The sequence below is a fragment of the Eptesicus fuscus genome, chromosome 15, assembly GCF_027574615.1.
Source record: "Eptesicus fuscus isolate TK198812 chromosome 15, DD_ASM_mEF_20220401, whole genome shotgun sequence".
NCBI lineage: Eukaryota > Metazoa > Chordata > Mammalia > Chiroptera > Vespertilionidae > Eptesicus > Eptesicus fuscus.
In genome coordinates this window covers 65,604,899-65,749,077 of record NC_072487.1, presented here as the reverse complement: position 1 = coordinate 65,749,077, position 144,179 = coordinate 65,604,899, and the positions used below count along the sequence as shown (strand labels likewise).

At 44.5% G+C, this 144,179-nt stretch overlaps 1 protein-coding gene across 1 annotated transcript; it reads right to left on the bottom strand.

Annotated features, from left to right (window-relative positions):
• Positions 1 to 34,897: 34,897 nt before the first annotated feature.
• On the bottom strand, positions 34,898 to 143,442 carry BRINP1 (BMP/retinoic acid inducible neural specific 1). The gene is made up of 7 exons (XM_054727246.1): positions 143,225 to 143,442; positions 92,657 to 92,847; positions 87,727 to 87,896; positions 84,758 to 84,863; positions 62,122 to 62,358; positions 57,268 to 57,490; positions 34,898 to 36,409 (listed from the first exon to the last, which is right to left on the bottom strand). Exons 1-7 carry the CDS (start codon positions 143,440 to 143,442, stop codon positions 35,269 to 35,271), a joined length of 2,286 nt encoding a protein of 761 aa, XP_054583221.1. The 3' UTR covers positions 34,898 to 35,268.
• Positions 143,443 to 144,179: the final 737 nt, after the last annotated feature.

Here is a 144,179-nt window from a genome sequence, read left to right as displayed (position 1 = left end):
TCCTTTTATGAGCTCATCCCTTGGAGCTCTAACCCTCTAGGATCCTATCGTTCATGAGCGCAGGGATACTGGACACAGGGAGCAAGAGGAGGCTGGTTGGGGGCTATTCAATGAAAGCCTGAATCTGCCTTACGTACTCATCTTCACAAGGCTGCCTTCTGACACGTGATAAATCCTGCTCCCTCAAGTCACTTTCTCCAGCCACAGCTGCACACAACACAGTAATCACCATCAGCAGGGTCATCTCCAAATTGCAAAGGACAGCCCAGCAGAGGAAATTAGAACAGATAACACATACCGCCTGCATATGTCCATCATGCCCACAGGTGCTGCCTGCAGAATTCTAACTCCATCTCTTGTATTTCTCCTTCACCTTCCTTCCCACCCCTACCACTCCCATCGTACTGGCTTGGACCACATTTTTTCAAGTCTTCCCCCTGGTCTTCCTGCTATTTTCTTTTCCTCTCCAATCCATTTTACTTAATTGGATTAATTCCCCCCCCCATCGCCGCCCACGCCACTTAACATTTCATTTCTATGTTACCAAAATTGAAGAACCAAACCAATAAACAACTAGCTAGAGTAGAAAGAAACTACGCCATGGCTTTTCACTGCATTGTCACAAAGCCCCTGGCACAGCGTCCCCATCCCTCTGTGATCTGGTCCCAGCTTCAGCCTCGCTGCCCTCCTTCAGGCTGCCAGATCCCACCACACTGAGCTTCCGCATCCTTCACATCAGACTGTCTCCACTATCCTTGCCCATGCTACTCCTTCTGCTTAGGATGCTCTCTGATTACTGTCTCTGTGTCCAGGTGCCCTGCTTTGGCCATCCTACTTTCTTCCCCAGTATTACCCTGAAAGGCTAAAGTCATTGTACCCATTTTAGCCCAAAAAGGGGTCCAAAGTTATAAGATACAAGATCCAATCATGCAGTTTGTAGGTTGTAGGGCAGGGGACTGAAATCCTTATCTTCCGATCTTCTAATTTTTCATCTGAGGTAGTAATAGTCCTCATTTTTCACCACACAATTCAAGCATTAATATGTACTGTTGACCCAAACAACACAGGGGTTCAGAGTGCCAACCTCCCATGATTATAACATTTGACTCCCCCAAAACTTATATCTATACCCTACTGTAGATTGAAAGCCTTACAGATAACATAAACAGTTAACACATATTTTGCATGTTGTATGTACGTTTTATTCTCACAATAAATTAAGCTAGGGAAAACAACATGTTATTAAGAAAATTATAAGGAAGAAAACTACATTTACAGTATTTATTGAAAAAAAAAGTGCTGATGCCACACCAGCACAGTTCAAACCCATGTTATTCAAGGTCAGCTGTATAGTCAAAACTGCACCCAGTCCCATTCTCATGCCACGTTATTTTCACACTTCAGCTGGTAATATTAGCGCAGCCCACTTAAGAGCATTATCCACAAACCCTCTTTCCTCTTCCTTTGTCCTAAACTCAAAGGAACCATCTCTATAAGTTTAATTCTGAAGCTGCCTTGGCATTTGTATAGGTGATGCCATCTTCCGTTATCTTAATTGCATATTTGGGAAACCCACCCTGTGCCTGTTTCATATGGCATGCCATTTGGTGTTTATGACCATCATCTGAGAGTTCACAGCATACGGAAGCTCACCCACTCTGAATGCTAAGCTTATCCAATCCCTCTTCCACAACAGACAGGAGACATAACTAATAAAAATGATTACCATAATCGAGGGTCATATAAATGCCAAATACCATCGCTATTCTTCATTCTAAAGTTTCTTAATATCTCTTCTCCACCAACATCATAAAAGTGGAGGAGGGACAAAGCAAGATATTACTCATAAATAATCAGAAATATTTCTTCAAGCTTTGTTTAGAATCCTTCCATTAAGGGTTAAGCTTCAATTTTAGGGTCAACTTGAAGGGGAGGCAAAGTTTCAGGGATAATTGAAGTCGAAATTGTGTAACCTTTCCAAAGAACTCTCTTTGTATTTATGCATTTTTTTCCTCCAACCAGCAATAATAATAATATGGAAAGATACAAGAATAACGCTTAACTAAATCAGATGCAGATGGCTGTTTTATCAAGCAGAGGCAATTTTTATCATTTTAAAAGCTTTTGTTTTTGTAAAGGAAAGAAAATGGGCCATGTTCCCTTGCCTTTTTTTTTTTAAGAGAGGAAAAAGCATATGTTTTTTAATTTGAAATGGAGTATGAATGGTGTTATCTCCCGAGAATTGCTGTGCTGCGGTGAATTGTAGAAAATGCATTTGCTTGCAAGCTTTCTGGTAAATTCTTCTCTGACTTAGGGAGTCCGTGGCATATTGCATCAGCCTACCTTTCTAAGAGAACTGTACGCACATCCTGAGAGTCAATTTCCTGAGCCTGTTTTACTAGATCATCTTGTTTTCTTTGTTTATGTTATTGATTTAGGGGAAATCATTCGGTTGAGTATTGAGTGTTCATTTAAACGAGAATGTGGTAATATGCGGCAAGAAGCAGAGAGGGCTGGAATAGCCCTGGGACAATAAAAACCTTGTATTTGCACTACAACTTATGGTCTGCATTATCCTATTTGAACCATTGTACCCCTGAGGATTGTGGGGGCAGAGACTATTATCCCAATTTTATAGATTAGAAGTCAAAGCATGGAGGGTGTAAGTGGCTTTCTTATGGCCATCGAAGCAGGACTAGAACCTTCTCCAATCAATTTAATGTTCCCTCTTCTGCACAAAGCTGCCTCTGGATGAAAATACCAACCAGTCCATTCAGAGCACTTGGGGCACCAACTTTGTAGCTGGCACTACAGTGGAAGCAGTGACGGGTGTACCAGTGTTTTGGGTACTGTCTCGGGACACAAGGTGTTTACCAGTGAGTGGAAAAGAAAACAGAAATGTGCAAGCTACTTTGTAAGATAAGAGTATGAAACCTGCAAGGTCACGCTAGGCGGGTGATGTGGGAGGCCTCCCTCGGGAATGCACAGAAAATGGATTGATGAGACGAGCTAAGGTTTGTGGAGCAGTTACTATGTTCAAGCCACTTGACGTGGAACTTCTGTCGGGTGGTCGTTCAACAAACGTTTTCCAGTTTTGACCCAAAGACGGCATTTTGGAAACTTGCAGGAAGAAAATTCTAGTTCTGGCACGTGCAACTAGTGAGCATGCGCTGTCGCTGCTGGGGGCCTCGTTTAGTCGTCTGAAAAATGTCTGTGTAGAAGAATTAACCAATTTTAACCCTTTGCACTCACTTGCTTTTTTCTCGATTCCTTTATTCTAATGCTAACCGTGTCGAGTCACACTCGACATCCAAGTGCAAAAGGTTAAAAGTTTCTGTAAATAGTAGTGTGTAAAGTTAAATAAAATACTAACAATAACAGTTATATAATTTGGGTTTGTTTGTGTTTTTTTTGTAATCTGTAGAGTTATTGTTACTATTATTATTACTAGAGGCCCGATGCATGAAATTCATGCAAGAGGCTGGGCCCCTGCTGCCACAGCTTTGTCCAGAATGATGTCCGGTCTAATTAGCATATTATGCTTTTATTATTATAGATTATTATACTGTGGTAAGGGCTGGAGATACAGAATTGAATAAGAAAATGCTCCTAGTCTTAAGAAACTCCAAATATCAAGAAAGATTTGCATATCCAATTCTTGCTTCGTCCCTCCCTCCTGACCTCCCACCCTCTCTTCCTGCCTTCTTTTCCAATCCTTTATTCACTTGTTATTTCTTCTTTCCCTCCTTCCATCATTATTTATTGAGTGCCTCTCCATTCCAGAGAAAACACTAGGTTCTCGATTTTCAAAAATGTATAGGCACTGACCAAGCCCTGAGGGAGGTCTCAGTCCAGAGGAGGGAATCAGTCACACTAGTCACAAGGCAGGGCTAGAAATGCTGAGATGGAGGTGACCGAGAGGCCAGGGGAGCACACACAGTTCAGTGGAAGGGGGGTTGGGGAGGATACAGAAGGCTTCTCTGTAGAGAGGAGGACTGTACTGAGCCCTCAAATGCAATTGGCCAAACAAATGAGTACCTGCAGACTTCTCCCATTCCCCCACCCTTTGCCCACCTCCACCTCCCCCTGCCTCCCCCTCTTTTGGCCTTCACCACACTATTGGCTGTGTCTAAGGGATATGCATATATGTTCTCCAGCTAATCCCTTCCACTTGTTTATCTGCTCACCCCTCCCGGCTCTCTGTTCTTCCAGCATCCTCTCTTTTCACTCTACTTAAGCAAGTGATCCCTTTACAACGTAGATTGAATTATGCCCATTTCTGTATTAAAGTCTCTAGTGGAAACCCAAATGTCTTTAAAGAAAAATTCCACACTTTAGTGTATAAAATGGCCCTAAAGGTACTGGCCTCGCCAAGCTCACGGGCTTCATTTTCTTACTCTCTCTGCAGCAGCCTTTCCTTGGTAAACCCCAAAGCAGTTCCAAACTCAGGACCCTTTGCCGGCTGTCCAATTACCTGGACACACTCTTGCCTGGCACTTTGATTGATTTCTCCCATCACACAGTTCTCATCAGAGAAGCCTTCCACCTTATTAAAATCGCCATCTCCCTTAATTAATCAATATTCTCTCTTATCTTATACTGTTTGTTTTTTCAGTGCATGTAAATTTCTGGGAACTTTGCATTTCTGGGAAGCTCTGTGATTAGCTTTCTCATCCACTAGAAAGTGAGCCACATATAAATGGAAACTAACCTCCCTTATTCCTTAATTTGTTTTCAGCCCTTAGAACAGAAGTGTAGCAGAGGGAGCGGGGAAAAGAATAAACTGAGAAATTAGCAGGTTCACGCTGAGTAGACAAAGATATTTTGAAACAAGAATTTAAGGACTCGTGAAGTCAAAGCAGAACACTGCTAGGCATGGGAAGCTCGCAGAGCAGAAGTCAGAGAGAGAGGGGAGAAGTGGTGGTACCATGTTCAGCTCACCAGATGCTGGTGGAAACTTACTGGGTCAAAAATGTGATACTAGGAACTGGGGTATAGAAACATCTAATGCAAACTCCTTTGTATTCAGTAGAGTGCTAAAAATGGTGAGAATAATAATAGCTAACGTGCTGGCCAGTACTGATCATTTCCTGTGTTCAGGCCCTATTCTAAGGACTCAACGTGTATTATCCCCTGGCATTTCTTTTTCAGGACAACACGATAAGTACTATTAGAGTCTCCATTTTTAGAAAAGGAAATTGTGACACAAAGAAATAGAGTGACTCACCAAGATCCAGTAGGCGAAATACTTACAAACAGCTACCAATGTAAAAAACACACACACTAAAAAAGCAACCCGTGTTGCTGAAGCATTTGCCGCATCCCTCTGTAGGGCTGGAGGATAGCGATGATCTACCAGGACGCCAGAGAAGGCTGCAGGATAAGGCAGGTGGCCTTTGGTCTGTGTCTGGAGGGATGAAGAGAGCCTTGGTACTTGCAGGCTAAGGGGATGGTCTCTCCAGGATGACCACGGTTGTGAGAAACACTACAGAGATGTCAAAACACAGTTGATGCTTAACTGCTTGAGCTCTAGAATCTGAGTTCAGAGTTTAAATCCCATTCTGATATGTACTAACTCAATGATCCTGAGATCAAGGTGATGGGCTGAATTTCTTATCCTATCTAATAAAGAGGTAATATGCAAGTTGAGCATCACTCCAACACACAAGATGGCCATCCCCATGTGGTCAAAGATGGCCGCCTCCATGTGGACACAAGATGGCTGCCACAAGATGGCCAGCAGGGGAGGGCAGTTGGGAGGGACCAGGCCTGCATGGGAGGGCAGTTGGGGGTGACCAGGCCTACAGGGGAGGGCAGTTAGGGGTGACCAGGCCAGCAGGGGAGGGCAGTTAGAGGTGACCAGGCCTGCAGGGGAGCAGTTAGGTGTCGATCAGGCTGGCAGTGGAGTGGTTAGGGGGTGATCGGTTAGGAGCCAGCAGTCCTGGATTGTGAGAGGGATGTCCCAGATTGGAGAAGGTGCAGGCTGGGCTGTGGGACACACACACACCCCGTGCACGAATTTCGTGCACCGGGCCTCTAGTTCTATAATAAGAAATTGCACCTTTTGCAATTGGGGAGTGCTAAGAATTTCTGTGAACCTTGCATTTGAAGCATAGCAAATCACCAAAGAAATATAATCTGATGTAGGTGTGTAAAAAGTGATCTGAGACTAGTTCACTGAGAGCTAAGAATGTGAAAAGTTTGAACTTCGTTCCATAGACCAAAGGTGTTAAACTCACCTAAAGTGGGTGAGTGCAATAGGCAGGAATAAGTTGTGGTTTTGAGGTGAATAAACAGGGAACCTCAAAGTATTATTATGTTTATGATTATTATTATACACAGTTCATAGCTAAATAAAACAAAATCCTATTAAGAGTCAAAAGCAGTCCTCTGGCAATTAATATGAGACGTCAGTAGAAACAGCAGTGATCTTTTGAAACAAAACAATCATTCCAATTTATTTTTGGAGATATCATTCAAGCAACAGTGTGGAAAATGGGTGTTGGTAGCTGGTACTTAAGTCAGGAGGTCATTTTGAAGGTTATTGAAATCAAGTGAGCTGCGAGCACGGAACAAAAGGAATTACGGAGAATCCAAGAAGACAAGGGTGATTAGGACCAGCACTGGGGTCAAAGGGAAAAAATGAGGCAGAACCAAAACTGAAAATGAGAAAATACACACTGTGGCTATCATAAAAAATAACCCCAAATTCCCAAAGGTTCTAAAGTTGTCCAAAGCCACACTTGGGGTAACTAGGTTTGCTCCAGAAGACCCAGATGACATTCGGGGCCTAGAGTTGGTGATGTCGCTGACAAGAGTCTGAGAATGTGAAGACCTCTGTCCCAGGTGATGTTGGTGCCTGTGCTCCAATATGCATCATGTAGTTAAGGAGGCAGAAAAAAAACACCCAGGCTTTAAAATGTCAACATCGAATATCAGAGACTGGCATTTAGAAAAGGTGATGGGGTGACCACTGAAGACTTCCTCCCATAGTGCATCAGCTGCTTCTACATCAGAGGAGGAAAGTCTGTCTTCGAAGCATCACAAACCTGTGTCTTCCACGGAAACAGTTATTGAAATAATTCTTCCCAATTGACTTGATTGAGCACCATTGCGCAAATGATTGTACTCTGGGCAGGGTGAGGGATGTTAAGATCAAACTCCACCCCCTTTAGCCTGCATTGTCTCTAGTTTTACACTATCCAGTATAGTAACCACTAGGCACATGGGGCTGGTGAGTGCTTGAAATGTGACCAATCTAAATTGAGATGCACTCTAAATGTGTAATACACTCTGGGATTTAAGATTCTGAATTTAAAAATGTGAGATATCTTAATATATTTTAATTTATTAGATGTTGAAATAATCATATTTTGGACATGCTGAGTTAAATATATTATTAACATTAATTTCATCTGTTTCTTTTTACTTTTCTAATGTGGCTACTTTAAAAAAATGCAATTGGCTTTCATTTGTAGCTCATTATATTTCTTTTGGATGGTGCTGTTCTAGATGGTGCTATCCAATGAGACTTCCTGCTGCCCCTAGAATAGCTGGCATCTGAATGCCTCACATCTTACCCCATGATCATCTGTCCAAAACCCTGAAACCCACCTGAAAGAACATTGCTTCAACTCATCCTTTTCTGACATCTCTAACTGCATGTGATAGTCTCTCTTGAACTTCTAGAGGAATTTATTTTTATGATATATTTCTCTTAGCATTCTCTGTATTTTTTTTTTCATTTATTTTACCAGAATATAAATTCTTTGAAGGCAAGCATCATATATGTAACACATTTTATGACCCATGGAGCCTAGCATAGTGCTACATATGTATATTTTCTTCTGAATTTAAAATAATTTAAAGATTCTATAATTGGTTATAGAATCATGATGCTTCAGGAATCCCTTAAACTCTGATATACAAAAGGGAGACATTTATCCCCTTGTGTTTGCTTTTGTGATGGTATAGCTACTAATGTAGACTGTCAACAGCTTTGGATCAGGGGGAAATAGATGAAAAATGAGTTCCTAAGAATAGGGAAGCTTAAACTTGGAATAGAGGCCATAAAAGAGAAGTTAATAAAACATGCATCCATGTACAAGACAGTGGAGAGAAAGAGAGATAGAGACAGACAGATAAACGGAGGTTGGACAATGCTGATCTCCTCCTCTGCTAGGGAACAGCACAAGTCCAACTGGTCAGCGTTTAGATGTCGTACTCAACGTAGTCTAATTCCTGCAACCTACAACCCTCAGCTTTCAATGGTTTAATGAGATAAACGTTTAAAGTTCATTAAGGAGTCAGAAAAAAAACAAAGAAAAAAAAAACGTTTGCAACCCAATTCCATGTGGGGAAACCAGGAGTGGAGGACATGCTCTGCTCTGCACAGCCATTCAGGGACCCGTACTCCCATCATTTCCATCATGCTGTGTCTTCTCCCTCCTCCAGGGCAGCGGAGAACTCTCCATTCAACTATTGCAAAAGGCAGAAAGAGAGGCTGGGAGGTTGGTTTATCAACGGGCTAGTCCCCGAAGTGTCACAAGTAAGTTCCATCTACATCCCATTGAACCAAACTTGGTCATGTGGCCATGCCTGACTTCAAAGGGTGGTGAGGAAACACGGCCTGGATGTAGGTTGAAGCTGAGGAGCAGATCATGTTGGGTCATGTAGGTGAACACTGGGGTCTTTAGCACAGTAGAGCAGTTGTAGGACAGGCCTTTCCTGTTTGTTCTTTCACACAGTCCTTTAATACAGGATTTCTCAACCTTGAGGCTGTTGACATTTCGGGCTGGACAGTTCTTTGTTATACAGGGCTATCCTGTGCACTGTAGATTGTTTTCTAGCATTCCTGGCCTCTGCCTTCTAGATAGAACTCCCCCTACCCCATCATGTCAATCAAATGTCCCCAAATACTTCCATATGTTCTACATGAGGGAGGGGGGGGGAGAATAACTTCTGGTTTAATTTAATATTCCTTTATTGAGTATCTTCTGAATGTCATGAAATATATCATATTTGCTCAAGTGGTAAAATGATAGAATTTTTTATTTAAAGGCATCAGTAGTCTTTTTTCCCCCCCTTATCCTTTATACACAGCCATCCTTCAAGCATCACACCAGGGAGCAAACTGCAGACAACAGATCTTACCACTTATGTGCCTGCACAGAGTATTTATCTCTACTTTCATTTCCCTGGTTCTCTTGTCTCGGGATCAATAATTTACCTCTGGATTATCTTCTATTTTTAATCCCTCTTTAGTCATCTTGTTCTAGAACATTGAGTTCACCTTCCCACAACACTGGAGTCATCATGTGTAGTCCGGGATGCAGTTGTTTTCCTCTTTTCTAACAGGAAATAGAAATCCTATAGGAGCTAAAAGTACCATATCCTAGGAATGTCAAAATATTGCCACTCATGCTGATGTTACCACATCCTGCAGCTTTGTAGCCATCACTCACCAATCACAATGCTCTTTTCTCCTGAACCCAGAGTCCACTCAGAATCTAGGCAATGCTGTCAGTCACTGTTGATTGACCAGGATTGTAACAGGATATTAAAGTGGTTTGGTCTCCAATCTCTGGTCCAGCTCCTTTATTCTAGAGATAAAGAAACTGAGACCCAGGTGATGGAATGAATGGATTGCCCAGGTCACACATAGTTTTAGCTTTCTGGCCTCTTATTTTTTGCTTCTGCCTTGGTGGTATGAATGAACAAGACTTGCCCAAGTCCTGTGAGACTTTTTTTGGAAGTATAGCCTTGGAAAGCTTGCTGAAAGTTGGAGGATGGCTTATAAGGGTGGTTGAAGTGAACTTGTGTTGAACCGGAGTCTGTTTTCTTTGCTTTTTGAACAAACAACATATATTGAGCAGAAATTGCAGGGGTATAATCACCTCCTGCCACTAGGATTTTTAAAAGATCAAAGAGAAAATAAGATTCTGAATGCTAACTAAATGTCTGAATTTAAAATTCAAGAAATATGAGAAGCAACCCCCCACGAGAATAGGGTTAACAGCAGCGGAATGTGTGGAGGGTGAACGTGGCCTGTATACTTGAATGATAGGATTCAGTGTTAGCCACAGCCTTTTTAGAAAAAAAAAAAAATTCGTCAGAGTCTGGTGGGAAATAGAAGCTGTTTATGCTTTATCGTTTGAATACAATAAAATACATTGGGAAGAAACATTGATCCTGGTTTAGTTTCTCATCTAGGTTTTATTTCTCTAGCCTCAGCTTTCCTGGCTGGGACTCTACCATCCATGTTTATGTCAAATGGGCTGATGTTCAATAATTATAGGTCTCCCCAGGAAAATGGCTTTACAGAGGAATTTTATAAAGGTTTTAAAGATTTTATGACGAAGAATTCAGCCCTTCCACCGTTATTAGTTTTAAAAGGTGCTCTGTAGCCATTGCTCAGAGCACAGCTATCGATCCCTTTTCAAAGGGGAGACCAATTGGTCCACCCACGTGAGCGCCGTATCTTGGCATCTTTTAAAGGGAGGTGATAACATGGTGAAATAAAAGGGCCATTTTCCTTGTTAGAAGGCCTCTTATCCCAGCTAATGGTGACAGAATAAACTTTAGGCCTATAGGAAACAGTCACCACAAATGTCACCTGGGTTTTAACAGTTACATCAGAGGCATAAATGAACTTCATGTTGTGACAGGAAGTTTGCTCAAGAGGTAATCGCCGAACTTGTTAAATAGACAACCTTCTAAATATCTCTCGACTCGATCATTTCTTCTCCACCATCCCTGTCTTTGCCACCTTCTCCTTCTCCTTAGGTTGCCACTATTGAAACTGCCCCAATGGGTCTCTCTCCTAGTTGTGGGTGCCCCTACTAAAATGATTTAGTGCCTCTGTTGCTTCTGGGAGTGAATCCAAATGGCACCATCTGCAGGCTGAGCCCGTGGCATCTCATTCTTATATACTTTGTCTCTTAACTTGCTCCCACATGGACCTCATGAACCAGCCTAACACATTGACGATCATATCATATCTCAATTAGTGAAATAAAATAGTTTATGGTGTGTCATTCAAGCAGCTGTCCAGTCTAACCTAAGGCCTAGAAGTTTTAGAGCCAGACATACCAGTTTTAATTTTTATTTCCTCACTTAGTGAATGACCTTGAGAAAAATCATTGAATCTCTGAAATCCTGTGTCCTAAAATAAGCATAATAATAAGAACAAACAGATGTGAGGGGCCATAGTAGCTGGCATATCATTGTTATGCCATAGAAAGGTACTTTATTTCCCTATCTTACCTAATAATAGAGAAACATGTAAATTGACCGTACCTCCGCTATGCCCACAGCCAATCAGAGTGAGTATGCAAATTAGCCCAACAAACATGGCATTAATTTGCATACATACCTGGGTGCCGGGAATCTCCTCGGCACCCAGGTCACTCCCAGCCGGCCATTGGAGGGGTTGGGGGGCCCCTTCCCAAGCCTAAAGCCTGGGGCAGAGGCTTTAGGCTTGGGAAGGGGCCGAGCCGGCAATGATCGGAGGGAAGGGGAAAAAATCAATGGAAACATATCCTCAGGTGAGGATAAAAAGAAAAATAAAGAAAGAAATGTCATATCCTATGAAAGACACATCTTGAAAATGCCTAAAGAAAGTCATTTTTTCATGGTGAAGGGATTGGAGTCCGTGTTGATGAAAATACCTTGGCGGCTGTGGTGACTGGCAGTGGCTGCAGAGTGGGGTGATGGGGCTGGCACCTTCCCCTGATCAGCCCAGTCATTAGTAGGACATCTCCTGAGGGCTCTCAGTATATGAGAGGGGGCAGGCTGGACTGAGGGACCCCTCCCCAGTGCACGAATTTCATGCACCAGGCCCCTAGTGTTATATAAGATATTGATATAGCATATGAATGGCGAGGCAGGCAGGTTGAAACGTCTCAGTTTTCTCATCTGTAAAATAGATATCATGAAATAGGCCTCAGTGGGTGTTAGGATGAAATGTGAAAATAGATATAACATGTCCAGTACCATGCCCCCCAAAATGTTAGATATTATTACTCTTATGACCTCTGTATAATAAAACAGCATTAAAATGTCATTTCAACTACAGTGTTGGTAGTGAGTGAGAGTTGAATTCATGCTTGTGGGTCATTCTTTTTTTGAATGAGTATTCTTTTAAGTTACCATTGTGGTCCAATTATGGCTCCAGGTGGCAGAGGCAGAGGTGAATGTTATACCTCTGTATAACAAGGGATGATTTTCAAAAAGGCAGAACCGGAAATAGGCATGTGGGAAACACTCAACCAATGTTCTGCAGACATAAAAATGTGCAAACCAATGGCAGCAAAGAAAGCTTCATGGGAGTATTGGCGAGTTGAGCATGAAGGAGGAGTGATGTCCCAAGCAGGTAGTGGTTAGCGTAAGGACATTCTGGAAACAGATAACAATTTGAGCACAGGCACAGGGAGGGGAAAGGTGTGGAGATCCTGGAGCCCAGGTGAAGGGAGGGAAATGGGATGCCACAGGCCTGGAAGCATCAGTTGGCAAGAGATGGAAGCTTAATCTGGAGGTGATGGAGATAGTGAAGTCTTTTGAACTACAGAGTGACCTGGTTAGGAACAGGCTTAGAAAAATGAGTCCAAAATAAAGTATAGGAGGAGGGACCAGATGAAGATTGGGAGATCAGTTGGAAGGCTGTTGTAATAGTCCAGGTAGGTTAACAAGGAAACTAAGGTGCTGCTAGTAGAGATAAAAAGGAAGTCCAGATGTGAGACAGACTGCAGCTGTTCTAAGAGAAAAAACATTTAGCCAGTTATTACTAAGTGGGGAAGACTGTACTCTTCGTTAATTATCACCGTGTTCTGGTGTATAAACCCAATAATGACCTTGATGTTGAAACTAGAAAAGTTTGTCTCATCAAAAACAAATTTGATTAGTGAATAAGGTCAAGTGAATTTCTATGGTCTCACTACAGGAGACATTGGAACGAAGATGAAAATGCAGGTTGGTCTGTGGAAAACAGAATGGAGGTTCCTCAAAAATTTAAAAATAGATCTACCATATGACTCAGCAATTTTGCTTCTGGGTATATCCCCAAAGGAAATGAAAACAGGATTTCAATGAGATTTATGCACACCCATGCTTATTGCAGCATTATTTACAATAGCAAAGACAACCCAAATGCCCTTCAACAGATGAATGGATGGACAAGGATATGGTACATATACAATGGAATGTTATTATTCACTCAGCCATGAGAAAGGAGGATATCCTGTCATTTTCAACAAGATGATGGACCTTGAGCACATTATGCTAAATGAATAAGACAGAGAAAGACAAGAACTGTATATCACTTATATACGGAATCTAAAAAGTCAAGCCTGTTAAAAACAAAAAAACAAAACAGAGAATAAAAGGATGGTTACCAGAGGATGGGGAGACAGGCATAAGATTGATAGTGCTTAAGAGTACAAACTAGTGACAGGTAGTAAATAGCCATAGAAATCTAACACACAGTATAATGAACATACACAATAATACTGTTCTATAATTATGTAATGTAATAAATATTGCTTCAGTGGAAATCATATTATCCTATATAATAAAAGCCTAATATACTAAGTGTCTGGTTGTCTGGTCAGCCGTTCAACCAATCAAAGCGTAATATGCTAATGATATGCTAAGGCCACTCAACCACTCCTTATGATGTGCACTGACCACCAGGGAGCAGACTCTCTGACTGGTAGGAGTTGCTGCTGGGGTCTGGCCAATTGGCTGGTCAACCTCCCACGTCCCTCCCTGGCTCCTTTCATGCACTGGTGGGGTCCATTGACCTGGCCTACACCCTCTTGCAATCCAGGACCCCTCAGGCAATGTCAGAGAGCCCGTTTCAGCCTGCTCCCGCAGGCCAGGCCAAGGGACCCCACTGGTGCACAAATCCGTGCACCGGGCCTCTAGTAATATATAAATGTATGCATGTAATACTGCACACCTTAGATTTAGATAAACATTACATTTATCAAATTAAAAGAAAAGAATGTAGGTCAATCTGGACCCAAAATTTATGTGCTGTCCACACGTGTGTTCCCCACACTGCCTACTGGAGAGATGTGTGCTAGAGCACTTCTCTCTGCTGTGTGAGGTGAGCAGGAACATCAAGTTCATGGAGGAGTGCAATGGAGCCAAAGCCACACAGATTTGATCACACCAAGCCTAGTGTCAAACGCAATGGCTTGGAGCCTGTGGGCAATGGGGGATGCTTGGAGAATTTTGTGAGGTTAAGAAACATGAACATGGGAAAGAATGGAGGCAGGGGAATAAGTTGGAGGTTGTTACAAAGATTCCGGTAGATAATATATTAGCTTTAACTAGGGCTTGGCAGTGTAATGGAATTGTACTTATAGAAGATATTGGCAATGTAGACTAAGGCATGAAAGTAGGTTTCCCAATAATACCAATCCCACTTTGTGTTTACAAGATAAATTACATGGGTCTGTATTTCTCTGTCTATCTGTCTCTCTTTCTCTGACTCTGTATTGTCTTCATATGTAATCCTGGAGTGGGCTGATGGCTGTCATTTCTTTCCATTCTTTTTTATTATAGTTAATATAAGTAATTTCTGTGTCAGGAACTATGCTAAGAGCTTATGGTCATTTGCTTACTTAATTTATAACAGATTTATGAGGTAGGTATTAATGTAATGATCACTAATACTATTACTGGTATCCCCCGCTTAATGTGAAATCAAGGTTTATGGAAAGTAAGCAAGCTGCCTAGAGCATAGTTTCTTCATTGACTGGATGAATACAGATCAAGTGTGTATTAGTGACAGGGCGAGAACCACAACCAATGCCTTCATGTCTCCATGGGTTAACCCTGTAACCACCATGCAATATTTTATAACTTGTCTATTAGTTCCTTTTATTTAAGATAAAATGTATTTTATATATCTGTAAATTTATTAACATAGGCTATGAAATATTCTTTACAAATAATATCGTCATGTAACTCACTGTTCATAGAAATAAAAGGCCATTTTGGTTTTTTTAAAACTTTTATTATGAAATAAATGCATACATATGGTAAAAAGTTAAACGATTTAAATGGTGAAATGATAAAAAAAAAAAAACCAAGTCTCAGTGAAAAGTCAGCCTCATATCCACACCCCAAAGAATACTACTGCCAACTGCATGTGTGTGTGTGTGTGTGTGTGTGTGTGTGTGTGTGTGTGTGTGTGAATCTTTCCAGAAATGTTGAAAGCACAAGCAAGCACAGTGTATGTATCTTTTAAGTAATTTGTCAAAAACAGGAGAGATCATACTATCTATTGTTTTGGACATTGATTGCGTTATTTTTCCCTAAATGTGGATTAAAGATCCTTCTATCATGGCACCTAAGAAAATTCTTAATCTTTTGAATGGCTATAAAATATCCATTGTATGAATATACCTTCTATTCCGTTATTGGTTTTATTTGTCATGTATGGATATTCTAAGAAAATTGGTACATGCATGTGACCAACAGTAACTACAGGAAAAATTCTTCGAGGTTAAATTGCTGGGTAAAATAATCTGTACGTGTTTAATTTTAATTGAGATAGCCAAATTGGCTGTAATACATGCATTCATTAGCAGTACATGAGAATGCCTGATTTCTTATATACTTGTTAACACTTTTTGATCTGTGGCAAAACGATAATAAAAATGGTATCTAGATGTTATTTTAATTTGCTTTCCTTAAATAATAAGACATTTTGGAAATATTTCTCTTATACATATTGCCTAGCTATGTGTATGTATCTGTGCATGAGTGAATTTTTCTATGAACTGTTCTTTTATGTCCTTTCCAGTTTCCCACGAGCAGTAGCTGTGTGTTTTTTAATATATTTTGTTGATTTTTTACAGAGAGGAAGGGAGAGGGATAGAGTTAGAAACATCGATGAGAGAGAAACATTGATCAGCTGCCTCCGGCACACTCCCCACTGGGGATGTGCCCACAACCAAGGTACATGCCCTTGACCAGAATCGAGCCTGGGACCCTTCAGTCCGCAGGCCGACGCTCTATCCACTGAGCCAAACTGGTTAGGGCCAGTAGCTGTTTTTTCTTAGTGATTGGCAAGAGTTCCTTATAGATTAAGGAAATTAGCTATATTCCCTGTGTGTTGCAAATCAAGTTTTCATGTTTGTGGATTTTTTTATTTTGGATATAGCTTTCTATATCTCACAGAAGGATTTATGTAGGTATACCTAATAATCTATATTTGAGTACTTTGTAGTTTTAGGTTAAATATAGTAAGGCCTTCCTGCCTCAGAATTTATTTTAAGGGTGGTTTTTCTTCATGTTCACAGTTGCACACTTTATCTCAAATCTTTGCTCCAGCTAGAAGTTATTTTGGTGTGAAAGAAATAAGATAATAATTTAGTTTTTATTCTCTCCTCACACCAAATGTTTAGTTTGTTGTCCAAAGAAATTCTGTTCAGTAGATCATCTTTTCCCATCAAAATTTTAAGGTACATTTGGGCCTGTATGGGGAAATTATGAAGTTCCATTAAGTAGTTAGATGATTCTTGCTACGGTAACACGTAGTTTATTGCTGTATCCTTGTTGGTGCATTAGAGGCCCCTCTCATTTCTCTTCTTGTTCAAAACGGTTCTGGCAGTTTCCTCATGCTTATTTTCCAGATGAAATATTATATTAATGTGTTTGTTATGATTACATTGAATATTTAGATGAATATAATTGATTTTCTAAACCATTTATACCTTCTTATACAAGAATAAGGTATGTCTATACACTTACTAAAGTCTTCTTTCATGGTTATCAGTAGAGTTTTAAAGGTGTTTTTCATTTAGGCCTTGTACATATCTTGTTAAGTTGATCTAGGCAATTAATTTTTATTATTACTTTTATAGATGAGGTGTGTTCTCACATTAAATTTATATTAACAATTATGTGTTCCTGAATTCTTATTAAAAATTTAACCAATTATCTTATAAATTATCTTACTTCTTATAATTTAAGTCTTTGCTCTGAGTTTTTAATATATAGTTATTTTATGTGTTGATAATAATTTTCACTCTTTCCATTTTTATATATCTTATTTTCTTCTCTTCTCTATGCTCAATGGCTAATACTTCCAGAGCATGTTAAATAATAACACAGTATTTTCCTTGCCTTGTTCTTTATTCTAATGAACATGCTTCGATTGTTACAAAATTAACAACCTTTTGCTTGACGTAGGGTTAAGGAAGTATTCATCTACTTTATATTTTATTAAGCATCTTAAAGGGAATGGGGGGATGAGGACAAATATGTGACACCTTAATCAATAAAGAAATTAAAAAAAAAATTAAGCATCTTAAAAGCGAGGTATAGATAAATGTAAAAATTATCTGTTTCAGTATTGGGATAACTCATACTGAGCCTCTTTTCCTTTGATATATTAAGATATTGAATAATATTAATTTAATACTTAATCTTGAATAGTTTTCTTCCTAGTTGGTTACCTGTTGTTATGTATGAGTTCAGGTAAAAAATTATATTTGCTAAAAATTTAGGATTTTTATGTCAATATTCAGAAATGAGATTTATCTGCATTTTCCTATTTTGTCCTAATTATCTGGTTTTGGTATTGATATTGTCTTTATTTCTAGTCACCTATCCCTTTTCTCAACACATAAACACACATACACTTCTTTTAAGTTGATAGTTAATGAATGGTCTATTTTTCCATAAAAAAAAAAAAAAAACAACCTTTCATTTTATTTATTAAGTCTACTGTGTTTCTGTTTTCAGAATCATTAATTTTGTTTTTTACTTATACATTTTCATATCTTGCCTTCATCTTAGTTTATTTCTAACCTTTTAAGTTGGATAATTAATTCATTTTTTATATAGTGGTGTGTATAAAGCTATGAATTGGTCTCCAAGCATAATTATAACTCTACTTGAGGCCCAGTGCACAAAATTCATGCACAGAGTGGGGGGGGGTCCCCTCAGCCCAGCCTGCACCCTCTCCAATCTGGGACTGCTGGCTCCTAACTGCTCACTTGCCAGATTGCCCTAACTGCCCCCCCCACCATCCTGGTCGCCCCTCACTGCCCCCCTCTGCCGACTTGGTTGCCCCAGACTACCCCCCCTGCCTTCCTGGTCACCCCTCACTGCCCCCCTTCTGGCCTGGTTACCCCTCACTGCCCCCCTTCTGGCCTGGTCACCCCATACAGCCTGCTGTTTGGTTGTTTGGTCGCCCCTCACTGCCCCCCTGCCAGCATGGTTGCCCCATGCAGCCTGCTGTTCAGTCATTTGGTCATCCCTCACTAACTCCCCTGCTGGCCTGGTCGCCCCACGCAGCCTGCTATTCAGTTGTTTGGTTGTCCCTCACTAACCCCCTGCTGGCCTTGTCACCCCATGCAGCCTGTTGTTCAGTCATTACTGTGAGGGCGTCCTGACCAATTTGCATATTACCCTTTTCTTAGTATCCTATCTAATAAAGAGGGAACATGCTAATTGACCGTCACACCCTCACAAAGATGGTGGCACCCACAGCTAATAAGGAGGGAATATGCTAATTGACTGCCACTCCCTCAAAGATGGCGGTGCCCACAGCCACAAGATGGCGGTGCCCAGTCCCCTCAACCCACCAGGGTGGCAGGCGCCTGCCTCCGGAGTCCCCCAGTCCCTTCAGCCCCCGAGCTGCCCAGGGCCAGCCCAAGGCACAGGCAAGCCTCGGATGGCGGCTGCACAGCCACCCAGGGCCACCCGAGGCTCAGGTAACCAGGGCTGGCTGAGGCTTGCGCTGCCAGTAGTGGCAGCAGCAGATTTGTGATGGATGCGTCGCCTTCTCCTGATCGCCGGGTTGCCTCCTGCCCCTGAGGGCTCCAACACTGCGAGAGGGGGCAGGCCAGGCTGAGGGACTCCCCATGCACTGGGCCTCTAGTAGGCATTTCCATTATTGTTATTTTCAGCAATTTTAGCTGTGCTTTTCTCTTTGTTCTGGGGTCATTCAAAGAAGAGGGTGGGGTTGGTGGGCTTTCCATTCTCGCCCCTGTCCTTGCAAACCCACTATGATTTTATTGTGACCAGCAAATATAATCTTCCTATTTCAACTTTTGATCAGTTACTGAGGTTCTAATAGTAACAAATTCAAGTTTGAGATATGTAAATGCTCCTTGGGCACTTATAAACAATGGCTACTTGCTGTACACTGGTATAAAAGTAATAATTCCTGCTTCATTGGTTATACTATTTAGGCAGTATCTCATCTATTTTTTTTTCTTCTACTTGCTAGAAGAAAAGTGTCTTTCTTAATCTGAAAGTTTAATTAAGAAGCCTCACCAATGTTGTGTTTATGTACTAATTTTGACATTTTCTACATTTTAAAAAATACATTTTTATTGATTTCAGAGAGGAAAGAGGAGAGAGACAGAAACATCAGTAATGAGAGAGAATCATTGATCAGCTGCCTCCTGCATGTCCCACACTGGGGATCAAGCCCACAACCTGGGCATGTGCCCTGACTGGGAACTGAACCATGATCTCCTGGTTCATAGGTTGACACTCAACCACTGAGTTACAATGGCTGGGCTCCACATTTTTAAAAATATAAATGCTGTGATCTTAGGAACATAAATATCCATGGCAATGAGATCTCTATCATTGTATCATTAGAAAGTACCTTTATTTGCCTCATTTAGTTCTTTTTCTCCTGATTTTGATTTGTGCTTGCAACTTAATCCCTGGTTTATTTTGAATAATATGCCTTTATTCGGTATTTTAAAATCTTTCAAAGGCACATGTTTTAACTGCTTAAACTGCATTATTTTAAACTGCATTTTTTACTAAATCAATATGATGGTCTTTTTAGATAATTTATTTATGGGCTTATCTCATTGTAATTAAATACTATATCTCAATTTTGGTTTTGTTCTATCATGTTATCTTATGTTAATATCTTATTTTTGTTCCCATTATATTTCCCATTGTTTGTTTTTGGATATGTGCTGCTTTTATTAATTTTGTATTTCTGATTTCCTCCTGATAAGTTAAACAGAAAAATAATAACCTATTTTTTTACAATTATAGTTAGTAATAATATTATGCTTTTCTCAATATAACAAGCATAAATAATATTTATAGAATCTTCCCACCACAGTGAAAATAAGAAAAATTAGCACACATGTACATACACTCAGACATACAAACTCTTCCTTCCACCTCCCATATTCACATTTCCTGTTTTTGTTAGTTTGATTGGCATATGTATCTTCATGGGTAATAGCAGTTAAATGCTCACAATTCTTTAACTTTACTTCTACATACCGAATAAAGTCAGTGCAGAAGCATTTGTTTCCGTCATTCCTCCTCTCTATGCATTTTAGTTGGCTTCATTTCTTAGTCAACAGGATTTTATGAGCATGTCTCTTTTCAAGAAAGGCTCATGGATGATATTTCCTGATTTCTGCCACATATACTAGTAAAAATGCCTTTCAGTTGCCTTTATGGAATAGAATTCTTGCGCTACCTTTCTTTCCCTTAGACCAGGGTGGACATGGCTGTCCACTGGGCTTCACTGTCTGCTTGCTCGGGGTGTTGCCCAGATGAGAGCAGCAGCCAGTCTGTTCCTCCCGCCCTCTCTGTAGGGGCCTGTGTGTGTGTTAGAATGCCTGGAGGAGGTGTTTCTTCAACTCAACATTTTTTCTGTTATGTTATAAAAATATTGGGGTTTTTTGTCTAATTTGTCCTCCTTTTTAGGAACATTAATCATTAGTTTTTCCTCTTCTATATTTCACAGCTCTGTTTTTCTTACGACCACTTTTACTCTTTTTGTTTTTTTCATGTTATTTTATATTATTTTTCTAAACCTGGTTTTTGGTGTTCAGTGAAGTCTTACCTCTAGTTTTTAAAAACTTCTCATGATGATTTAATTTTTATAATGGAATTCTAATTATTAGTTTATTATCCTCTAGTCTTTTGCAAGTCCTCTTCCCTGGCTTTATTCCTCGCCTTAGTGATCCATTTCTCCATTTCTGTAAGAATCTCTCTTGTGCTTCCCTTCAATTCCTATACGCTCATGGTTGTCTAGGTGATGACTTAGATCTGGTTCTCTGCGTTCAGCTAATTATGCTGTGTGAAAAAATTACAGAGGTGATCCAGCCGCAAACCTGTGTTCCAGAGAGGGGTGCAGGAGGTGAACTCAGAGACCGCTGTGAAGGGCATGGCTGCAGGTCCTAGGAGATGGGTCAGGTCAGAGTTTTCACCATCTGATTTTCCAGGCTTATAATGAGTGAGCATCTTATATAACATAGCTCTGTGCAGTAGCTCACCTAATCGTCATGAGTGAAATCATCTCTTCATATCATCACCTCACCAGCTACCCCCACATCCATGCCTAGAGCAAATATCGTCAGTGCCTCAGCTAAAGAACTGTCAGGCTTTTCCCACGGTGACCCCAGAATCGTTGAAGCTTAAAAAGATGCCCAACCACCGCACAGCTATTAGAAGGGCTGATACAAAAAGCAGGCAATCCCAAATGCTGGTAAGAATACAGAACAGCGGGAACTCTCTGTTGCTGCCGCTATGAATGCAAATGCCACTTTGAAAGATAGTTTGGCAGTGTCTTAGAAAATCAAATAGAGTCTCACCATGCCAGGGAACATTTGTGCACCTAGGCTGTTCCTCGGTGATTTGAAAACGTATGCCCATATAAAATCTGCATTGGGAATGTTTGCAGCAGCTGTATTATAATTGCCCCAAACTGGGAACTTTTCAGATACCCTTCAATAGGTGAATGGATAAACAAATTGCGATAACATCATAAAGTGGAGCAATTCAAGGCAATAAGCTATCGAGCCATTGAGGGCATGGATGAACCATAAACGCATACTGTTAAGTGAAAAATCCAGTCTTAAAAGGCTGCATGCTGTATGAGCTCAACTTTATGCCATCCTGGGAAAGGTAGGACAATAGAGACAATAAAAATCTAAGTTGTTTCCAGGGGAGACGGAAGAGGGAGGGTTAACTAGGGAATTTGTAGAACGGCGAGTCTCTTCTGTCTTAGAGGGCAGTGGTGGCTACATGACATTATGCGTTAGTCAAACCCGTGGAACTTTACAGGCAAAGAGCAGACCTTAATATATGCAAATTAAAAAATAATTTAGAAGCTTGGTCATTCCAGGAAGGAATGCACACTGTGACAAGAGAATTAAACTATATTACAAATGTATGAAACCTCCTCAGTGAAACCTCCTGGTGGTGGGAGAGAAAGCGCTGACTTAATTGAGAAAGGAGGAGAGCCTATAAGACAAAGACAAGGAAACTGCTCGCGCATACTGTGCTCTAGGACAGTGGTCGGCAAACTCATTAGTCAACAGAGCCAAATATCAACAGTACAATGGTTGAAATTTCTTTTGAGAGCCAAATTTTTTAAACTTCTTCTAACGCCACTTCTTCAAAATAGACTCGCCCAGGCCGTGGTATTTTGTGGAAGAGCCACACTCAAGGGGCCAAAGAGCCGCATGTGGCTCATGAGCCGCAGTTTGCCGACCACGGCTCTAGTAGATAGAGTTTTCCGCAATGGCGTGTGTGTACAGAGAATTCAGCATTGCATGTTCTACCTGGAAGGGGGTGATCATGAAGATGAAGATGCTATTCATTAGACATTATAGTAATAAAAAGAAAGATAGTAGGTATGTTAAAACACTTTATCTCACTGGTGCTCCTCCTCAGCTGTATATGTTGACCATTTTACAGAAAATTGAGGTTTAAAGAGATTAAGCACAACACTCAAAGATCACACATTTAATTAATAACACGATCGGCACTCAAAATTCAAAGTCTCTGACCGCTAGTCCAATGCTCTTTCTAAATGACGTTGGTTTGTTTTTTTTTCTCTGAGCCTAAAATTATGTGCCAGTCAAAAGTGGAGTTATCTGGTTAATCCAAACCCAAGTTTATCTCAAGAGTCAAACACTAAAATGTAAGAACGACCAACAGAATGCCATCTGGCTTTTAGGCTTGTGACCGACACGCATCATGGTGTTCATGGCAGGGCCTTTGGGTTGGCTGACTGGGTTGGAATATTACCTCCGTTATGTATCAGCTGTGGGAACCTGGCCAACTTATTTGATATCCCTGAGCATCCAAATGTTATTATTTGTTGGGGGTGGAGGGTAAGTAAACTCTGTCTGGAAAAATGCATGGAAGATTACCCAGCACAAGTAAGATTTGCCATACAGCTGCAATAATTATAATGGTAACCTGTAGACACTGGCGCAGTTCTGTTAGAGATGGTTAGGGCTCCTTATGGCTTACAAGGAAGACAGCAAGTAACCACGTGGTCTACTGCTTTGTGTGTGAGCGTCTCTGTGACTGACGCCTATGAGCTCCTGGAGATCACACACAAAGGCAGCACCCACTTGCCTTCCTCACCTCACACAATCCTGACCACAGAATAAGAGATGATTGCTGATACAAAATAAGAAGTAATCTTGGATCACTTCATATTCTAGACAGATTTCAGGATCCACTTGCCCCTCTCAAGGATGGCGCAAATATAAATTGTGGCTTTATGGTAAGCCAGCTTCTCACTCTACCCACCAAGTCTTTTTATTCATAAATGCTGAATACGATACAATTTCATTCTGCTGAGGCTCAGGGAAGGTCACCCCAAAATATGCCCACAATGGCACATTGATCATTGTGAGTTAAATTTACTTGAAAAGCAACCTGTACTAGATGGGTGTGTTGCCCCTCCTTTGTTTCCTTGAATGCAGGAATTAAATCTCCCTTGTGAAAGGTGCCCTGCTGGCTCCGGGGTGGGGGGGGTGGGGGGCGGCGCTATAAGAGACACCCCGATTGCTAGATGAAGGAATTCAGAGGCAGAGAGCCTACATAAACAAAATGTATTACTTCTTTACTGATTTACTACCCTGAGCCATCCTTCTGTTCAGATTTCTTACTAATCCGCACTCAAACCTGAATTTCTTTGTGCTGTCAAATCTTCACAAATTCAGTGCTCCCTTGTCCAAAAAATATGAAAAGCTGCCTATTTTGATCATTTCTCTGATGACCATTTATGATCTCCTACATGCACATATGAAATCAATTTTTCTCTTGGTAATCTGGTCTTGTGTCAATGTTATGATTTGCCCAGCCATCAAAACTCAAAAGGTGTAGAGTAGATTCCCCCTCCCCAACAATTCCATATAAACTATTTGGGGGAGAAGCCTGTTAAATATTAGAAAATGTTAATGATTTTTTTACACTTTTATATTGATAAAAGTAATAGAAACTCTTACAAATATGAAATAGAGAATAAAAATCACCTTTAATTCTAACAACCATAAATAGTCGACTTCATTTTAAGATGTTTGCATTGTAATTTTAATGCAGACACACATATTTATGTGTGGGTACAATATGTCTGTAACATATTTAGCATTGTGGAGGGGAGTGGATTTTGAGTACTATTTGAAAGACATAGAGCCTTATTGTTTTTCAACTCTATAGATTAACAAACCAAAGAAAACATTGCCGAATAGGAAATTATTCTTGGAAGAACAAGTCTTTGCCTTTAATGAACAAACACAGAGGAAATTCTTTATGTGTTGATGGTCCTTCTGGAATCCCTGAAGGTGTTTGGGGATACTACCTTTAACATGGGTGAACCCTTCTCTTCCTCCTATACTCTTATTTCCATCATTAATTTAGTTGGAAAATCTTTTCACTTCTAGATAACACAAAGTTATGTTTTCATCCAGCCGGAATTAGTGGGGTCTGAATTAATGAGGTTTGCCTGTATTGGATTCAGCTTCTTTAAGCATGTGTTCCTCTTGATAAAATCACCTTGGATGCAAGAACAAAACACTAAGGATTAAAATATGCACCAGCAGAGTGCCAGCTCGCTGCGTGCCTTAAGAAATCAATGAGACACCATTAAGACTTTAAATCTCGCCCCACCACCGGGAGGTGAGTGGATTGTGTTTCAGCTTGGATAAGCAATTCCAGGGCACAGGCTTGCCATGGAAAGTGCCCTCCAGGCACCAGGTCTCCGGAGGTACCATTTGGGCTCTGTCAGCAAGAACCGTGCAGCAAAAGATGATAAGGCAGGCCCAGCCCAAATTTGAATGGCACTTGAATTTGATACAGATTGAGCATTGGGCTGGTGTTCAGTGGAGCTTTGGTCTAACCCATTAGGGTTGGTGAAGGATCTAGATACTGAGGACACAGGCCACATCACGAGTGGATATTGTGAATACTTGAGGAGGCAAACAGGTTGAGAAGGCAGAAAAAGAATAGATGTTTTTGTAATGCCTGGATTGGACCACTCCCTCATCTCTACCTTGACTTTCTCCTGCAAAGACTTCAGACCCAATCTCCGTATATTTATTTGCATGATTTGAAAGTATACCCAACTTGCTAAAACCAAAAGTAAATCCTCTGAGGCAAAAACTTAGTTGTTGTATCTGCAAAACTCGGGGTGGAAGCTTTGTCTTTAAGGAGAGAGGCCTGTCCAGTGCCATTATATATCTATAATTCTGGTGCACACCTAAACCATATCCTCCAACCCTTCCTTGATCAGTGTGATAGGTAACATTTATATTTTCAACTGCTTAATCACCAGAATCTCCACTGGTTTAGAATGCAGGTGACCGTGTGCCCTTAGAGGACAAAGGCCGTACTTTGTGGGTGGTATATATGAATGCATGGAAAGGACAGTCATGGTGGGTGGTTACTTCTTGTTCATTTACGATGAGCCTGTATTCAAGAAAATAAGACACAGTTAAATGTCAATCAGGATATTTTGCTTCATTAGTGATGATAATTAATAATAATAGCTTGTGTTTACTATGTACCTGGTGCCTTATATACATAATCTCTTTTAATCCTCCAATCTTAGGAAGTCATTGTAAGAATCCAAATCAGAAATGTAAGCAGAAAATGCACTTTGCGAGGAAGGATGGAGAGGAATAAATATTTATTTTACTCCTACTCTATGAAAGGTGATACTCTAGGCATTTTCTCTGCATAAGTTTTCTGTTTTTTTTTTAATCAACATAGCACCCATGAGGTGGGTGTTAGTATCTTCACATAAGGATGAGAAACCAGCCTCAGAGGTGAACTAACTTGCCAAAGGTCACCAGCTAAGGCTGGGTGTAGGCCAGGATTCATGCTCAGGGGGCGTTGACTCCAGAGTCTGTGCCCTTAATCCCTATTCTAAAGAGGTCGTGGATTGGATGGATTTCTTGCTTCATCACTAGGCTGACCAAAACTTGGTGTGAGATCGGTTGAAGTGGATCGGTTCCTGGGCACATGATGGGTTCAGACACAGCTGGGCAGGCTATGGGAAGATGAGCTCTTAGTGGGCTTTATCAGGTATCAGCAGGATGAAGAAAGAGAGAGTTGAGTGGTTGAGAGGTAGTCTAAGCAAATGGCATCAGGGGAAGTCATAATGATACATGGGTACCGACAGGAGGGTACCCTGTGGCTCAGAGTCTTAACATATGTAGTCAGAAGGGAAGGCAGGGAAATGAATGAAATGTGTGCTCAGGTTCAGAAGCAAAACTTTCATTCTTCAGGGAAAGAGGCCGAAAACCAAACTAGGGAGAGACTAGACCAGGGACCCAAGTACAGGGATCCCAGCACAGAGTGGGGTAGCAGAAGCACTGACTGGCTACTGGTACATTTGATCACATGTTATGCTTGAAATTCTGTGATGGCTGCCACTTGCTCTTAGAATGAAGTCCAGAATCTTCATATGAGTTGCAAGACCCTTCATCATATGACTACATTCTGCTCTTCTTCCTCCTCCACATCCCCATCCCCGATTCTCTCTCCATCTCTCTCTTTCTCTTTCTCTCCTCTAGCTGAACTGGACCATTGCATTCACTACTGCACATGGAACAATGTTTCCTTCTACTCTTGGTTCAGCACTGACTTATCATTCAAGACTTTTCTATAACATCAGATCTCCGGCTGCTTCCTATGGCCTTACTCCATTCCTGTCCAATCCAGGTTAGGGGCCCAGGCTTTGTACTCCCATAGCACCTTATACTCCCGCTTCCTTAATATGTATCACACTTAAAAGTGAATGCCCTTTTAAACTGCCAACTTTAAAAAAAATATTTGTGGAATGAGTGAATATAGAGAACAATATTCTCTCCAGATCTGACTTTGAGAGTGAACTTGTAGGTGGCACTCAAGTGACTGCAGCTGTGGGGAGAGGTGGCCCGCATGAATTGGAAACCAGGCATGTCCTGCTGGCCTTAATTGCCACATCAACATTCAATGAAGCACACTCACCAAGTCCTTAGCTTGGCAAATTGTTCTTAGCACATCAACTGTCTGCAGGGGTTGAAAGAAATGAAAAAATACTCTCTATATTTCCCCACTAATTTAGAGCGAGTTTCCCCCACTTTGTCTGCTGTCTGCCTTTGCAGAGAGACTCTCCTCCCAGGTGCTTCCCCTTTGCAGGTGTCCCTTGTGCTGTAGGCTGGGTTTTCAGTGAAAGTTTGGTCCTTTTCAGGACACCAGTAGCAGCCCTTACTGCACCAGGGAGCGCTCAGCTTGCTCTGCTGTTGCAGGCTGGGTTGCTAAGCAACATCCCTGCTTGCCTGGAAATGGGGTGAGGCTGTACCAGGCTTTGTCGGGGAGGGCGCAGGGCACAGTCCCTGGGAGCTGCTTCCCGTCGTTACTCCTCTTACAAACTCAGCCTTTCACTCTCCTTCTCCCTAATTCCATTTTTGTCATTTAGAAACAACATTTTCTTGGATCGTGTCCTGCCCCTATTTCGGGTTTTTAATGTATGTGTTGTTATTAGTCGTCTGGGAACTTTCGGAAGACAGAGGTTTGCCTAACTCTTCCACTCAGTTCCTATGATGTTGATTTCAGAGGAGCCCCATGTGCAACAGGGGAAGCCAGGCCCGGATCATGAGCCTCACCTGGCCCAGGGGAGAATGAAACCTCACCTTTACTGAGTGCTCACTATGTAGCAGGGAGTTCTGGGCAGGCCCTCGCCTGTACTAACTCATGTAAAGGGTGGAAATACTTCAAAAGAAACATCCTCATGGCAACCCGACGAAGTGGGAGTCATTATTCTCCCCACGTGACAGTGAAGCATGTGAGGTACACAGAGGTTAGGTAACTTTCCAAGGTCACGGAGGTTGTAAAGAGAACCAAGACTTGAGCTCTCCTGGCCCTGGACCTCATGCTGCTCACCACTCCATCTTACCACTTAATTTTGTGCTAAATAAGTAAATTGTGAAGCTGGCCTGCAGTTACCTGACCTTTTTGGTGCCCTAGTTTCCTCACCTGTCTGATATATAGTAACTTTTTCTTAGGGATTTATGAGGATTGATTTAGATACATGCTAAGTACCCAAACAAATAGAGGCAGAGTATACACTTCAGACCTTCTTTTCCTTCTGGAAACATGTGCTGAGCCCTATTTCCTAAGACCTGGGTGGCCTTACAAGGTCAGAAGGTGAGATGGGCATTTATATATAGTCCCCCTTCCATAGACATCCCGTGAGAAAATGCATGTAGAAGTGATGTATGCAAATACTTAAAATCCCTTCATCACAATGTAGTTCATTCCTTCTGCCTTTCTGTCTTCCTGTCACTGTAAGAGAAAGCAAATAGCTTTGCATGTCACGGATGAGAATTCTGGACTTGAGAGGTCTGGGACTTCGGGGATGAGGGAGATGCAAATAGTGTGAGAAAGTGCGGTGATAGCAGGAAGTTGAACAAGGAATGGTGGCCATGTCTTCACAGAGTCCCGCCTTCTGTTTGTTCTAAAGACCCCCTCCAGCGGCTGGGGTGAGTCTCCACAGGACCGGCCTGGGATGGGCTTTCAGGAGCCTTGGATCAGACTGGTTCCAGCTCCACCCGCTCTGTTGAAATGTGGGGATTGGCCAGGCTGGATGGAAGGCTTCCTCTTTGAAAGACAGCTGTGAGGACTGGACTAAGGCTTTCATCTCCTACTCCTCACTTGCCCTTCTTCCCCCCCCTCCCGCCCCCCCACTTAGTGCTTCTCCTTCCCTGGAGCCGGTGGGCTCCCCTAAGGTTTGAGAAGGTGATTTATACATGTATAAAGTGCATCTGGGCCCTGAGCCTCATCCGGCTCTTACAGATGAAAAGTCTGTCTTAGACTGCCCATTCTGCGATGAACGTAACGCTATCTGGATACCCTTGACTCCGGTTCATAGAGGAATTTCATGGTTATATACGAAGAGTGGTGCCAGGTGACTTTTAAAGTCTGGGTTATTTTTATGATAGCTTGTTTAGGTAGCTTGTTTGCTCTTATTGGCGAAACTGTGTGGCATAGTTAGGAGATCTGATTTGGGAGACTTAACAAATCAAAATTTCATCATTAGCTGTGTGGCCACAGACATGTAATTTCATCTTTCTAAGACTCGGTGTCTTCCTGTGTAAAACTGGAGTGATAATTAGACCCACCCCATTGGGTTGCCAGGAAATTAAATGAATAACACATTAAGTTCTTACCTCGTTGTTTGGTGTGTAACATGAGGTCAATTGATTTTTAGCTATTATTATAAAGATTATTAATTTGCATATTATCTAAAGCATATTTTTATTTATGTCATTTATTTAACAAACAGATAAGCTTTCAATATACTAGTCACTGTTCTAGGCTCATTAAATGCACTTAATTCTCATAACCATACTAGACAGGACATATTAAGAGCCTCATTTTTACAGAAGAAGGAAGTGGAGCCCAGAGAGGTTAACTATCTCAGCCATTGCACAGGTAGAATGTGAATGAGCTCCTGGGTCCAGGGCTGAGCTCTTAGCCAGAGCACTAGGCTGTCAGTATTTTTCATGTCAGGAATCATGTTGAATGTAATGCTTAAACACTAACCTGGGAACTGGGAAATTTGAGTCCTAATCCTGGTTCTGCAGGTGCCTGCTAATTCAGAAAAACCCAGCTCCGGGGCTAGGCTTTAAGCTTAGCATCATTTTGCACACTAACAAAATATTAGGTGATGTAATTATTACCTTATAATTATGTGTTATATAATTAATACCATATAATTAACAATGCCTTGGCAGTGTTGATAATCAGCCTCTAATGTATAAGAACATTCCTCATTCATGCAAGCCTGTGGCAAAGTCAGACCAACCTTTAGTCCCTGGTTAAGGCTTACAGAGATCACTTGACAGGAAAACACAATCACCCACAATATGACAATTTACACCTGCATCTTGGGTATCTCTTCTTTCTCCTGAAGCTTTTAGTTACATTTCTTTTTAATCAAAGCCACCTTCTTCTTGGGGTAAATGACTCCATTTAGAAGTTTTATTGAGATGTGAGTATTCCTGACTGTGAAGATGCTCCCTGCTTCATTCATTCTTAGGGAAATATTGGCCCTTGGGTGGAGCCAATATAGTTTTTGTGGTCACCTACCAAGCAAGGGAGTTTGGGAATAGAGGTCATATATCAACTCAGAGAGCAACTCAACTTGTGATTCATGAAGCTGATTTGTTTTTCCAAGCTACTTAGTGGAGGCTTTTCCTTTACTAATTTAACACTGAATGTTTGTGTCTCCCCCACCCCCCGCCCCAAGTTCATATGTTGATACCCTAACCTCCAAGGTGATAATGGTATTAGAAGAGGCAAAAATGATTAGGTCATGAGGGTGGAGTCCTAATGAATGGGATTTGTTCCCTTATAGAACAGACCCAAGAGAGTTCTCTTGCTCCATCTGCAATATGAGGACACAGTGGGGAGATGGCCTTCTATAAACCAGGAAATGGATTCTCACCAGACATCAAATCTGCCACGACATTGATCTTGGACTTTCAAGCCTCCAGAAAGGTGAGAAATAAATGTTTATTGTCTGTGGTATTTTTGTTATAGTATACTGAATTGACTAAGACAGGTACTCTGTCCTTCTGTTCATGTACTAGTGAACTAGGTTCTGTAAGTACTGGTGATGCAATATGTATCAATGCATTCCTGCCCATCCTTGAACCAAGCATGTCACTTTCCAGTTTAGAGACTTCTTTCTTTTTATTAGTACTTACAAAGAATATATCTACTTAATATGTTTGGGATTTTATGTATGTTAGGTTTTATTAAAGTGACCATAACTACCATAAGACATTCATCCTTATGTTAAAAACTGCATTCCCTAAGGGCAGGATTCGACTCTATGAACTACATTAACTTGATATGTAATTTAGACCAAAAAATGCTTGAGATAGTGAAACAGGAACTCAATTCAGGCTCAGTGTTCAAACTTGTAGAATGACTTTGGGTATAACTCCTCCTCTCTGAAAATTGAAGATTGACAGATCTTTAATGACCCCTGTACCCTACATGTCTGTGGTTCTATATGTCCACTCCCTTCTCCACTTTCCCTCGTAAATTGGCCATCTTTAAACCTAATAATGTATTCTACCTTAAAGTCTATTTTTACTGATATTAACAGTGCTACATCAACTTCCTTTTATCTGTCTAGTATGTCTTTATCCATCCTTTCATTTTCAACCTTTCTTTCCGTTTATTTTTAATTTATAATTTGTAGGCTGACTACCTCTGTCTTTTTAATGACCAGTTTTGTCCAATTACATTTATTGTGATTATCGGTGTGGTAAGTTTTGCTATGTCTATGTGTCCAGCTATTTTAATAATTTTCTGCTTTCATTTGTAAAATGTCCCCCTATTAATTTTAAGTCATACAGGCTATAGCTTGTAGAGGTTAATCACTTCTCACCCTTTGACTCTGGGATCTCTTCCTCCAATCATTTATCACCATCTAGTGGTTCCATGTTATTCCTTCTTTCCACAGAAAAGAGAACAGGAGAAAATGTTTGTCATGGAGATAATTTCATTAGCATAGATAACCTAACAAGATACTTCATATTTAAAATTATATTTTTGTACTTGGATAACCCAAAGCCTCTTTCCTTCTGTTGTGTCCATTTGTTTTACTTTCCAATTGTTCTCCCACTTGGTGACACACAGTCTCTGTGCCACTATGATATTAATCACCTAAGGAAGCCTTGCTGTTAGTGTGACCTCTTCTTGGCCTCCTCTTTGAAGGGAGCAGATAAGCCAGGGTCCAAAATTTTCCAATGATTTTACTTGATAGCTAATTAATGACCTTCTGTGGTTTCCATGGCAATGCCACGCTTTGCTGCCAGGCCTTATCCAAATGGGCATTCTGTTCACTCTTTTGCCTTAGCATCAGCATATTAATCAGACACCACAGGTCCTTGGTTGCTGCATCAAATTGGTAAGACACTAATTGAATTAAAATCTCACTTGAAGGCATCAGGCTTATTTTTCCTCCCAGCTTGGGGGGAACTTGGTTAGCTGAAAGGGCCAGAATCAAACAGGAGGCACCCTGAAATCCACAGAACTTTGTGTCCTTTTATAGCAAAGTATTTTCCTTTCGACTTTGAATAAATATTTTGATGTCTGAATCTCTCTCCTTGAAAATTTCTCTATTGCCCTGACCTTTTCAATGTATTCTCTTTGTAATATGGAGTATTTTCAAGGTGAAGGGAAGAGGCTTCTCTCTCTCTCTCTCTCTCTCTCTCTCTCTCTCTCTCTCTCTCTCTCTCCCTCTTACACACACACACACACACACACAGAGTTGGTGAAGTTGGAAGGCTCTAACTGAATTGTGATAAGGATTAGGTAGCAAAGTTCATATGAAAATTGCCTAGAAATCTGTAAAGTGCTGTGCAAATAGAGGAATTATTAATCTTGAGTCCTAGGAAGGTAGAAATGAAAGGGAGGAGGAAGAGAGGCAACTGAGGGATGATCAGCCTTAAATTCATTCTTCAGCTCATGAGGATTATGAATGATTATTTCAACTTCTGATATCGAGTTGAAATCCTCCCTCTCCTTGGTAGCTTACCATTTAAAATGACATCTTTCTATAACTGTTGTTGTAACTGACCCACAGTGCCCCATGCATATTTACACCCTTGTGCTGTGCATTCTCTGCTCCTTGGCCCTTTGTGCCTTGTGATTTGCCCATGTCACATTCATTTTCAACACTCAGAACACACTTACCTAGCCCTATGAACAGAGTCAATCACTTCTTCAGGGCTCCTCTGGGTGCCTGGCCCCACAATAGCACTCATCATGGTGTACTGTAATTATTGTTTATTTTTTTAATCAGTGCATATGTCTGTCTTTTTTTCATTAGTCTGTGAGTGACACAAAAGCATGGACCATTTCTTACAAATCTTCATTTTTCTGACATGCTCCATTCATGGACTAGGTGTTGTAAACATGTTTCATGATTTACTGACCTGCAAAATCTTGTACTTGGTCAACAACTGCTATGTGCCCTCTGGAATGAAGACTTTCCAACTTAAATGAACACTGAATCCTCTCAGAATATGAGGTCCAAAAAATTCTATTAATGGGAAGTGCATGTCAAGTGTTAAAACTGGTTTAGAAATATGTTAATGTGTACTAAAGAAACTAGAATATTAAAATTAGAATGTACCACTATGGAAAAAATACCCGCTAGACACACAAACTAGGTAATTCTCTACTTCTTATGCATGGCTTGCCTCATCTTCTTTCACCTTAAAATAAACTGTATTGGGAATGGTGTTCTCCTTGAGTCACATTATCAGAGACCCCGGTGACCTCTGAGATAGGTCTTTGTCTTTTATCTCGGATAGCATTACTGTGAGAGAGAAATACACATTCCTGAACCAGAACCAGTGTGTGTGTGTGTGGGCGGGGGAGGTCCACAAACCCTGGTCAGGTATGAGAGGACTGCCTAATATTTTTGTAACAGCCTGGAATGAGCACGTTTGCCCCCCACCCCCACCCCCCTTCAGCAATCACAGAGAGTGGAAGATAGCACTAATTAGCTTCCTGCCCCTGAAATGGCCCAGTCAGCCAACAGCAGGCATCTCCCTAAGATGGTAAAGGGGTATTTGCACTGGGCAGATGTTTAGACCACAGGTGTCCTGCTCTTTTCCAGCCTGAAAGTGTGCAATCCTGTTTCTCCGCCAATACAGAAGCGAAGATCCAGATGCTCAGAAGCACGTCCAGCAAGTTCCTTAGCAAAAGGATCCACACAGTGTTTCTGGCGACGGAGTGGCACCTGCCCAAATCCCCTAGAGGTGAGCTTTGCAATCACTTTCCTTCTTGTGTCTCTCCACCCAATTCGATCCCCACGCCCTGCGTGAGGCTTCTCAGCTTTCACAGATGCCAAAGAAATGGCAGTGTTATTTTATGGATGTGTGTGTATTCGGAGTTAATAAAAAAATAACTTTTTAGAGACTTCCTTGGGGAAGTCAGCTTGGCAGACCAATGCACTATTTAAGCCTACCCTATTTTATTTTTTACTTAGGTTATTGATTTTTATTCAAATTAAATTTTAATATGTGTGGTATTTCTAGGAAATCTGACATAATTTCTGTTTTTGGAGAAAGTAGGTGAAAGGGGTTTCATGACTAAAGGAAAAAGAAAAACAACCCGAGACTGAAATATACTGTGTCCCTTGGCATTTAGCCTGGAGAACACAGGAGCGTGGCAGCATGATTTAGGAGGGCCTGCCCAGGAACTCGGGCCTCATGCAGGCAGTAACTGTGTGTAGCCAGGGGCATGCCTTTCTCTCTGCGTCTATTCCCAGAGAAATGGAGGCCCTGGACTGCTGACTGCTAAGGCTGTTACTGTTTTAGCCCCGTGTGATTATGGGAACACCTCTCTCCCCAATCCCATCTGTTGTCCAGCTTCCATGAGCTTCAGTGTATTCACCATGAAAGAAGCGAGGTGGGTAAGCTAGCCCTGTTACTGCATCCGCCATCCTTGTGTGAAAATGAGTCAAAAGAACCACAAAGAAGCAAGCATAGAGAGGGAAGAAATCGTAACCGAAGAAATATCTTCTTTATCTATGTCCATTTCCTCCCACAAGGAAAAATGGCAGTGTCGGTTGTACATTACATATAGCTCTCTTTCTTTTTCGCGTGTCACCTTAGCACCTGCACAGCAGAGACCTTTACAATCCATGGCATAGGCTCTCCCCGCCTCCCCCTCCGCCCAGCACCTGAGGCCTAAGAAGCAACTCCAGCTCCCTCCGAGCTCCTCCAGGTGACAGAGTATAGAAATAACAGACATGCCCCGCGGTTTCAGACAGTCGCTAGAACGTGTGTTCAGTGTCCAACGAATGAAGATGTTTTCCTCCGTCTCTTCGAATAGTAATTACATTTTACAAATATTTTTTTTTTAATTTACTTCGCGTGGTTTTCGTCCTGTTAACTGTTTTGTACAACAAAAGGGAACGTCCCGCGGCCCGGGCGTGGCCGGTTAGCAGAGCTTGGCCGTCATCTGGTCGGACTGTTTGAGGATCTCCGTGTTGTAGAGGTCCAAGGCGTGGTTCACCCTGATGATCTCGCTGTTGGTCAGCTTCAGGCGGTGCTTCAGCATACAGGAGAACAGGTCCAGCTGGGGCTTCCCGGGGGCCACGGGCGGGGCCAGGCGGTTGATTCGGTCCCGAATATCCAACAAGAGGAGCATCACGGACGACGACGAGTAGAACTGGCCGCCCTGCGTGTAGGACTGGTTGACCTGCTGCACGGCGCTGCGGAGGAGGTCGGCGTTGAAGCGCAGGCTGTAGCCGAACACCTGCACGTCCGAGATCTTGATGTAGAACTGCCGCTTGTTGGGGTCGGACAGGTCCACGGGGCCCTGGCCGGTCTCGTTCCGCAGGACGGTGGCGAGCCGAGTCCGACTGCGCAGGTAGATGTGGACCGTCTCGAAAAACGTCTTCCACCGATTGCCCAGCAAGAGGGTCCAGTTGTAGCACTGGCTGTTCTGGAGGCGGACCTTCTCCCAGCGCGGGTAGCCGAACTCGCCGAACGGCATGTTCCAGCCCTCCGAGTGGCTGCCGCTGAAGGGGTTGACGTAGACGAAGAACATGGGGTCCAGGCTGCTGTTGCGCATCTGGCAGATGCGCATGGACATGCCGATCACCATGTGGATGAAGTCCATGCGGTTCTTGTTGCTCTTGAGCGTGAGGGACATGCGCTTGCGCCACCGCGGGTCAAAGAAGGTGTCGAGGCGGATCTCGTTGCTGACGAAGGTGGTGTGCACGTAGAGGCGCGAGTCCATCTTCTGCAGCAGGTACTTCAGCTCCAGGTCCTGGAAGTCCAGGTCGGTCTCGAAGCTGATGAACTGCTCGCTGCGCTCCGAGTCCACGTTCTGGGGCTCGCAGCGGCCGCGGTACAGCTTGTAGCCCTTGTTGCAGGAGCCGCAGAGGGAGATGTTGGCCAGGCTGCACATGGCGCAGCTGTTGTTGCCGCCGATGATGCAGGGGATGGGGCGCTGGCACAGCGTGGTGCTCCCGTGGCACACGCAGCTCCTCTGGCTCTCCAGGAAGGTTCCCCAAAACCCGTTCTCATTGCAGTAGAGAAGCGACTGCACCCGGGCCAGCCACTGCTGGATCGTCCTGGGGACAGAGGGAGAATGGAGAAGGTTAACCACCAGGGCAGGCGGAGAGTGATGAGTGTCCAACCGATCATGTACACGGAGACGCCCTAAGAATGAAAGGGCTGGGCAGACGAGTTAGAACAGGAAGAGCTCTGAATGGAAGTTAGGAGAAGGGCAGTGTCAGTCCTTGTAACCCACAGGCCAGCTATACTAGCAGGACGCTGGACTTCCCCCTGTATGTTCACTGTCCAATCCGTAAAGCTTAGGGGTTGGAGTACGCTCCTTGGGGCCCCTTCTAACTCTATGATTCCATTATACATTCGCCCCACATAAGTTTGATTCAGGAAATTAAAATGGATAAATTCAAACACCCCTGCTGGATGACAACAGATTGAAAAAAAGGGAAAAATCAGCAAGAGAAAGTAGCTTTAACCTGCATCAGATGTTTCCACCCTCCTCACAGGTTCTCTCAGGCGGTTATATAACATTCAGCCTCAACAAAAGCAAGTTCTATTTTATATCACTCTAGAGATGGCGAAGTGCTACCATACCGATGACCTGATCTGACCCTGACAGTGGCTTCTCAAACAGGTAAGAAAGATGTCATTACCCCCATTTTCCCAGAGCTCCTAACTCTCACCTCAGTGGAGTTTCCATCACAGCCTGTATGTCTAGGTCTCCCTCCCCACTGCCCCTCAACGCTGTGTAAACGATAGCCAACCTGTCGCCAAATTCCTGCCACGGAAACGTTCCAGGTAAGACAGCTACTCCACCAGACAGAAATCAACAGAATAGGTAAAAATACGTAAGGCCGTCAGCTTAGCGCCTCTCATTTTTCCTCATTCCTGTGCCAGTCACCTCCTGGCTGTCTTTCAAGCTATGAGCGATTCCTTACACGTGTCTGGTGCTTCTTACCCTGCACGGGGCACATTCACTCCCATTTTCTCTCTTGAGCCTCACAACACCCTGGCTCACGCACACAGGAGCTGAGGTGGTGCTGGGCCTCTCCCTCTCCTTCCTAATCATGCTGACCACACGGGGCTGCAGGGAGGATTACATGCATTTTTATGTGAAAGCTTAGCCCCAAACCTGATAGGTATTAAGGGCTCGATAAAAGTTAGCTCTTATGATTCCTGCAAAGGGACTGCCCACTCCATTTTATAGACATGGCAATCGAAGCTCAGAGGAGAAAGGATGGACTAAGTCACGCAGTGAGCGAGTAGAGAAGTATCCTGGCTCAGAGCTTTGGCTTTTTTTTTTTTTTTTCCCATTAAATGTCAAGCAAGAGTCAAGAAAGCCCTTCTTGAGGCTACAATGGGCTGTGGTGATGGTGTTGGTGACGAAGGTGGTGCCTGATCCCCACTTTAGAAGCCCTTTTGCATGGTACTGCCTGTGGGAGGGAGGGTCAGCCATCACCTGTTCGATCATGTCCACGGTTAAGCCACCATGGCCAAGCCCAGGAACCACGGGTTCGGCAGTAGAGCCCAAGGTTAAAAAGTGTGTGTGTGGGCCCAAGGAGAAGCGAGTTCTGAGCTCAGTTCTGTAACCAGGAACCAGTCACTTCATGTCTGTAAGCCTCAGCGTCCGTATCTCCAGTGAGTGAGAGGACTGAGTGAGATAATATATTTAAAGGCCGGAGCCCGGCATAGAACAATTACTGAAGAGGTAATAATAATAAATACTCTTATCCCAGGGAATAAGCTGTTCCTTTGAAGGTATTGAGGCATTCAGGGATTTCACTATCTCTCCAGAGTTTGAGGAAAACCAGTTTTTCACACGGGACATTTGAAAATGGATACTATTGAACCAGCTTCCCAGGATGCTGTGCTTTGAATGAGTTGCTTATCAGCTGAGAGGGATGGAGGCATAATTAGCGAGCTCCTTGAAATTGCTCTGCCTTTTCAATCCATAGAACCACCCAGCCCCTGGCAATAAACCCCCACCACATTCAGAACACGGGTTTTCTTGTCAGTTTCCCCTCCAGGCTCTAAGACTTGGGGGCGGGAGGGCTCCCCTCCTTCCCTGAGCATCTAGCCCAGAGACTGGCTCCATATTAGTGTTTGCGGAGTGAATGAACAAAATTAATATTTTTGTTCATGTTTTGCATTAAGAAAACCCACCTTCCCTTCTCCCCTCCGGACTGCAGTATTAGTTTTCAATACCATCCACCCACACAGCACAGCCCCAGTCTCGGCTGCGTGAGACCAATCCCATCCCAGCCTGGAGAACAGCAGCAGGCCCGGCCTTCAGGCCACGCAGCTGGAATGCTAATGAGCTCTGCGGCTCCCACCTCCCAGGCCAGAACATTGACTGAATATTGGCTATGAGTCATCTGACGGTTTTGTGAGCTGCGGGGACCGCCACACGTCTCCGATTGCACGGTTCCATCTGACGAGAGCCTAATTTCAAAATGCCCCTTTCAAATGGCCCACACTTGCCCCTGTCACTCCCTCTCCAAGTGACAGGACAGTACCCCATTTAGAGCTCCTCTGTTCCCATCTGCAAGGCACTCTATAACCCCGCAGAGCACCCCCTTTCTCGTGTCTCATCATTGGGGTCCTTTGTCAGAGCCGCAGCCCCCACTCCTTGAATCAATGCTTGATTGTGGCTGAACTCTCGGAATCCTCAGGGCGGGGGACGAAAAAGATGAAAGTTCCTGGTCACGCTGCAACAGGCAAAGGGGCTAGTGGCGCATTAGGATTCCAGCCCAGTCCGGCGGGAGGGACTGGGGACAGAGGCCCTCTGAGGCGCATGAGCGAGCGGCATGGCACCTGCATCTCCTGACCTCAGAATAATCAGGAGGTTGTGGGCTGTATCAATGAGGCATTAATGCTACAGCAAGAGCACTTAGAAAGAGGCAGCGTGCAGGGAGGGGGCAGAGTAGGGAGAGGTGGAGCGAGGGGAAGGGAAAAGGATGCGGTGTTGGAGCTCATGGGGGAAACGAAGGAGCTGGAGCTGGATGAGCAGACAGGCACCTGGAGAAGGGAAAGGTGATGGAAGGAAATTAGAGTGGGGAGGAGAGAAACAAATGCAGCCACAACTTCCACTGTCATACATATCTCACGGAATATGGGCACTGGATGGGCCATGTGAGGGCGAGTGGTCCTTTTGGCAAGAGGCAGAGGGAGGGGGCCAGGTGGGAGGCAGTGTTACTACTGAGTCCTGATTCCCAAGGTCAGTGACCTTTCCTTTGCTTTTTAATAACCTTGAGAAGAGCAAAACCAGAGATACAAGCTCATTCCAGTTTGTGTGTTTGTTCTTAACAAGCAACTTCCAACAATGAGGACTCCACCTGAATCAGATCAACCTCCTCTCCCTTCTCCGTCTGCAGCCAGGGCTCTAGGTAGTAATTACTGATGGGCAGAAACCCTGCCATGCTCGACAGAAGGCAGCACCCTACGTGGGCCAAGGCAGTCAGGCTCACAACTGCTGAGCACTCACTGTATACCGGGCATTGCGCTGGAGCAGCACAGCCAACCAGCTGCATGAAGACAACGAGTTCTGCAGAAGGGAGATAACTTGTCTCCAGTCACGAAGTGACTCCATATTCAGACACTGGGGTCCCTAACTCCAGCATGGGCGCACTTTCTTACAACCTACCACAGTGTAAAATTATGACAAAGAGGCAAGCAAGAAGTAAGCAGGCCACAGAAAGAGGAATACATTGAAATAATGGAAAGTTTGAGCATGTGAAGGGACTATTATCACATCCCTGGCTTCCTCTGGACCTGCCAGGATCCTTCTCCTCCATTCACAGATAATTGGAGCTCAGGACTAGTGCATAGGGAGAGGCTGGGGACCAGGGGTAGGAGGGGCTACGATCTATAAATACCACTTCCCAGGCTAGTTGGTGACAGCCTGCCTCAACCCTGGCAACAGAGGACGGCTTAATAGGCCGGCTGGAGGGAGGGGCTCACCAGGGCCTGACACGGCCCCACGGCAAGGCAGTCAGTTGAAGGCAGTAAGGACCAAGTTTTAAAATGCTTTTCTCTGTCCCTGGGGATCCAAAGCATCTTCCGTTCGAAGCCAAAGCTGAACTCCAATACATCTAAATCAGCATCTTTCTGTCGGATGGGATTTCAATTCATTCTGACGAGGCCCTGAGGGGAGGGCAAAAGGAGGAAGGGAGGGAGGGCAGGAAGAGGTGCTTTTATTTCTAAAGCCCACTGGCACGGACCCGCTGAGGCTCACAGGAAGCAGCCTGGACCACAGAAGCGGAAGCCCGAGATGCTGCCCTGGAAATGTCCGGCCATCTCCCTCCTGCTCAGACTGAGCCCTGAGACCTTGGTGGACCCACATTTCTTGAGTGCTTTCCACATCACGGCAGCTACCCCTTTCTCCTCCCATCAGGCCCAGGAGGTAGGACTCCCCGGTGATTTCCACTTGACTAATGTGGCTTTGAAGGCCAGAGAGGAGCTGTGACTGGCCACGGTCACCCAGCACGGATGTGGCACACCAGAGCTCAGGATTTCCGGATCCAAACGCAGTGCTCCCTCACTTTGCCTGCTGTTCCCTTCCCTCCCTCTAAACCCCAGACCGGAGGAGCAGCTAGGCTCCGGGCCATGGAGACACTGCTGCTCGCCTGCAGGCCCTGTCGTTGCCTCAGCCAGGATTTTCTGGCGACATGACAGGTCTCCCAGTGACACAGCGTGGAGTTGCTCGTCACTGGAGGCCGGAGGCTGTGCCACCCAGGGCTTCCCATCAGAGCTTTCAAAGGCACACCTCCCTCTCAGAGCCACCTGGGTGGGAGCCTCGCTGGGACTCCTAATTCAAGCAAACTCCCTGCTGATTTTAATTGGAGGTTTTGCCTAAGACAGGAATGCCGTGTGGGCCAGTGACATTTTAGGGAAGATCATACAAATCGGGCGCCAAGGATTGGGGGGTGGGTAGGGAAGAGACAGACTAGGCTAAAATAGAAGCCTATAGTCCATAATTCCCATTTGCCTACCAGAAGTGTTTATTTAAACGTGGAGAGGAAATGAAAAAAAAAAAATTGGAGTTCTGATTTACTCTGTTAATTATGCCCTGTGCTTCATCCTTGGCGTGTCTCTGACATCGTAATGGGTGTCTGAGTGATTCTGTGAGACTCACAAAATGTGTGTGTGTGTGTGTGTGTATGTATATATATACATACACACACACACACTCGGTAGACCTTCAACTACACTGGGAAGACAAACAGTTGTTTTTAGGTTTCTGGTGATGTACTGTTTTTTGGTTGTGTGCATGCATGTGCATACACAAGCATGTGTGTGTGTATGGGGAAGAAATGGTGTTAATAAGAGATGCATACATCAATGATGCCAGAATGCTTGGGGTTCAACCGAAAGCAGCCCGGGTTTATGGATATGCTTTGTGAATTATAACTGGCCATCGGACCCACTCTGTGCTCATCATTTTTCCCAGATAAATATTTAGCCTATTAATCATTCCCCTCTTGGGTTTCTATCATTGCCTTAATAACCTGCTTTCCCTTCTTCTCAGTTCTTCACAGGATGTCAGAGCCTCCGTGAATGGCTCAAGCAGCAAGAAGGAGAGACCAACAGAAGAATTCTGCAGTTCCCTGCCAGGACAGCTCTCTGGTCTGGTTTTGCCGAGGCAGCGGGGTCGTGTCTTCAGGGGCCAGAGGGAGGAATGGGGAGAAGAGCAAGTAAAAATCCAATAGGGGACTCTTTCCAATTAGGTTGTCAGGAGCTTAATTGGGGAGGATTATGAAACAATTTTTGCAATTACACAGCTCTGTGTCTGCAAGAAGGTGACAGGCAGCATCAGCTCTGGATTTAAATGCAGCATTTTGCTTTGGGGCATGCGTGTGCTGGAAAAAGGGAAGGAAGGGCTGGCAGCAAGGCTAAAAGTAGCAGGTTGCTCCAGGCGGAGGGGCAAGACCGGCGCCTTCTCCCTGGGCGGTGCTCAGGCAGGCGAACCAGGGACTCAGACCTGAAAGCCAGACAGTGAGAAGGGGCTAACCCCGAACCACAAGAATGGTCTTCTAGGTCGATGATCTGGGCAGGAAGAAGGGTGAGCGTAGGTGTGGGGGTCAGTTAAGGACATGCTGGACTCAGCCCGTCCATGGTTTGGCCTTGGATAAGTCACTTCACCTCTTTGATCCTCAGTTTTCTCATCTGTCTCTTGGGGAAGGCAATGCCTACCTTACACTTCTGTCCTAAGAACTAGAACTGAATGGGCAGAGCTGCTGGGAGGCTTGTGGTGAAAGGAGGTTCTGAATGGCCATTAACCATTATTGTTACTGCGGGCAAAAAATGCTTTGTTTTATCAGTGTTCCAGGTAAAAATATTCCTCTCCCTAACTAGAAAGGCCAGCTGATTAATATCCTAGTCTCACTGGTTCCTCACCCTCCACAGTGTATAGTGAATGCTATCTCGGTGATGCTTGAAGAAAGAGCTAGCGACGTGGGCTTTGGAGTCAGGAAAAGTGGGTCTTGAATCATAGCTCCGCTCTTCATTACTTAACCTCGAGCTAATTGCCTGTCCTTCCTAAGCTTCATTTTTCTCAACCACAGAAAAGAATAACAATACGGTACTTACAGGGTTGTTTTGAGGCTCAGATAAGATAATGTATTCAAGCTTCCTACACAGTGTCCCCCATGAAAACAAACTATTGTGTTTCTCTTGAGCTCACACAGAAAACGTTCCTTTGAAACAGGTAATTGTAGCTTTAAAAATCCAGGGAAGTAGTTCAATAAATGTTAGTGGGTCCATTGAATACTGATATTAAAACAGCAACAACACCTCTTCTTGACACCTCATCCCTTATGTACCCCCAAATCATTAGCGGATGAATTCCAGATCTAAATGTGAAAAGTAAATAATAAAAATAGTACCAACATCAACAAGATAGGGTTTAGAAGAAAACATAGGGGAACATCATTACGATACTGGAGGAGTCAATATTGTAATGGCACACTTAGTATGGCACACTATCCAGGAAAAAGATTAATAGGGATATATTAAGATTAAAACATCAAAGATACTATTCAAAGAGTGAAAAAAACAACCCTTAGAGAATGTATTTTCAATACCTCTACCCAAGCAAAGACTGTTTCTAATAGATAACTCCTGCACTGATTGGCTGCTGGGGGCTAATCAAAGGCATTTTATGCTGCCTGGGGTTTGCCACCCCTTTCTGGGTCTCTTTAAACCACAGTACATGCAAATATCACAATCTATATTTATCTTGAGAAGGTTCTCACTGAATTATTTAATAAATGTAGTTTGTCCCAGAAAAAACACATGCCTACAAGTCAGTAAGAAAAAGTCAGATAACCAAAAGGGAAAATAGGTGAATGATATGAATAGGTACTTACTCAAAGAGGATACTCGAAAGACCAATAAGCACACAAAACTCCACTTCCTTAGTCACCAGGACCATGCCGATAAAAATAGAAAAGCTGGGAAACACTGAGTATTGGCAAGGATGCTACTGGTGGGAGGGAAAATTGGTTCAGCAAATTTCGAGGGAAACTGGAAGTATCTACTAAGGAATCTACAAAGTTGAACCTACAAATACTTTTCCGTCCCAGCAATTCCGCTCCTAGCATGTACCCAACAAAATGCATATAGGGAGTCACCCAAAGACACCTGGAAGACGACAGCACTACTCATCATAACCACAAACTGGAGGCTGTGAGAGTGACCATCAGCAGTACAACAGACTTCCACAAAGAAAACAATATTCTTGGGAATAAATGAGCCCAAACTACACAAAACTACATGGAGGGATTTCACAGAAGAAGGAAAAGGTGAAAGCAACCAGACACAAGAGTCCATTCTGTATAGAAAGAGGCAAACCTGAGCAGGGTTTCTGCAGGGCCACACGTGTGAATTCCTTTTGTGCACATTTATGTTGCTGTACACTTAGGATGTTTTCATGTTCTATCTGCAATACTCCCATAAAACATTTACCCCCAAAATCATCCTTTAAGACAAGCGGAATACTACTACTAAGATGTGATACCTTACATTTTTATTTCACTGTTAAACTCTATATTTTTATGTCACTTTTAAACTTCCTAAAGTTCTTCGGCGTGGTTCCAATAATTTTGATCTTCACAACTTTTCTGTGTCATGGGATGGTGGAGAGGGTAACCTGGATCTCAATATGAAAAACAAGACTCAGAGAGCAGCATGACTTACTGAAGGTCACCGGTGACTTATGGTATCACTAAGACTAACTCACCCGAGTGAGGGTTTGCTGGGGCCCTGTTGAGGTCCGAGGTGGGCGGGCTGGGAGGTGGTTCTGTAGGAGGATATGAAGGAGCTATCCACAGAAGCTGTAAGGTCCCAGCTCTATTTCATTTTTTTCTTTTGTTAATCCTCACCCGAGGATATTTTTTCCATTGATTTTTAGGGAGAGAGTGGAAGGAAGGGGGAGAGACATCACATCTATCTGAGAGAAACACATCCATGGTTGTACATTCTTGGACCGGGACCAGGGATCAACCCTGCAGCTGAAGTATATGCCCTTGACCAGGAATGGAACCCGTGACCTTTCAGTCTGCAGGCCAACGCTCTAACCACTGAGATAACTGGCTAGAGCTTGGACCCAGTTCTATTTCTGACTAGGTGGTCTGAGCCTCCAGATTCTATTCTGAACAGGCAGCCACTTCCAGGCCCAAGGGAAGAACACACACACACACACAAAACCACAACCTAAAACAACAAAAAGGGTCTGGAGATGCTGATTTTCTTGCCCTGTGTCAGCAGATGAGCCAACTGCCCTCCTTGCTACATGTGCAGAATGAGAGCCAGGGATGGGAACAGAGACAGGCCTGTGTTGTGTCGCACAAACCCTACACGTCACTCACAGTGAACCCTGCCCTGGCCCAGGTCATACATCCTTGGGTGGCTGCCAGGTTCAGCCTGTCTTTTTACCTGGCTGCTGTCTTTTTACCCCCATAAATAGAAAAGCAATGCCAAAGCCATTCTTAGGTAAAAGCATCATTGCCCCAGGGTTAGGAGGACACTTGAAAGCGCCTCTGACTGACAGGCAGCTGCCCCCAGCTAGCCTGCGGCTTCTTGTGGGCCTGTACCTCTTCCTCAGTAGGACAATTTAATACTCACTTAAAATAGGTCTTCGTCACCAAACGGCCACCCTCTCTCCTCTCCTCCTCACCCCCCAAAAATCAGTACATCAGGGACTATCAAAGTAGCAATATACTCCTGGGGAAACTGTCTGTGGATCTAGGATGGCAATTTCTAGAACACTGGAGCTGAATGATGCTTAGACAAAGCCTGGTCCATGGGGAAAGCCCAGAGAGGTTCTGTGACTTGGTTGGGGTCACACAAGTAGTACCTGGAAGCCCAGAACCAGAATCTTCCCCTGGGGAAGGCCACCCGTGGACACTCCTCATTTCTCCCAGCCTCTCCGAAAGGGGCGGCAGCATTGTACCTGGTGACGGTGCACTGGAGAAAAGGAACTATTCACACTTTCCAAGGATTGCTGGACACTGGCTCTAAACTAATTCCAGGAGACACACAATGTCCCTGTGGCACCTGTCAGAACAGGCGCTCAGCGAGGCCAGGTGATCCATGAGTGTTAGCGCAAGTCCTCTCACAGTGGGTCCAGGGGTTATTTCCTGTAGTTAGCTCCCGGCTTCCAGAATGCACACTTGGAATTATTCCATAATTGGAATCCTTAGAAACTGGCAGAACCTTCTTCCTTCCCACTTTTGGTATCCACACTCTACACGTAGCCACCAAATAATTAACACTGTGGAACATTCTCTCCCGTTAACCAGCTTCCAAGAGAATAAAACAACAAAGCATGCCAGTAGGTTGAGGCATGTGGCAAGGGGCATAAACTTAAGATAAATCCACTAAACCACAATCTTGGTTGGCACGGGTCTACAGGCCCATTTTATATTACAAAATGCTTCCTCGTAGGTCTCTGAAGAGCGCAGGCCCCTCTGTCCTAAAGGGTATGGTAATGGAAAACCCACTATGTGTGGCAGGTGGGCACGGATCCTTCCACACTCCTCCCTTAGGCCTAGGTCTATATTCCCGCCCCTTGAGTCTGGGAAGATTCTACCACTGCTTAGACCTGTGGTCGGCAAACTGCGGCTTGCGAGCCACATGCGGCTCTTTGGCCCCTTAAGTGTGGCTCTTCCACAAAATACCACGGCCTGGGCGAGTCTATTTTGAAGAAGTGGCGTTAGAAGAAGTTTAAGTTTAAAAAATTTGGCTCTCAAAAGAAATTTCAATCGTTGTACTGTTGATATTTGGCTCTGTTGACTAATGAGTTTGCCGACCACTGGCTTAGACCAACACAAGAAGGCAGACACGATTCACGCAGTTTGTGATGCAGATCTCGAGAGACTAGCAGCTCCCACCTTGGAAAACTCCCCTCTTGGAGTGCCGAGATCACTGATAAGCAATCTGACCACCTTGCTGGAGTGATCACTTGGGAAGGCCCCGGAGAGGGGTCTGCCCAGCCGAGCCCAGCCTTCTGCCGTGGCTGCGAAGGCAGCGGACAGGTGAGTGCTGCTTTCTCGGAACCTCCAGCCCAGCCCCTCTGCCAGCTGAATACAATGAGCGCCTTCCATCAACTCCACGTGGAGAAGAACTGCCCGGCCGATCCTGGCACAAACTGCTGGCCCATCAATCATGAGCATAATATAATGACCGTTGTTTGAAACCTCTAAGTTTGGGTCGATGTGTTATACAGAAGTAGACATTCAAACTACTACATACAATGAGCCCCAGAGAAAACTCAGGATCTCTCTTCCCCATTGTGTTCCTACCAAGCTAAGTGACTGTACGAGGCAGAATTCTAACATGGGCCCTCCATCCCCAAGATTCCAGGCTCTGTGATACGAAATCCCTTCCAGGCCTGTGGCCTCTAACATGGCACAGCTGACCTAAATACTGGGGTGATTAGCTAAGGGGATCTAATGTCATTAGAGGTGTCCAGTTAAAATCAGAGTTTTCTCTGGCTGTTGCAGAAGGAGAACTCTGAGAGATCAAGTCGGAGAAGGACTTGCTGCATCTTTGTTCCTTTGAAGATGGAGGGGTACCTGGCCAGGGACCCGAGAATGGCCCCTCAGAGCTAAAGGTGAACCTTCTCCCACAACCTCAGTCCCACAACCACAAAGAAGCGACTTCAGACAACATCCTGAATGAGTGTGGATGTGGGTTCTTCCCCAGAACCTCAACGTCTTCATTTCTGCCCGTGAGACGGAGGCAGAAGGTCCAGCTACACCTGCCCAGACTCCTGACCCGTGGAAACAGTGAGAAAATGAGTGGGTGTGTTTCTTTAAGCCTCTAAAGGTCTGGTGGTTTGTTACACAGCAATACAAAACTCATATAGTTACTCTGGCCAAACACTTTCCCACTGTTTCATTTTACTCTTTAGTGAAATGACAGAAATAGGTTAGATGATATTTTAGGTTCCCTGACAGCCATGGCATTTTATGATTTTGTAATTTTAGGTTTAAGCCTCCTGAGCCTCAGCTTCCTAAGGCAAGGCATGGATGCAGGGCCCATTCAGTGCCAATTTTATCTTACCTACTACATTTCAACCTCCCTGTGAACAGAGATACCCTTTGTCTTGTTCACCACTCTACCCCACCCCTTGCATAATGCCTGCAACTTAGCTGATCACTAAGTATTTGTTGAATAGAGCAATGAATGGATGAATGAATGAAGATTTTTGTATAAATATGCTCGTGACTATTCTTTGACAAGAACAAAGGACTGTGCCTATGTAGGATAGCAGCAGTGGGTCGGTCATTAATTTCTGTGGGCCTTAGTCTTCTTACCTGTAAATGGGGAGACTAACCCTTGCTCTAGCTCCCTCATGGGGAATTATAAGGATCAGATAAGCTCACTGGTATGAGAGCCCTTTGCAAACTTTAAAATAACCTGTGCATGAGGTATTTGTCTTAGTAATAGTTTATTTCCCTAAGCCAAATGGTGTAAATCCATTCCCTAATTACAGCAGAAAACGAGGGCCTCCCTGCTGTTCCGTTGGCTGCTGCTGGTTAGCAGTCACACCACCTCTCAGCAGGAGCGGCACCTGCTGGGATACAAAGCCATCAGCATCTATCTGCTTAAGACCAGCTGAGGATGAGCATCTCTAGCGGCAGGAAGGGAAGTCATCACCGGAGGTACCACACCGGATCATCTGGGTCACTGCCTCTTAATCTGGGGGTAAGTCACTCTTTTCCAAGGCTGTGTACTGAGGAACCCAGTCTTTCCGGCAGGAATGTAGTTCTCTCTTCCTACCTTTGTTGCTATTCAAAGTCTATGCTTATAAAATGGAAAGCATAATAGAATCTGGGTTATAGGGACGTTGTAAGGATTAAATGAGTAAATATATGCAAGCACTGAAAACTGTTTGGTACATAATAAATGGCCAATCCATGTTAACTATTATTACATCTTTTTTTTTCTCACTATATGACCTTGAGCAAGTTGCTCCAGTAATAGTGGCAAATTAGTAGGGATAGGAGCTTCTGTCTCAGGACGAACTCATAACTGACCACTGTGTAAGTGACCTGACACACTCCCTTCCATTAGGTACATGTGGTGTGTGACCATCACAGGACAATCAATACTCATGGCTGGATGGTTGCACTCCTACAACCGGAGAGTCAGCTTTGTGTGTTCCCAAACCTGTTTATGCCAGTTCTACTTAGTATCATTTTATCATGGAATTAAAAGCAAATATATCGATGAAATATGAGTTTTTTCCCTGTGGAAACTAATTTGAATTCTATGAAAATATTCTACAAAGTCCAGTTGTTGGACAAAAAACTCCCATCCATTTAAATAAAGGGGGAGTATTCGAGAAAGACTGGAAGGATTTATAAAATTCTACAAACATGTAGATCATTTTCTTAAGAGTCTTTAAACTACTGATCCACTTTGAATAAACCGAAGTTGGAAATATTATAGTTATTGGTCAGATGTATGCAAAGATACATACATGCATAATGTCAAATAAAATATATGCACACCCTCCAAAAAGATTTTAACCCTATTTGAGAAGACTGGCTGAAGGATATGCATTTATATGTTTGATGTTAAAAATGTATTTATGTATGTGCAGCATATATACATTTTAGGATTCCCCACTTTAACGTACTTTTTCAATTAACCAACCAATTATTGGTCTCCAATTTGTCTGATAAGGAGCCTTGTGCTTTGAGTTCTTACTGTATGCTACAAGTGGCCTATATGTTTTGTTATTGATTTTCAAAAGTTAAGTATTATTTTTATCTGCCCCATACCAGTTAGAAAACTGAAGCCCAGACACCTTAATCCAGTGCCAAGGTTGCCATGCCAATGATGGCAGCCACACATCTTGGCCTGTCAGACTTCAGCATCTGAACTCTAAGTACCTGAAGTTCCACAGCCTCTCTGCTGTGTTACTACATTTTGTTGGGCTCCTGCTTGATCTTCTCTAACGGAAACATCCATTTCTTGGATGAAAGCGTCTTCATCAAACACCTAGGGTCTACTACTGCTGTGTTCTTGATTATGCTAACATTGTATCTGTTCATTTCTTTACAGGCTATGAAGAGTTTTCACATACATCATACAATTGACTGGGGCATGAAACTCCATGGGGCAGCTCCTCTTATTATTCCGATCATACAGATGAGGAAACAGAAGGCTCTGATGGGTTTAGAGACTTCGGGAGGTCATGCATCTAATAAGTGGCATAGCTTTGTCAGTCTAATAAACCAAACCTGACTTTAGTTCAATAAAATATAAGAAGTCACCTCTGTCTGGCCCCCTGCATGTGTCTATGGAGATAAAATCCCGAGGCAAGTAAGTATAGGGTTCAGAAAGAAGAATCAAAATCAGCGTGGATATTGAGGGTCATCGCAAGAGAGATAATGATTATCTCGGTAGGCAGAGACTTGCCACAGACACCAATTAAACACTGTATGGAACAGGAAACGTGTTAGAAGCTGACATGGGTTCAGAAGCTATGGCCCCAGGATTGGAGATGACGAGGATGCCCCCAAGAGATTTTCATCTCAGCAATGCATAATTACATTGTGGCTGGCGAGGGCCTGGACTGCGGGGTCAAGGCCATGTGAATATGGGAAGTAAAAATAAACCAAAGACCAAGAGTCAATGGAAAATGCCAATAATTATACCGCCTGCCCTCCCGTTGAGGTTCCGTGCATCTGCTTTGCCTCTACAAAAACCAGGTGAGGGATGGAGGGAGGAAACATCAAGTCACACTCTCACAGCAAGCACCTACTTGGTGCTAGGAGTCTTTCTTCATTCACGGAATTTAATAGATTCTGAGACGTATCTATTTTTGCTCTCTTTCTTTCTCTCTCTCCCCCCCCCCCCCCCCCTCCCCAAGAGGGTATATTTCCCAAAGTAACAGAGTTAGCAAGAATTACTTTCAGGATTTGTATCCAGGTCAATTGAAGACCATCTCCTCTTACAGTTTCCATTCTACCCTGCTGCCTGGACCATCACAGACCTTTAGTCATGGTCCATTCACAAATCCCCCAAGTGACCCGGAGCTAGTCCCTTAATGCCCTTTAGCCTTAGTTTCTTCCTTTGTGAATGAGGAAGATGGGAGAAGCATACTATACAGGTGGAAAATCTATAGATTCTTTACATGACCATGGGGCATTATTTTAAAAGATTATGTCAACATGTCTCTGGGACCCCATTCCAAGCAGAAAATGAATGACGCATCCATCCATTGGACAAAGATTTTGAGCAGCTCCTGCAAGCCAATGAAGGTGCTAGGAGTGGTGGGGATGTTCGGTGGAGAACATGGGTGCAGGTACATGCCCAGAGCAGATGGTCTCACAGGAGACACAGACATTATTAAGTAGATAGAAAAGGAATGGTAAACTGAGATGTGGGCTTCATTTGGGAGTCAGAGTGCTAGGAAAGCATATCAAACCGGTCCCAACACAGCCTTTCAGTACCAGGATCACAGCCTAATGCACTGAGCTCTGAAGGACACATGGAAGCTACTGCGGGAAGGAACAAGGAAGGCTGGTTCCAGGTGGAGGGAACAGCCTGTGCGGAGCCTGTGGAAGGGGCGGGAGGCGTGAACACCTGGGGAACTGAAAGGAGTATACGGTGATGTATTACAAATCCGTGCACTTGAAACTTATTCCATCTCATTAACCAATGTCACCCCAATACATTTAATTTTTAAAAAACAGAAAGGCGATTAGTGGGGGTGCAGCTGAGATAGCCAACAAAAGGCGTGAAAGTAGGCATAAGAGGTAGGCAGGGCCAGATCCCGGCAGCCCTGTAGGTCATCTTAAGTTTTTGCGCTTTCTCCTAAGCGCGGTGATCAGTCACCCAAAGGTTTAAGCTGGTGACAAGATAGAATTTGATTCGTAAATCATGATTCTGACTGCCTCCTGGAACATAGATTGGAAAGTGATTAGATCTGGAGACTTAGTTAAAAGGCCATTCATTGTGTTTTGGAGGAAGAAAGATCTTAGTTTGAACTCTCCGCTTCTCATTAAAATGGACTAATTAGCATCATCTGAAAGCGATACTGCTCACAGATCCAATTACTGACCTTGTACCAATATTTTGGAGTTGAGCTGTTGCTCTCTCATTCTCTGTGGCATTTCTCCTAGAGCTGGGAAGGACCTCGGAGAAAATGAGCCCTGTTGTTTCCAAATTGTTTTAAAGAAAATAATAAAGTGTCACCTTAATTTCCCAAATGAGTTTTAATTCACAATTCCATAAAGAAAATGGATAAAAGGTGGCACTAAAGGTGAGGGGCGATTGTTCCCTACTCAAGCTGCACCCCGCCCCTGCAGGGCACAGGGCCCGGTTATTGTGGCCAGGGTTCCCGGGAGCACCTGCCCCAGGCCCCTGAGGATTTAGTCCGGCCCACGCAGGGCAGAGCCGGGACCTGAACTCAGACCCCTGGTTCACACCAGTGTCCTCTCCAGCATGCCCTGAGCCTCGAAACTGAGGTTTGGAGGACAAAGGCCCTGTTGCTTGTCTGTAAATGCCTCTTGGCAGGCCTGGGAGACCAGGTGGTCAGTAGATATTTAAGGAATGCACAGAAGTCAGCTAATTCTGCATCGCCCATGCTGACTGGGGCTTTTTCCTTCCCTCTCCAACTTCCTTTTTTCCTCTCTCTCCCTCTTTCCTTTCTCCCCCCTTCCTCCCCGCTTTGCAATGAGAGGTGATTTCCACCATAAGACAGTGTTTATTCTGGGCAGGTCACCCATCACTTGGATCATCTTGCCTCGGACAGGTAGAACAGCACAGAGGTGTCTGGAAAGGAAGCTGCCTCTTACTTGCTGCACAACTTTCAGTAAGTCACCGAACATCTGTTCCTTCACTTCCCATTCATAGATGGGCTGTGCCAGAGCTACCTGATGAATGAGGTGAGAGCTTAGAGCAGGCCCTGGCCCATGGTAAGTGCTGTAGAAGTGTCAACTCTTCAATGTGGCCTTGGACCTAAAGTCGGCCTCAGTCTCTTCCTGATGAATCTGGTTTCCAGCTCACCCTGCTTGCATAACCCCTTTTCCCAGAGCACTCAGAGTTTACAGAGTACTTCCCAACACACCATCCCAGGTGACACAGACACAGACCCTCCAAGGCAGCAGAAAAAAATTATTATGCACATTTTACAGATGAGAAAACCAAGGTTCAGAAAGTCTCAGTGTCAATAAAAGTCAAAGTCTACTTCCCAATCTTTCCCGCTTTTTAACTAGACAATGTAAGGGTCTCCTGGTAGCAAACCATCCTCAGAAACCTCCCTTCTGGGTCCCTGCCTCCCCCTGACCTGTCCAACCACGGTGCCACTGTCTGACACTAGGGCCAGCTCCTGCAAAGGCTAAAAGAAATCCATCACGGTAACCCTGGGGACCCCCCAAAATCCTTGTACATGATGGGCACCCAATAAACATTTGGTTGGGTGTTGGACACCCGATTGGCAGGTATGGGCTAGAGTCTTGCTGCCCACATCCCAATAAGCACTGAGCCCTGGGGTAGATGATCCGACTTATCTTAGTGCTTGCAGAGCCCAACACAGGGTAAGCTCGCAGGAGACGCTGGCTGCGTTGTCCTGCACTAACCCCAGCCTCTTCTCTCTAACGACGGGGGATGTGCCTGATGTGTCTGCCTGGTCTTCAGATCTGGTTCAGGGCTTAGCAATGGAATCTCAGCACACCACACTGGAGACTATAAAACTCTAATCCTGCTCCCCCTCCCATGACCTTGATGAACTAACCCTGCCTTTGGCATCAAAATACAATCAAACCAGGGAACCCAACCAAGCACAGCTGCCTCTGCTTGCTTCTGCACACCGAGTACAGCCTGCACAGGGCTCTGGCCCACCACGCCCGCCAATGGAGTCAGCAAGACAATTCCAATCCTGCCACTCCCCTGCCCTGTGACCTTGGGCAAGTTAATTCCATCTCCAACTCATCAGTTCCCTCATCTATGAAACAAATCCAATAGCATCAACTTCACCGAGATAGTTCGAGGACTGGATGAAAAACTATGCCAACATCATCAACACTCAGAATTAATGAGCATTAAAGTGGGCTAAACAATTTATATGCAAAATATCAATGCCTGATTAAAAAAATGGCAATAAGAAAAGTAGTTAACGTGTATTGTTTTCCACCTGCCAGACAATCTTGTAAGCACTTCATGTGGGTTACAGCATTTAACCTCCAAAACACCCTTATGAGGATGACACTATTATTAGTCCCATTTTACAGATAAGAAAATTAAGGCGCAAAGATGGTAGTAAATTCACCAAGGCTCCAATATAAGCAGGTGGCAATGCTGGGATTTGAACCCAGGATGTCTTGGTCCCGAATCTTTACAATTTGCCAGACCTGTTGCCTGTTATACTAGCTACTCAATAGCAATTGTTATTGCTTTGTGTTTGTTATCATTACCAACATTAATCTTATTTGTCCTACATATAGGATAGTCATCTCTAGCTCCAGTTACACTCAATTTATCCTGCGGTACATAACTCCAAAGAAGACTCCCTCGGCCCCCGGTGACCCACACCTCCCAGTATTCACACCCTGGATCCTGGGCTTGGCTTTTGGCCAACAGAACATGGAAGAAGTGATGCTCTCTGACTTCCAACGCCAAGTTGTAAGGAGTCTTACAGCTCCCTTTTAGTCTCAGGATGCTGCCATGCTGTGAGAACTCCAGGCCGCATAGACAGAGCAGGTGTAGGTACTCATTGGCAGGCCCACCTGAGCTCCCAGGTAACAGCCAGATCATCTGCCCGCTCTGGGAGTGAGCCCCCTTGGATGTCAAGTTCAGTCAAGCCCCCAGATGACTCCAGCACCAACCAACTTGACAGACTCCCCCCCAACCCTGACTTGTGTCCAGTCCACCTACAGGACCATGCAAGATGATAACAAAGCATTGTTTTGAGCCACTAAGTCTTAGGGAGAACTGCTTAGCATCAACCGATAAGCAGAACACCTGCTTTGTCTTCCAGCCCAATACACAGGTCCCAGCACACCTTGAAACAGTTCTAATTATCTGCATTTGACTTCTCACTAAAGTTTAAAGGTAAACACCTCTTTCAAGGAACAATAATTACTATTTGTGGATCTTAGGCACATTATTTAACTCTCTGTGCCTCAGTTCCCTTATCTATAAAATAAGAATGCTAAGATAGTAAGACTACCTAGTTCAAGGTTGCAGTGAGGAGGAAATTAGTTAATTCAGATAAGATGCGTAAAACAGTGCCTGGCATTTAGAATACGAAGTAACAACTCTCTCGCTCTTTCTTTCCCTCTCTCTCCAACCCCCACCCTCTTGGCATCGCTTCCATTTTCTTTTAACTGAGTCAGGCACTGTACTAGGCTTTCTACATTTTAAAATCTTAATCCTCACACTTAACCTGAAGGCAAGCGTTATTATGCCCCACTGCAAATGAGGTGAGGCGAGGCACACCAAGCCTCCTGGCTGAGAAATGAGGGAGTCGGGAACTGACCCAGTCCCTGTGAGGCTACCGCTCATCCCAGCCTCCACAACGCCACCCCTCTGGGACCCCAGCAGAAATCCCTGGGGCACACGTGGTAGTGGCAGCATCCGCTTGGTGGCCTCATCTCCCACGGAGCCCGACACAGTGCAGCTCAGCAATCAGTTCACTTACAAATCCCACTCCCTCGGTGCAGGTGGCCCGAATGCCCAGGGTTAGCACCCCTGTCTGACACTGCTCCGGGCAGGGAGCTGTCCTACCTGCTGGCGTGAGAAGCACCCTTTGAAGCCTTCAGCTCGGATGGCAGGAAGCAGTCCACAGCAGCGAGCAGGGTCAGCCTCCAGGGACCAGCACAGGCTGCGTTTCTGTGCCTCTCACCTCTCAGGACTAGCACTCAACAGCCCTTAAGTGAAGGCAGCCAAGTGACCTGCAGGTGGGAGTCCCTCCTCTCTGGGCCAGTGGGGGCGGGATGCTATTGGATGTAATGGAGTGACCTGCCCAGGTGGAAGTCCCTCCTCTCTGGGTGAGTGGAGGGGGGATGCTATTGGATGTAATGGAGTGACCTGCCCAGGTGGAAGTCCCTCCTCTCTGGGTGAGTGGAGGGAGGATGCTATTGGATGTAATGGAGTGACCTGCCCAGGTGGAAATCCCTCCTCTCCCATGAGTGGAGGGGGGATGCTATTGGATGTAATGGAGTGACCTGCCCAGGTGGAAGTCCCTCCTCTCTGGGTGAGTGGGGGAGGGGGAGGAGAGATGCTATTGGATGTAATGGAGTGACCTGCCCGGAGTCAGATGAGTGAAGGAGGAATGCTATGATTGCCACGTGCTTTCTCATCTCAGGAGCAGAGAAGGCAACACTGCGAGGTGTTCTTGGAAGGTCCTGGAGCGGGGGACATCTCTGGCTGTCCACCCCTGACGGCTTGCACAGGAAGAGCAAAGCATTCTCAGGTGTGGGCGTCTCTCAGGTCAGCCCCAGGTGATTGCCAGTGCCCTTTCCATCACCAGGGCCTGCCCCTCCTGCCTCCCTCCCACTGCCTGTTAGCTACTGCCCTGGGGCTGCCCAGGCCCTCCCTAGACCTGCCACGCCCTGGGTGCCCTGTGCCCTGTGCCTGCACATTCTTCTCACTTTTAGCAAATGTCTACCCGGTGTCTGAGGGCCTCTGGACCCTCCACTTCATTCTCTAAGGTGACAAGCAGCGAAACTGAAGCCAGTCTATTCTCAGCCTGGGAACTGTTACCCTTTCCCACCAGTTTGGATCCGGCCTGGTCGGTCCTGAGGTGCACAGTTCTTCACCCAAAGATCTTACCAAAAGCCAGATGGTGTTTATGCCGAATGACATCCCCCACAATACACATGCTCAAGTCCTCACCCCAAGTACCTCAGAATACGACTCTATTTAGAGACGGGGTCTTTCAAGATGGAATGAAATTTAAAGGAGGCCACTGAGGTGAGCCCTGACCCAACAGGACTGGTGTCCTTAAAAGAAGAAGCGGTTAGGACACAGACACACACAGAGGGGCGGTCATGTGAACACACAGGGAGAGATGGCCATGTACAAGCAGAAGAGAGGGCTCAGGAGAAAGCAACCCTGCCCACACCCCCATCCCAGACTCCTAGCCCCCGCACCTGTGAGCAATCAATGTTGTTAGACCACGCCGTCTGTGGTACTTGGCTACAACAGCCCTAGCAAGCTAATATGGATCAGACAGACATAGAGGTTGAAAGTTCAGGGCATATTCAGGCCACAGTGAGAAACCCATTGTTTCAGGGCAGCCGGAACCGTAGGGGAGAAGCCAGGGATGATCTGGACCCCACAAGGCCTCGCTTGCCACCTCCAAAGGCATCACCTGCATTGCATTTGCCCCTGAAGCAAGCCAAGGCCGGCTCACACCGGGTCCGGGCCGGCGGAGGCGGCAGGCGGAGGCAGCACTCACCTCTCTCTAGGCAGCTGGTGGTTGGGATTGTGGCGGCAGCGGACGCTGAGGCCAAAGAGCTTGCGGGCGGTGCGCTGGATCTTCTGCCGCTGGGCCTCCATGGAGCTCTGCAGGAGCTTGTAGCGGTTCTGCAGGTCCCAGTCGTTGCCCCAGTGCTGATGGATGCTCCCGATGGTCAGGAAGTGGTTGCTGGGCAGACGCTTCATAAACGATTTAAACTCATCTGGCGGGAGACAAAGGCCAGGAGAGAAGGCTGAGCCTGCAAGCCCCAGCTGAGGTCGCTCACCAAGAAAGCCGGCCTGCAAGTAACACTGACTGGCCGGAGGCCTGGGGAACAGGGCGCTGGCCTGCTCGGCTCTCGGGAGGGGTGCAGAGGCCGCGTGTCAACAGGAAGGCTCTTTGGCTTTGCTGCTCCAGGAGGGACCCTGCATCCTGCTGACGACAAACTTGTGTCATCTGAGTGCCAACTGGATAGCAATACCCGCATATCACGTGCGTTTGTATTTACTCAGAATCCATTACACCCAATTTTTGTCCAATTCTACATAGAAAACCACGTGCCTCCAATAGGATGGGAGCTGTAAAAATAAGTATGACGGAAGCAATGTTAATAAATCCTAGCCAGCCCTAACCGTTTTGGCTCAGTGGATAGAGCGTCGGCCTGCAGACTGAAGGGTCCCAGGTTTGATTCCGGTCAAGGGCATGTACCTTGGTTGCGGGTACATCCCCAGTAGGGGGTGTGCAAGAGGCAGCTGATCAATGTTTCTCTCCCATCGATGTTTCTAACTCTCTATCCCTCTCTCTTCCACTCTGTAAAAAAATCAATAAAATATATTTTAAAAAATAAATAAATCCTAGCCAGATACTGTTCCCTGCTGCATGACCAAACCCCTGTACCTGCTCTCACTCTGAAATACAGAGAAGTAGCAAACGGTCGATAGGTGTTAAAAGCACATTTGCACCACCTTCTCTCCGATGTGATCTTCAGGTGTGACGGAGAACTGAAAGGATCCGCCTCCCCACCGTGGGACCTAGTCTAAAGGGAAGTTGTGTCCGCATGCCATCTTATGTCAAGTCCCATTGGGGGAACTCCAGCTTAAGAGATGGGAACCAACTCCAGAGCCTCCCGGGGGAAGGTCTGTGCCTGCGTGATGCCAGGTTTCCCAGTGTCAGCAAGCGCTACACCTTGACACAGACTCGGAAATTATCTGGGTCAGCTCTCTTGCTCTGCATACAGGGACACTGCAGTGCAAAGTGAGGGAAGGACTTTCTGGGGGTAGAACAGCCCGTGAGTGCCACAGGCGGGACTAAAACCAGAGCTGCTGTTCTCCCATCTAATTCCTACTGGCCCGCTGCGGCGATGCCCCCTTTCAACTATTGGAAAAAATAAAGAATTAAGAGGTTAAATTTTTTGCAGGTAAAAAGGTAAAGTGATTATATTATACATACATATATATATATATATATATATATATATATATCCTAAGCCTAATATTTTCACTTTATGTTACAAAACCTACAAGAAAATTTCAGGTATAATAGGCATTCATTTTCTTTTAAAAAATGCTTACATAGCTCTCTTTAAGCATCAGGCTCAGTCTTAAACACCTAACACACATAAGTGATTTTATAGCAAACCTGTGAGGTGGGTACTTTCAGTGCGCCCTTTCATAAGAAACTGGGGCACAGAGAAGTTCATTAACTTGTCAATGTCACACAGCCAGTAATAACAGATTTAGAGCTCTAGACTGTCTCCAAATCTGATGCTCTAAGAACATATAACACTCTCTATGCAAAAGGAGGATTGTGGGAGAAACAATGAAATAAAAGGTGCTAAAAACACGCGTACAGGAAACCCATCTCTGACTCCAGAACTCGGGCTCCTCGTTCCGGACAGCTAGACGTGCGTGCCTGCAAACTGCATCTCGCCCACCCACAGCTGTGTGACCTTATTCTCGCAACGCTTCAGTGTCTCCATCTGTCAAGCAGGTATAACGGCATCTAATTCAAATGTTGAGAGGGTGACATGGAACTGTATCTGCCTAAATAGTTCCCAAATCCAGAAAGTGCTCCGCGCATGGCTGCGGGACATGGAAAGGATAAAACAGGGCTGCACGGATTGATGTATTCGGTGCACAGGCTGCAGGCAGGGCACGGGCTCCCCTCTGCTGCTCTCCCCAGCCCAGTGCTCCTCCCATGGAAGACACACAGCTTATCCTATAGACACAGCTCATCCTATAGATGCAGCTCATCCTATAGCTACAGCTCATCCTATAGATACAACTCATCCTATAGATGCAGCTCATCCTATAGATGCAGCTCATCCTATAGATGCAGCTCATCCTACAGACGCAGCTCGTCCTATAGACACAGCTCATCCTATAGACACAGCTCATCCTATAGACGCAGCTCGTCCTATAGACACAGCTCATCCTATAGACACAGCTCATCCTATAGACGCAGCTCGTCCTATAGACACAGCTCATCCTATAGACGGCTCTGCTGACCTTGAGGGAGATAACAGTGCTTTCAATGAACCCGAATTTGGGTCAGATAAGAAAAAAGTAATTTAAAAGTTAAGATGATTTACTTTCTTGACTAAAAGTGGAAGGTTCCCTCCCAGCGAGGACAGGCAGATCCCATCTCTGTGTGTGAAGTCGGTCCTGTTTGACCACCAACACTCCAGGGCCATCAAGGCATCAATGGCTTTTACCTTTGGCTGGTTGAGAATCCTTGGAATTACCTGGTGCTGGCTCATTACGGCTACAAGCTCAAAATGAGGAGGAAAAGACACATACACAAGCCGCATGTGCGTGGATGGGTGGGTGGATCTGTCTCAATGGGGAAAACCCTTTCAAATGGCTAAGCACGTGGTACCTAGAGTGAATATGTGCTCCTATGGGGGGAAGCACCAATGACTCCCATGGCCCATCCAGCTCACTGCAGCATCTCAGCTCTCTTGTTCCCTCACCCACCCGCCTACTCAAAGTAGTTGCTTTTCCTTGGGTATAACGATTCTACACTAAAGACCCTTCCTGCTCGTGCACATGGCTGCCGTTCCCCTCTGCTGTTTAGCAACGGGGAGAATCTCTTTGCAAAAGCATTTAATCAATTGCTTCTTTTGTTTGAGGCCAAATAGTCATCACAATCCGTTTCCATCCTGAACCCCTCCCTTTAATGCATTCCCAGGACTTTAAATGGACTAATGGGCGCAGGTTCCTAAGGCACCCACAGCTCCCCGGAGCTGCGTGACCTCCTAAGAGCAGAGTCACTGATGCGTCATGAGCGCTCAGGGCCGGCTGGGGACTCAGAGTTCATGGTAACCAGTGGTTTCCAAACACAGCTCCACGGAGCTCAGCTTCTATCTGCGGTACACAGTGGCTCCGAGGTATGATTCTGTTTGATCAAAGGGTTTCTTGGCTACATATTTAAATAAATTCAAAAATTAAACACATAAACATGTCCTCTCATTTATTAGATGAGGGAACAGAGGACTGGAGGAGGGAGTGGAATTAATAAGGTACAAGAGCTGCTGTGAGCACTGGGTTTGGAACCGGGGATTCCATTACTGACTCTGCCATTTGCTATGTAACCCTGGGGAAGACACTGGGTCTTGGCACCCTCCCTGCTCTACAATATAGGAACACCATTACTTACTTTAATGCAGTTCTCGTAATAGATTTAAGGAATATAAAGTTGTTTTAAAAACAGTAATGCTCTCTCTATATGTCCATTTACTTAACAGATATCTGAGCACAAATTATAGGCCATTATTTGGCATCTCTTCGTGGAAGTCTCGAGGATTCCCAAGCTTTCATGTCCAAAACGGAATCCACAGTTTTCTTTCCAAAGCTTGCAGGGTGTTCTAGCTCGGCGAATGGCACCCACATCCATCAAAGTGCCTGACGAATATGCCCAAAAGGAGTTCTGGGGATCTCCTCTCGCCCTTCCTTTCTCAAGTCCTGCTAATTCCCCCTTGCAAACAGCTCAGCATCTCTGCACATTTCCCGCTGTTACTCCCTGTGCCATGGTCCTAGCCCACATCACAGGCACATCCCCTAGGTGCCTGGGGTGGCCTCCCATTGGTTGGGTGCCCACCCTCTGACTTCCGGCCCCAGTCAGACATGTGGATCCTGCTCTCCCCCAGTGGCCTCCCTGACTCCTGACCATGCCAACCTCCAGCTCTATAGCTTCTCATTCTCCACACAGATGTGATTAAAATGTCAATGCCTGGCACGGTGATATGATTAATGCCTGGCTTTCCCATTAACCAGAAGCTGCATGAGGACCGAGATCCAACTTAGCACCTCAGCCACGTTGTGGCCTTAGGTGACTGACTTTCTTCCTCGAAACCATGGGAAGCAGGTAATAGCTACGTTACCTGAGCAGTGACTTCCAGCTTTGACAGTTGGTGAGTTATTTGGATATCTACATCAATATCTACATATAGATGTACATAGACATAGACATATATGCACATGTATGTGTGTTTCTTGATTTAGATAGACTCACAGACTCAAGGAATTCGTACAAATACCTTGAACTCTCCATTCTGCAGAGGCAGGCATCCTATGTGCTATGTGGCATCTCTCTCTCTGTCTTCCGGGTACAACAGAGACATCCATCACAGGCCCACAAACCTGACTGCACTGTTCATTATCCCATCCAGTGGAGATTTATTGAGGGCCTACCCTGTGACAGCTACGAGACCCACCCTGGACTCTCCAAAGTGGGTGGGTGGGGGGGGGGCTCAGTGAGTGTTCCCTCCTGGCAGCCCTCACCCCAGTTAGACACCTGTCTTTTCTAGGCTTGGCTCAGGGCCATTCATGCAGCAGAACTAAGCCAGCTCTCTACCTGAATTCTCCAAGTCCTTGTAAGCCTCGGCCCAGGACTTGGCCATGTTGGCCAGCGTGTACTCCATGATCTGGATGTCGGTGATGGGGCAGTTGCACTGCGGGAACTCCTCGGCACACTGGCATCGGCACTGGCTGTTCTGGCACACATACTCGCCCTCACCATTGCACATGATGTAGCTCAGGGCAGACTGGACAAACTTCTCTTGCAGGTACGGAGGGAAGATGATCTGCAGGCCTGTTTGAGAGGAGCAAGACGGGGAAACGGAAAGGTTAGAAAAGGTGTTTCATTAACAGCTTCGAAAGGTGACGGGAGGAAGCTGAAGCTGCTAGCTTTCTCCCGGTGTGTCTTAACCAAAATATCTCGGAGCCTGCCTCGATCCAGACAGGGCATAATCGGCAAGGCCCCTGGCTGCATTGCTTCTACTTAAACTTCTCAGATCATGACCTTGGCCAGCTCTGAAATGCAGACTCTATTCTATTCTATTAGGACTGAGATCTGGTATAAACCTTTTCCATTTGGGGAGGAGAAAACCCTTATTGAAAGCAGAAGATTACTGTTGCGTGTTGTTATTTTTTTCTTATTTCCTTCATTTCTTGCCTTTTCCTTTCTTCGAAAATTTATGAGCCCTATTTATGAAGCACAGGTCCTGAGCTAGGCACTAGGTCTAGGGAGATAAAGAAGACACGATCCCAGTCTCTGGGGAGTTTACAGTATAATCAGCAGGGAAAGACATAGACACACATCATCCTAACACAGCTTTATAGACCTGAAACAGGGAGGGCTGGGGGAGGCATCGGGCAGCCGAGGACTGCAAATAACCCTGCCCGGAGAGCAGGGAAACCTTTGTAGAGGAGATGGTACTGGGCGGGTTGAAAAGTGAATCAGAGATCATGTACAGAGAACAGGAAGCACATTCTAAGGAGAGGAACAGTAAGAACAAAGACAGAATGTGAATGAAACGAGTTTGGCTGGGGGGGGGGGAGGGGGGTGCCTGCAGTAGGAGAACAGGTTTCAGAGAAGAGCAGATGCCAGAGTGCAGAGAGCTTAATTATATGCTAAGAAATTTGAACTTCATTCTGCGGATAAAGGGGATACTTTGGTGAATTAAGACTGGTATTTTAAGAGAGAGATAATTTCATAAGACCACTGTATCATAAAAAATAAAATACTAGTATTACCCCTGGCCAGTGTGGCTCAGTTGGTTGGGCATGCACCAGGAGGTTGCCAGTTGGATTCCAGATCAGGACACATGCTCAGTTGTGGGCTCAATCCCCGGTCGGGGGGCGGCGTGCAGGAGGCAGCCCATCCGAGATCGATGTTGTGCTCTCATATCAATGTTTTTCTCTCCCTCTCATTTCCTCTCTACAAATCAATAAACTATTCTTTAAAGAATATATCTATATATCTATATCTATATCTATATCTATATCTATATCTATATCTATATCTATCTATCTATCTATCTATATATATATATATATAGATATATATATATCAGAGGAGAATGATATCAGAGAGAATTAATTTTCTCTTTTTTGTTCTAAAAATGAAGAAGTCAGGGCCCACCGAGTGAACATGACTGACCCATAGTTGGTTATAGGAACAGCATTTTTTACTACAGCTCATGATTTTTTCTCTATACTTGCTAATCAGTCTTATTCCTCAGAGCCAATGGTGGAGAGGGGTTGATCTGGGCATGAGCACTACTCCTTTACCCTTGAAATGTCAGCATAGCAGGCTATTACTGCCCAGACAGAAGGAAAACTTGGGGCTAAATTCGTTCATTAACGTACTTTCACCTGGAGCCTTCCTCTCCACCTCATTTGGAGCTGCTAACGGTTTTAGCCACCAATGCACATGAGCCTAATGGTTTTACTACCCACCGTGTAAAAGAGACCTGTCATTCGGATTAAAGTTTTATCACTCATGCTTCAGGTACACCCTCTACCCTGCTCGTCAGGGATGTATTGAATAAGCTCAGCATTTCTCTCACTCTCTACTTCCCAGTCGTGTTTCTAGATTTTTATCTTCCCCTCTCTCACCTTCAAATTATTTTTAAAAAACGAAGCTCCATCATTTTGACTTGTCTTCAGATGACTTCTCAAAAAGACTATCTGAGAGGGGCATTGTGGGAAGGAAGCTAGTGCCTGGAGCATGCCATATGGTGGGAAACCATAATAAGGTCGGTAAAAGCTGGGCACCGCTGGAGTCAGCCTCCTCTTCTTCCTGCCTGAGTCATCTCAAGCAAGTTATTCCATCTCTCGAAGACTCTGCTCTCTCCTCTATAAAATGGTAATATTTTGAGTACCTACATCAGAAGGTTGTCAGGAGGACTAAGTGAAAGAATTCCTGCAAAATGTCTAGACCAGTTCCTGGCACATAGCACGCAAACAGTAAATGTTAATGGCTCCTATTTTTGATGATGATGGTGATGATGTTCCTCCTCTGATTAAAGTCTTTTAATGTTTCAGCAGAACCTACAGAATAAATGAATAGCTGCCGTATTTAATCAGAAATAGACAGTGCTGTGGAATCTAATGAAGAAAATAAACTGATGAACGAAATAGATCCAGAGACACAGAGACATGGAACAGACTGATGAATCTCAGAGGAACGGTGGGGGGGGGGGGGGGGTTGGTGGGGAGAGATTAACCTGAGAACTTATATGCAAACTAGAGGCCCGGTGCACAAATTCATGTGCAGGTGGGATCCCTCTGGGTGGCCGGCAGGGATCGGCCGAAACGACAGTCCAACGCTGCCTACAGCTCCTACCTGCTGCTCCTGCTCATCCCAGCCCCACTGTGCCTGCTGCGGGCTTGTGCCCAATCAGTCCCGATCGGGAGAGGTTCACACTGTAGCAGGAATGCTCACCAGCCATGAGCCCTGCATCTGGCGCCCTCCCAAGGGGAGTGGCCTGCAGGATCGGGCTGAAACCAGCTCTCCGACATTCCCTGAGGGGTCCCAGATTGCGAGAGGCACAGGCCAGGCTGAGGGACTCCACCAGTGCATGATCAGGCCAGGGAGGGACCGCGGGAGGGCTCCAGGGCATTTCCGGCCCTTCTTGCTCAGTCCCCATTGGCTGGACCCCAGCAGCAAGCTAACCTACCAGTCGGAGCGTCTGGCCCCTGGTGGTCAGTGCATGTCATAGCAACTGGTTGGCCAGTTGACTCTCTGCCCCCTGGTGGTCAGTGAACATCATAGCGAGCGGTTGAGCAGCCTTAGCATATCATTAGCATATTACACTTCGATTGGTTGTTCGGTTGTTCTGCTGTTCAGTCTATTTGCATATTACCCTTTTATTATATAGGATATGCATAGCCCATGGACACAGATATTAGTGTGTTTAAGGCCTGGAGGGTGTGTGTGGAGGGCGGGGAGGGGTCAATAGGGAAAAAAAGAGGCCATCTATAATACTTTCAACAATAAAGATAAATTTAAAAAATGAAATAGATAATGCTCAAAAGACAGTCTTTAGATATTTGGGGAGATTTCACAAGAAGTAGGGTTTAGAAGTCTATGCCTGTTGAGCCGGCAATGGTGGGAGGCTATTCAGGAAGGTGGATTCTACATGAGTATGTCTGGAAGGCATGCTAGCATATAGGGCGGTGCAGCTTGGGCACTGGGCTTCAGCAAGCCTAGGTGAGGTCCACACCAATGAGCAAGGGGTCCATGTGAATTTGAGTGATTGCTCTGGAGAACTTACTGTACAGGGATACAATATGAACACCAAAAGGTGGGCAAAACAAATCAAACCAAGCAGAAAAGTCCCTTCTAAGCCACGTCTACAATTCTTTCAGAGTATGCATTCTTGAGCCATTTTATCTGTCTTGCAATTTTCACTTTCAAAGCAAAATTTATTTTTAGCTGATCCCAATCCCCTATAGGCTTCTGAGTCTATGGATTGGGGTTAACTTTCTGTTGCTTAAAGGAACTCTATAGACTATACTCACAGTCCTATTTTTCTAGCTTGCTCATCATTTTCTTTTTCCCTTTTGTAGGGGATAAAATATTCTATTCTTGGTCCTAGCCCAAAAGGAATTTGGGGAGAGCATTTTTAGAAAACTGCGTCAAATCATTTCTCCGTTTGGCAAGGATACAAAAGGCAATATTACCTACCCCACTTAATGCACTGAACGCAGATAAAGTTTGGGAGTGGGGGTTTCGGGGAGCAGCTGAAACACAAAACTGGCTGCTCTTTAAAAATGGAAACTCAGGACACGTGAGCTGTCTCTGAGGCAGAACCTCCTGGGCAAATTTGAAAGAGAATAATGAAGACATAGCAATTAAAAAGCACTTTTCTGCAAAATGTCATTACTGTTTAAAGTTACATAACCATTTCTCCAGCAGCGGAGGTTCACACAGCAGTCACCGCCAGAGTCTCTCCCAATGACCTGTGTCCAACAAAGAGGCCCATTGCTGACCTCCTAGACGGGCGCCTGAGTCCTGTGGGCTTCAATGGGCGTCGTAAATAACTTGGAGGGGGATTTGGCCTCTAGAACGACTGTGTGAAAGATATACAGCTGCTGGCTGGGTTGGAATATTCTGTCCCCACAGTTCCCAAAGCCACACACACACACACACACACACACACACACACACACACACACACACGGAAAGGAAAACTGAGGAAATGGGAGAGGGAGAGAAAGGCCACCATTATTGCTAAGCATATAAATTTTGCTTCACAAAACCCAGGAAAGCAATAGTTGAAAGTTTCATTTGAACACCATTTCGCCCACACTGAACATATGGAATATCCTCCCCCCCCCCTCCAATCTCATTATACTTTGAAAAAAAAATCTTGTTAGACTTTAAAATGGAATGTTTCAGTGTTCCCCAGAGAGAGTGGGCAATGTAGATGTGGGAACAACCACGTCATCTTCTCTCTTCCTGCTTTTTGCCCCATTTTCCTCAGACCTTCCTCCCACCTCACGTCCAACACGTACATCTCGCAATATTTTGTGCATTTTCCATACAGTCTAGGATTTCTCCTTCTCTCTGGCACATGGTACAATCGCTCTATCTCCTTGCCTCCCTCCTTCCTCTGATCTTTTAGTAGCCTCTTCTTTATTCAGAACACACCAGGCATCCTGCCCTTTTGCAATCCCTCCATGTGCCAGTCATGTCATTCCTACAGTCTGTGCACTTGCCCATCCCTAAGCCTAGAATATTCTTTCCTGGATCTTGTTTTGCAGGCATTCTGACCTTCCCAGACCACCCAAGTTAAAATGCCTCTTCTGTTTTCTTCATAGCATTCATGACTTACTGAAATTATCTTACTCGTTTGTTCTCATGTTTATTTTCGCATCTCCCCCCCATTAGCAAGTGGGCTTTAGGGGGCAGGCCTTGCCCGTCCACTACAGACCTAAGTGTAAATCATGGCCAAGCCCAGTGTGAGCTCCATGAACTCATTTGTTAAATCAGTGGTTCTCAACCTTTCTAATGCCGCGACCCTTTAATACAGTTCCTCACGTATTACAGGCTCTACAGCAGCGGTTCTCAACCTGTGGGTCTCGACAGGTTGAGAACCTCTAGCAGGGTTGCTTAAGACCATCGGAAAACACAGATATTTACATTACGATTCATCACAGTAGCAAAATTACAGTTATGAAGTAGCAACGAAAATAATTTTATGGTTGTGGGTCACCACAAAATGAGGAACTGTATTAAAGGGTCACGGCATTAGAAAGGTTGAGAACCACTGTGTTAAATGGAAAAAACCACCAACAACAATCCTCTTTTTTATCCCAATGGTAAAACATGTTGCCTCATCTAATTTAGAAGATGCTAGAATTCAAAAGCTCCACAGCTAAAGTAACAGACTTGGGACTCAAATCCAGGAATTCCTACTGAGTTCTGAAACACGGGAGGGCCCTTCCACATCTCCAGTGGGAAAAGGTGAAAATGAAGACAAAATCCTGGCCTGGTGTTCCCATGGTAGCTCTGGTGCAGAGTGGCCTCTGGAATGTTGTAGCGTCTCTAAGGTTTCTTGCCTGTGTCGTAAAAATCTAAATAATTACTTCCAGGGCAGTTATGAGAGTAAATGAGGGGAGAAAGGCATAAACACCACTTAAACAAGAACCTGGCTATCATGGGCTGAATGTTTGCATTCCCCCAGTATTCCTATGTTGAAACCCTCACCCCCCATATGATAGTATTAGGGGGTGAGGAATTTGAGAGGTGATTAGGTCATGAGGGTGAGGTCTCCATGATAGGATTAGTGCCCCTATAAGAAGAGGAAAACACAAGAAAGCTCTCTCCTTCACTGCCTCATTTCATTTTTCCTTCCTTCCTTCCTCCCTCCCTTCCTTCTTCCCTTCCTTCCTTCCTTCCTTCCTTCCTTCCTTCCTTCCTTCCTCCCTTCCTTCCTTCCTCCCTCCCTCCTTCTCTCCCTCCTTCCCTCCCTTCTTCTCCTCCCTCCCTCCCTCCCTCCCTCCTTCTCTCCCTCCTTTCCTTCCTTCCTTCCTTCCTTCCTTCCTTCCTTCCTTCCTTCCTTCCTTCCTTCCTTCCATTTCTTCTTCTTTTATTCTTCTTCTTTTCCCTTCCCTTATTTCCATACATATTGCTTAAGCCCTACTATGTGCCAGGTACCCTGCCATGATTACCAGGGTGAATAAGACAGGCAAATCCTTGTGTTTGCAGATCTCACAGTATAGGAAGGAGACAGGTGTGTAACCAAGCTGCTTGGATGCAGTGAGACCAGTGCTGTACCAGAAGTGCTAGGTTGCTTGGGAAACAAGAGGAAGAACACGTAACTCAGGATGGAGTAGGGGTACTCAAAGAGGCTCTCCTAGAAGAAGAGACATTTAGCCAGAGACCTAATGGATTAACAGAAATTAGGGGGTGAAGGATCCACGTGTAGAGTCATCTAGAAAATGAAAACACCATGGACAAAGGTCTCAGGTGGTAGAACTTCCAATTAAGACCCAATTTAGTAATTACCTTCCTCTCTGATTAAGGTTCATCATTTTTTTTTTGTTTGCTTGCTTGTTTCCAAGTTCCCTAGAGAAGAGAAGAGTTCTGATGCCTCAGAGAAGATCACAACTCTAAAGGGAAGAATGACACAGAGCAGAGATCTGTCACTCATTAGGGGAACAGCACTTCTTACAGCAACAAAAGTCAAGAATCCTTGTTCCTTACAGACAGGCAATATATCTGAGATTCAGGAGGGGGAAAAAGAGAAGGGCTCACTGTGCTGTTGAGTTTTGACCATTGGGTTTGGGGGGCCACTAAAGTAAAAAGAACTTTCAGGGAAACCCTACCTTGGATTCCTGGAGACCTTCCATAATGTTGTCAATACTATTATTGTCTAAAGCAAGCCCCTGATTTAGGAGACTGTATTCAGTGAGGCTGGGGAGCATTTAATTAAGGTCTGGAAAAGAAGACCCAATCAACAAAAGCTAAAAGTGCCCCTAAGACCTGATCAGGGAAACCCTACCTTGGATTCCTGGAGACCTTCCATAATGTTGTCAATACTATTATTGTCTAAAGCAAGCCCCTGATTTAGGAGACTGTATTCAGTGAGGCTGGGGAGCATTTAATTAAGGTCTGGAAAAGAAGACCCAATCAACAAAAGCTAAAAGTGCCCCTAAGACCTGAGATTGTAGTCCTACCTTCCTCTCTGACCCAGATCCTACTCTTTTGTTGATAAGGAATTCTTAGACTCTTCCTCCCTCCTTCAACAGTAGTACACAGGGAATTGTTGGAGGAGATGCTTCCTATCCTCTAAGGACATAGTGGGGCTACTTGGAGATTCAAAACTAAAGTACAAAATCCAAAAATAATAGATAAAAAATGTAATTGATAATTAAAACATAAAACATAGCACCATGTCTGGTCCATAGCATCAGACCATATTTAATAAATATATTTCAAATATTGACTGTCAGTGATCTATTATGAAGATGAAAGAGAATACACCTGGAGACAGTAATTATGGAAGACTTTGTGATGTGTGTAGGATGTGGGTAGAGTCTATGAGCATGGCCTTGAATAGATAAAGGGCAGCCACTATGTTCCATGCAGAGGGGTTACCATAAGCAAAGATTAGTATGTGAATACCTTGGATCAATCTAAGCCTTGTTCAAGGCAAAGATCATATATCTTCCTGTGTTTTACCCCCCTCATCTTTGTTTTATTTTAATCTTTACCTTAATTGCTGAACATAGTACTGTTTTTGATGGATTCACTCTTTTCTGACCTATTTTATTAAATATAAATGCATGATCTCATACAGTGCTAAGAGGAAGAGATAAAATACAAGTTAGGTTCTATTTTGGTTGAATATAAATATTTTTCTATCCTGTTCTTGCATCAGAATATGGCACCCTGTAGATACTTGTGAGCCCTATACAAGTTCCAGCTGTTATCTTGTATCTGCTAAGTTCTGCTTGTCAAATTCTGTCTATCTCTGAAAAGCACGAGGTGGGAAGAATAACAAGGACTGCACCTTTTGCACAAAGTCATTCTGATCCCCTTCCTTGTGAAAGCCCAGGGATTTCAGACTGGCAGATAGAGGACTTTATGGCTCCAACAGCCATTCTGAACTCGAGCGTAATGAAAGCATGCAGGTCAATTACCCATCTGTTTGTGTTTCTATTGCTATGAATTACGGTATCCATTGCTGACAGCTCATTGGAGTGGAATGAAAATAAGACAATAATTCACCGGGTGAAACTGTGCAGAAAGGGCAAAAAGGCTATGATCTCATTCAGAAGTTCAGCCCTGTCTCCGTGATGGGTCATTTGCTCTCTGGGAAATAAAGACAGCTACCTGGGGGAAGAATGGGTGGGTTCTGGTGCCCCCTTCTGGAGAGAGTAACCTTTTGTGTTCCCACATATCATCACCTATTCTATGGAATCATGGAGTAGACTTGGAACCACTGGATGAAAGATGCAGGTAAGTGAAATTCAGCAGGATAGCACTAATATCTTTTTAACTATCAGAAGTTCTGAGGTTTGATGAAACAGGTCGCTTTAGTAGGTAGAGGGCTCCTTTCTCATCATTGAAAGTGTGCAAACAGAATCGAACAATGACACAGTAAGAATGCTCTAAAGAACCCAAGTTCCAACTGGCATGTGGTAGATTGGATTATCATTAATTCATACTCAGTGCCCCTCCTTGAAGTATCCTCCTTTTGAAAACATTACCCACCCCCACCTTCTGAACTCAGGTGTGTTCACATGACATGTTTGGGCCAATGAAATGGGATGGAAGTGATGTATGCAACTTCCAAAAGGAAGTTATCAGAACCAACATGTGATTCCAGGTCAGGGTATATGCCCAGGTTGCATATTTGATCCCCAGTGTGGGGAGTACGCAAGACAGCCAATCAATGATTTTCTCTCATCCTTGATGTTTCTATCTCACTCTCACTCTCCCTTCCTCTCTGAAATCAATAAAAAATATATATTTTTTAAAAAGAACCAACATGCAGGTTCATCAGGTTGTCTTTGCCCATCCCCACAAGAATAGCCATTGTCCATATGGAGGCCACCAGACAAGCAGAGTCACCAATGACTGTGACCACATAAGAAAGGAGCATTTCCTCTTACCAACCACTGAGATTCAGGGATTGTTTGTTAGCACAGCATAACCTGGCCTACACTGACAGATACAGAAGCTGGAAAACTATGACCCAGGAGTGAAATTAACCCACCATCTATTTTTATAAATTGACTGCATTGGAGCACAGCCACTCAGATTGAACTATTGCCTATAGCTGCGCCCACAGTGCAATGAAAGAGTTGAGTACTTGCAACAGAGACCAAGGGTGGCCTACAAATCCTAAGACCATCTGGCTCTTTCCTGAAAAACTCTGCCAGCCCCCTGGACGAACTGCTCATTCAGATTCTTTCAACCTTGATTTTCTAAGAGTCTCCTCTGTGCTGCCATTCACTCATGTATTAAGCGAAGATCAATGAGTGATCTTCACGTGTCAGACACTCTTCCAGGCCCAGGAGAAAAGACAAGGAAGTAGAAACAAAGTCCTGGCTCTCATGGACCTTACCTTTCAGTGAGGGAGATACACAAATAAACGAATAAAAAAAAAAACAATGGAGATTGATCCTGACAAAAGGTGTTGGGGGCAGGGAGACGTCTAAATGACAATTGTAACTAAAAAAAAAAAAGAATATGCTCTACACTATGGAAATCACCAAGGATAAACAGATGAATAGACTTTTAAAATTAAATTTCATAAAATGTCAACATGAAGCCACCCTTTAGCTTTAAGAAGAAGTTGATTCCATTTAAATTAATGCTTCTTCATAGAATTCATGATTTAAAAACAAACAAATTTGATATCTATAAGCCTCCGTGCTGCCTCATCAGCAGACGTCTCCCAGTTCTTCCCTAACCTATGGCCTTTCCTTGCTACACCTGCAGCTCCCCATGCCTTTGCCCCCCGAGTGCCAAGTTCTCGCCTGCTCCAAGTTTGGCCCAGCTGTCATTAACTGCATGACCTTGGGACATTAAGGCTGAGGCTTAACCTCTCTGATTCTCAGTTTCCTCATTAATGCTTCCCTTGTAGGGCTGGTATAAACATTAAATGAACAATTTCACATTTTGATTATGATGGTACCTTGACTTCATGATTGGATGTGTTTGTCAAATCATAGCACCCGTTTACCTCCAAAGGGTAAATGTTTCTGGATGTAAATTATACCTCATGAATTGGAAAACAAAATCAATTATATGACACGTTATAGTTTTAGGACATGACAATTGTTCAACTGATGTCATTTCTTGGCCTCACCTGCTTTCTGTTGCTTTCTCTGGAGGCCTCTGGCAATCTCTGGCATCCCCCTGTTGGCACCTAAAAGCAACTTGCACATATCTCAGATTTTAATAGAACATCGATCACATCGTATTATGTGTGTTTCTGTCCGTGTTCCTCCCCATCTGTGAGCTCCTTGAATGGAAAAGGCAATGCCTCGTTCATCTCCCATTTCCATCGCCTGGCACATAAATGGGCACCAGTCAATGTGTTTGAATGAAGGTTAGTCTAGACGGAATGTGCTTCAGAGAGGGTTGTGCTTCTCTGCTCTGTGCCTAGCATGCCCACCTCTCTGGAGCCATCCCTCATGAGCAGGACCTGCGCCATCTTTCCCAACAGCACAGCTTGCAACCTGTCGCTATTTTAACTTCAACTCAGTGGAGAAAGAGTCAGGTGCTCAGATGATACGAAAGGACCTGGCCACTAATTTCAGCAGGTATTTCGTTCTGGATCTATAGCTATAAATTATGATTCTTGAGGACTATGACTGCTGTGTGTGTGTGTGTGTGTGTGTGTGTGTGTTTTAATATTTCTTTGCATTATTTCCAGTGCTAGGTCACAGTTGATGTGCAAAAATAAATCTGCTCAATTTAGCAACTACTCGGAAAGTCCTTTCCCTCATCACTTTATTAAGTCAGGTGTTGTCCTAGATGCTGGAGATATGGAAAATGAATAAGACATGATTTCTGACCTCAAGAGGCAAGGAGATAGGACTGAACCCAAGTGGTCCAGCATTTGCCAAGCTGTATGCCACAGAATCATAAATCTGAAAATGTACCCAGAATCAAATACCCTCAGGACACTCTGTGTATTTAATCCACCTCTTGAGACTCATAATGCACATTAGCACAGTTAAAGCACTGAGAAGGCCTGCAGTAAGTATGTAAGTAAATGTGGTTTATGTCATTTAATCCAGTGCTTCAGCATTATTGAGTTTCGTTAAGTTACCGTGTGGTAATAAATAACCTCAAAGTTTCAGTGACTTCTAACCACAACGGTTTACTTATTGCTCGTTTCATGTTGGCAGGGCTTTGATTCTTCCCCAGAAGTCTTCTTCATTGTGGATCGGGGCTGAAGGACAGCCTGTCAGGTATGTGCCATTCATCTGACAGAAGGAAAATAGCAAAAGCCAAGGCAATGTCTCCTAAAGTGTCTCCTAAGATGAGGCATGTGTTTTGTCCTCTCACAGCCCATTGGCCAAAGCAAATCACATGGCCAAGTCCAATGTCAACTAGGTGAGAAGTGTACATCTCCCACAGGACAGCACTGTCAGTCACACAGCAATGCCCTGGCAATCCTCCAAGAGGAAGTGAACAACGCAATCCTGTCATCGACCACCAAGTACACTTAGTTTTGTAGCAAACCTTTTTAAAAAATTTAATCATCATATTATTCAGCAATTCCACTCTTAAGGTATATACCCCAAAGAATTGTAGAGCATTATTCAAGCAAAAATATGTATGCAAATGCCCACAGCAGCATTATGGATGATTGTTAAAAAGTGGAGGCAACCTAACTGTCCATCAACCTATGACTCTGAACACAAAATGTAGTACAACCATAACAATGAAATGTAAGTTAGCCATGGAAAAATGAAGTACTGAGACATTCTGCCACATGGAGAAACCTTGAAAATACTTAGCAAGCCAGATATACAAAAACCACATATTGTATTATTTCATTGACATGAAATATGCAGAATAAGAAAATCTACAGAGACAGAAAACAGATTAATACTTGCCAGGGGCTAAATGGAGAGGGAATGGGGAATGACTGCTGAATGGATCAGAATTTCACATTTGGGGTGGAATTAAATAGTGATGACAGTTGCACAACAGTGTGAATATACTTAATGCCACTGAAGTGTGCATTTTAAAATGGTTACATAAACTTTATGTTATGTATCTTTTACCACAATAAAAACTAAGATTCAAAACAAAACTGCTTTGACAGTCTGAATAAATTTAAATCAGTACATATGTGTTGAGTACCTACTAAGAGTGAAACACTGAAGTAAGGAGAAGCAGATGATAAATAAAAAGGGATATGAGTTTCTTCTCTCAGGAATCTTAATTACAATTTAGTAGCCAATATGTACAACTGTGCACATAAGACGAGGTAAATCTATCTGGAACAGAATACAGGCACATCCAAACTGTTCTGTTTGCAGTGCCAAAGGACAGTTTAATTCTCACTGAGATGATGTGGGGGAGTAGGAATAAGGATTGACTTAGTCATCGTAAAAAATAAACTGGTACCATATCTGTCAGAGTCAATGAATGAACTTTCCCAAGTGATTTATTTCCGTTTTCACATCCTGATGCCTGGCTTCTGCACAGTGAGCTCAACAAGGAACTGAATGGGACCTGGTTGTTAAAGGAGAGCATTTCACCACACTGACCATCCATCCCACAGGATCCCACGTGCACACTCGGCCGAGAGTTCACTGACAGGTATAGCCCCATATGACCGTGCACCAGGAGGTTAAGTGCTCTGCCTGGCCGGCGTGGCTCAGTGGTTGAGTGGCAACCTACAAACCAGGAGGTCATGGTTAGATTTCTGGTCAGGGATATGGTTTCTTCTCTCAGTGATCTTAATTACAATCACATGCCCAGTTTGCAGGCCTGATTATTAGTAGGAGGCATGCAGGAGGCAGCCAATCAATGGTTCTTTTGTCTCATTCCCTATCCCTTACTCTCTTACATCAATCAAATATATATATATAAATATATATATATATATAAATATATAATTTAAAGAGTAAGTGATCTGATACCCCTTCTCTCAACATCAGCCTTCCATCTGAATTTCCACCATTTTGTGCACGTGTAAGTCTTGAGTCACCAGATGATTCCAGATTTCCCCAAGTTAGAGGCAGCATTTTCGAAAATCCCATCAGCAGAATGTTGCAAGGCCTCAGTCACTGTCCTAAAGGCATGTGATCTTTTCTGGCCTGGGTAATTTAGACAGTGTGAGAACAGCTATGGAAAGGGTATACCTACCCACATACACAAGTTACAAAGTAATTTTAGAAAAATCACAGCCTTTCTAAAGTAACTAGCAGAACCTATAACCACAGAGAAAGGACTACATAACCACATGCTCTAATAAAAAGCATGGTTATGATTTATATGCTCCAGGTTGATAAACAATATGGTGTACAGTTTAAGAGCACTGGCATTGAGTGGACCTGGCTTCAAATTCTTGCTCTGCCACCTACAACATAGTTTTAAGTCCTGGGAGCCTCAATTTTCAAATCAGGAAAATGGATCTGTGTTGAGGTGTACATGAGACATCGACGTAAAAATATGAGCTCTGTACCCGGCACGTGAGAATTATCCAGTAAATTGTAGCTATCATTATTATTTTATTTCAGCACCCTTGGTTTTTAGGCAACGTGCTTTCTACATATTTTCCTATTAAGTGCAAATAAAAGCTCCACGGCAGAGGTGTTTTTACTCCCATTTGGCAGATTAGAAGTCCCGAAGCAGCTCAGAGACTGGATTAACTAGTCCAAGGTCTTATCACCAGCAGATGTGCTCTGCTGATGCTCCCCATTCCTTTTGTTTTCTGGTTGAGTCTTTCACTGGCATTTCAGCTCACTTCTCAGAGGAGCTCCACTTTTCCTCTGGCAACGAAGAGGACAGGGAACTCCGTGGCTCATAAAAAAAAAAACCAGTGCTTGGATGTCAGCGGCCGGGTGAAGGTTGGCAACCCCATTTGGCATGAGGTGTTGCTCTTTTATTCCACAGTCCTCATAGACAGAGCCATGCAGAGGCGGAAACAGGACTCCCATCGGTGCCTCCCAGGCCCTGCTAATGGGGCGAGAAGGACCTTAGTCATAAGCAGTGACTGATTCTAATGAGGCCGATTCTATTGGGGTCTCATCCCAAGGATGCACTGGCCATGGTCACTCAGCGGTCCACCCTGGAGTCACAGGGCCACACGAGGTGACAGGGGTGTGGGAGAGGAGGGAGCTTATGAACCGGAGACCTGCTCATGCCCTGCCCTCTTCCTCTACTACCACAGTCGGGCAGGGACAGATTACTAGTCTACCCACATCTAGAATGGGTTGTGCTGACTCCCAGCTCCCCCAGAGAAATAAAGCAGCCTGAGGAGCCCAGGTGACTAAGAACCAAGAGCCAGGGAACCTTAGGAAAGAGATTTTACCTCTTTGAGCCTCAGTTTCATCATCTGTATAATGGGGAGAATACGGTAATCCCTACCTCTTAGTTGATGGGAGGGACAAATTAGCTACTGGATATAAGCACATGCCTGAGAAGGAGCAGCAGCTCAAACCAGTGTTATTTCTGAAAATTCTACAGTCTCTGTCCCTTTCTTTCTACCTCTCACTGCAAGATGATTCTGAAAAGAATCATGTGCACTCCATTTATTTTGCCTAGCTACTGAGGAAGGAGATTGTTGGCGCTGCTTCTCTCCCTCACAGCAGGCCCTTAAGATATGGTCATTAGGTTGAACTGAATCTAGTATGGAGGGAGACATGTAAGAGTTCAGGAAAAGCAGAGCTCGCAATATCCTGGGCAATTCATTCATTTAATTATTCATGCATTCATTCATAAATAAATGTAACAAATATATTCTGAGCACTGTTTATATAGCAGGTCCTATATATTATGCTAGCGATAGAGATGGTCCCTACCATGGAGGAATTTAGACTTTGATGGGAGGGTCAGATTCATAATAGAATGATTTCATGAGTGTGTGTGTGTGTGTGTGTGTGTGAGAGAGAGAGAGAGAGAGAGAGAGAGAGAGAGAGAGAGAGAGAGAGAAAGAGTCCTATGGAAGAAGGTGGGTATGATGCCTAATAACCTGGGCAGAGACTACAAGAGAAGCTCTCTTGGGAGAAGTGGAAGTCCATGAATTTAAGAGACGATGTGCAAAGGTGCAAAGGAATAAAAATTTAAAAACATGCCTGCAGTGAAATGTAAGAAATCCCATGGGCCTCGGGTAAAAATATGGGTATGTGCTGGATGTTGGAATAAGAAAAAGACAAGAAAGAAGTAAGTTAGGCAAGGGTTTGGTTATGTTGCCTGGTGCCAAGTTGAAAAGTCTAAACCTTCTACCCAAACTCTACAGAGGAAGTGATGGTTTTAAGCAGGAGAGTGACTGTACTGGATTTCACTTTAAGAAGACCATGTTTGCATGTGTGAGGGGATGGAAAGCAGGAGTGATCAGAATCCAGGAGGCTGGCTTGGCAGTCACTGCAGGGGTCCGGTAGAAGGGGGAACAAGGTGGGAGGAGCTGAACCAAGGCAGGTGCCCAAGGAAGGATGCCTGACAGGGATGGACCTTTGTGTTGGGCATTGAAAGATGAACTAAACTCGATAAAAGAGAGGACAGAGGTCCCTTAATGCAATTCCATCATTGCATTTACTCAGGCAAAACTTGGGGACCATCTTCTGCGCCTCTCTTTCTCTCACAAGTGTCTCAGCCCATCACTGAATAATGTCAGCGCTACTTAAAAAATATATAATTCTATCACTTCTCACAACGCTCATTAGCACTATCATGGTCCAGCCCACCGTTTCCCTCATTGGGATAAACACAACACCCTCCCAACTGGGTTTCTTTTACGTGTTCTCTGCCTCAATAGTCTTTTCTCAACAGTCATAGTGATTTATTTAAAATGGAAGTCAGGTCCCGTTACTCCACTGTCTGCATTTGCAATGGCTTCTCACTTCATCCTGAGTAATACCTAAAATCTTTCCATTGTCTACACATTTCTACATGACCTATTCCCTCACTATCTCAGATTGTAAAGAAATACATTTCTTTGTTTACTTGTTTACTGCCTGCTCCCCCCACATACGAACTATAAGCCCCCAAATCATTGAGACTTAGCTTATTCACTGCTGTATAGCCAGCTCTTAAAACAGTACCTGATGCATAGGCAATGTTCAATAAATCCTGCTAAATATATGAGTGAATATAAGAATGAAAAAAATCCCCGATCATCCCTAGGTTTCAGCAAAATATTCTCTCTGCATCCCTTTCCACGTCAGTGAGCTACTGAGGAGAGCTCTGCTCTCTCTACACCCCACCAGATGGACACTAGACTCAATTACATGACAGTGTCAGGAAAACGCTCAGTGGGCTTCTTGGAGGGAGAAGTACACAAATAAGAAGTTCGTATGCTGTTAGCATTATTACTACTCGAAGCTGTTGCTTCTTTGACGACATAGCTTCTTATCATTTCTGTGATCCTCTTTTCCTCATTTCTAGTTTTCTTCTCTAATCCCTCCCCTTTGCCCTGTTTTGTGGACATGTTATGAAACACCACAAGGAAAATGTCACTCATTGTCATCTCTATCCACCACAATAAACCTCTGCGGAATCTCCCCTCCCAGCCCCACTTGGAGGGATTAGGAGAGAAACTGAGAGCAACACCCTTCTGAAAAGGAGACGCTCTGGAGTCAGGCTGCCGGGCTTACAATTCTGGCTCTGTCCCCTACCGGGTAACCTCTCTCAGCTCTGTTCCTCACCGACAAAATGGGGATATCACTTATGCCTTTCTTGTAGCAATGCTGTGAGGATTAAAAACGTAATACATACAGCCCTGGCCATTGTCACTCAGCGGTTGGAGCACTGGCCCGTGTACCAAAGGGTTGAGGGTTCAATTCCTGGTCAAGGACAGGTACCTGGGTTGCAGGTTCGATTCCCAGGCTCAGGTGGGGCACGTACAGGAGGCAACCAATAGGTGTGTCTCCCTTACGTTGATGTTTCTCTCTCTATCTCTCTCCCCCAGCTGTGTCCCTGCCTTCCACTCTCTCTAAAAATCAATGGAAAAATATTCTCGGGTGAGAATTAACACACACAAAAAAAGGAACAAATACCATTATATAATACAAAGAAGTCTAAATTACAATAAATATAAATATACTAAAACTAAATGAGCGCAGTCCCTCTCATAAGGAAGAGCGGAATACACAGCATCTGCTGTGGTTTCTGGCTCCTCGGCCTCAGGCCATGCTGCTCGTCATCTCGCTGGGCTGACCAGCTCCTGCTTGTTCCCGGCCCTGCTGCACGCATGTTTTCTCTTTCCAGAGGATGTCAAGATGGAGCACATCATCCAATAAGTGTTTACTAACTGCATATCACATTCACGGAAACGCATGCAAGTACATCATGCGTGTATAGCAACACGTATCTTCACAAAGTGAGCACACCATGTGCTGCCACCCAGGTCAAGAAACAGAACATCACCAATAATTCCAGAAACATCCATGGTCTCCCATCATTCACTTCCCCATTTATCCTCCCCAAAGGCCCTCTGGATTCTAAAACAATGTATTTGTTTTCACTGGCTTTGTCCTGTATGGGAATGGAATCATACTGCGCATACTCATTTGTGTCTGGCTTCTTTTATCAATGTGATTGCCATGAGGTTCATCCCTCTTATTGCACAAAAGGGTATTTATTCGGTTCTCATTTCTGTGGTGTAGCCCCTCATGTGAATGTGTGACAACCTATGTATCCGTTTTCTTGTTGATGTGGGCATCTGGGGGTACTTCCATTTGGAAATTCTGAATAAAGTGGCAATGCACATTCATGTCTTTTGGTGAACATTCATGTCATGTCTACTGGGCATATTCTTAGGAGTTGTAACTGCTGGGTCAGATGCTGAGGACATGCTGAGTTTTTAGTAAATACCACAAAAGAGTTTTCCAAAGTCGTTGTACTCACTTATCACCATCACCCCCCGCCCCGCCCCCTGGCAATGCGTGTAAGATCCCAGGCTCCGCACTGTCGCTCCTTGGTATTGTCATATTTCTTCATTTGAGCCAGACTGACTGCTGGGTTATGACATTTAATTGTGGTGTTAATTCACATTTTCTGAGGACTAGGAAAGTTAATTACCTTTTCGAATGTTTACTTGCCACTTTGATATTCTTGTTTGTGAAGTGCCTGTTCATATCTTCTACTCATTTTCTTGTCTTGCTGGATTGTCTGTCTTTTTCTTATTGGTTTTAGGAGTTATTTATATGTTTTGCACAAGAGTTCTCTCTCAGACACATATATCACAGACATTTCCTTCCACTCGGTAGCTTGCATTTTCATTCTATGAATAGCAGCTTCGGGTGAACAGAAATTCTTAATTTCAATGTAGTCCGATCTATCAACCTTTCTCTTCTACCTAGTGCTTTTAATACTCTGCCGAGTAAGTATCAGACTACTGAGGAGTCCTGAGATGATAGTCTTCTGTCTTATATTTAAGAAGCTTTTTCCTTTCACCTTCCAGCGCCAGAAGATTATTCTCCCTCAGATACCACTTTTCCCCTATGATTCCTCTATTTAGACAGACAGAATGAATTACTCCCCTTTCTGGGTCTCCATAATAGTATGCATTACTTTTATTATCTCTATTATATATCACCTTGAATCATATGTATTTTCCTGTCCGTGCTCTCTCTCTCATCCCCAAACTCCATTCCCTCAATTATCTAAATTCTTCATGGTCTTTTTACTGAATCCTGGTCATGATGCCTTCTAAGTAACTCTAAAATTGGTCTCTTTTCCTCCACCCCAACTGCTCCCTTCATATCTAAATGTGTGACCTCTCATCGTAAGTACTGCACTAGCCTCTAACCAGTCCCCAACCTGTAACCCGCCCTTCTCTAATTAACTACCACTCAAAGCCAGAGTGGACTTCCAAAACATCAACCTCTCATGCTCTTCCTTTGTAAAAACCCTTCCATGGTGCCCAGTGCTCTCAATAGTGTTCAACTCATTCATGTGCTGCTGAGGCCTTCCAGGATTTGAAGGATCCCTTTGTCTTTCTCACCGCTGGTGTCTCAGCTTTAATCTCTAGGACTTTTCTAGTTCCTCGAATGCCCTTCATAAAGACTCCTCCGTCTGCTCCATATCCACGACCCTGTCCTCCTCTCCTCCTTCAGGTCTCATCCTTCACATCTCTTTTAGCAAGAAAACTTCCCTGCCTCCCTAGTAAGTTAAGTCCCCATACAAACTGCTACCATAAAACACTCATATTTTCCCCCATTAAAATACATTATGCCTATTACTGTTTAAGTCCATCTTTTCTGATAGAGCGTATATTTCCTTGGGGTAGAAACTGTGTCTTGTTACTCCTGTATCCTTGTGCCTAGCTCAATGCCAATATGGTTCATATATATATATATATGCATGCAGGGTAGGGCAAAAGTAGTTGTATAGTTGTTGGTATGGAAAATAATACGATAATTAATAAATAGTGCAAGAATAAACTATTTCACATGCTCACAACTTTAAACTTACTTTCCCTCCACCCTGTATACAGTGAATTGAAATGAACTGATTTGTTCTCAGATGCCCATGGTCTAACATTAAATTTGGCACATAGCCAGCTTCAAGAAAAGTCTTCATAGAACCCTAGAGTCAGTATCGAGAAGGCCTTAAAGACCACTCGCTTCAATCATCCAACCCAATGGAATGATGATTAAATAATCTCTATAACGTTCCTACCAAATGTCATTTACTTATAACTCCGAGCCATCACACACTTGAGCAGGCTACTCTAGGTTCAGCATGAATGTGCATTAGAAGATCTATTTTAAACTGAGTTTGAACTGAGATCTATTTTATCTCAGTTAAAAGCTGGGGTCCTTGGAGTTTCCGGTCAGTAGATTGGGCTTAGCCCATTTTATCCATGTTAATGAATTTGACCATCTTTTCTGCAAGACAATCCTTTAGGTATCTGCAGACAAGATCTTTTGTTCAAAGTCAACCTTCTTCAGCTATTTATCATAAGACACCCTCCTCAGGCACACTGTGGTTTCTTAATATCCCCCTTGAAGTGTGACGTGCAGACTTGAATCCAATGCTTCAGGTGTGTTCCGATCAATCGAGAATAGGACAAAGCTGTCACCTCCTTTTTTGTGGATAATATACTTCTAATAACGTAACCAATGGCAGACCTGGGTTTTGGGGGACTGAGACTTATAGAGAAAAGTAATTCCAATTAGATATGAAAGTGAATATTTAGAATGAGAAAAGATGAGGATTTAGAAGGTGAGGGAACCCTGGACTTCAAGCTTCATTAGATTTATGGTAAATCAGCCTTGAAAGGTCCATATGATCTAATAACTTCCTAGTAACATCCTGTGAATACCTCCTAAATTTATCCCAATGCTAACTCACAAACCTCTCTGCCTCTCGTGTGCACAGCAGGGTGATCAATGCAGACTGAAGCCAAACTCCCTGAGTTCAAACCCTGCTGGCACTTCAAGGTCGCTGTGGCTCTCACAGGAGCTGACATTGCAGACACACCTAGGTGAGCTCTGACCTTCTTATCAGGCATTACCACACCCATCTGTCTACTCTTTACTGAAGGAGGTAGGATTATTCCTCTATATTTGAGGATATGTTTTGTTCTAACACTAAACCACTTTCTTGGCCTGAATTTCCCTGAGACTTTTCATTCATTGCATCTCAGTGACACTTCCAAGCCCTCCCTGAACCATTTTCCAACCATCTTCTCTAACAAAAGCATGCATCAAAGAGTTGCCAAGGAACCAGAATATAAAAGTCATATCAAGCCCTGCTTAGCTCAATCTGCCAATCTCAACCCAACTTTCCTCCCACTGACATTCCGAATCACCCTACTAGAAGGTCACATTTTGAGTCTGCTCAAAGTTAAAGCATGTCACTTCTTTTCCTGACTATAAAGTTAATACATAATCACCTTAGAAAAGTTAGAAAAGGAGCTGGAAGCCCAAAATAGATAATATATAACCTAATCATCCAGAGGTAACCTCTTTTAACATCTCAGAGTATTTCCTTACAATATTGGTTTTTTTTCTTATTCTTTTACATTGTCATGCCGTATATTCAATTGGAAACAGTCCATTTTTAAATTAACATTATGTCCAATCATTATCACATACACTTGGAAATTCCTTATAAACAATGTTTTAGCACCTGCCTCATATAATGTTGTATGGATGCTACAGTCACCATACAACATCACATGAGGAGACTGCTGTCACGCAGTCTCCTCATGTGAAAAATTAAGATCTTTATGTTGTTTCTCTGTTATTACAAATTATGCTTTTTAAAACAGAACCATCTGTATTTAAAGCCTTGTCAGTTTCCCCTACAATCTCCTCTCCTCTTTATGATGAATTAATAAGGGTAACATTACTATTTTAAAGGTTATATTATTATAAAGTCATGAGTATATATGGAACATCTAACAGGACCTGATATAGAATATATATTAAATGAATACAAATATTTAAATATAGCAACAAATTAATCCTTAGGATTTTTCCATTCTCACTACAATGCCAAAGAGCTCTGTCTCTATACCCCAGGCAGTGTTGAGTGTTCGGATTTGTCAGCTCCGCTACAAGCACATACACATGCACAGACACATGTGTGCAGGAATATACTGAAGGCCAGCAATGATGAACAAACAAGGGAAAAAATTACATAGAACCAAAAACTCCTCAAACTGTCCTATAGCTCTTAAAATTCAAATAACACCTGCCAAAATACATTGAAAATCAAACACCATAACGTATGAAATATAGCCGATATGATATGAAAGTTTAATATATATTAGATCTAGAGCATCTATAAATAACACCGTTTAGACGTTTTCATCAAAATAATCAGATAAAGCTCGCATTTCCATACTTGGTATCCGAAAACTAATTAATAACCACGAGTTTAATGTCCTGTCCATGTTAAATTTTTTAAAGGACTTTACATCATGAATGCCTCAGTTTTTATTGTTTTTCTGTCTTTCATCTTCTTCTTCACTCTCCCCGCATAGCCTGCCTTCCCCAGGCAGCCTCTCCCTCCACTCTCTAGTCCCACCATGGCCACCAGCACCTACCTTGAAGGTGAAGTTTGCTCTCGGTGCTTTGCAGAAGGACAGAACTCACAGAGTCCAGATTGTCGTAGCTGTTACAGCCCAGGGGCCCAGTGCGTGTCTCTGTGACCTGAAGTGGACATCAAGGGTGACAGATGTGAGACATATACCCTGTATGCAAGGTCAGGCTCCCGCAGAGCAAAGCCGCCAGAGAAAGTCCTGGGCCCCAAGCCCACGGCTGCTTCCTGAGCACCTTGCCTGTGCCAAGGGCCATGCCTGCTGTCACCAAGTGGAGGACAAGAAGGCAGGCCAGTCGAGCTGACAGGCTGGAGGCAGAATGCACAGGCTCTGTCCGTGGTTCTCCACAGAGTCGCTCTAAGTAATATAGGAACTAATAAGTGCAAGCTGTACATTTCAAAAGCATGGCCTTTAGAATCAGGAGCACCAGTGTCAGATCCTGGCTGGTCCACTTATGACCTGACTTCTCTAACCTGTAAATCCTTCCCAGGAAGGTGGCGAGATTAGATGTGATGGATGCAAGTGCCTAGTAATAGGGCATACATTCAAAAATGGGCATCTTACTGCCAAAAGTCTCTAGGAATTATAATACATGCATATGCATTATTATCAGGTGAGAACAATCAAATTATCCCCATTTAAAAATTAACTCAGCAAGGAGCGCCATCAACACCACAGCAAAACAAAACGCCGGGTGCTTTGGTGGTGCAGTTCCAAAACACTGTCCTAGAATAACTGAGGCGGTGGACCATGGGGGACCAGCTCTTCAGAAAGATAACCTTGGAATAGAAACAGTTTGGTAGGAAAAGAGGTTTCATCAGCCCTTTAGCCTTCACTTCCCATCATTGAACACAGGCACTTGTAGAACTACTTTGAGATTTGCACCCAACTGTGAAGCCAACGTTGGCTGCTGTGGGAAGTGATGACTGGGGAAACATCCTCAGGGACCTCCCAATGCCAGCGCTGCCCCTGCCAGCTGTGGGGAGCTGGATCTGGGACTTCCTTCCCTAAGCCTCGGCGTCCCCATCCACAAAATGTTACTAACACTCTCAGCCACCTCGGTAGGTAAAGGGATCATATTTTTGAAGTGTCTAGCACTTAGGAAACAATAAATAAATGCAGGACCATTCGCTTTGGGGTTTTGACAAATCATTCTTTTTATTTTTCTTTTTTTAGCATAATAATAATGTAGTTATTAGAACATGGTTGTTATCGAGTGAGAGTCAAAGCTACCAATTCGTTTTTCTAGAGATGCCCAGGGAAAGGAAACCATGGGGAAAACTTCCCCACCCGGGTCAGCCATGTGTCTTTCAGCCGGCGGGGTCTCCAGGGCGTGTCAAGAAATGTCAGGGCAAGTCAAGGCCTCAGGTGAGTGGGGAAGACAGGGCTCGTTGAGTGGGCTGAGATTTCTCTGAGAAAGTGCTCCGGCTGCACTTCCTGGACGCACAGAAGAGGATGAGCCTGTGACAGCGCTTCGATCTCTCAATTCGGCCCCTTCCAGTGGGGAGAGAACCATTTGATGATAATAAAAACCCGGCCTTTGCTTCACTCTGACTCTGACGGCTTCATCAAGATCCGCCTCTCTGTGCCAAGTTCCCCAACCACATAATCCCCCCAGTACAGGAGGTTCTCGGATAACTGGCTCTTTGTTTGTTGAACTGATTTATTTCTCTCCTTCCTACCTTCCCCTCTTCAGTAACTCTCTCCCGCCACATTTTTCTCTTGCCTTCAACAATTTCTGACTCTTCTGCCTGAGTCTCCCCTACACTGCCCCTGCCTTTCCCCACGTCCCCCCGCCCCCACACATACACTTTTTTCCTAGGGACATTGTAGGAAGTCTTAATATCAGACTAGGTCTGCATTTTATTCAGGGGAAAAATTAGACTGAAGATTGAGAAGTACAAGGCAGGTATAATCTGGTTTTAAAAATTTGAGAGGCAAAAAAATCTGCATTGAAACTCTCGGAATTGATTAATTATATTAAAAAGGTCCTTCTCCCTTATTCTCTTTATACAGGAAACCCCTGAATTTATTGCACTTAAAATGGAATCTGTTTTTTTTTTTTTTAAGTTCCTGTGCAGTAAGGCACTGAATTAAACGTCTACAGCTGCTCTATTTAGTGTGGCTATTAAAATTAATTAAAATGAAATAAACGTACACATTTAGTTCCTCAGTAGCTACATTTCAAGGGCTCCCTGACCCCTGATGACTGGAGGCTATTGTCTTGGCCAGCACAGACACAGGGAATTTCCATCATCTTGGAAAGTTCTATTGGCTAATGCTGGTGTAGATGAGCATCATGTAGATGAGCCTGACAGACTGCCTGTCTTTGAAAATAAAGTTTTATTGGCAAGCAGCCACACCCATTTGTTCACATATTGTCTATGGCTAATTTTTATGTAATAGCAGCAGAATTGAGTTGCAGCAACAGAGACCATATGACCCGCAAAGCTTTCCATATTTATTATCTGGCCCTTTACAGAAAATGGTCTAGAGACTAGAGTTCTAGACCCTGTTAAGGTACTCTCTATCCATGAACCCCTGAGCAATTGTCTTTAACCCTTGAATCACAACTTTTCCATCTGTAATATAGGGGTGAGGAATAAAAAAGACAGGTGTTCAAGAAATTACTGTAATTCAGTAGCTCTGAGACCTTCAGAAAATCATCTACCCATTGTTGCCTCAGTTTCCTCTCTAAGACAGAGCCTGAAAATCATCCATACAGGAGAACTTTGAGAGTGAATGACAAGATTGTTGCTAATTATGCTATGGCCATAGCTAGGGCTGCCCCAGTGAATCTACCGATGGTCACCCTAATGACAATGCCCATGCACTTGACCATATCAGTCAGGGGGTACTGTTAAGGTACATGGGGGTGAAGCCAGGGATTGTATCTGCCCATCAACTCACAGAATACCTGGGCTGCAGTGCTGTTGTCTTAGGAACCTGCCACCCAGCCCACCCTCAGGCTGTACCTTGATTGCGCCAGTTGATATCTGGATCTCATGGAGCCTCCTCATGGTGCCATCACGGTCCACAAAGTATGACGATGCAAGCTGGTGCAGAGCTTCAACACTTTGAGTGGCATTCCCTGACTTCCTGTCGAGGCGACTTTTGTCCATGTACATGGTCAAGGCCTCCTCCCCTGCACAGAAAGGAAAGAAGCTCAGGCAGCCCTTCTAGCCTTGGGGTGGGAGGCCCAGCTCCAGGGTGTGGAGGCTGAAAAGACCCTCAAACCTCCCACTGGTTTTGCCCAAATTTCCTTCTGCCAATGAAAATCAAGAGCACAAAGAAAGAGAAATAGACCATAGGTGGCTTTGAGCATCAAGCTCCATTAAGACAAAGATCACAGAAAAACTCTTAGTCATCAAGTCCAACCCCTACTAATCCACTTCGTATTTCTCACCAGCAGCATCTCACGACTCACCTCCTCTCTTTGAGGTTCAGTCTCTTCTGTAAATTGATGAATTTGCCATAGATGGCCCCTTCCCATTCCTTTCTCCTCATTCTGTTTCCTCCTCCTCATCTAGTCCCTCCTTTTCCTTTTCTCATCTCTCCCCTCACCTTTTCCCTCCTTCCCTTTCTCTCTTTCTCTTTCTGCTACCCCTCCCTAGATGGACAGATGGCTGGATGGCTGGAATAGTGGACAGCCAAAGAGATAGATATATAATAGTTGATAGACAAATAGATAGATAGATAAAGACATAGTTGAGAGAAAGGGATAGAAAAAATGTGCTTGTTATAGAGAAAAATCTAAACTGTGAGCTCTGTGAAGTCAGACACTGTCTATATTAGCCACTTCTTTATCCCTTGTACAAAGCCCAGTGCTCAGCATATAGTAGATAGTAGTAAATAATTCATTAATATTTTTTCTTTAACTACCTACACATACCAGGCACTGTGTTTCTCAGAGTGCAGTGGAGAAGAGGCTACATCCCAGTAAGAAGGTTCACCAACATCCAAATTCCTCTCTGGGTTTCCAAGGCCTCGACTTGAGTTAAGTTCAGAATAAGACACTCCTGTCTGCAGTTTCCCAGGAAGCCCTCACCGGTTATCAAAGAGGACATGATCTTGCATCCTTTGAACAGCACTGCAACCTGAATAGGTTTGGCTTAAAAATGACTTTAGATGCAATCAGACTTAGAGTTCAGGATGGTGGGTGGCAGCCTGGGGGGACAAAGACTCGGTGCTTCTCCTGGTCAGAAGAAGAGCAGATGCTCCGTTATCATCTGATGGGTAGATGGATGGATGGGTGGATAGATGATTGGCTGAGTAGATGTATAGATAGATGGGTGGAAAGGTAAGTGATTAAATTAAGGGAATATGCTGGAAGGTAGAGGCAAGTGGCAGAGGAAATAAGTATTTCAAGGGTCAGCTCAGGCTCTAAGGGGCCTGTGAGAGAGGAGGTGAAATCAGCCCGGTCCCTCTGGACTGAGGACTGGCAGCAGCAAACTTTAGATCAAGAGGGGTTAATGGGCTTCTCGCTACATTATTAAGACTTAATTTCTTGTTTATTAAGAGACTGTCCTGTTTAGAGTTGCTTTCCCATTAGGGCATTGCTGCAAATTGCCTCTTCACCTCACAGAGGCCTTTCCTAGGCGTCTGTTCTCGGGGGGCCCTGCCTCCCTCTCTGCAGCCCGACTTGCTGACTTGCGGAGGAGAACAAAGTGGACTCAGCCACATGGGGCGGGGGCGGGGGCTGAGGTGGGAACTGATCATCTGGCCTTTTCAGTTAATAGGGGCTACAACTTCCAGATGGAGGGTGGGGTCTCAACTATACTAGTAGCCTCTGGGCACCCCTCATCCTTCCCTTCAGAACCCCTGTGACTTTATTCTCAGCCTTCCTCTTAGCCAAGGGGAGATGTCCCACAATGCAGGGTGTGAATGAGTAGACACACAAACATACATACAAGTACAAAAACATGAACCTTGGCATATAAAAAAAATGCATGCAATGTACACACATGTGCATGTGCAAGCTCACATATACCCATATGTGGACATTGTATCCACAAGTCCAATGAGTGAGCTTGTGTGCACTGAGTGTGCAGGTAGGTCCACACATGGGCTGACTTATATCCAAGCGCAGGTAGGCATGTGCACACACCTGTTTATGCGTGCTGCAAACTTATCATGTGCAGCACACAGATACCCACGCTCCAAGGGGCTTCCTTTGGGCCAAAATATGATCTTTTGAGGAACTAAGGGAAACCGGTATTCCTGTGAGTAACCCTCCACCCCCAAAACTTCCCTTTACCACCTTCCCTAAGAAAATCACTCATTCCAAGCATTTTAGGAGTTTGATAGATCTCAGCAAAAAATTGAGGCTCCCATGGATATGTCTTAGTTGTCAGCCCTCCCACCGCCTCCACTTCTTCTTTCTCACTCCCTTTCTTCCACTTTCCTCTCCCTCAGAGCCATACAAATGCATTTCCTTGTCCCACATGTGACAGTTTATGGATCGCAGTTGTTGTTGAGTATGCCCTTAGGAACTCACCTGACACCTCAAACAGCTTATCAAAGCATTTCTCCTAAACGGATAGAGAGTTCTCCTTAGGAAAAATTACAGTGAATAAAATTTTCTACAACTCCTATATTTAGACAGGAAAACTCATATCTGGACAGAAAAGTGATTTGTTCAATGTCTCCCATTCATCTAGTGAGTGGTTCCTTAGCCTACTAAATGATAACAAGTATAGTATCAACAATAACTATACCAACAACAATAGCAACAATTTGTTAGGTGCAAAAAAAATTTGGTAAGTGCACTGAGCACTTCTGAGGCATCCTTTTCTTTAATCCTCACAATCTAAATTAAGGGAGTCCTATAGTTATCTCTATTATACAAGGGGAAGACAAGTTAGAGGGAGAGTAACTTGCCAAGGGGACACAGACCTGGTGAGGAGCAGGCGGCAGGATGGGAACCCAGGCAATCAAACCCCAGAGCCTGCCCTTTCGTTCATTACAACTTACCACCTCCCTTCCCTCCCTCTGCATGAGGAGGCCCTTAAGAGCTATTTTTCCATGAATGAATGAATGAATGAAATGATGGTGTGAGAAGGACCTCCCAGGATTCCTGGTGCCTTGTATTCAATCAACAATCAATCTTTCCCTTCCCCCTGCCTACTCCTCCCAGTGGAGGGAACATCTAGGGCCCGCTGTCCAACACCAAAACTCACTCCAAAGCTTTGCATATTTTAAAATGTTGTGCTGTAGAAACAGGAGAGGAGCAAGGCTCTGTGAATAATTCACCACCTCGCCTTGGAAAATTAAAAATATATTTCACCGCAAAAGAAAGGTCTGTCATTGGGGTTTCCAGAGACTCAGACAGAACACAGCCTCTAATGGAAGAACTGAATTGGTCGCAACAATTTTATTTTTCAGGTAAAATGGGAAGTAGGAGAAGTTTAAAAAAAGGGCTACAGGTTAATTCAACACTCAATGTAGAAGTGATTTCATTTTCACTTTACAAGAGAATAGAATTTATACTCCATGATTTAACATTCACAGTCCGACTTCACCTGATCCCTGACTAGCAATAAGCAACAAATCCATACCGCTAGGTTGTTTCGGGGAGTGGGTGGGTTGGTGGATGAATTACCAATGCATGACTGGTGTTGGGCTGAAAACTAGTGCAGGCTTTGTGGACTGAAAGCCCTAAATTAAAAGCTAAGGGTTAACTTTTCTGTTTTTGTTTAAATACATTGAATTTGGAAAAAAAACAACAACAAACAGAAAAAGAAACATAGCTTTGTCACATACTAGCCAGATTCTTCTAAGTCTCAGCCTCTTTACCTATAAAATGCAAATAATTGGACTTAACGTGCAGTTTTGGGGGACGAAAGACAATATACAGTGTGTGATATGGGCATATACTCAATATTAGTAGCTATTGCTATAAGAATGAGTGAATTTGCCAAACCAATCCACGTTCCTCACATCATCAACTTCCTAATCTGATCTTCCTCAAAATGCAACTGCCTGCTCAGCCTAGAAAGCTTCCCTCCTTCCCTCCACCTGGTCAGCTCCTGTCCACCTGACAGCCACTTTCCTCCCTGCCTGAGTATGAACCACGGAGGCCCCTGGTGCTCACCCCTCCGCTGAAGGAGAAGACATCTAGTATCCTGTGTAGCTGCCATACGCCCTATCCAAAGGCCACCTAGCAGCTCTGAGGAGCTGGCATGGTGACTTCCCACCAAAGGGTTTTCTCAGACTTCAGTGGAGACCCAGTCACTGTGGTGGAAGAAAACCGATGACCGAGGGATGGCAGTGTATAACATAAAATGATGCAGGCAAGACCCATGAGCATCTAAATGCATAGCCTCTACCATCTCCCTTTTTTGTATTTCTTGGCTGCCTTTTATCCTCCCCTCTTCTCCTTACACCCTAAAGACTGATTGGACTTGGGAGGGATGGGCAAGGCTGAGCAGAGTGGAACAGCCCATCGGCCTTCCTAGTAACCTCCTCCAAGCCCACAGAAGACACCAATGATACCCCCTTTGTAAAAGTCCAACCTCAAGCTATCAGTCCCTCAAGCAGACTTAAATTAACAAAGGCAATTCTCCAAACAACACCTGCATTGTAATTATTTCCCCAGATCAGACTACATTGCCAAAGGAACTAATACAATAACCAAATGAAGCATTCCCAACAACAAACTGAGCTAATTCTAAGGCGAAGCCAGGCTTCCACAGAAGTTAGTAAACTGTCAAGGGAGACGGCCCCAGACAACAGAATCAACTGCTCTGAGATGACCACAAGAACAGAGACAACCTGACTTATGTGGCGATATCCGCCTTGGAGAGATGGGCCGTGGCAAAATGTCAGTTCAGCTTGGATCCCAGGGCATCCCGCCCTCCCCTCCTTCCCAGATCCAAAATCATGGCCCCGTGGCTGCTGACCTACCTCCCAAGGTGGCAGAGATGAGGAGGTGGGTGCCGTACTTTTTGATGATGGTGTCGATGAACTGCTGAGTGGTGGGTCTCCTGCCCAGCAGGCGGATGCTCCTTTGAAACTCCGGCATGAGGGGCACTGGGTGACGGACCAGGTCTCTCCTCTCGATGGCTGTGTTCCTCACCTTCCAACGGGCAAACTCCCTGGGCAGGAGAGATGAGTGAGACTCTGCAAATTACCACCTCTACCCCAAGTCAAAGCCTACCCACCATCCAGACACTGCTCTTCTGGGAGAGAGTGACTACAATTAGACTTCATATGTGTCAAGTGATACTTAGAGCCCGAGTTCTCAATCCTCTTCAGCCAACAAATATTTATTGAACACACTTCTCATCCCTGGGAGACTTTGGTGAACCAGAGAGACCCGGTCGTGTTCTCATGTAGCTTACAGAGCAGCAGGGATACAAACGTACCACTGTTGTCTCCATGCTTATCCACCTCTCTCACTGGACTGTGAATGATACCATGGAAATGGGATAGTCCTAGGTACATGTTACATGGTAGGACTAATGAGAATGCTAGCTGGATGAATAAATCAACAAATGAATGGATGAAAGGGAAGAAGGGAGGGACAGAGGGGGAGGCAGGCTATGCAACAATGGGCAAGATCTACGGCACAAAGCAAACTGAGACCTGTTCTAAGACAATTACAAAATCAAATAAGCCCAGAGCTCAGTTTAATTAAAAAATTTAACATGAGTTCATTGAGCAACTACAATCTGGAAGAAATTAAGCTGGGTTCTGAGGACTGGGGTGTGGGGGTTTTCAACTTTCCCTTCACTAATGATAAGATAGAGCAAGACCAGAGAGCACTGAACGTGGGAGTCCAACTCAGCAGGCTCTCACTCCGCCTCTTGTAAACTGTGATGCGATCTTGGACAGAGCATGTCACTTCTCTGGGCCTACCTTTCCTCATCTATAAAATCCAACTAATAGTATCTCTCTCCTACGAAGCACAGGTTCCATGAAGCATAGGGTATGAAAATGCCTCTGGAAACTGCCAGGCACTAATTCAGTGTGAAAGATCGCTTCATAGCATTATTTCCTCACAAATTCCCAGACACCTAAATCATTAAAGGTTCCCGGATGATGGACAAGGAGCATGCACACTGAATCCCAGTAGGAACTTAAGGGACCTTGGTTCAGGTGCCCTTTGCTTTAGTAATGACCTCTGTTCTTACCAAAGACGAAGTTACCCAGGAATAATCAGCTCTCCAACCTGCCTGAGTTACAAGCTCTAGGTCCCTTGAGAAAAACAGACCAGCCAAGAGGAGTGTAAGGTCAGCATAGATAAATGATGGGAACCGGAGTTTAATGAAAAGGTCTCTCTCTCCTGCCACAGGATGGGAGAGACAAAAGAAGGACGGGGCAGGGAGCAAGAAGAGGCAGAAGAGTGTGGGAATCCTGCCGGACATGCCCAGGTAATTCAGTGGTGGCGTCTGATCCCTGACGCAGAGGAGACTGGGTCTGAAGAAAGCTTTCACATCGGAATATGTTTCCAAGCCTCGGAGCTACAGTCTAGGTCTGCTTCAGGAATCTCTGTTCATAATTCATAGCATAGTTCAAATTCTAAATAAAGTGAGCTCAGTATCGTAGACATGGGTGCTTATTAAATCAATCCACTGCACTCAGTGAACCCTTGCAGGGCACAGAGGATCATGTCTACAAAGGGAGATGGGCATGTCACGGTCCCGTGGCCTGAAGAAGCTCACAGTCTGGCAGGGAAGGGAAATTTCCAATTTATTGCAAATCAAGGACTACAGAATTCAGAAGGAACCCAGACATCTCAGGTCTCCCGGGGGTGCTCCATAGAGGAGGTCACACCTGAACTATTGTTTTGAAGTTCCCACGGGACTGAGACAAACGGAAATGCTGTTAACACAAGGAAACACACACACAGCTATGCACGTGGAGGAAAGGGCAGGGGCACAGTGAGTGAGAGGGGGATACATAATGCATATAGGAAGGGCTGAACAAGGCAGGAGATGTAGGAAGAAGGGGGTGAAGATGTTGACAAGATGGGGCAAGAGGGGTGACCAGATATGGGGAAGGGTAGGGGACGTGAGAGCTAGTGGCGAGGAATTCCACAGGTGTGGTAGGTGGCTTGGACATGAATCCTAATGACCCTAGGCCCCTGGTGTTCACACCCCATGTAATCTCTTCCCAATGAGTGTGGGCACAAGTGGACCCAGCAACTTGATTCCAAAGAATAGAATAGGAAGGGGAGTGAATGTTACTTTCACAATTAGGTTACACAATATGGCCACTTCTCTCTATATATTTCTCTCTATATAATTTTAATTTTAAAAAACAACAACACATATCCTTGGGTGAAAATAAAAACAGAAAGCAATGAGAATCATCAGATATTTCTGAAAAAAAATTCTTTCCTCATCAGATTATCCCTGAAATTTATTGAATTATATTAAATTATATACATTAGTTATGGAATTATATATATATACATATATGCATAGAAACTATTACATGGACATATACAGTATACTAGCTGAATATATAGTTTTATATGTTATATATTATCATTATAATACTATATCACATATGTATCACTTTTATTTATAACTTATGACCCTGGGTTACTATTTTTTATGTGGCTATGTCTACATTCCTCAAAACTAACACACGGAGAGATTATGCAACATGACACAAGTCACAGAACTCTACCAGGTAGTGGAAGAGCTGAAAGTAGGAAACCGGTATCCTGATTCATAAACCATTCTTTTAATGCAGACACTGAGCGGTAGATATGAAAACCATAGTAGAAGCAGGACTGGCCCAAAGGAATATGCCACCCACCACCGAAGTACAAGCCCATGACTCAATCCCGTTTTGCTTTTTTAACAGCCTCCATCGTCTTCCGGAAATGCACAGCTACACCCCCAGGGCCTGCCCTCTGTGTTGCTTCCTTGAAAAACTAGGGAGGAAGCTGAGGCTGGCTTCCTGCTCCTCCCTGGCAGGTGATGCCAGGCCTAAGGGGGTGGTGGTGTCCTGCTGAGCTGGGCCTGGCTCTTGGGAGAGGCCCAGTCACGGGGGCAGGCTGTTATGAAGCGCTGACTGACTCTGTGCCAGGCTCTGCATGTTCAACATCACCAACAGAGCCACGAGCCTAAGGAACCCATCTTCCTGGAAAAAGGAGATGACTAGGAGAGCCACTTACCCGCGGTGTGCTACTCGCAATGGTCATTTTAGTCACACAGCAATCAGATAGGAGGGTCCCTGACCCAGTCGGGAGGGGTGGGAGCAGAACTGTCAAAGAATTTTCTGTACAAGTTGAATCTTAAAGGGCATGTAGGGTTTGGACAAGGATAGTGAAAGAATGGTTTAGGAAGAATGAGATCTCCTCCTATGTAGGAGAATGAGAGAAGGTAAGACAGTTGGAGAGAGAGGGATGTATATGTGTGTGCAGCATTCGTGTGTGTGTGTGTGTGTGTGTGTGTGTGTGTGTGGTGCATGTGTATGCATGGATGTATAAAATGATTAGAGGTAGAGACAGACAAGTTGTCAGGGACCAGATGACAAAGCGCCTTATGTGCCGAACTTTGTTATTAGACTTCTGTCTGTAAACTGTTCTTATTGGCCAACAATCCAGACTAACACCTTTCAGAGAATAAGTTCATGTGACTCTGTGACATCATAGAGATGTTGGAGCAAAGACTGGTAGTCACAGGATTCAACAACTGTGTACTCTTTGCCAAAATGCACACCGGTGAAAGGGCTTTATGGGGCCCAGAGCCATTCAGAAGTAGAATTAAACAACACTAGAGTTGAAACAATGGATTTAAGTTTTCAAAATCTGAGCACCTAGTATTTTTCCAGATCGGAGCATAGAGCAGTTAACAAATTAAAGTCCTGCTATCAAGGATCATGCATGCAGGTGAGGGTGGACAGATAACAAAGAGATAAATGTGTAATGTGTCAGAGGGACATACATGTTAGGAAGACAAAAAGCAGAGGAAGAAGGTCATTGTATCCAGGGGTGGGTGAAGGTGTGTTTGTGTGTGTGTGTGTTGGGGGGTGGTTTGTGTGTCTGTGTGTGTTTTTTTAATATATTTTATTTATTTTTTACAGAGAGGAAGGGAAAGGGATGGAGAGTTAGAAACACTGATGAGAGAGAAATATCGATCAGCTGCCTCCTGCACACCTCCTACTGGGGATGTGCCTGCAACCAAGGTACATGCCCTTGACTGGAATCGAACCTGGGACCTTTCAGTCCGCAGGCCAACGCTCTATCCACTGAGCCAAACTGGTTAGGGCAGGTGTGGTTTTATATAGATGGTTGGAAAAGCCTTCCTGATTTGATGACATTTCAGGAAAGACTTGGTGGAAATGAAGAGACCATAGAGTTACTTGGCAGTGATCTAGGAAGAGAAAAGCAGGTGCAAAGGTCCTGAGGTAGAAATGTGTTCACTAGGTTTAGGGAGCACTGAGCAGGCATGTCTAGATGAGTAGATAAGTCAAAATAAGATGAAAGAAACAGTGATAGGGAAAAAAAACACACCTTAAAATATGGAATTAAAAGATCTCAAAAAGATAACTTAGATTTGATAAAGATTTTTTATTTTTAAATTCTAAGTAATATAAAAGTCAATAGAAAGTTTTGAACAATGATCCAATCAGACTTATGTTTGAAAAGAGGAGCAGGCAATCTTATTTTCTGTAAAGGGCCATTATAGTAAATATTTTGGTTTTGCTACCATAAACAATACATACATAAGTGAGCATGGCTGTGTTCCGATAAAACTTTATTTACCAAGCAGATGGCAGGCCGGATTTGGCCCAGAGGGAGTATGACCCCTGTTCTAAAAACATCACTGACGCTTTTCATAGAAGTCATCAAATTTAACTCACTCAACCCACAGATGGGAAAACTAAATTTCAAAGACATTAAGTTATTTACCCAAGATCACACAATAATGACTGGCAGGGCTGAAATCAGACCCTAGCTCAGCACTCCAAATATAGTGCCCTTTCCATTGCAACGTTCCACCTTTAAAACATACACACACACACACACACACACACACACACACACACTCACGTAAAAAAAAAAAAGTAAAAAATAAAAGAGAGTGCGAAAGCCCTGCTCATCACCTTGCCTAACTGCTCTGCTGGCCCAGGAACAATGTCATGTAAGTTCTCAGTGAATTGAGCACAATGGAACGCATATCTTTTCTTCTGAGCCCACAGCGCAAGTGGATTCCCCTTGGAGGAGAAGGAGCACTCACAAAGGCACAGGATCCCTGGAATATGCTTATGCCCAATGAAGCCTCCCAGCAGGACAGGCATACCAATTAGACTGAGACTAAAAGGGGATCCTGGATGGGGGTAAGGGGGAGCTGCAGGAAGGCCCATCCCAATGAGGGAGTGGAAGATGGAGGCTCCTGATGACAGAGGCAGAGGATGTATGGAGACTGGGGTCAGGTGGCAGGACTTCAGATAAGGCTGGAGAGAAGATGGTCAGTCCAATGCTTAGCATCACCTGGGTAGGAAAGCTCACTCACCCTCTTTACTAGCGCTCTGTTCTCCTGTGTATGCGTGCATGCACCACCCCCCCTAACACACACACACACACACACACACACACACACACACACACACAGATGCACACACACCCATTCAATGACACACTGAGCATGAGGTGGCACTGAAGGAGAAAAGGTGGTAAGACAGACAGGAGAACTGGGAACTGGCTCTGTGTCCTAGAGAAATAAGGTCATGTATTAGATGGTCTTCAGCTCTGTATCTCTCAGCTTGGGCTCGTGGGGGGAGAAATCTTGGGTTAAAACCCGACTCTGCCACCGATTAGCTGTGAGATTGAGCAGCAGTCACCAACCTTTCGGACCTCACGGACCACCAGTGGTCCGCGGACACCAACTGGCGACCGCTGAGATAGAGGACAAGTTTGCTTACAGTGTGTGAAAAGTGGATGTGATCCAGGGGATGCATGTCTACCCTAGAGGGATGGGTTTAGAACTGTATTAATTCATGAAGCACAGTCAGTACCTAGAACATAATAAGGCCTCAATAACACTCTAGCATTAAAGGCATTATCAATATTCTAGCCGTCGCTATGCTTATAGGAGAGGCTTCAATGGGAAGGTGGGTGACAGTGGATGGATGGTGGGATGGGAGAGAGGGGGAAACAATCGTGATCTTTTAAATGTCACCAGTAGCTAGACCTTCTGGGAGAGGTGGGGTTTGAACCCTGCGATGTACAGTACCAGTACTGAGTCTGAATTGAAGAAATGCACCAAGAGCTTATAAACTCCCTCCCACTCTGTTTCCTCTATAAGCCATGCAGACCAACAACATGCATCTCCCCGCAGTGTGCTGAGTTAAACAAAATAATGGTTGGAGAACTTCTTGGTAAATTGCAACAGGGTACACACAATTGTAAGCTGCTGTTGGTATTTTTTTATTATTTGCGTAGGGCACATGTATAATGATGCTTCTATTGCTTAGAGTTTTCTTTTGTGTTTCCTCCTGAAAAATGGGGGGGGGGGGGTGACAATTTCTACTTTTCGGGGCCTTGAGAGAGAATGGGAGTTTCCTCCACAGCTGAGGCGACTAATGATGAGGGAAGAAGTGAAGGGCAGCTCTCCTCTTCTTGACAGTATGTTTTGCAGCTTGTTTTTTTTAATTAAATCTGACCTCATAACGGAAATAATTGGAGGTGATTTTCAAAAACACATTCCATATAGACTCAAAAGTACAGAAAAATGAAAAAAAATAAAGAGAAAAATGAAATAAATTTTGGGTTAAGATGAACATGCAAAATTAAATCTATGAAGTCCTGTACGTTTGATCAAAATGGACTAGCAATGTTTCCGAGCTTCCCTGCAGCCAAAGGGAAAAGAGAATTCCATCCAAAAGAGCCACACAGTCAAGGTTTCCTTAAACCAGCGGTCGCCAACCTTTCAGACCTCATGGACCACCAGTGTCCACGGCCCACCGGTTGGCGACCGCTGGTCTAGAAGATAACTGAGCAGTTGTTCAAAGTTGCTATAAAAACACAGATGTCCTGGATATTATGTTAGGACACAACACCTTCCATAATTTCAAATAAAGAAATGGATGTAATGGATGCCGGTAGGGGGTGTCTTCAACAATACCCCATTGTTTGTGTGATGGGCTCACTATAGCCTTATGCATATGCCAAAGCACCATACAGTAGAGCAATTCCATGAGAGTCAAATGTATTACAGTCTAAATATGTAGCTCTCTAGCGGTCTGGTTTAATCCAAGGGTACATTTTAGAGCAGTTTATAGACACTGTGGTCCCCATAAATGTTTATTGAAAGCATGACTGATTACGGTTATAGGATGTTTGCATTTGTTTACTCCTGGGCGGCTTATCCCATTGGTTGTGTTAACAAATCATTTGGAAGTAGAATAAAAACAAGCCTCTGAATAAGGAGTGCTGGGGGTGAGGACCCTAGCACCACTTCTGTTATTGTGAGCAGCAAATTATCCCCAGAGATGAACAAGGGCAGGAGAGAGAGAGAGAGAGAGAGAGAGAGAGAGAGAGAGAGAGAGAGAGAGAGAGAGAGACAGACACTTGGGGAAAGGTGAATCCAAGGGCACATGTGAAGTGGAAATGATGCATCTTAACAAGCAGGGAGTCCGCAACACGCCACCTGCTTGGGACACATCTCCTGCCTGCTCCATGCCCCGGAACACAGTGGAGGCCAGGTGGATCTCTGGGGCATTCTGGCCCCAGAGGGATGAGGAGACATGCATAGGAATAGTTTTATGTTAATTACAAAACATTGGCTTAACGTTAGAGAATAACCCTTGCTTACAATATGCATATAAGCCTTCCCCTTTCCTAAAGTGTGCTCACTTCAGTAACAGCACTGTGAGCCACACTAACCCCAGCAGCCACTCTGAAGGCGCTGGGAGAATAAAGGTCAGGGATGTGGGGGAAGCTCATCCAAGGGAAGAGCCTGGAACAAGCTCCCTGCTTCTCATTGAGCAGAGACTTGAGGGGGAACAATAGAAACAACAAGCACACTGGGAACTCCCCAACTCTCCTACAAATGGACCATTTTCAGAAGAGCAAATGGGATTCTCCATGGAGCACCATTACTGAGGACAGGAGCCTCTGTGGGGGTCATGGGGATTCATCCCGGGAAAGCAGCTTGCTTTCTTTCCCTCGGAGGGGCTGGAGTTTCCTGAGAGGCCCCCAGTCAGCTGGGCTGCCTCCCTGCCCCACACAGAATCCAGCCAGAGGGAAGAGCTTCGGAGTGATCATCCAAGGAGATCGCAGCCATTTCACAAACGAGGAAGCTGAGGCCCAGAGAGAAAGGGACTTGCCCACGGCCACAGCACCATCAGGGGTAAGAGGGACTGGGATCTGGGTTCCTGGTCTCAGATCCAGTGTTCTCCATCCCCATCCACTGTGCTATCCCCTCATCTCGATTTTGTGGGGTCGGTAGTACTCAGTCCTTTACAGAGTTCTGTCATCACATACATCATCTTCCTGACAACCTGGAAGATGGGGGCAAGGGTACTGCTATCCCCATTGGAAGTGGAGGAAACGGAGACCCAGGCCCAAGAAGGTCACATGGCAAACCCACGACAAAGATGGGATAGAAACTCAGATTCAAGGATCCCTGCTTCCTCCTGCTCCCTCCTCCTCCTCTGGCCACTGGAGACACATGGACACATGTCACCATCCCTGGAGGGCAGTGTTAGCTCTTCCGATCCACCTTGCCAGAAGCCCCTCCTGTGCTCTGCAGGAGAAGGGTGATCTACACGATACTGAAGAAAAGCAAATGCTCGTTCACTGAGCATCTGAAAAGGAGACACACAGCAGGTCCTTTCCCAAAGACCTGGCACTGTGGGAGGAGCTAAGCCTAAAGCCAGCAAGGCCTGACTGAATCCCAGGAGAAAGCCACTCATGAGCTGAGTGACCCCTTGCATATTGCTCAACCTCTCTGAGCTTCCTATCTGTGCAGCAGGAATCCCAGGCCTTACCTGGCAGGGTTGCTGGAAGGAGTGAGCATAATGAATGCAATTAATCTGGCAGTAGTAGCTACTCAATAAATGTTCACTATTTCCCCTTGGCAAGGCATTCTAAAATGGGAGTTTGTAGCATAACACATAACTTTTAATGGATCTTTTAAATAATCTTAATATGCCCATGGGCTCCAGGGATTACACAAACTGCATATAAATAAAATATTTAAAATTCTGTTTACTCCATTTGTCTCTCTGCTTATTTCCAAAGCATCTATTGTGAAAGCATGACTCATAACTAAATATAGATTAATAAAAGTTTGGAGCAGCAATTATTTTCCAATTATCATAAATCCCATTAAAGATTGCAATTATATGAATTCTCTCGTTCAGATCACAAATTCTGAGAGCTCTGAGAGACCACAGAGAAGGTCTTCGTGCTGCCTTCCATCTTCAGATGGGAACACAGAGACCCTGAGCGGGGAAATGACTTTCCAGGGACACACAGCTGTGAGGGGCAGAGCTGGTTTAAATCCGAGCTCCTGCCCACACAGACCTCTGCTCGCTTCCCGCTGCCACAGTGCATCTCTTAGGAGAAAAAAATGAACACTTTCTTCCCCCGCAAGAAATACTCCGCTGAGTGTGCTGCCATCTCAGAGTCTCCCCACATCCGTAGTCCTACTTAGCTTCTTCTTTGGTTTCCCTGTGGAATTTATGACTTGATGATTAAACAAGCGCTCCTATTCTTCCTCTAAACTAGTGAAGAAATATCTTGTTCTTCAACTCATTCAATAGACATTCACTGACCTTCTGGTCTTATGTCAAAAAGTTGGGATCTGAAGCCATCCATTACCTAAATGCATCAACGTCCTCAGAGATGATTTAACTCCGGGGTCCACAAACTGTAGCCCGCGGACCAAGTTTGTCCCACTCTCTGTTGTGTAGACACGTTTTTATTGGGACACAGTCACTGCATTTGTTTATGTATTGTCCATGGATGCTTACAATGCAGAATAGGATCCTTGCAACAAAGACCACTGGACCCACAGAGTCTAAAATATTTCCTCTCTGGCCCTTTACAGGAACCGTTTGCTGACCCTAATTTATCCCATTGACCTAGTCAGTGAAACAATGTATTTTAAGGGAATAATCAAGGATATGCCAGGTCAAAGATTTATAGATTGAACTAATCAAAAAGTAGATCAGTAAATTCTGTGTGTTTTTTAACAAAAAGACTTACTTGTCTTAAAAATATTTGAAAACTACTGGACCAAAGCAAATTAGCAAACAAGGATATTTTCCCATGCAGCCTGCTTGGAGCACCTTTGAGCCTAAATAAAGTCACCCTTGAAAATATAAATTAGAAGGAACTGATAGAAAAATATGCCAAGATCACACCTGAGTATGAAAATAAACATGTTTCAAGTGGAATTTATGATTTGATGATTAAACAAGGTAATTGGTTTAATGTATGCAATGATGAAAAAATACCATCTGGGGCGCCTACGGCACTTTCAAAGGTCTTCGCCCAAACACCAGGAGAAGAAGAAAGATAGCACCAACTTTCCATTACAACCCGATGCATTGTGAGGCCATGAAAAAAACATGGCTCTGAGAGCTAGAATCAGGAGGACTGGGAGACACCAACAGCAAAGCAAAGCCCCACTCAATAAAGCAAGTCTTTCTGACTGAGAGAACTAATCAGAAGAGGGTAGGATGCCCTAGGACAAGCATGTCAAACTCAAAGGCTAACACAGGCCAAATAAATGAGGCATGGGGCCCGCGGGCCACGAGTTTGACATGCTTGCCCTGGGAAGTAGGGAGACCCCTGTCTGAAGATATGGAAGTGTAGTTTGAGTAACTGATCGATGGGGATTCAGAGCCCACAGGGTGGTTGGAAAGTGTTGCTGTTGCTGTATTTACTGACTAGGACAGTGGTCGGCAAACTGCAGCTCGTGAGCCACATGCGGCTCTTTGGCCCCTTGAGTTTTTAGCAAAGGCCAGCTTAGGAGTACCCTTATTAAGTTAATAACAATGTACCTACCTATATAGTTTAAGTTTAAAAAATGTGGCTCTCAAAAGAAATTTCAATCGTTGTACTGTTGATATTTGGCTCTGTTGACTAATGAGGTTGCCGACCACTGGACTAGGAGAACCAACGAGTTTCAGGAAAGAAACCGTGTGTGGAACATTAGTTACTGTCTTCTGCGCGCCCAGGTGAACTGGAAATGTTTCAGCGGGAATTAGTCACTGTAACCACTGACAGGTATGTTAGTTTCACATGGGCAGCACCAGGTGACAGATGACAGTTTTGGGAGAGATTCCCTACGTTTCTGTTTTTAGCTCTGGTTAGTGGGATGACAATCCAAAACACACTGAGAGAGGTCAGTGCCCTGGTCTACCCCATAGCTTCCCCCAGAATCTGAATTTTAACTCTATTCTTTCTCCTAAAGCACATAAAAATGGTCCCTTTCCACTGAGTGGTCCTTTGGGCCCTCCGTTTTGCTGTCCCCACAAACAACTAGCAAATGTCATTGTTCTTGGGCATAAGGGCATTTCATTGGCCACATCCTGTGAAAGCCACTGCAAGCTCACTGGTACTTTCCAGAGAGTACCAACCCCTCTCTCATGCAGAGGCTTAGACACCTAACTGCACAGACTCAGGCACAAATCATACCTATTTTCCAACATTGGACATGCTTGATTCTTCAGATCCATATGCCTAAGCATAAATGTATGCTGGCCCCCTAATATGGGCCAGCTGCCTTGCATTAATACTCACAAGCACCCTGGGAGATGGTTATAGTCATCTCCCTTGCACATATGAAGAAACTAGGGTTCAAGGACCCAGCCAGATATAACTCTATGACACTATGGGCACATCAGATTTGACTTATGATGACTTTCAACCCAAGATTCTGTCTGGCAAGCTAACTGCCTATTATGAACCTCAAGTCCATGGATATATATGAACTGCTCTTAAACCACATCTTGCATTTTTGGCAAAGTGCTGCCAATATTTTGGCCTCCTTAAAGGCTGACATTGGGTCTAGAGGAATAAGCTTTGAACTTCAAGCGAAGGCATCATAAATCCACTGTCTACTTCACCATGATACGCTGGACTACCTTAGACAAAAATCCTCCTTGCATTTCCCTTTTCCCATTTGTAAAATGGACAGCTGGACTGGCTTAGTGGACCTCAAATTTTTATTTAGATCTGAAACATTTGGTTCATCAATGCATTCTTTCAAATAAGTATTTTTGTTTGTTTATTTTGGAGCATCTGTCTGTCTCTATTTTAGGTGCTGGTGACAGAAGTGAACCATATAGACAAAGAATTTGCATTTTCCTGGGGAAAACACAAATAATAATAGTCCAATACATATTTTCGCAAAATAGGAAAAGTAGACATAAGCAGAACTTTGGGAATGGGGAGGGACACAGAACCCTGTCTCTCCCCTCACCATCTATGTTTCAGGCTACGGAGCCCTATCAGAGTCGGACTCTGTGTGTGCTTTGTGAAATGAGGTCTACAGGCCATCTGCATCAGACTTCGATGTAAATCCATGGTAAATTACAGAAACAAGAGCTCACTCACCCCAGCAAGTCAGAACTCTGTCTCTGCCTTTTGACCTAGTTTCTGAGGGATGCTTCTACAGAGTAAAACTGATAACCTCAGGATGATGGGCCCCTGAGGTCTCCCCTGGTTTGCATTGTCTTTTCCTGCATTTCCTTGTAGTCAACCTTCCCAACGCACTGAGCCTCAGCTGGAAGTCACTTCTGCAGGAAACTTTCCCTGACGCCCCCAGCAAGCTCACGTCCCTGAACCACCTGGCAATTATATTATGTGATGGTTTTATTGTCATCCCCTCCACGGGGCAGGGACTATATCTAGTTTGCTCAGCTCTAGTACATTCCTGGAACTTATAAAGTGCCCAATAAAGAATTCTTAAATAAATGCAGGCAGCACGAGTGGGTTTATGAATAGATGTCTCCTTTCCAGCACTAAGAAACGCAGTTTCTAGACACCCCCCACAATCAGATCGTTTCCCTGCCAATGCTCAGCCCCTAGAATCTGGCAAGTTACCTTAGAACTCTGTTTCCAAACTGCCCAGCCTTCAGTGACTTCCTGTTTCTATTTATGACTGTACCCTGTTCCATGTGTAGATAAAGGTGGCAATTTAAGCCTCAGGAGTGAGAAGTTTTGGAATTAATCCTTAACACCCTACTGCTTTCATTTTTCCCTTTTCTAATCAGTAGCACATCTAATAAATCCAAAGATCTGCAGGATAGATTCTTATGGGATTAACTAAAACAAGGTTCTTAGCCAAGACACATGGAGGTGCAACTGCCACCCACCTGGTTCCCCGCTTCCACCTTGACAACCCTACAATTTTCCTCATTATTACAGCCACAATTCTCTTCTCCGAGTAGGGCTTGGCTCATCACACCTCCTCCACCTTGTTGAGAAACCATCAATGAATCCCCGCTGTCTACACAATTCCTATTCAAGATTCCCCATGACCAGAGTTGAACCTCAGATTTCCAGCTCCTTCCTCTATTACCACAGCCTTACTCCACTCAAACTGAAATGCTCTCTGCACCCACCTTCACCTTTCCCTTGGATTTTAATGTACTTCCAGAGACTAGCCACTACCTAAAATATAGCCCAAAGCACGCAATTCTGAGTGCAATGCCTTCCATGGCCTGTCCTGCCCGCGACCCTCCAGCTTCACTGTGACACCTAATCTCCCCCTGGTTCCCGCAGGTACACAGCCTGTTTGTTATTGTTTTATTGAGCTCCATCGAGTGTGCAAACCCACTCTCACCTCCAGGCTTTCCTACCTGTTGAAAAAACTCACTGCTTCTGCTGGTTCACTCTTAGTCACCAATAGCACTTTGCACTTCCCCAATGAAAGTGTGCATTACCCTGTACTAAAATTGCCTGTTTACTTCCTTCTGTTCCTGCCACATGGTGCATTCTGCGTTGAGAATAAAAAAGATAACTTGTGCAGAGTGTTCTCAGCACCTTGCTGGAGGCCTGGCATAGAGTAGGTCTGAAATAGCTGAGGAAAGAATGATCATGTCACTGTCATGCTCAGTTGGCTCCATGACTTCCCATGTATTCGCTCAGTCCACCAACTTTTGAGCACCTACTATGTTCAAGGCGATCTTCTATAGGAAGTAGATACAGCAGTGACAAGGACAAGCTTATATTCCAGTAGGAGCGCATCAATAAAGCAATGAATATGCCATGAAATGCCAGACAATGCTAGGTCTCATGGAAAAATAAAACAAGGTAAGAGTATAGAAAATGAACAGGGATAGAGAGGGTTCATTTTAAAATGGGGCAGTGGAAGCTTCTCCAAGGAGGAGAAATACGACTGCAGACCTGAATGAGGTAAAGGAGATTTAGATCTGTTCCAGGCAATGGGAAAAGCAACTTCAAAATGTCCAATGCTGTGAGTAAACATAGAGTAATAGAAAAATGACCAGTAGGTCAGTTTGGAGAGGTGGAGAGGGGTGGCAGGGGTGACCTGAATTAGTTCCTGGTAAAGCATGATGAGGACTCTGGATTCTGTATTAAGTGTAGTAAAAGCCACTGGAGGGTCTGGGAAGGGTGACAGAAGTTGTTATTTCAGATCACTCTGGCTGCTTAGTGAGCAGAGCTGGAAGTGGGGATAGGACACGAGTAAAAGGCGGGATGGCACCAGGTGGCCACTGCAGTGGTCCAGACGGAGGCTGACGGTGACCAGGATGAGGGTGGCAGTGGTCAAGATGGTGATAATACTACAGGTGTATTTAATAAGTAAAACCTATAGGATTTGCTGGTCTGGGATATGGAAGCCAGAGAAGAGTCTTGAGTGCTTTAGGCCACGGGTGCAAAAACTGGGTCAATAGTGAGGCCGTTAAATTAAACTGGAAACATTGGTAGAGAAGCACATTAGAAAGGAGAAACCAAGAATTCAGATTTTGATATGACACAGTTAAGAATGCTATTAAATAGTTGGGTATACAAGTCTGGAGTTCAGGGGAGTGGTCCAGGCTGGGGATATAAAAGAGAATCGTCAGGATAGATCATATAAGGCCACGAGACCAAATAAGAACAGATGAGATCATCAAAGCACTGGTATATATAGAGAAGAGGCCCAAGGACTGGGCTTGATGTGCCAATATCTAGAAATTGAAAAGAGAAGGATCCAGCAAAGGCACGGAGAAGGTGATCCAAGTCAACATGAGGATCAATGAAAGAGAAGTTGAGTAAAGACAGTATTTTAATTAACATAAAACCAAAACTCTCCACCACGACTTACATGAACTGACCTCTGTATACCACTCCAACCTCATCTTCCACCATTCGTCTCCCATGAACTATACCCCAACCACAGTGGTCTTGTTCAATCCTCAAATAGGCTTGGATGCCTTGGCTTTCAGTGCGTTTGCAGCCTGCAGGGGGCGCACTTCCCTAGATCCCTGCTATGCTGCCCCCTCATCATTGGAAGTTCCAAGTCACCAGCTAGGAGAGGAAATCTCTGACCACCAAAACTAAACTAATCCCACCTCATTACCCAGATTTTTATTTACTTATGACAATTGTATCACAGTCTGCAATTATTTGATCCATTTGTTTACATTTCTCCAATATTCTCCAGGCCTCAGCCCTTCCCCCTACTACAACATAATCTCCAGGATAAAAACATTGTCTTTTTCACTGGAATGTTTGTTGTATGAGCCTATTAACTGTGTCCAGCACTTAGTAGGTGCCCAAAAGAAAACCCTTCTTTATTTACAGAAATTCCCCTAACACCTCCATCTCAAAGCAAAACACGAGAGACAATAACATGTGGCAGAAAGAGGACAGGCCTGGAAATCAAGACAGAATGCGGTTCAAGCCCCAATACTGCTTCTAGTCAGCTGGGTGGCTTGGTACCACGCACACATTTTTCTGAGCTTATTTCCTGCACCATGAGGATCATAAAGGTCCTTCCCCACAGGTTTCCTGTTAGACGAAACGTACGTAAAAGGCTGGCCACACAGAGGTGACCATAAAGGGTATTATCTTCTCATCATTATCCTTGCCTCCTCTGCATTCCCCAAGCAGGCACTTGAACCGCTCATGACCTTGGATTGCAATTCTTTTACATGTGGGGACTGACCCCATCAAACACTGTGAAATCATCAATACCAGTTCAACTCTGAGGGCACTGACTTGCAATTTCCAAATTCCTTGTAAACACTTATAGAATGAATCAGCCTCCCCTTCCTCAGGGGCATGAAGCGCTTTTAGCCTGAGTTTCTTCCACTTCATCTTTACTAGTGTCTTATCCCCTCAGTGCTTCCTTGGGACTGTGGGAGTTCGCCCACATAATCCCCTGCTGGTCACTCCTACCTCATGGTTTCTTCCTATTCTTTTTTCCTCCCCTACCCCCATTAAGCTAACATTATACAATGCTTTCTAGTTTGCAAATATTTCAAATACCTCTGTTTAATCCTCAAGCTGTTCTATGTGTAGGGATTTTCATTTATTCCATGTTTAAAATGTAGAAACAGAAGCACTGTAGGCAACATAGTGGTACATGTGGCTTTGAATTCTCGGCTCTCTCCACTTTGCCACGCCATTCATTAATTCATTGAATGTTTCATTCATTCATTCCCACACTCATTCAGCAAATACTGATTACGCACCAGATACTAGTCTAAGCGTCTGAGAGATATCAAGGAACAAAACAGTCACAAATGTGAAACTTTTTTTCTAAGGGGAAGCGACATACAAAAACATAATAAGTAGTATAGAAAGAAAGAAAAGTGATGCAGGGTAAGGGAGACTGGAAGTGCCGGCAAAAGGAGGTACAATTTCAAATAGGATGCTGAGGCTCAGTGTGTCACCGAGAAAAGTCCTAAAGGAGGTGGGGAGTGAGCTGTGTTATTGACACCCGATGGAAGAGCTTTCCAAGTGGATGGGACACCAGGAGTCCTGGTGACTGGAGGGCAGTGACTGGGGGGCGGGGTAGCAGAAGGAATGTCAGAGGGGATACAGGAGTCTGACGGTGGAAGACCTTCCTGACCACTGTGAGGATGTTGGTTTTCATTCTGAAATGAATGGGAGCTACTGCAGGGTGTTGAGCTGAATAAGCGACATGATCTAACCCAAGTTTTACAAAGATCACTCCATCCTGAGGATAGGATGACGAAGAGCAGAAGCAGTGAAACTAGGCAGGAGGCTCCAGCCACCGTCCAGGGCAGTACAGGAACCAGGGGAATAACAGGAGAGGAGCTAAGATGTGGTCAGATTCTCAATTTGTATTTTCAAGGAGGTAAAAATAGAATTTCCCAATGGATGCATGAGGGATGTGAGAGAACAAGGGAAATCAAGAAAGACTAAAATGGTTTTCGGCTTGAGCAACTGCAAATATGGATCTTCCACGAACTTGGATGGGAAAACTACTAGCAGGATAGATCTGGCTGGTAACAGGGAGGGGCCGTCAGCAGTGCGGGTTTGGACACGATATATTTGAGATGTCCCCTTGACATCTGGGTGAAATACCCAGTGTGCAGTTGGGTGTACAAACCTGGTTTTGTTTCCTGAGAGTTTTAAGCAGGAAATATTATTAATTCCCCCTATACACTCACCTTAAAAAATGATCTGAGTGAAGACTGACTCATTCAACCAACCAATACATGCCTACCGTTCACTAGGAACTGCGCTAGAGAAAGGTACTAATATGGCTGGCCCAGCGGGTGGCCACTATGACTTGGCCAGCAAACTCTTTGCTGAATACTAGAACATAAAGGTCCAAAAGACCAATCTTCCTTCTCAAGGAACTGAATCCAATAGAGAAAGCTAAATTCTAAGCTCCCTAACATCAGGGACCACCAGGACTGCTCTCATACTGCATCATCCCTAGACTTAGCCTCAGAATGGAAACGCACCCTAAATCAAGGAGAAAGCCTGGGGATTCATATTGGAAATTTATATGGTGGGACAAGCATGTTCTGCTGACGGCAGTGGCCACTGAGAGTTTATGTTCAGTAGATATGCACATAGCAGGAGAGGTGATGTCATGAGAGACAGTGGAAGAGCCCCAGCCAAATAGTCTGGAAGACTCATCATGCCACCCAGGAAGTATCCAGGCCGAAATGGAATATACTGAATCCAATCAAGAGTCTAGATCTCCCATCCAATTTACAGGAAATACAGGGGTCAGAGGGGCAGGTTAACACCACAGGGAAACAATCCGACTAATCCAGATTGTGAACACTGTCGATACTGCTCTGGATTTTTCACAAAGTCAATGTCATTTAAAAAAAAAAATCATAAGTAAAGGCTGGTGTGGGCAATTATAGACTGAAAGAGATTAGAGAGAGACACACACACATACACACATGCAATGTGTGAGCTTTGATTCCGAAAAGGAGAAACAGCACGGAAAGAGTCATGGAGAACACTGTGGATATTTAAGTAAATAGAGACTAGTTATTAGATTGAATGTTGGAACTATTGCTAGTTTCTAAGGGGTTTTGTTGGTATAATTATTTTTATTATGAAATGCATGCATTTCGTATTTATCGGAGGATGCATTATTTATTTTAATAAATGTGTTTATTATTTATGCACGCCTTAATCCTAGTAGTGTGCTGAAATGTTGTAGGGGGAATGGCATAATGTCTGCACTTGCATTAATTTAGGGGAGAGAGAAAGAGAGAGAGGAGGGAGAGAGAGAGAGAGAGAGACAGAGAGGAAGCAGATGTAGCAAAACATTCATGATTCTCAAATCTAGTAAAGAGCATACAGTTGTTGATTTCCCTTCTCTTTCATTTTAAAAAAAAAATTCAAAATTTTTGACTTTGGTGGAAATATTTTTAAAACATTTTTCAAAGTTAAATGTTAAAAGTTATTTTTAAAGGCAATTATATACATTGCACTTCAAAGTGACATCCTGTTGAGGGGACTGATCTGGGTGTCCAGGCTGTAATGCGTGTGAGAATGACCTGTGCGGAATTCATACGAGCAGATAAAACCATCACTTCCCTGTCTGCTGTGCGAGTGCCTCAGGGACGCCTCCTGCAACTCCTGACAAGCCAGCTCCCAGGAGAAGGCAGAAGGGAACCAGCTACCCAGGCACAGCGGGGCAGCCCAACCCGGACCCAGCCTCTGTGTGGGCTGAACTTGCTACTTCCACACATTTTCTTCCGGCACCATTTCCTGCTCCCGCAAGAAACATGAAAAACCAGCATTCTCAGTGGCCAAACAGGACTGGGCAGCCACATTGGCCCATCTGAACTTCTCGGGCCTCGTTTCGGATTCATACTCAGAATTTCCCAAGGTTCCCACGCATTTGTTCTCTAATGGTGTCAGAGAATCATGGTGTATATAGACCAGGACTTCAGGGAAATATTATTCAAACCCTCGATTTTATAGATGGAAAACTGAGGCCCAGGAAAAAAGAAACCACTGGCCCAAGTTCATAGAACTCTTTGATGACAGAACCAGAAAGAGGATTCTGGATTCGTTCTGCTTCCAGAGCTTTCCGGGTTTTATTTCCTTGTGTGGATCATAAATTTCTTGGGTGCCTGACTTACTCCCCGGGCAGTGGGTGCTGACAGCTGCTAGGACTGTGCTGGGAACCACAGGGCCCACCCGAGGCCGCTGGGCAGTGTGATTTCAGCACCTGCTCTTTGGAGGGACCTGAAATTTCCTGTGCACTTTTCTCCCGGGTCCCACATACTCTGACCTGACAACTATCTCCAGCTCAAATCACGTCGGTGTTACTTCTAAACATGAGTAAATGTAATAGAAATGCACGCTGCCTTGGGTTCCCGACTGGAGAAGAGAGGGCTAGAGCAGGAGCAGCATCCAGGAGAAGGGTCTGCTGGGGCTGGGGGCTGGTGAGGATTTGAGTGAGCAAAGAAAAGGGATAAAGAAATTTCAGGGGTGGGGAGACTTGTGAGCAAGGCTCCGAGGCCAGGCTGAAAGCAGCATGGGGAGGGCTGGGCAGGGTGAAACCGGCATGCAAGGATTGGCCCACTCGGTGCAGGTCACGCTGCAAGGCCAGGCACAGTGCTACTTCCGCCAGAAGCCTTCAGGACCTCCGACAGCCACGCTGCCTCTCCAGCCAGAATCGGTGCCTTACAATCAGTTCACCTCCTTCCTACACATTAGTCGATACCAATTATTGACCACCTACCCTGAGCCACGTGTTTTAAAGAGTGTCTCACTCAATTGTTTCAGCCAAAGGCCAGGAGGAAGATGCGAAAAATAGCAGGCTCAGAGAGGTGATGGTACTTGCCCAAGGTCACCCCGTTAGAGCAGATCTCTTTGCGACTATTCACTCCATGTGTCCCATGGCTTATATTCCCCCCAGATGAAGAGCTCCCCAGGACAAGCCACCTTTACCTCTGTCTTCCCAGAGCGTGGCATAGGGTTGACGCTGAGACGATAGCGGATGCCTGGGCAGACTAGAGCCTGCAGAGGCTGGTAGCTGAAAGTGGGGAGTGAATGTGATTGGCAGCTGACCCTTCTGAGTCCATCACTGTCTGTTTATCCTGAGTCATTCCCCAGATTGCCCAGCCGAGGAAACCTCTGCCCTCCTCTCTCCCCCACCCACCAGCTGTGTTCTCTGAATGGCAGGTGCTTCCCAGCCCAGACAAGTAGAGAGCACACCGCAGGGGATGAGGGTGGAGGGAGAAGCCAGCTTCCCTCTTCTGGCCTTGAGTGACCCAGCCCTGGAAAGCAGGGCACTGGGAGAGGACACATGAGGGAGAAGCAAACTCTAGCAAGAAAAACAAAATGACTGATACGAGTTAAATGCTCTACCACAGCAGCTAAGGGCTGAGTGTGGTGATGACAGAGAGCCTTTAGGAGCCCATGAGCTTCTGCCAGTGGATGAGCTGGATGGGCTTACACTCATTTCACCGGATGATTTGGGACAGACCGTGTGCAGAGCCAGAGGAGCACAACCCCGAGAAAGTCCCTTCTGTGCACCAGGTTCCTTCTCCAGAAAGCGGGAGGGGTAGTCCAGCCCTGCCTACCAGGGCCAAGTGAGAGGATGTGACAGAACCACGTGCATAGCCAAGCTACAAAACAGGAAACGGGCTCAGAGAGGTAAGTGATCTGTCAGAATCATATCGCATCGGAGTGGGTGGTGCCAAGTCACAGAGAGCAAATCAGCACTTGCCTTGGAAGATCTTCTAACTAAATTATAGACAGATGTAGAAATAGATGATATAGATATAGATGTAGATGTAGAAATAGATGATATAGATATAGATATATAGATATAGATATAGATATAGATATAGATGTAGATGTAGATGTAGATGTAGATGTAGATATAGATGTAGATGTAGATGTAGATGTAGATGTAGATGTAGGTGTACATATAGGTGTAGGTGTAGATGTAGATGTAGATGTAGATGTAGGTGTAAGTGTAGATATGGACATACAGACATACACATACACATACTACACACACATATATACTATATATGTAGTACACATACAAACATGTATACATGGACTATATATAAAATATATATATAGTATATATACAATTATACACACTGTGTATACAGTATATATGTAGTATTATATCTTTTATATGTATAATATGTATAAAAGAATATCATATAGTCTGTATAAAATATATATGTAATATGTATACTAACACATATATGTTACACAGTCACAGTATTTAATGCTCTTCATGACCGTGTGGGTTAAATCCTATCTCCACTTATATTCATGAAAACGGAGGCTTAGACATGAGAGTGACTTGCCCAAGGTCACTCATAATGTAGATGTATATCAAACCATCACATTGTATACCTTAAGCATACATAATTTATAGTTGGCAATTTTATCTCAGTAAACTGGGGGTGGGGAGGAGCTGGCAGCGCGCCACCCCCTCAGGACTAGACCGCATCCATAATGACTCAAGCTGCACCCCATGTCCTTGGCCCATTGTTCCTCTGCCCGGTGCTTGGGCCAGGGAGACAAATCTTGTCCCTGTTCCTCTCTCTCTCTGTGTGACCTTCTTCTGTATTTACAATTTGGGATTTGTACTGGATGGCATCCCATGTCCCTGCCAGGACCCCTGAGTCCCCACCCCAGTCGTCCTGGGTAGCTCCTCCCTCCCTGCCTCCCCACCCCTCCTTTAGCCCTGCTGCACCCAGGGCCCGGGCTGTATTTAGAGCCTAATCTTCCCGAGCAGTGAACCATTCCCCACACAGTCAGAGGCAGCGCTGCCTCCCTGACTGATTGTTGGCTGATTTTGTTTGGCACTTTTCCTCTGGCCTCATCTAGAGCTTATTAGGAAACCAGTTTCACGTTCTACAGACGATATTTGCGACCCTTCTCCAACAGGGAGCTTTAAACGAAGAGAAGGATGAGGGATTCATGAAGAGCTAGGGAGGCCCTGTATCAACGGAGTAAATAAGACATGCATTTCCCTTGCCTCTTCGTTATACATTTAAAGCATTTTTCTTTCGATGACTTTTTGTACTCATAATGCCCCAACTAAAGAAACAGGTTTCCGTTGTATTGATGAGAAAACTGAGGTTCAGACTCATACCCTGATCAATAACAGAGCCAAGCTTAGAACTGTGATCTTGGGTTCTCCCCAAGGTTCTTTGCAGAGGAGAGAAATAAAGCATTACAAATTCAGATTGTTTGGGGAAAGTAATTTCACATTTGAAAGCAAACAAACACCATCTTCCAGTAGAGGAAGTAACTGAAACACGTGTCCCATTTAAAGTCTTTGGCTGGGCAACTCCCAGTCCTTCAGAACTCAGCTCAGCCACAGGACTAGCCACGGGATTCTGCCTGGCCCCTGGCTCTGCAAGGTGCCCTCGGAGGTGCTGCCCTCATCCGCCATTCCTCTCACCCACGGCGCTGCATTTGTCTGCCTGCCAGTCTCCCTTAGGAGATGTGAGCTCCCAGAGAGAAGGGGCTTGTCTTACATACCAGTCTTCAGCACCTAAAATAGTACCCAGCAAGTCTAGGGTGCTCAATGCCTGTGTATCAAATGAAACCAGCGGGGGACCCAACACAGGTCGCCAATGTCTCACGCGCACCAACGCTGTAGAAAAAGGTGGGAATGAGTTAACCAAGTGTTGATCATTGAAGGCTGCCCTCATGAACAGATGAGAATCAATTATAATTAACACATCAATTCCATGTGCAAGAAAGAGATGCCTACAAACATGCCTACAATGTTGGCATGAAATACCACCTCTAGCACCTTGAAAACTGTGTTCATGCCAACGTATTATTTAGCAGTCTTCCCTCCAAAGAGAGAGTAAGAGAAAGCTCACCACCTGCCCAAATCAGCACACATTCTGAATCAGTGGGGTCGAAATGAATGAGGTTGATAAGAACGTTCATATGCTTTGACCTAATAATCCTCCTCCTGGGAATCTATCCTAAGGAAATAATTCAAAAGAAGGAAAATGCTATGTGCACAAAGAGGATCATAACAGCCGCGGTTATAATTTTGAGAAGATGGCAATAAAATAAAATGTCCCACATAAGGAAAGCAGGAGATGATCTCAGGAGAGACTTTCCTGAACCCAGGCAAGTGCTGAGAAAATTAATGTGAGAGCTGTGGATATATGGTGACATGAGAAAGAAAAGAACACAGTGGTTTCCAATAGTGGCAACGTGAGTGAAACAGGGAGTATTTTTAAACGCTGTTGAATTAAGCCCAGTTGAAATTTAGTAGTAATTATTTAGAAGGCCTAACTGAACCTGGAATCTCGCTACTCAATTTATTGCCTAATCATTTCCTCCTCGTTCATCCTTTATTTCATTCATTGAACATCTACTATGTATAAGGAGCCACTCAGAATACAAAGAAAATGATGTGATTCTTTTTTGCTGTTGTTGCTAATCCTCACCCACCTACGAATATTTTTCCCATTGATTTTTTTTAGAGAGAGTGGAAGGGAGGGGGAGAGACAAAGAAGGAGAGACAAAGAGAAACATTGATGTGAGAGAGACAGATCGACTGGTTGCCTCCCACACTCACCCTGAGGCCAGGGATCAAGCCTGCAACTCAGGTATGTGTCCTTGACCACAATCAAACCCAGGACCCTTCAGTCTGCAAGCCGAGGCTCTAACCTCTGAGCCCAACTGGCCAGGGCAATGACGTGGTTATTATTATCCTCAAGAAAAATCTCGGATGAAGAAGTGGCATCAATTGAGTGCAACATTAATAACTGATCTAACAATAGTGCGAGTGGGGTTTGGTTTAATCCTGAAAGCGGAATTCACAGAGGAAGGAACATTCAGCCAGGTCTTAAGACTGCTTAGGATTCTAACAGATGGAGGCCACGTGAGTAAAGCCACGGAGTGTGGTCTTAGGAAAGGGGCACACACACAGAGCCAGGGAAGGGAGGTGATGGAGATCTTTGTGGTTTGGGGATAAATGGCGGAGGGACCTTGAGAGCCAAGCCAAGAAGCCCAGCCAGCACCGCTAACACGGGTTCCGCGGGTGTAGAAATGAGACGGGCTACGGGTAGGTCGGGGATTACACACGGTTCTCATTGCTCACTGCCTTTCATGCCTGGCCTGGCAGAGATAGTTCTCCTCATATGGGATCTTTTATTCTGTTTGGAAGAGCTCTTCATTTGTCATTTGGGACAGAAAGTTGGAGCTGGTTGCAATCTGCAATCCATCAGCCTGCCTGTGCGGAAGAGCTACCAGGAAACCAGTGCTCCTCCGCTGTGGGTCTTTTAGCATTGATGTCAGCCTTCAGAAATCACTTATGCAGCGTGCCTGAGAAGGGGGGGGGGGGGAGGGAGGAGGAAGGGAGAGATGGGAAGACGGTGAGAGAGAGCAGGAGGGAGGGGGGAGAGAGAGAGTCCCAGGGCTAAATAGGATTTTCTCCGGGCCAGCGGGAATCAATCAGCATTGTCAAGGAATAGGAAGCCTGGGGGAGGGCAGATTTTTGGAAAAATATTTTAAACCACTCATCATTGTACTGGTTTATTATACACTGTCATTCTCTTATTTCTTTCACCTAAGCATATAAGAATCTAGCATCTATCCCTATAGACACATATTTTTTTGTGTGTCTTTTAGCAAAAATCAAGTCATGTGTGTATGTACTACATGCCTTATTTTTCATAATACGATCTATCATGATTCTTTCCAGATCAGTACACGTGGATTGTCTTCATTATTTTTACTGGCTCTGTGGTATTATGAGGACGGACCTGATTTATTTGAAAAGTCCTTACTGAGCGATATTAAAGTTGTTCCCATGTTTTGTCCTTCGTTGGCTGGCACAAACAATGCTGAGGAAAAGACACCGTGAGGACGAATCTCTGTGCGCATCGCATTTCTGGACGGTGATTCCTGAAGTGGACTTAGCGAGCCACCAGGGAGAGACATTGAATTCTCCAAAACACAGATCGGCACTTCTCTCTCAGTAGAGGCTGACAGTGTTGGCTTCTCCACATCCTAAAGGTCTGAAGAGTTCTGACAAGGCCTTTCACCCCATCTCACCCCACCCGTGTCCCTTGCCAGAGAATTACTACATGTAGAAGAGACGTCCTGTTGAGGAGTGTGCTAAACTCGTAGGGTGCTGAATGGGAAATGGCTGACATGCAAGGTGGGAAGGCACCAAGACCTGGGTCAGGCCCTGCCCTGCAGGGGAGCAGTGCTGAGAGCCTGGCCACGCCCCTTCTGGAAGGTCCAGCAGCATGGGGCTTTCTGCACTTGGGTTTTCCACCTGGGAGGCAAGCAAGTTGGACTTGATGACTGAGGGTTTCTTTGGGCTCAGACATCCAGTGATCCCAGGAAAAAGAGGAATAAAGGAGAGAACACACAGAGGGAGGGAGAGAGGGAGGAACTTGGAAAAGTAATGAAGAAGAAGAAGAAAAATGGGGAACAAAAGAAAAACAGAGAAACCAAAGAACGGAAGCAGTGAAGAATAAGTCCTGCTACAGAAAAGCCTTTTAAAAATGCAATATGGAGCAATGCCAGCAGCTATCACCTGTGGAGGGAAGAGAAAGGAATTCCGGAAGGGGCGTCAGGAACAAGGATGTTGTTCTTTTCTTTTCAAAACCCCCTCATTTAATGTGGCCCAGAAATAACGTTTTTCACGTTGAGCGAGACCCAGGGGAGAGTAACAGCTGGTCACGGGGGGGGGGGGGGGGGGATTAGGGGGGGAGAGTGAGGTGACAGTTTGCCTCTCAGGCCCCATGTTTCCCTGTGAGCCTCAGACACAGCAGGGCTCTGCCCCGGAAGAAGGCAGGTTCTCTTCTCTTCAAGGTCATCCTCCTCACTGGCCACCCCTCCTGAGATTCCTCCGAAACCTGTTGAGGGGCAGAAATTGATGCCAGGACCTGACCAAGGATGCGGAGCTACAGGGAAGTAGAAAGAGGAGTGGCCCAGGAGTTAACAGAGTTTGAGGCTTGAATCCGCCCCTCACTGGTCCCACAACTGTAAGCAAAGTCATTCTCCCTCTCTGGGCCTCCTCTGACGTTCTCTAACATGAGGGGGTAAAAAGGAAACAGGGGTCATGAAGGTCTCTGGGTGGAGGGCAGCAACAGCAGCACCTGGGAACTTGCTAGGAATGCACAACCCTTGGCCCTACCCAGACCGACTGGCTCAGGAGCTCTGTGAGCGGGGGGTCCAGCCGTGTGTTTAAGCAAGCCCCCCAGGAGGTTGTGATGCAGGATCAAGTTTGAGGATCGCTGAACCAAAAGACCACAAAAGTACCTGCTAATTTTACAGAACCCAAGCCTAGCCCTAAGGACGTAAAAGAAAAGGGGGATGTGTGAAATTAAACACTTTCCTAGTCATGGGTCTTCCGGGCTAAGGGTGACAGCTGATGCGATCATCCCTCCTGCTTCCTGCGGTTTCTAGCCACCTTGCTGCTTAAATGCGAGTCCTGGGACCAACAGCATCCTTGTCATCTGGACCGCTGATTCCAACTCCGCATTTTTAATAAGAGGTGGAGCTGCTGGGAACACACATTCACGTTTGAGAGGCCTGCCACCAGATCTCTTCTGTTACTCTCCTTCCTTCCCGTTCTCGATTCTTCGGCGCGCTCATTCTGCACCACTCTTGCTTTCCTTTTAGCCACCCTTGGAAATGCCTGTGCTTTCTAGAGGCTCGGCTGAGACCTGGGTTGACCCTCACCTTGAGCAAGTCGCACACTAACCAGTGACTTGACCATCAGATCGCTTATTCCGAAGGGACAGCTCATGAAGCTGCACTTTTCTCTTCTCCCTGTGGGAGGCAGTGTGGTACCGGCCTGAGTCCTGGACTTCCTTCCAGTCCTAGCTGGGCCCCATCTCCGCGTTTGACAAAAGCAAGTTAACCTTCAGAGCCTCATTTCTACAATGGAGGTATCATGCCTTTTCCTTGGGTTGGCTGTGAGAATAAAATGTGGTGAAGGAAATGAATATAAAAGACCCTATTCAAATGCAAGGAGTGGCGATAACTATTACCCAAGCAACACACTGCCTCACCCTTTCCCCAGGGCTGTTTCCAGAGCAGATCTCAATTCCTGGCCTCCCACCCACTGCTGCTGAATAAGGGCACCAATTTCCACGTTCCCAAGCCTGTCCCTGGGGGCTTTATTAGGAAAGCAAATACTGGATCGCTTCACTCCCTCCTTCTCAATAAATGTGTTTATCGCCCTGTAAATTCCAATGTACTAGTAGCTAGTATATTACAGAGAAAAGGTTGTCGCCAAGAAAGATGTGTCACTCCACAGGAAATTTGGGTTTCATATGTACAAGGGAGCGGGCACATGGAGATCTCTTTGGAAATGACAAAGTTCTATAATGAAAAATAACACGACAATCCTGGGCTCATTTCAGCCGATAAATATTTAATATAGATCAGCCAAGATTAATTGCCAACTGCAACTGGCCCGCCCTCTGGCTGGTGAGGAAAAAAAGAGCATCTTTACGCTAATTTACGACAAGAGTGTTTGAAACAAGCAAGGCTTAGCTTGTCCAGGTTTGCTTTTCTGCCTTTGGGAATGCAAACACAGTTCCCAAGGCCTCACTCAGCTCCGCCCTGGTTCCTGCTGCAGAGTGAAGGGGGCAGGCCACGCCTCCGCATACTAATCAGTCCTTGCAGGCAGGGAAGAGTTCTAGAGAATCATAAAACAAACCAGTGAGAGAGAGCCTCTTGCTTCTCCTGGGGCTGGAGCAGGATGGACCTGCACACTCAAAATAGAACAGGGACCACAGCTGGAAAGAAGGCAATGCGGAAAGTGCAGCGTGTAGCAGCCACTAAAGAGTTTGGCTTCAAGCACTTACCTACATTGAACCCGCGCCAGCAGGCGGGTTCAATGGGAATGTCCCCATTTTGTGGATAGGGTAGTGCCGAAGCTGCCCAAGGTCCACAAGGCTAAGAAGTGGTAGAGGCACAATTTCAATTTAGATATTTCTGACACCAGAGACGTCCTCCTAAACCTTAATCTAATGACTCACGTGATTGGCAAGGTTTTGTCCTTTGGGATTAATACCATAGAGAAAATTCAAATTCAGGCCTTTGGGCTCTCAGACTCTATATCTCCTCTCTCTCTCTCTCTCTCTCTCTCTCTTTCTCTCTCTCTCTCTCTCTCAAATTCAGGCCTTTGGGCTCTCAGACTCTTTATATCTCCGTCTTTCCTTTCTCTCTCTCTCTCTATCTCTCTATCTCTCTATCTCTCTCTATCTCCCCCCCTTCTTCATCTATCCATTCTCCATGTGCCCCCCTCTGACTACCCATCAGGCTCTCTGTGTCTGTCCTGCGTGGATTTCTGATCCCTCAGTCATGATATCTGCTATCATTCAGTAAGAAACACAGCTTCCCAGAGGCCCCAGCAGGGCCCTTCTGATTTTCAGCAGTGCTATGGTGCCAACTCTTTTTTTTTTTTTTTTTTAGAAGTGGGGATCCTGCTTGTACTAGAAAGGAGAGCAAAGTGGGTTCCAACAGAACCACAAACATGCCTGTGCAAAAAGCTGAGCCACCTGGAAACAGTCATACATGTCACCCTCCTCCAATTCGCAGCACCTTCCAAAGCATCGCTGCCATCGTCTTCTGCCATCATCCATATGAACTTCAGCACTGGAACCAGCTGCAGACATTATGGTTATCGCCAACAAAACTGCCATCTCTAATCTCTGTCATCGCCAACATTACTATTATCAGCAACTGTATTCAACTATAATTCTCTGCAGAGAGGAGGGCATCAAGAGTGTCACCACCAGGATCATTTTTAACAAAGAGCATCACACTGAATGCAAGCCTACTACATACGGGGAATATAAAAAATAAAGTGTACAGTCTTTGCACAGATGAAATTTTGATGTAGCTGGGTAGGCAAGATAAATTAACAATACAAGGTCTGATTATAAATGCCAAAGTGGGCTTTTTTGAAAGATCAGAGACAGTCAAACGTGCGTGCGTAAGAGGCCACCCAAGAGGACAGGGGAAGCTCGCTGGGCAGGCCGTACTAGCCTGTGTCTGTCATTCATACATGAAGAATTTTGATCAAGTCATCTAACCACTCTTATCCCAGTTTATCCAATGGAAAATAAGTACTAGATAGACGTTAAACTCTTTTCTAGGGCTAAGAATTCTTCAAAATTCTTCAAACACTTGAATTGCACTAACATGGTTGGCTGTATCTTCCCCCCCTCCCCAACCCCCCCCCCCCCCCAATAGCCAAACTGTCTGGTTGATTTCACCTTAAAGAAATCAAAGGCAGAGAGAAATTTGAGACTGGAGAGGGAAAAACCCACCTAACAGATCTCATCTGATTGATCTCTCCTCTCTGGGGACCCAATCTTAGATTATTTGAAATTCTGTTTACAGGGTACAGAGCACTTTAGCTTCCCATAATTCACACCTGGTGCTTGAAGCTCTCCCCTTTGAGAGTGTTCATTCATAAGGGGAACCTGCTTCCAAGGAACAGTTCTTGAATAACATCCTTCACATATCATTGCAAGATGAAATGTCCTCATTATCCCTGCTCAGAGATGGTTCGCATTTTTAACTTTTATTCCACATACGCTTCTGGGAGTAGACAGCTCTAGGTTTGAGTCCTAGCTCTCCTCATTATTTTCTGTGTTACCTGTGATAAGTTGATTAACTTCTCTGAACCATAAACACCTCATCAGTAGAAATGTTATCTCTGGGGTAGAGTAGTTATGATGATTCGATTGGTGATATATATCAGAACACTGAGCCTGCTACACTGGACTGGTTCCCTGAAGATCACAGAAACAGACCCATAAATAAGGTAATATAAATAACCTAGGGAAGCAAAGTCTCCAGGCTTTCAGGGCCATGGAAGTGGTGCTCAAATGCATGGATACTTTCCACACTCTCTTAGTAATAAAGTCTGATCACTATCCACATCTGAAGGGAACAGCTGTAACAGGGCTCCTGCCCATTGTTGAGAGTCACAAATAATGGCAAAGACTTACCAGACTTAGCATCAAAGATGACAATCAAAGGATATGTGGATTTTTTATCATTTCCTTTAAAAACTCACTGTGAGCCACGCAAAAACACATCCTGTCTTTGGGCCAAGGTCTACACATTACATTGCAGAAGTGGAACAGATGCGTGGGTGGTTTGTTAAATGTCTGGTCTATTTGCATGCAAGGACTTCTTCCCACCATCCTTCTTTCTTCTCATCTCACCTGAAGAGATTCACTCAAGGAAAAGAAATGACTTCAACCTCTAAGTAGCTTTCTATTAATAATCCACTGTGAATGATGTTGTCAGTATGTGACTCCTGGATGCCAGATGTATGAGGTGACAGTCACCACTCAGCACTCTTTTTATTTCATTTTTGGGGAAAACTTTTACATACCTGAGATATAACTTTGTGATGTGATGCATATAAATATAATGCTAAATGTTTTGGAGAAGAAAAAAGAGGATAACTAAAACATGAGCCTTGACCTCATCAACCAATAGACTCCGTGTGATGAGAGAATGTGGGAAAGAATAGCAAAAATATAATACAGAAAGCAAAATAGTGTCTTTCAGCAATCATTTAATTGAGCAACAGTCACTGACTACCTATGTGTTATGTATCAAAGGCAGAACAAAGGCTGAGAGTGATAGGCTTTAGAGGAGAAAAGCCATTTTTTTGGTGATATCTTCAGTAAGTGGTGGGAAAGGGCTTCTTAGTCACTCTTATAGCCTTAGAACAGGACACAATGCCTGGCACACAGTAGGTGCTCAGTAAAATATTTGAACCAAATATAAGGAAGTGAATGCACCAAGGAGGGAGGGGTGGTAATATAAACCAATTCTTAAAGTCTGAACACAGAATAAAAAGGCAGAGGATGGAGAGGAAGGAGGAAGAGCAGAAGAACAGGATGACCAAAGGCACAGAGGCAGAGCAGTGAGAATGAAATCCAGGGAGTGGTAAGTAACCAGAGATGGCCTTGCCTCTGTAAAGAAATAAAACAGTAAGGAAATAACTGGAAGATGAGGCTAGAACATTTGGGTTTTATATTTGTAAGTACTGGAAGCCAATGAAGATGATAGGGAAGAGAAAAAGGATGGTTTGAGCTTCATTTTAGGAAACCAGTGAAGTCTAGCTGTTCTGTGCAGGGAGGTATCTAACTAGGAGACCACTGTACCTATGGGGCTGAGAGATGCTGACAGCATTTATTAGGGCTGAGGAATTAGAGGGCAGAAAGGGGAAATCAGAAACAGCAGTGTTTGATGCCCCACTTCATATGACATGTTTAAGATCTCCATTAATCTTCTGCACAAACTCCTTAAGGATATAATCTCACACAGAGCCTCCGTCACCACAGATCATGTCTGTAGAGTGCTGAGTGTCCCAACAGTTACTTGTTCTAAGTTCTCATCCGCTCAGAAACCTTGGAGAACCCATGCATTTGCCAATAACCTAACACAAGTCAGAAGACTGTGTTGTTTTCCACCTGTGACTGACCACATGGTCTGATGCAGCAATCCTTTCATCTTCAACCTTCTGCGTTAGATGGTTTACTCGCAAACTCCACTAAACCACCGAGTCCAAGCCATTACTATCTCCTGCCTGGGGAATTCTGACAGCCTCAGCTTTACACTCTATCGTTTCCCCTGCTGGTAGATTTACAGACAGTGACCCTTAAACTCCTAAATCAGGAACTTGCAGTAAAAGCCTCAGTGGACAGTCATCAAGCAAAATCTCCTCCAGATTAGAATGAGAAAAACAAGATAGGCTTCAAAATAAACACAACAACAACTATTTAAAGATAATGGAAAGTACGCCAAAGCAGACAAAAAGCCATCTTAAAGTTTATTCTTAAAAAACTGAAACTTGGATAGGCAAAAAATTCAAGTCTATGGCTTTCTGGCCGGAGGGTGCTCCCCAGCCCCCAGGCAAAAGTGTTGGAAATCTGCAACAGAGAACGGAGGTCAGGAAAGGGAGAGCAGGGGAATGATAAGGGAGAGTCTAGGAAGCAATAATTGCTAAAGGTGTGAGAACCCAAATCTGCCCTGATCATTTGCTGATGGCTAAAGGACACAAGCGGAGAAAGAGACCTGGGGGACCTGGTGAGAGAGATGGCAGAGAACAGAAAAGAATCTCCCCATTACTGCACAGGGAAAGATCTGGACACTTGCTGCTTTTTAATACCAAGTGCATACTCTACATGTGCACACTGTAAGTGGCAAAGTTTGAATCCTTATGGACTTGAAGTCTCAGAAGACAAAACCATAGGTAGGCAGAACAGCTGGAAGTTAAATGCAGAGAGAATCCTTAGAAACAAGAAAGCCACAGAAAGAGAGTTCCTCCAAACTGAATTATAACCTCTCCCCAAGTGTTTGGCTGACCACAAAACTGCATAGGTACAGAGAAGAATTCCGTGGGGCCAAGCTGATAAAGCGGTAGCTGGAAGTCATAAAAGCGATGCAGCAATATTGTGCCTGCACGCCATAGCTGAGACAGATTTTGCAGCAATAAGTTCAGACAAGTTAACAACATACAAGAACAATGACAAACATCCAGAAAAATACAACATGATCCAAAGGTACTGCATCATGTTATTGCAATGTCTGGTTTTCCACCAAAAATGACTATGCTTGAAAGAAAAAAAGAAATGTAATCCACGAAAAGGGGGAGAGGGGAAGAAGACAATAGAAATGAATTCCAAATAAACCCTGATGTTGGACTTATCAGACAAAGACTTCAAAGCAGCAACTATAAATATAAGACACATGTATAAATATAAGACATATGTTTAAAAGATGAAAGGAAATAAGAAAACAATGAATAAACAGGGAAACACAACAGATAAGTGGAAACTATAGGTAAAAATGGAAATTCTATAGATGAAAAGCACAATAATCAAAAGCACAGACTTTTAAAAGCTCACAGCGTAGACTTAACAGAATAACTGAGATGGCGGAAAGGAGTATAGTTGAAGGTAAATCATTAAAAAGTATATCATCCAATAAATGAGAGAAAAAAGATTAAAGAAAATGAACTGCAGCTGAGTCCTGTCTGTAAACAAGTAGTCCAAGACACATGTAATCCAAGTACCAAAGAGAAAAGAGAGAACAGAGGAGAAAAACATCTAATAAAATAATAGCTGAAACCTCCCCAAACTTGGTTGAAAACATTAACCTACATGATGCGGATAAAGCTCAAGCAGGATAGAAACAAACTTATCAATAAAAGCCCTACAGCTAGCATCATATTTAGTAGTGAAAGAATAGATGCTCTCCTTTCCAAATCAGTAACAAGGCAAGGATTTACACTTTCAACACATCTATTCACCATTTTATCAGAGGTTGTTACCCGTGCAATAAGGAAAGACAAAGAAATAAAAGACATACAAATTATAAAGGAAGCAGCAAAACTCTTCACAGATGGTGTAGAAAATCCTAAGGAGTCTACAAAAAAAGCTACCAAAATACTTAGTAAAAATGGTAAGGTTGGAGAATACAATATATCACATTCAATTATATTTCTATATACTAGAAATGAAAATATTAAAAATAAAAATTAGAATTTCATTTACAATACCATTAAAATATGAATATGCTTAATAAAGCATGTACAAGACTTACACACTAGTAACTGTAAAATATTACTGAATAAAATTAAATATCTAAGTAAATGAAGCAATAAACAACATTCCTGGATCAGAAGACTTGCTGTTAAGATGCCAGTTCTCGCCCTAACTGGTTTGGCTCAGTGGATAGAGCATTGGCCTGTGGACTGAAGGGTCCCAGTTTCGATTCCGGTCAAGGGCATGTACCTTGGTTGTGGGCACATCCCCAGTAGGAGGCGTGCAGGAGGCAGCTGATCGATGTTTCTCTCTCATCGATGTTTCTAACTCTCTATCCCTCTCCCTTCCTCTCTGTACAAAAATCAATAAAATATATATTTTTTAAAAAGATGCCAGTTCTCTCCAAATTAATAGATGCAACAAAATCCCAATGAAATTTCCAGGCAACAATCAAGAAAGTGTAGCCTGGCTGGTGTGGCTCAGTGGTTGAGCGTCGACCTTTGGACCAGGAGGTCACAATTTGATTTCCTGGTCAGGGCACATGCTCAGGTTGTGGGCTCCCACCCCAGTGTGGGGTGTGCAGGAGGCAGCCTATCAATGATTTTCTCCCATCATTGATGTTTCTCTCTCTCTGTCCCTCTTCCTTCCTCTCTGAAATCAATATAATTAATTAATTAATTAATATCACCTCTGAATCCTTATGCATGTACAAGGTGATGCACTGCATGTTTGCAAAACGCTCCTCCATTCTCCCTCACAAAGTGCAACCATCAACATGAACGATGCACCTAAACTGAGAATCAGCGGTAAGAAGGGCTCATATGTAGGTGTCATAGGCCTCGATGGGATGCAAGTCATTGTTCTATCACTTACCAGGTAAATCACACTGAACAAATTATTCAGCTGCTCAAAGCCCTGGCTACTTTTAATTGAAATTAAAAGAAAAACACAAAATTCTCATGCAGAAGACTGCCTTCCAGTGACTACTACCAATTCTCTCCCGGACCTGGCCGGGAGGAGCTCTCTGACCCTAGGGCAGGCTCCGGGGATGTAAGTTCACCAGCTCCCTGCACATAGTAGACATTGGTCCAGTGTTGGGCTACTGTCTCTGGTTCTCTTTGAGAAAAAAGATTGAAGAAAACGAACTGCACCTCAGAGTCCTGTCTGTAAACAAGGCTTCCAAGTTACTCCTGAAAATCCAGCACCCACTGACAAGTGGATGAGGAAGGTGAGACATCTGAAGATGTCTTTCACATGGCCTTGTTTTGTCTCCCAGCAGTAGGTGGGTGGTACTTGGTAAAAGAATAAGTTAAAAGAAAAAAAAAAAAGCAAAGAAGAGAATTATAGCGTAGACTGAAATAGAACGGCATAATAAGCACAGCTATGCATTTCGTGTCTACTGTCCCCCATCATCAAGAGATCCTAACTTGTGGTGAGTTGGTTGTTTTGAGTGATACCACTTCAATCTGCTCATTTTAAGAAAGCAATCTTAGAAAAAAATACTCTGTTCTCAGACTCAGGTGATGATACTCGTTGTGAGTTAATTTCCCGAAATCTTTGAGAAGCCAAGGGACCCACAGAACCATACCAGGTAAGAACTGCATATGCCTCACTCCTCCTCCTTTCAAATATCACCTCTGAATCCTTATGCATGTACAAGGTGATGCACTGCATGTTTGCAAAACGCTCCTCCATTCTCCCTCACAAAGTGCCGCCATCAGCATGAACGATGCACCTAAACTGAGAATCAGCGGTAAGAAGGGCTCATATGTATGTGTCATAGGCCTCGATGGGATGCAAGTCATTGTTCTATCACTTACCAGGTAAATCACACTGAACAAATTCAGCTGCTCAAAGCCCTGGCTACCTCATCTTTACAATGGGGCAGGCAATATTACCTCCCTCATATGGAAAGTGCCCGTGAATGTCAAAGCATTACATATGGAAGGTGTATTTGAACAGGAAGAAGAGCAGGAAGAAAAAGAGTGGAAAGAGGAAAGAACAAAGGAGAACCTGAAGACGGAGAAAAGAGACCTGTGGGGTAGTAGAGAAAAGAATTAACTCAGGTCACGAGGTGACTCAGTGTCGCGGATGGAGTAGGATCCAGGCTCCTGATCTCCCTTCCCTCCCAGCACTTGTAGAGCCAGTGGTGACAAGCATGTCGCCCGGCTTTGAATCACAGTCATGTGACCCTCCAGCTGTGTGACCCTGAGCAAAACACTTCTGTGAGCTTGCATTTCCTAATCTGTAAAACGGATTAAAGGTAGGATCTGTCACATAGGAGTGTTGTGAGGGTCAAATGACTTAATTAGGCTGTTTAGGTTATTCAGCTATTTATTTAGTAGCACATAAAACTAGCTGATGAGTTGCATTCTACGTATGCTGTGTTTTATTTTTCAGTGTTATTCTTGGTTCTGGAATGTATTCCAAGTGGATTCTGTTTTGGAATTCCCCCATTATCCTGTTCATTTCTGCTCAACTTGCAATGTCAAGAGTGGGAGGGGTACATGGTTCTGCTTCCCTAGCTCTCTGCCTTTGGAAACCCCTGCTCTCTAGTAGCCCCTGTGCTTGACCAGCCTAATAATAGTTATTAATACCAATAACAATTAATAACTATTAATAATAGTTGCTATTATGTTTAAAAGGAGGTTGGGCTAAAACTGTTAGAGAGTGAGGATGCTGTCGTCCACAGGAAATGCAACACGCTCTACATTTCTCTTTTGCTGACAAGCATCGGGGCCCGGGTGCCCGGGGTTTTTTTTGTAAACCAAAAGAATACTGAGCTCATTATGTTGAAGCACAAGTTATTCTTTCGTCGGTCATTCTGTCTGGGTCAACTGTCCTCGCACATTCACTCTGCACATCTAACGGCCCTCTCCAATAGTACAGCCGCCGTTCATTTTGTTACCCTCAAGTGATATTCTGAAATCAGGCCGTTCAAGTGCAATCATTAAGCACCAAATGACTGCTTCTGCCTGAGCGGCGGAAGGAATCTAAAGTGAGTGCGGGGTGCCTGTGAGCAAGAACAACAGGGCCCATAGTGACGCTGAGGTGCAGGGCTCACCAAGCACATTTCCTTCCACGTTCCCTGCCTCACGACTCTACAGGGAGGTAAACATGGTAAGTTTCTATTTAAGGCGAAGAGAACAGAGGCTCAATGGGGATGGATCATTATTCAAAGATCTATTTAGAAAGACAACAAAACATGAATGCAAATCTGCTGCTGCACATTGAGATCACCTCCACCCCATCCTCTTCCTTCACTTCTTCCTTGTGTTCAATAACCAACTTTCAAGGTATTCTCTCGTGTTAATTGAATGGTTCAGCACTTTAATTTTCACACTGTGCCTTAACCCCAAGTGCCTAAATGTCCAATATCTTCAGTCCCTCAGTCCCTTGACATACTCCATCTCAATGATTGATATTCACCCCCACCCTCTTCCAACCTCCTCCTTCTTTCTGTGGTTATGCCTAGAATGTGTCATCACCAAAGCCCCTCTAATTCTGACATCTTGTATTAAAACATTCCAGTCTCTGTTGTCTATCACAACACCTGCTCCCTACCTCTTCAAGACCTCTAGGCCCATGACAATTTCCTTTCTCTTATAACCAATGATCCATCTCTACATTTACTTTTGGCTAATACTTTTAGCTCCTTTACCCACTTGTCCTTCCGTCTCCTTGACAAACCGCCACCCGGTTTGAAGCCACATCCACCACCCATTCTCTTTTCTCAAAGTTTCAGTTCTTATAGAGAACAATCTCCTACAGCTGTTAAAAAGTGGTGGCCACCAACATTATCAAAGTCCTAACTGCTTCCTGGTGATCCTCTTACATCCCCTCTATGATTCTGCAGACTAACTATTTCAGAGTTTCTCCACACACTAGCAACCTTATTTGCACTCCCAGTACCCCTTCCTCTGTGATTGGCTTCATACCCCACTTCACAAAGAGAACAGAAGCATCGGAAGTCCCTTCAAACCCCAAGTAAAATCAATAGGCTTATCTGTACCCACACCTCTTTCCCCCCTTTCTTCTTGTTTCGTTGGAAAGGTGTCCCTCCTTTTACCGCCATCTACAGTAACTTTCCCTCCCTGCCTCTTGAGAAAGTGCTTCTTCAATAATAACCCTACTCTGCCCCTCGGCATCTCTTCCTCTCTTAATGGTCTCTTCCCTCTTAGAAACCGAAGAAAAGCAACAAAAAGAAACCTTTATTTCAAGTCTCTGCTCCCTTTCATAGCTATGCTTCTTTTCTTAAAAAAAAAATGTCTACTCTCTTGCATCTCACATACTCTTCAACCCACTGCAATCTGACTTCTGCCCCTAACGTTCCATTTCAACAGCTCTTGCCAAGGTCAAGATTTAAGTATAAAAGATTACGTTTAGTTCTAATCTTATGTGATATATCAGAAACCATGGCTCTGATTACCTACACCTTCCTTCTTAAACATTCATTTATTTGAGCTTCCAGGGCACCCAATGTCCCTGATTTTCCTTCTTTACCGCTGGCCATTCCTCAACCCGTCAGAGCCTGTCTCTGCGCATGCTAAATAGGCTCCTCCATGAGTGAGCACATCCCCAAGGGAGATAGATCTGCAAGTACCACTGCCAACCCGATGGCTCTCAATACCATAATTTTTAATCCAAGTTCTCTCTTTTGAGGGTCAGAATCATTTATAAAACAACTGCCTACCAAGTCTTTATTTGGATGTTCCAGGTATTTTAAATTCAACATTTCCAAAGCTGACTCATCTTCAAACATTCACAATCCCCCAAAATCTCTCTGCCTTTCAGGGCTCCCTAGCTTGATGGAACGTACCACCACCCACCTGGTTGACCAAGTTAAAAAACGTCCCCCTCTTCTTGCTATGTAACCTAGATGCAACGATTTGTCACTTAAGGTGCAATCTTGGCAAGTCCCTCACTTTCTGAATCTTCCACCTTCATGCTCAAATACTGAGTCTTCCTTCTCCTTAAAGTATCTCCAGCTATAATTTCTTTTATGTAACAATTTTGAAATAATGGCATCATAGATATGGGGACAAATTAGTGGCTGTCAGGGTTGGGGATGGTAGAGGAGAATGGAGAAGTGTGACCATAGAGAGACAGCAGAAAGGAGATCTCTGTGGTGATGAACTGTCTGTATCTTCACTGGGGTGGTGATTACATGAATCTACGTGTGATAAATGCCATAGAACCATGCACACACATTGTACCAATGTCAATCTTCTGGTTTTGACACTGTGCTACAGTTATGTGACATGTAATCCTTGGGGTAAACTGGGTGAAGGGTAAATAGGACCTCTCTGTACTATGTTTGTAACCTCTTGCCAATCTACAACTATTTCAAAATAAAACATTTAAAAATATTTTTAATTTATTTTTAGAGAGAGAGAGAGAGAAACATCAACGTGAGAGTGAAACATCTATCAGCTGCCTCCTACACGCCCCCTACTGGGGATAAGAGTCCACAACCCAGGCATGTGCCCAGACCTGGAATCAAATGGGCATCCCTTCAGTGCATGGGACAATGCACAACCAATTGAGCCACACTGGCCAGGGTCAAAATAAAAATTAAAAAATATATATATCAAATCCCCATTGATGCTGCTTTAGTCTAAGACACTCCGCCCACCGCCTCGCCTGGGTCACTGCCATAGCCTTCTATTTTCCTGCCACACACTTTGCACGCTAGCCCAAGTTTCCCCCATGAGTCCATTTCTCTCCTGTGTGGCAGGAGTGATCTTTCTAAGAGGACAACCTGAATATGCTCGTCTCTGGGCAAACGCCTCCAGCGAGCTCCCTATTGTCCTTGGCCCCTGGTTCCCACATTGTGTGCTGACGCCATAGCCCAGGACAGGGCACAGCGGACCATTGTAATGCTCAAGGGAAATGAGGGATACTTGACATTTATTGGGCATCCCAAAACCTACTCACTTGAGGTCTTTCACAGTTTCAATATTAAAACTCACTGGAATCTTTCCATGATGGCGTATTTTTCTGAAGCTGGGTTTTAGGTAGTTGGAACCATTACCAAGTCCCTCAGAAAAATTAATGAGGGACAGGAAATGAGGGTGGCAGTATCCAACTGCAAGATTTGAGAAGTAGTAACTGTGGTTATTTGTGGATAAAATAAAAACACTGTTTTTCTCTAGATTTGCATGTATTACTTGTCAAATAGCCACTACACTTACTGGGACATAAACACTTCATTAAGTCGTTTGGACCTAACTACTTAATAAGCAGAATTATTAGTATTTCCCTGGCCTAGGGGACCCATAACAAAATCACTGAGACATTAAGAGGGCATCCTGAAATGAGCAAGTGTGGGAGCCACCACCTGAGGATAAAGCTCAGTCTTTTATACAACAGACATCGGGCTCCATCCCGGCCTAACTCCCCAACTTCTCTGGCCAGCAGCAAACATTTTCTCTGCCTATCACTCATGTCTGTCCCTTTCTGAAACACGACCTGAGAACACACACATGCACACACACACACACACACACACACACACACACCCTGATACCTTCCTTCCCTAACTCCTACTATTCAGATCTCAACTTTAAAACAAATCAAACAGCCCTAGCCAGTTTGGCTCAATGGATAGAACATCAGCCTGAGGACTGGGGTTTGTTTCCGGTGAAAGGTACATGCCCGGGTTGGGGGCTCGATCCCCAGTAGAGGGCATGCAGGAGTGAGCCAATCAATGATTCTCTGTCATCACTGATGTTTCTATCTCTCTCTCTTTCTTCCTCTCCCTTCCTCTCTGAAATCAATAAAAATATATTTTAAAAAACAACAACAAATCCTCTTCTTCTTGAAGGCCTTCCTTAATCTTGCAGGGCCCACTCCAGTGCCCTTCTCTGTGCCATGACCAGCACTCCTCATGCCGGGCAGCAACCCCCTGCTCATGGCCTCCCCTCCCTGGCTCCTTATGGTCCGCCTCAAGGGCACACACAGCTCAGTAATGCCTTCGAGTCATCAGAGGCTAATGTAGTCCCTGCACATGGTAGGGACTCAACACATACTTGCCGAATTCATGCACAGACAATCCCCACCCGTTTAGCAGTGCCCAGACACCCCTATCCTTTGCATCCACCCCCTTCCTTCTCACACAAACCACACTCCCCCATCAATGCCATATACCCCGGGTGTCATGCCACAGTCACAGAGAGGCTGCCGCAGGTGCTCAGGATGAAGGCTGCACCTTGCTGCCTGCTCTGAACAACACGCCTGTGATTTGAGCAGAAGCAGCGTTACCCCCACCGCCCACACACCCCATCCTGCAATGCGGTTGATTGCTGTGAAGGTGCCTGGTGAAGAGCCTTCCCTGAGGGACAGTGTCTCCTGAGCGTTAGACATCAAAGACACCCTGGCGGGCTCCAGGCAGCGGGAACTGGAGATGAGATGTCGCAGACTGCTCCCCTCACCTGGGCTGATTAATAAATTAGACGCTTGCAAGTCATGGACGTGTGCTGTTTACATGAGTCAACCCAAGCTGCCAGCTTAAGGACACCTTGCCAGGGTGGAGGCCTCTGGATTCCTGCTCCACGTGCCCCAGGGCATCAGAAACCTTCCTTTCTCCGCTCCCCTTTCCCCATCTTCCTCCCAACAATAGTCTAAGAATGGAGCAAGGCTGGCTCCCCAGGGCACCTCAGCTACAGAGCACACAAGCTGCCGCCTGCTGGAGTCTCCTAAGCATTTGCAGTCTTGTCGCTGCATGTCCAGGGGTTGGTGCTGCAGACAGCGGCCCTCCAGCCCTTTCTCCGTGCTGAACGCCTTCACAGGCTGTCTGCTTAGATCTTCACAGCAATCTTGGAATGTCTCCCCATTTTGCACATGAAGAAACTGAGGCTCAAAAAGTTTAGGCAGCATGCCTAGGATCGCGTAAGTCAGTGGTCGGCAAAACTGCGGCTCGCGAGCCACATGCGGCTCTTTGGCCCCTTGAGGGTGGCTCTTCCACAAAATACCACGGCCTGGGTGAGTCTATTTTGAAGAAGTGGCGTTAGAAGAAGTTTAAGTTTAAAAAATGTGGCTCTCAAAAGAAATTTCAATTGTTGTACAGTTGATATTTGGCTCTGTTGACTAATGAGTTTGCCGACCACTGGCATTTAAGTAGGAAGTGGCAGAGCCAGGACTCAAACCAAGGTCGGCCTGAGCCTAAAGAACTGACTGCTCTTCATTACTAAGCTACAGCGATTGTTTCAGGGTTCACACAAGCGTAGCTGCTAACTTGCGGCTGTAGCTTTCCATCAAGGTTTGCAGGGACAAGTCAGGGGTAGGTAAAGAGTGGGATACAAGGCCTTCCTCCAAGCCAGTCTGGGAATCCACAGCTAATGAGACCCAGTAATTCTTATGCCCAGAAAGAAGGCCTTGAGAGAGAAAGAAATTGCCTAGAGGCAGAAGCTTGGGCATTCTGGCGCCTTTCATGAGAGATACAAAAGTATCCAGCCGAGGTAGAACGCTACATAAAATAAGGCATCCAGCCACGGGGTGCCCAGGATGGAACTGGGGCAGGTAAGCCTGGATGCGGCCGAGGAAGCAAGTGAGCTGCCTGACAGGCAGACCAAGCAGCTCTGTTGGTGGCCCTGAGTGGTACCTGGGAGTTAATGAACTCCATCTTTGCTGTCGCAGCACTCCCTTCCTCTCCCTTAAATTACTGCCACGGGCTTCTAACCCCGCGCCCACCCATGCATTCCTCAGGCTGCAGCCAGAGTGGTGTCTCTAAATACGTGACAGAACATGCTGGTCTCACGTCTCAGACCCTTGGTTGATTTCCCATTGCCCATGACAGACAAGGCTCAGGTTCTAACCTGCTTAGCCTGGACCCATGGCACACTCTGCTAGCCGAGCATGGGACAGTTTTCCTCTGAGCCAAAATGTGACCACAGCCTGGCTGGCATGACTCAGTGGTTGAGTGTTGACTTATGAATCAGGAGGTCACGGTTTAATTCCTGGTCAGGGCACATGTCTGGGTTGCAGGCTAGATCTCCGATTGGGGGTGGGGGTGGGGAGTGTAGGAGGCTGCCAATCAATGATTCTCTCTCATCTTTGATGTTTCTATCTCTCCCTTCTTCTCTGAAATCAATAAAAAAAAATATTTTTTTTTTTTAAAAAGAGAAATGTGACCGCAACATAGATTCAGTGTTTTTCAAATGGTAAGGCCCACCTCATTAACGGAGGCTGAAGTCTATTTGGTTAGTACACACCTGCATTTTTTAAAATAAATGAATCAGAAAGGAATAGATTAGGTTAGAATGGAATAGAATATGAAATATCGAGATTCATCACCGGTGGTAAAGTTAAGATTTTTTTCATGAATTTTCATTTCACATATCTCTAGGTATATTGAGTGCCAATGTAAAATGCATTTTTTTGTTGTTGCATGAGTTAGGGCCAAGAAATGGAAAAGCAAAACAAACAAAAACGCTGCTCTAAATAGCTACATGGTAATACCCTGACGATGAACAGGAGTTTGGAGGTTGGTTAAAATCAATTTGCCATCCCAAATTCTCCGCCTCCTGGCCTTTGCAGGTGCTGCCCCACCTGCCAGGACGGCCTTTCTCCCTGCTGCCTTCCTAGGAAATGCAATCCTCCCTGAAGCCTGGGTTCAACCCTCTCTCCTCCAGGATGCCTTCCTAGATTTGCCTTTCCTCCCAGCCGTCCCCACCTGCAGATCCCACTGCTGGAGGAAATTCCCTTCCCCCACCCAAACACAGCATCCAGGGCACTGCCCGACCAGGCAGCTCAGCAGGACGCACTGTGCTGAGACGTCTTTCAGGCAGTTTTCCTCAAGATACCCAGAGTCCCTGGAGGGCGGGGGTCAAGGTTTTCCTCTTCCTACCTCCCTGCCCCGCCCCCCCCCCAGGAAACAGGGCAGAGTCTGGGTAGTAGGAGTCTGCAGCTCAGCAAACATTTTTCAAGTGAATGAGAGTGTAATAGGTACTCAGATCCTGGATCCAGTCCCTCTCTTTCTTCTGTAAGCAAGGTTTGCAACAGTGTCCTAAGCCCCAAAGGTTTGTCTCCATTCTCCTGCTAATTTCCCAGGTCACAATGATGGCCACAATTAGTGTCGGCAGTCAATCATGTGAGGGCGGCGTGCAAGCTGGTCTATTTTCAGACGCTGCTCCTGACTGAAGCTGGACAACCGCAGCCCAGGCATGTGCTCTGACCAGGAACCGAACCAGTGACCTCTTGGTTAGTGGGTCAACATTCAGCCACGGAGCCCCAGCGGCCTGGCCCCACCTGTTTTTTGGCATGACTCAGGCCATGCGTATCTGAGACATCCTACAAAGTCTGAACTTCTTACTTCCTATGGAATTTGCAGTCAGTGGGGAAGCCCACCAGCCCTCCCGGATATCTGGGAGGAATGGCGATCTGGGGTGGAAAACCACTTTCCCTTAAATGCTCCCTCTCTGCAGCAGGAAGCAAAACTCGACTCCCCTTCCTCAATGCCTGGGCCACCCCGACTGAGGCCATGTCTGGAAACATGGGAAACCCCTTCCCCTTCGGTCCTGCAGCCAGATGCTCTGGGAACCCGGCCATACGCTGGTGCCTATATTTCAACCATCCAACTCAAACTCATGACCGGAATCAAAGACCATTTATTCTAATATCCTTCCCACCACCGTTTTCCTCTTTGTCCCAAAACACTTGCTCTGGAGAAAGGTTTCTCAACTCTACACGACTGCCACCGCGAGCCAGAGTATTTGCTGCAGAGGGCTGGCGCGCACTGCAGGGTTTCAAGTTCAACCACAAGCAGCCTGAGGGGTGCTGGGACGAACTTCTCTCTCACCACCACCTGTCTGTTAGCCCCCTGAAGGCAGAGACCTGTCTACCTTGTGATCAGCATCTCCCCTTTGCACAGCATCTAGCCTGCGTACTTGAATGATCTCTGGGCAAGGACCACATCTCATTTATCGCCATAGAACCATCCAGGCAGTCCCAGCCCCATTCATTTAATAGCTTCACCACAAAACCTACTGAGATATTTTTTTGTGAAACACATGAAGGAACCATTGGGAGAGCAGACTAAATTGGAGACTCATGCAACTCTGAAATACGTGCAAGAAAGTGAGGCGATCAGACTTAGTTTTCCAAGAGTTAATTTATACTCAAGTTTTAGGTACTTATTTAAGGCTGAAAGAAAGGTGTACCATAGGCCACAAACCTTGCTCTGCAACCCACATGGAAAACCACTCGATACGAAACCACCTCTATGGCACAGGGGCTGCCATTATCAATCTCTCTCCTCTGACCTGGCTCTCCAGAACCAAAGCCTCCAGAGGGTACCACAATACCCCCAGTAATCCTACCTCTGAAATAATTGCTAAATTTACAGCAACTAATGATCTCAAAGTCAGGGTAAATAATCAAGCCAATAAACCAATAATCAACAAGGCAGTGGGAACACAGGAAACACCTTTGGACCAGACTGACTTTTACATTCACATGAGTAGGAAAGAAGTAACTTTGAGCAATGAATGCAATCAGTTCTCCCACACGGAGGGAAGAACTTGTATTTATGCAGCTCCTGCAAAATTCCAAGCTCACTATGCTTGGTCGCTAAGATGTTTCTCACCGCAACCACACATTTAACAGTGTCTTCATCTTACAGATGAGAAAACAGAGTCTCAGAGGAGTTGCTTATGGCATTGTTTTTGCCTCTACCCTCCACTGTGGGTTTGTGTGTGTGTGTGTGCCTGTGTGTGTGCTTTAGTGTTTTCTATTGCTCAGCTCTTTACCTTCAATCATAGCACAGCTTACGACGTATGATTTGTGTTAGGTTCTAAAGCCATGGATGTATGAAGGACTGAATGGTGAATGAATGAATGAATTTGCCCAGGTTGACAAAGCCAGAAAGCAGCTCCAAACTAAACAAAACCTAGGTCTCCAGACTCCAAGTCCAGGGTCTTCTCTGCTATCCCATGTTCTGTTTTCAAATGGCAATATTTCACAGAATCATAGAAGTTCAGACATGGACCTGGAAAACCCCTTAACTAACAATCCCATTGTACAGATGAGGAAACAGAGGCACAAAAAAGTTCCATTACTTGGCTGAAATCAGACATCAGGGAGGTGAGTGACCTGGGCCAGTGGCGGGTTCCCTGAGCCCAAGATCAGTGTTACTGTCACTGCACCCTGGCAGAAGCCAGCAGAAAACGTGCCCAGCCTCCGTGTGCCAGCTCAGGCTTGTGAGTGACAGAGCGTGTGCCTCGTGCACCCAAATCACTGCTTGTGCACACATTACTGCTCAGCTTGTGAAGCGACATGAGAGAGGGCTTCTGAAGCTGGGATTTACTCTGCCAGGTTCTCAGCATTGCCAGTGGCACTGTCTCCCCACCAGGCCTCTCTGAGCTGAAATTGGCCTCTGTGTGCATAGAGGTGAGGAGGGAGATGGCCTTAACCCACGTAAATGAGGAGAGGAGACTTCAGTGTCTTTCGGAAGCTTCTAGATGACTCAGGGCTCTAGCCTGGATTCAGGGTGGGGGAACCTGGCCAGAGCCTGAGGTCTAGAGCATCTCCATGGGGCTTGCGTGGTAGCATGTGACAGTAGGGCACATTCTGGTAGGAAAGCCTGTCTTTCCTGATGCGGATGTCAAGTTTCTATGTGCTACATGCATGTTAGCACACGGGCAGCAGAGGAAATCCCCGGGGGCCATGCTTTAGTGTTTCAACAAAGCGGCATGCAATGGGGAGGAAGTGGCGATGGACAACCACCCGACGAGCATGCGCTAGGTGGCTTTTGCGCTGGTCTGAACCCGGTCTGAAGAGGCACCTAGGTCTCTGGGTCCCTGTCTGCATGTCCATGTGCGGATCATGACAGAAGCCCCACCAAACCTCTGCACATAACAGGTTCCCGATCGATGTGGATGGTGTTACTGTTGCCCCAGTTATGCCTACCCTGCTCTTTCTTCTTTGTAGCACTGCGTGTGTGTGTGTGTGTGTGTGTGTGTGTGTGTGTGTGTGTGTGTGTTTAATTAATATAGTTTCTCCTCTGAGAGCAGGGACCATGTTTGTTTCACTCATCATTGTATCTGCCCCAAAACAGCACTGGGCCTATAGTTGGTGCTTAGTAATTATTTGAGGATTAAATAAAGGAAGGAAGAAATAACTAGATGACCAGGGGCCCGACTTCTGGGGTGAACTCCATCATTTAATTAACCATGTGTCCTTGGCGAAACCTTATACTTAATTTTAGAGCTAGAAAGGAGCTTAGAAATCGGCATGTTGGGGGATTGCACGCTTTGTTTTAGCGGCGGAATCCGAAGGAAAGCATGCGTACAGCCTGAACACAGAAGCAGAAGGAGCAAACCTCTCACAGAGGGGCTGGGGAAGGCCAGGGATCCTGCCTGAGTGCCCCCTGCCCTTTGCCTGTCTCCTCACACTACACTGGCTCCTATGACTTTTTAAAAATAGATGTTTTTATTGATTTCAGAGAGGAAGAGAGATCTAACATCAATGATGAGAGAGAATCACTGATCGGCAACCACCCACACGCCCTACACCGGACCAAGCCACAACCACAGGCATGTGCCCTGACCAGGAGTCGAACCTCCTGGTTCATAGGTTGATGCTCAACCACTGAACCACACCAGCCAGGCTCCTATGACTTCGTTACTGACCCTCAGGATTTCAAAGAGCATTGGTGGAAAACCACTGACCTACATCACATCTATCCTTTAATGGGTCAGAACAGGGGGATCTGGGAGAGGAAGGAACTTGCCTGATGTCACTAGATCAGTGTCTGCAGAGCAGAATTAGTGTCCAGAGGGCCTGACCCCCAACCTCATTAGCAGCCGTTCACTTCTCAGCATCTCTAAAACTACCGCCGAAATGTTGACAAAGTGATTGTGAGAGAAAAATGTTTGGAAGAGCCCTCTCAGAACTCTGAAACACTCCACATTTGGACACCATGCTGGAGGGGCCATGCAGTCGAGTGGGTCACAGAAGGGCTGTGTTTGGTCCCCAGTTCCACCTGTCACCAGGGAGATGGGCTACAGCCGCAGTTTTCAACGGGTGTGCCACGGCACCCTGGTGTGCCGCAAGAATTTGTAAAACATGCAATACCTGACTATTTAGTCAGAGGCACTGACCACTTTTCCCTTCGATTGTCAAATAAAAAAATGAAAGCATCCAGCACAACAGCTGTCTAATGTGAATGAGTCAAAATCATACCCTTTTTCTTGTCAGATCAGCAAAAAAATACATTTTTTTGGTGTGCCGCACAATTTTAGTAATTAGTTTACGTGTGCCATGAGATGGAAAAGGTTGAAAATCACTGGGCTAGAGAAATGCATTCTGCTTCCCCAAGTCCTGAATTTCCTATGTGTAAAATGCCAAGACACTGCTCATCTCACAGAAGATGGTGTGAGAATTGATTGACCTCCCAGTAAAAGGTTGCTACTATTGAACATTTGGTAGCTGTGGTTCTACTGAGGATACAGGTTTAAGTCTAGGTTATTTCAACAGCAATCACAAACACAGATTCATCATCTCCGAAGCCTGATAGCTCCCTTGTGAGCCTCCATAGGGACCATCACCTGTCAATCATGACCAACTTGTCCCTAGGGTCTAGAACAGGGTCAGGCACACCATAGTTGCTAAGAAACATTTGTAAACAATGAATGGATGTCTTCAGTTCTAGCATATTTATTCATATGGATGAACCTATCCTCAGATTTTGTTTCCAGTTCAGGCTCCAACTTTTCTCAGCTACATAATTTTATTCAAGTCAATCACGTCCTGATCTTTAAAATGGAAATCTGAGCCCCAGTTAAACTGCCGTCAAGAGGCTCACATGGAAGAGAAAGCCACAGATAAAACCAAGGTGTTAATATTATCTGACAAATCACAAATAACTGGGGCTTTACTACTTCTTCTCTTCCAACATTACAAGCCAACGTCTTTCCCAATACCAGGGATTTCAGATATTGAAGCGTTTGGTTGAGTAATCAATGAACACCCGTATTTAGTTTATGCACATCCACTGAAAGCAATAGTTGTATTGTGTCAGAAACTATTTTAATAATCCAAATATGAAATTAAGTAGATAACTATTGTTCTTGGGTGATTTAGAAGTAATTCTCCTAAGGAATCATTTACATTTGATAACTATATATTTTTGAATCAGTACTTATTTTTTTGAGGTTCTGATATGCTTCTCTTTTGAAAGAAGTTGCACCACGTTTTTCATTCTTGTGCTCTTTTTCTTTTCATGCACATACATTCTTCATTTTCCTTAGTGATCCTGCTTTTCATCATGCCCAGAGTACCTTCCCTCAATAACTCAGATTCTCTACAGCTCCTCAAGGCTCACGGAAAGTTCATCTGTGAACTTGTATGAATGGAACCAATGCAAGACCTCGGTCATTAATAGGCCAACTTTCAAACTAGGATTTGAATATTCAGCATAAAAGCAGAGGTATTGGAAGCTGGTAGAGATTTCATGAGTAACCCATTTTCAGCCCATAATGTCACAAAATGTGCAAAAGAGACATGCCTATTTTCATACCAAGTATATAGAAGATATAAGACCTGAAGCCATGCCTTCCCAGCTGCAGGCCAAGATTACAGCCTTCGCTATTCTTCCTGGCTATCTTATCCTAACTGGCCCAGAAATATTAGGGATTTGTTCTTCTTCCTTGAACTTTAAGACAAAAATCACACCTCTAGAGACTTTTTGCATTCTCTAATTCGTTTACATCCATAACATGTATTATGTGCATATGATACGAGGCAGAACAAAAGTGACTCTGGGCATCTAAAAATAAAATTTTACATATGTGTGTGTGTGTGTATCCTGCCCTCAAAGAGTTTCCAGGTAGGTAAGAAAGAAATACGCACTCTAATTGCAAATGGCTTAAAACTCAAGAGGTGTAAGTGTAGAAAAGTATAGAAATACCAAAGAGAGGGTGATCACGTGGAATGAGGAGACCCTGAGATGGTTTGAAGCAGAAAAGAATTTGGGGTAAGTTCTTTTTGTATGAGTAGGATTCCAAGAGGCCAAGAACCAGCTCAGATCTGCTCAAGAAAAGGTGGTTCACGGAGTGTCCTCTCTTACGTCCAAATGTGTGCATGTGTTTGGGTAGGTTATTGGATGCACTGACAGCATTTGCAAAACAACACTACCAACACCTGATGTGGTTGACTAAAAATATTTGACCATTTCCAATGTGACTTAGCACAAGTTATTTCACCTCGATGAAGCTCAGTCACCTCATCTATAAAGTGGAGAAAACAGACAGAACCTATCTCTGATGGTTTATAAGTTTTAAACAAGATAGTATGTATCATGCCCAGAGCACAGTACATATTCAATAAACGTTAGCTATTTGCTCTTCTCATTGCCATTGCTAATCTCTTGTGCAAAGTGAACAATCAATCAATCAATCAATCAATAAGTGAAAAAGTGACTGACAGCCTGCTGAAGGGTTCCTTGGCCCAGACATTCCCCCTTACAGTAAGGCCCATGCCAATGGCTGACCCCGGAAGCTTTCTATGAATGAAAGGCAAAGACCAGCTTAGCCCCAATCTTACCTGTATATTTTATATCTAGTTGTAAATCCTTGACGGTGTCTTTCCACAAAGGATAGGTAGCTCCTGGAGTGGTGGAAAGGCCCCCTGTCTGAAATGAGCCAATCAAATTCCTTGGAGACATGTTGGTCTGTCCCAGCTGGTTCCTGGTGGGAGGGCTGCACTGAGATACGGCCCCATATAAACAGGAAGTAGAGGAGCTCAACAAACCTCCAGTTCATGCTTTTCTGCCGGCCTTTTTCCTCTCATTCTTGCTCCATTCTGTGGAGTCCTGTGGAGAAAGGAGGAGAGAGGGAGGGAGGGAAGGTGGGAGAGAGAGACAGAGACAGAGAAGAAAGACAAAGGAGAAAATGTTGTTAACACATTTTCTTAATACTATCTTATATCAGTACAGTGCTTTAAGGTTTACAAAATTCAGTACAGTATCTGGTTAAGAGCACAGCATCACGTTCCTGCTTTGCTGTTCACATGCTGTATCAACCTGTAAATTGCTTAACTTCTTAGGAATGCAGTTTCATTATCTGCAGAACATAGGATAAGCTTAAGTGCCTGTATCTTGGCACTTGGCACATGGAAAGTCTTCAAGGCTTATGTGTTGAAAGAAATGAGCGAATGCAGAGACCAAGTCTCAGGGATATGGAGACAGAACTCAAGTGTCTGGCCCACCTACTATCTTCACAAACAACCTGCCTCTCAGGACAGGGACTCAGTAAACGAGAATTCCTTCCTCTCCTCCTCTCACACAGACATGTAGCTACTGAATGCGCACTTTGCATGATTACATGAATGCACACCATCTCGGGACGGATTATGAGCATGACCTTCTGGGTGGGATACCTACAGGGGAAGAGTCTGTGGAGCTCGTTAGAGTCACTTCTACAGTGCTCAGTAGGGTGCCTCCCTCACCCCAAGGAAACGTGACTGAGATTCACCTGCTGGTGATTCTGAGCCTCAAGGT

Bases quoted from the DNA above. Each gene is read 5' to 3' on its own strand.
- BRINP1 (XM_054727246.1), bottom strand. From the start codon at position 143,442: ATGAACTGGAGGTTTGTTGAGCTCCTCTACTTCCTGTTTATATGGGGC. The intron at 84,864-87,726 runs GTACAGCCTGAG...TGTCCACTTCAG, and splicing joins TATCAACTGGCGCAATCAAG to GTCACAGAGACACGCACTGG. The intron at 62,359-84,757 runs GTAGGTGCTGGT...CCTCTCAAACAG, and splicing joins GAGCAAACTTCACCTTCAAG to GCCTGCAGATCATCTTCCCT.